General features: G+C 37.9%; 2 protein-coding genes across 3 annotated transcripts; both read right to left on the bottom strand.

Moving 5' to 3' along the window:
• Positions 1-817: 817 nt before the first annotated feature.
• adam12 (ADAM metallopeptidase domain 12) lies at positions 818-93,039 on the bottom strand. 2 transcript variants are annotated; one of them, XM_014470942.2, is made up of 23 exons: positions 92,596-93,039; positions 78,634-78,752; positions 74,350-74,423; positions 51,476-51,554; positions 48,045-48,121; positions 47,130-47,319; positions 45,311-45,376; positions 44,452-44,523; positions 43,929-44,098; positions 43,625-43,709; positions 41,507-41,655; positions 23,862-24,039; positions 21,316-21,405; positions 20,147-20,342; positions 19,947-20,055; positions 19,344-19,542; positions 16,226-16,303; positions 13,689-13,797; positions 13,332-13,518; positions 9,675-9,783; positions 7,874-8,128; positions 2,621-2,796; positions 818-2,343 (listed from the first exon to the last, which is right to left on the bottom strand). In XM_014470942.2, exons 1-23 carry the CDS (start codon positions 92,708-92,710, stop codon positions 2,295-2,297), a joined length of 2,931 nt encoding a protein of 976 aa, XP_014326428.2. In that variant the 5' UTR covers positions 92,711-93,039; the 3' UTR covers positions 818-2,294. The 2 variants fall into 2 exon arrangements, with proteins under 2 accessions (XP_014326428.2, XP_023182655.1); XM_023326887.1 differs by having other exon boundaries at positions 13,332-13,470.
• A 3,054-nt stretch (positions 93,040-96,093) lies between these two features.
• Positions 96,094-106,406, bottom strand: c22h10orf90 (chromosome 22 C10orf90 homolog). The gene is made up of 6 exons (XM_023327889.1): positions 105,463-106,406; positions 102,453-102,613; positions 101,305-101,479; positions 99,966-100,029; positions 99,308-99,407; positions 96,094-96,758 (listed from the first exon to the last, which is right to left on the bottom strand). Exons 1-6 carry the CDS (start codon positions 106,181-106,183, stop codon positions 96,729-96,731), a joined length of 1,251 nt encoding a protein of 416 aa, XP_023183657.1. The 5' UTR covers positions 106,184-106,406; the 3' UTR covers positions 96,094-96,728.
• Positions 106,407-121,896: the final 15,490 nt, after the last annotated feature.

The following is a 121,896-nucleotide window of genomic DNA, read 5'->3' as shown; positions in this document are numbered from 1 at the left end:
GGGAAGGCATCGAATGCGATTGGGGTAAGTTCTTTATAAGTTACCAGACAAATATATGGACATGGGATAAGAGACATTTCATGTGTTAAACCACGGAATCACAATGTCAAAAGCATTTTAGGTTAAGAAGAAAATTGATTAAAGTAAATATTGCATTAATGATTTCAAAATCAAAGTGCCAGAGTATAAAGGTATATATTGCTTCTGGTCCATTGTGATGGTTTTTTAGTTAGTGATTGTTGTGTAGTCATCTCGCACACTCTGCTGACAAGATTTATAGAAATGCTGATTTCGTTTTCCAGCAAGATTTGGTCCTGCCCTCACTGCCAAAAGCACCATTATCTGGTTTAATGACCATGGCATCAAGGAACTCAATTGGCTAACAAACTCATCTGATTGGAATCCCACTGATAACATTCCCATGATCATTCTGTTAATTCACTTCTTCAAATAAATTAAATTAAAAATAACTCAAGATTTCATTTTTTTTTTTGTATATTTCACATTGTGATACATGTCAGCACCTGTGATCTGACTCAAGCATTACAAAGGTTAATGCTTTTGTAAATTTTCTCTGTGGCAGTCCTAAAATGTGACATCATGACGGGGTGGAGAGACCCGAGTTCTCTCTTTTGTTGTTGTAATGACATGTATTACCCAGCAGGTGGCAGTATTAATCAACCAAAATCAAACTTTTGCAACTTCAAAAGTTGCAAAAGTTGAGTTTCTGTCCTCAATTCTGTGGACAGAAACAAATTATTTGTTGCAGCAGAGTTTATGAGTCAAAAATAAAATAAAACAATTGTTTTTCATTATCACAAAAAAAACTTTATTTGACCTCTGAAATCAACAGTCAGGCCTCACAGTTCATTTGCGACGCTCAAGTGTTAAATATCAGGTTCTCACTGAGAAGGATAAATGGGGCTCAGCCGCAGAGCAGTTCTTACATTTCTGTGCTTGTAAAACAAAGAGATAAGAACAAAATGAAAATGGCAACAGACACAATAGTTACACTTTACAGTAAACTCGGTGAACAGTCCTTACAAACACATTTACCACACAATTCACACAGCTTTAATGTTTATGTTCCAACAGTGAGCCGTCATGCCAACTGTTTCACACTTTAACAAGATCAACACATTTTTTTTGTAAAGAAACACAAAGCAGGACGTAACTGACTTTCATTGTGTTGCGGTGAAATTTAGGATGAACTGAAAAAGTGCCCATAAGTGCAACACTGCACTCTAAAAATCCCATGATTAAGTCTGTAAATGCACAGGGAGAAACAGCAAAGCAATGCAAAAATCAATACTCGTAAAAGAACAAAAGAGTGGGGAAAAAAACATCAACAAAGGAACAGGAAAACATGCTGTTTGACTTAGAGTGTGGAACTTGGAGAGCTGACAGCGCTGAGGTCATCTGGCTTGGCTCTCAGGGTGGAGGACGAAGTGAGCGTGAATGTTAAACATACAAACACTGGCGTTAATACTGATGAATTGGTTGCTGGAGGAATTCGCTGGAACACGATCAGTCTGTGGAATCTGTCAGCGCTCGGTTTCTGACGTCTCGTCTGAATCGGTAGAACATGTTGAGCATCCAACACTTCTCAGAGGCAGTGAAAGGGAATTTAGGTGCCTTGATGTGAGCCAATCAGAATCATTTTCCATCTAGCGTCATCTTGGAAATCATATTTTCTCGTCGGTAATTGCTTATATTTTTGTTTTCCAAGTACAATGGCAGATAGAATACAGAGAAAGTGTTTTGATATTGAAAACCCTATGAGTAGAATAACTAAATAAATAACGCTGTTAAACTGACTTGTGCCCCGTTTCCCTTCATCTGTAATCAAGTTTGACTTTGTCTACAGTTCCATCACTCAATTCAAATCAATTGCTAAAAAAAAGACTCTTCAATTTAAGCACATATTTTTTTTAAAAAAAAGTAAAAATAATGTAAAACAAATTTTATAAATGACTCTTGATTTCTCCTTTTGCTCAAATCCTGCTTGTGGAAAATTCTTCTTCATTTGCACACAGGCTTATAATGTCAGAGTTAAATAGTTAAATAGATAAATAGTTCATTGGTACCTGAGAGAGGACAGCACCTTCTAGAGGCGTAGCACCAAGGTGTGACGGTCATCCTCGTTTCTCCCCAGAAACTTTGCAACTCTTCCTGTGGTCCAACATGTCCAACAGAGTCTTGTCTCAAAGATTAGTGCAAAACAAGAAAGTCTTTGTAGTTTCTTCCTTTTTTTATGAGATTTTCTCTTTTGACTCATCTGCAAAGTCGACTACTCAGCAGTCCTGATTCTTTGGTGGTCTGTAGGGCAATGCTGGCACAGGTCTGAAACACAAATAAAGGTCACCGTGTTTAATAAAGCAGAACTAGGTCAACGTGACTGTGTTGTATTGTCATTTTCTGCGATTGGTCAACACAAAGCGTCACATAACTAATAAAATGTCTACACATTTTCTTTAGTTTTTCACATTTGGTGGTTTATCAGAAGATATACCACCACTCACCAATTAACTCTCCAAATATGCACAGGAATAAAATGCCCAAAGTGCAAAGTGAACACTTGAGACACTGACAGACAGACTTTCTTTTGTGTTGGACAGACCTGTTTGGTAAAGGGATGCTGGGCGGCGGTCTAGGAACCTTGGGGATAGGTACTGGGATCGCTCCGGTCCCTGGGATGTGGACCCCCGATGGTGTGATGCTGTACCCAAGTCGAGAGCTCCGCCCTAACGGATCAGCAGGCAGAGGTTTCTGTGGTGGACTGGGCTTCTCAAAATCCTGACAAGGAAAATGAAGATAGATCGACGTACTTGATAACGAAACATTTGCTCGATGTTATTCTTACAAACAGAACAAAATGGGACTCGGAACATACAGGATTTTCTTTTTTTTTTAAAGAAAATCCTGCGTTGTGCGTTGATGCTCTAATAATGTTTCACTAGAGGGCAGTGTGTTCTCAGCATCTTCTCTGAATAGACACAGCAAACATATGATAACCCCACCTCCACATTCTTTTCTCCATCACCTCCATGCAGATGCTGTGTGACGGTGGAAGGTTATCTGGATAAGGTGCCACCGTGTGTTACTAATCTAAGTGAGGAGGCGAGAAAGCGATAAACTTCAGCTACAAGCTCAAGGCTCAGGCTCAAAAATATAAAAATAAATCCCTACATGTACCCAAGACACAGAGTTTGACAAACCTAAAGTGATGTGCACTCACACAAAAAGCAACAAAAAAATAAAGCTCAACCAAAACGGGGCAATTCTGTCAGCTTGAAAACTTGTTAAGAACCCAGAGGACTCCAGCACGGCCATGTTTCTGCCAGTAAAACTTTGCCAAGTGATATACGTCTGGGGGATTACTGTGTTTTCCAGATTTTGTGATAAACGCATATTCTACTTATAACAATAGCTCCAACTATGTGGCTGCGGTAAACAAGAAGCCTTTAATGATTCAGATGGTCCCACATAAGCTTCATGAAGACTTTGTTTACAGAGTTTATTGTGAGGGAACCTTGCTGGTCAACACAGGGCATGACCTTAACCTCACTGAGCCGCTTGGTGATAGAAACGCCAACTGTGAGTCAGACATGATTGGTGGGTGCCTGTGACTGATTCATCGAAGTTCCTTGGAGGCAAAAGACCTTTACTCCTCTCCAGGTTGTTCACAGAAACGGAATCATTTAGCTGTTGTAGGTTTAAGTAAAAGTAGGAATGCAGCTGATCAATTTTTTATTCCTCAATCTGATTCTCTTGATTGGACATGCGTTTAGAGTCCCCTTTTTAATTTTTTGTCACATTTTGTCTTATTACAGGTAAAAAAACTCCATCAATATATTTGATTGGGATGATTAAAATTGTATGTTAGGGTTGGAAATTGTAAGTTGCTCATTAACAATGAGAAGGTTCCCATATTCAGGTACACAGATGCCTAAAAAAAGGAATGTTTCAGTCAGAGTGAGCTCCATTATCAACTCAGCAGGGTTTTTTTTTTTTTCTCCAAGTCTACATCCCAGCAAGTGCGCAAGTGGGGGGATGAAAGGTAAACAGTGGGGGATTCCAGTAATCCAATTATAAAAATATGTGGAAATATTAACTCAACCAAACAGCAAACAGTATCCCCGGCCCCTGAGTAGGTGATGTAGCTGAACAGATACATCTATCTGAGCGCATTAATTCAAGATCTGAGCTCGTAGCAGCATTGTTTGCTTAAAACCTCATATGCTGAGAGAAATCTTGGTAATGTTTCCATATATGTTAATTCAAAATCAAATATTGCATTGTTATCTGAGTAGCTGTGCTTCAATATAGAGAAGATGCAGTTATTTGGTTTGAGATTTTGTAAAGACAAGTACAACATTATTTTTTCTCCTCAGCAAAAATACAGCTTATTTAATTTATATTTCCAGCATCTGATAAGTTGTTAAAGGGGGGGAAAAAGCATGATAGAAAAAACAGGTCTTTTGAATTCCCTCCCAAGCAGTTTTCTTTAAACTTTAAGAGAATTTTTTTTTTCTTTTCCCAGTAAATGCCTTGATATCAGTGGGGCGCAGTCAGTTTGAAGACATTCAGGCAGAACCAGCGGGGGAGCTTGTAATACGCTCTTAAAAATTGATGTTCTGTTTGTCGTTGTTAGCCTGCTGTTAAATACCAGCAGAATCCCTCATGTGCCTGTGACCTACATATGCCGTCTCTTCCCTCTCGATCTGATTAATCGCTACCAAAATGGCTTCAAGATATTAGCAGGTAACAGGGTTTTATTGTTTTGGCAGCTGGGGAGCCGTCAATTTTTATGGCGCACAGTCACCCCACAAATTTCATACGGAGACACCCAGTGCACCCAGTGGCAATTATTGAGATGGTCAATGTGGCTCACTGCCCAGGGCAGCATTCTGTCAGGGGACAGCAGAGAGGATCCCCCCCAAACAAAACCTGTCAGTTGAGGCCAAAATAAGTAATTTATTATCATGCTCATTCATTGGGGAGAAGGCCCAATTTGAGGCTGCTTTTCTAGAAACATGGGCCGCATTTTATCATCTAGTGAATGTAATATTATAACATTGTTTGCTGTGAAAACAACATTTTTATTAACAAAAAAAAGTGAATCCATTTTTTTCTCAAAAAGTTTAAAATCTTGGCTCATCTCCAAGATCCATGATTTTAACACCTGTTTTAATTGTGCTGTAACATAATCAGCTTATTATGTTAAAGCACACACCATAATATTATGTCCTAACATAATAACTTCAGGGAATGGTTTATTAATAATTCAAGGCACTTTGGCATTAAAATAGAAAGGAAATGCAATGTAAGAGACTAAATTTGGCAGAGTTATTTACTTATCTCAGAATCTGTTGATTTACTGAAATCCTGGACGAAAATATCTTATTTAGAGGTCAGAATGGGTAAAATTGTTCAACAGGATATGGAAACTACTTTTTTTTTGTCAGTTTAAGCTGTCTGACATGTGCTGATTTAATAATAATCATAAAACTGTGCACAGTTGGGCTTAGCCAGAAAATAGTCACTGCTATTTCTACGGATGGGAGCTTCGTGGCAATAGCTCGGAAATGCATAACACCTGTGTGTGCTCACTTTTGGCTGCAGCTGCCAGCTTTTTCTGCTGTATTTCACCTGATTCATGGTGAGTGATGGAGAGAGATACAGCGCTGCGTGTGAACAACAGGAAAAGCTGATTCAGAGTTGGAGTCGTTTTCTTTTCCTCCCCATTGCTGTTTGAATGCACTGATCATGTTTTATTAAGAGGTTTTTATTTTCTAATGAGACCATGGAAGTCTGGGTGGGTTAAACCTGGAGGTGGTCAATTATTTGATGTTTTTATTTGGGTTTGCTAGTTAAAAATGTAATAAGATTTAAAAAATATATATTTCATAATTTGTGAGACTGGTTTTTTTTAGTCTTAACAGTATTCAGATCTTTGATGTATTTTTCTCTAAACTGCACTAAAACTACTAAATACATTGGCTGGCTGGTTTAATTAGAGTACATATAACATAAAAATATTTAATATTGAACTACCAGCTCTGTTTCACTCTGTAAAGTTAAGGTGACCCCATGTGAGCACTTGTTGTTGGGTCACAATATAAGACTAATTAGAGTTTAGAGTCTAATTTAAAGGCTAATTTCCTTTTAGTGGACTGAAATAAAACCAACTGAGATATCTACAGGAAAAGTCAATGCTGCGAAGACGCTACCAGAGAAATCAAAAACGGAAATTGGACCCAAATTTCTCGTTTTAAATCCATTTGGACAATCTGTTGTTTTTTTATTATTATTGTTATAAAATATTTTGCAATATAAACCTTCATTAGAAAATAAAATATTACGCTCATGTTATTTTGGAAAGACTATAACGTTAAATGACCATCTCCCTGTGGAAAGATCTCTTCGGGTCTCTATTGGAGAAGTTTGGTGTATGACAGAATTGAAGTTGTTATAACTTACTTGAAAAGAACTACTGCTGCTTCCCTCAGATGCTTACGGTGTTTAAAAGAAAAACGGATCTAACAATTACGATAACTTTTCCTCTAGTCCCACAATTTCTGAAATGCGTAGCATTAAAATAAAACAAGTAAACATTTTAATCATCAATTTAACGTTTTTCTACTATCCATGGTATCACACTTAAACTATACAAACACCCTCCTCCAGATGTTTTGCTTATGTTTTATAATGGAAATTATTTGCAAGTAGGATTATACAATATTTATGTGAAGCAAGAATAATGAGTTAACAGCGGTTATGTGAACGGTTGAAGCCAAACATAAACATAAACAGCATTAATGGAGCTCTAAATCTCATTCGCTGGCTATACAGCTGCAGTGCTGTTCGGTTCCTTCGCCAAAAGTGAATTAGTTTTGTATCTTCTTCCTTCCTTTTTTCTTTTTTTTTTTTATCCCTTTCCTGGAATCCAAAATGGCTCTTTTTGCAGTGTTGGTTCAGGAATGCCTGGTCAAGATTTTGAATCCACCACCTGAGCAGACAGATGGATTTATTATCTCCTCTGCCTCCAATACCACCCGACTCAACAGAAAGCAGAGCTTCACTCAGGAGATGGGGCACAAAGAGGGAGACAGATTGAAATGTTTTGCTGTCAATATGCAGGCGGGCACAAACCAACCGCAGCGAGCTTTGCTGCAGCCTTTTAGAAATGGACACACAGGTGGCAAGTTTTAGGTCATTAAGTGCAATTTGCATATATTTTACATTACATGAATATTTTAAAGAGCAGCAGCTTTTTAGATGAATTAATACTTTCCAACCTACTGGTATTTGTTACATTTTAGGACATGAAAAGCTGAAGTCTGAATTGTATTGAAATGTAGAGCTTCTACTGGCCTTAGATGATGTTAATATTAAGCTTTGTCATATAATTAATCAGTATGATATAAAGAACTTTCTGTTCAAGGGGAATAAACCCACATTATTGCTTGAAAAGATTGTGAATTTTTATCTGTTGTTAATTGTGCTGTGATCTTCTTTAACCACTAACTATTTTAGGAACTACTCAATTTGAAGATTTCCTGGCATTGTGTTTTTTTAAAGGCTTGGGAAGATGTTAATTTAGCTGCTGAATAAAATCTGAGATGTACATTAACACTAAACGCCTACTGAAAAATCTAATCTAAACTGGAAAATTAATAATGTTGACATTTATTCTGTCCTATTTTAAGGCTTAAACATTGTGATGGATGGATGTAGTATCTAGACAACAGAGCAGAACGTTTCCTTTTCACAGACCTGCAAAAGGTTACATTTCAGAGCGTTCCAGGATGCTTAGAAACCCAAAGAGATGATCCGATTAAATCACATCGCTGATATTACTCAAACATACCTGATCCACTCTGTACAAAGACTGCTTGCGCGGCAGGCTGAGGAACGGCGGTACAGGAGTGGGTGAGACCGACGAGTGGGTGGGCAGGACTCGGTGGTAGTGGGTGGGCAGAGGAGGCAGGGTGGGATGGCCCACGCTCAGTGACATGGGCATGGGCTGGCTGATGTGCAGCGGCTGGTAGAGGGGAAGCCTGCGCAGGCTGTGAGAGTGGAAGTTGTGAGGAGGGAGGAGAGGCTCTGCGCTCAGGAAAGACGGCTAGAAGAAGAAAAAAGAAGTGGCGATATTAAGTGTTAGCAAAAGTTAAAAAAAGCAAAACGTTTGACAGAGTGCACACAGATAGTAAGACTAAGCTAAAACATACACTTGAAATTAAGACACCTTACCAACTACCCGATATGATTTTGAACCTTCATGAGGACCGGTGTCCTGGTGGACTCAATAAATGACGTGTAAGAGTTTTCGGGGTGCTAGGTAAGGGTTGAACTGGTGACACAGAAAGCATTCCTGGCTTAATGCGTCGACATTTATCCATGTTTATTTTCTGGACAAAGCCATTAAGAGTTACTGCTATCATTAACTCTGTATTCTTTGTGTTTTAGCTCAATGCTTCTGTGTTTGGCACTGTTTTACTACTGGAGGAAGCCACTGACAGCTGTTGCTCATAGCAACTGTGTATTCATTGTTTTACTTCATATAGAAAGTACTTTTGACTTTTGCATATAAACAATGTTTCTTTCCTGAAAAAATGCATCAGTCAGAGCTTTTGCTGCCACTAACTGCATACTTTATTTTTCCTTTCCATAGAAATTGATCCCAGTTCAGTGTCTTTATGTTTACCTTGTGTTTTTTTTTTTTTTTTTTTTTTTTCCAGGAGGACACTCCTGAAGGAGCTATTTCTGCCATTAACTCGGTGTGTAATGCTGATCTCATAAAACCTGAATATTACTTTCTGGACTTGTAAAAGCCAGAGTCTGGCCAAATGTCCTGACCAGCTGTCATTTTTTTTCAGTCCAGAGCTTACCAATAAGCATGTTAAATGGTCAGAAAGGATTTGGCTGCAGGACAAAAATGCACAAACACACATTGCAGCAGTGGAGATGTATTCAAAGAGCTCTGCTGTGATGCAGACTGACATGTGCGACTGGCTGCAAATGTCACAATAATAAGAACGGACAGGCTGTTTCAGAGATTCACTCTGCTGAGCTATAAAAAAAGATCAACTGGATGAACTTCTATACTTGATTATGACGTTGGATAGAAGTTTCATTCTCAGCGGTTGCCAATGGAGGCGAGCACAAACTCATATCAGATCAACGCACACTCATGCATATAAATGTCCACTCCTTTATTTTGAGGCACAAACACAACAATAGGTAATCTCCCTCTGCGCTTATCATTTTCAGCAAACAAATCAAACCCTATTTTCCTCCACTGCCTGAATCAATCAACTGTGCTCCCCTCGCAGGAAAAAGAAATCACAAACATTAAAGGGGTTCGAGTTTCGACATCCTACATCTCATTTCTGTGACGCCATCTCTCAATTACAGTTTGGCCATGTCCTGTCAACAACAACACTGTAATTAATATTTCCACCTTCCCGAGATATGGTGAGGCTGAATCAATTTTCCAGCTTGCTGTGATCTTATTTGATCAACAAGCCCCGAAGCAATAAGACTCAGAAATTAGTTTTGGATGCAAGTTATCGAAGAGCACTAACGAAAAGTTATCAAAAAGTTAAAAATATCCTCAGCCACACGGTCAGATACAGTAATTAGGTGAATAAACAGAGTAAGTGACTGACCTTGTAAATATTGGCTGTAGAAGGTTTGGGTGGAGGCTTGCGCTGTGGTGTGGGTCTGTACCTGGACTCAGTCCTGATGGGGCTGGTTGGTCTGGTTGCCTCCACGGATCTTGGAGGAGAAAAGAAATTGACAAACATTTTGTCATACATTCGATGTATGTTTGGATGAAATTCCTTTCCCATTTAAAATATTTTCAAATTGCAAATGTTTGCACTATCTTTTAATTTGGACAGACTCTTAGGAAATCTGATTTATTTTTTATTTTGTAAATGCATCAATGAACAGCAGTTTATATAGTGCTGTTTTGGTAAAAATGTCAATCTTGTGAAGTAAACACTTCTTGGTATTTTTGAGTACCTTTCTACTTTTCGGGTCATAGTGACCTGTTACACACACACACACACACACACACACACACGCCACCGCCCACCCCCACGCACACATACACACGGTTTGACTAAAGCAACATAAACAACATAATTATTTGTCTATAATCTCTATCAGGAAACCTTCGCTGTGTGTCTTCTTCAGTGTTTGTCAAATATGGCTGTTTAATGCGAGAAAACTGGACATTGGCATCAGCTAGTAAAAGCCTGATCAGTCCTTCAGTAGTTTTAAATCAGTGAGGAAAAAAGTGTTGGTAATTTTCCATTTTTTTCTGAAAATGTAGGTGTGAATCCATTTTCCTATAGAAACACGATATGGGTAGGGTTAGGTCAATATTGGTGATATTGAGTAATGTCTTAAGCTGCAGCAAGTAGCTCTTTTATTGCTAGTATTTTCTGACTTGTGGAGATTATCTGCCTTACTTGAATGTCATGTTCTCTCATCTAACCCATTTTCAAAGGTGAATAAGACAAAATGGCTTCTGTGTCATCTCATATGTACACCCAATGGGAAATGGATTACTAATTAAAAGTTCTAGGACAATCTGGTCGGGATGAATTGGTAAAAGTTCTAAATGATGTATGTCTGCATCAAAATGTCATCATAATGTTATGTATGGATGATTTTGTGTCTTTGCTCAATTAATATTATCTACTCATACACACATTGCTGCACGCTTAGATAACCATAACCTCATCTCTTTATTTGTCAAGGTTGGGTGAACAAATACAACTCGTGTCTGGTCTCGCCTGGAATAAAGAACTTGGGGTTGATTCAGTAATAAAACATCCAAAAGTAATCTCCTGATTTACAGACTGGACAAATGGATGGCGATGATAAACTTTTACAGATATCATTTGGCAAACAAAGACCACTTTGTGTCATCAAACAATTCTAAGCACGACCAAACAAAAATCATATTCATATTGTGCCACTTTTATTTAACATCTTCATCATCCCCCTACCTCAGACTGTGGAGTCATTCATGTCTTTTAATATCTATGCTGATGACATGCAACTTTTTATTTCTGTTTGACTACTTGACTACAGTCCATTAGTGTTATTGAATTACAGCATGCAATTTTAAAATGTATTTCCTTTCTTGGGATATCACATTTTACTGTCTTTTTTATTAATGTATTTTGAGTAGTTTATGTAATTGTCCTCTAATTTCTGGTGAAGCACTTTGAATTAACTTGCGTGTGAATGGTGCCATACAAATAAACTTATCTTAGACTAAAACAGTAAAGTATGAATATAAAAATGGCTTAGTTACATTTTTTATGCTGGACCTGGTGATTATGTTGAAAATTATGATCCCTCTTCCCCCGCCAATAAAAATGTCCTCAATTAATTGTTGAACTTTTTGCATTTTTTAGTGTGAGATTTTACTGCAACACAAGTAAGGGGGAACAATCCTAATCTTATACAGTCAAATTGCTGGTTGCCTGTTGACGTTAAGTTCAACATTCGCACTGCAGCTGTGTGAATGTTGGGTGTCTTTGCAGCTGCGGTGGGTGGTACTGTGAGCCTGTACTATTTATATTCAGGCCCATATGGATTTAAGTATGGCACATATTCTGAACTTTCTGCTTATTGGTAAGAGAAACTAATAAAAAAAATATGTATGACAAACAGTACAGGATTACTTTCGTGTCAAAATGCATTCTTAAAGGAAGGAAATCTGTAACTGGATTTAAGTATGATGAACTTCCTGCCAACGTTGTTGCCAGATAATGATAAATGTTGATTGCTTTGGTCTCCCTTTTTCTTTGTACGATAAACTCTTTTCTCATCAACTATCCTTTTACATCAGGCAATGCAGTGGCCATAAAAAAGCCAGTGAACCTAGTGAAACAATCAGCCTGCTCCACCTTAAAATCTAAATGCTGCTGTTTGTATACAATATCAAAAAAGCATTATTCTTTTAGAAACTTCAAAATACAAATGTAGGGAACTATCTCATTGCAGCTACTGTTAGATCACATTGCATAAAGTCTGATGCTGGTTTTGTATTAAACTACATTTTGAGAATAAGCAAACAATGTGATAATAACCAAAAACACCCTAATTTCTTATCATACAATGAATTAAAATAATAAAAAAGATCCATATTTGACTAGTGCAAGTCATAAATGCATGAATGTTTTTATGTGAAAGAAACATGTGACATAATAGAAAAGTTAAGAAGCTGACCATCTTTTATCTGCTTCATCTTGCAGACGATCCCCTGATCCCCAGAAAAATATTCCAAATAGCTATGTCATTTAGTAATATTAATATTCAATGTAGTTACTTAACAGTTTAGATAGGGAACAACTGTATTTTAAGTAAGCAATGCAAATTAAGTTAAAGGCTTATAAAAAAATGACCAACTTCAACACGAAAAAAAAATCAAGATAATCCGTTTAATATTAATGCCTTCTTTACTTTTACTTGTTCTTCACTCTTCCAGAAGTTTAATACGTTGGAAAGAAAAGAAAACAGAAACAGATAGTGTCCCCTGTGAATCATTCACTGTTGATTTGCTACATCTGACAGCTTAGACCAACTGTTACCAATTTGTGCTTCAAGTTAGACAGACATTTTAAATTGGACAATTGGAGCACTTGAAAAGTCCTGCTTTCATCTCTTGAGGCGGTTGGAAGAAGAGGATTTTTCTTCTGTGCAGGCAGCTCTTTGAAACACTGATCCAATCTTCCTTTTTCCGTACTGCTAAGATTACAGTAATGGACCTAATGTTGGCGTGAGTCTTTTTTTTTTTGCTCCCCTGTCTTAAGTTGGTTTAAAACGCTGCTGCACATCTTTTAGCTGGTACTCACACAGTTGAAACCACATATTTACATACAATGAATAAAAAGACACATACATATTTTTTTCACGCTGTCTGAAGTTAAACCAGACCAAACTTTTCTTGTTTTACTTTAGTTAGAATTACCAAACTTATTTCTATTTGTTAAATGCCAGAAAACTTGGTAAAAAATTTTCTTAGAAATGATTTTGTAACTCTCCTCGAATTCAAAAGTTTACACACATATGGTCAGTATCAGGGATAACTCTCTTTTAAAATGTATGACTTGGGTCAAACTTTACCATTACATTATCAGTTATTTAATTTCCCTCTGGGATTAATTAAGAAATTTTGGATGTAAATTTGAATTCAAGTTTCAAATTTACATTCAAAATTACAGCTGTATTTTCCTTGAAGATCTCTATAAATAAAAATGGCATAGTGTGGTATATTTTTGTTTTTGTCTGAAAGGCATTACCTGAGTTTTTCCAGAGTGGTCTTTTTGTGGCTGAAGAACAGACGCAGCAGAGTTTTCCTCTTCAGAAAGACGGTCACTGTGGCCACCAGCAGACTAACCAGGGTGACCAGGACCACCATGGTAATGAGCACACTGTCGGCTGATGCCATATACGACAACACGCACATTAATACACACACACGCACATCTACAGCACAGAACAATGACAGGAGATACAGCTGTTACAGCTAGATAATGAGCACAACAACTACAACATACTTTTTGCGCATCTATCTATCTGTCTGTCATATTTTGTTGAAAATGTTCTTGTGATCATGCATACATGAGCAAAGGCAGACATTAAATCGCCCACTCTACCTGCCAGTCTCATTGGCCCGCTGTCAATGCTCCCGCCGAAGCCAGGTTCCTTGCACAACGGAGGAGCCCACTGCGCTTCACAGTGGCAGTTCTTCTTGTTGTTGCACACCTGCAAGAGTGATGGATATTTATTACACTATACATTACACTTAGTCATTTTGATTGCCTTCAGAAATGAACAGAAAATCAACACATCTTGTAATCGCTGCAATCCCAAAAGTTCTAATACCCGCTGAATGTATTTGCATCTGTATTTTTTGTACTTTTATCATATTAAGGTCTGAAACTTGAATGTGTTTTATTGGTACTTTATGTGACAGATCAAAACAAAGTAGGGCAAGATTATGTAATGGAAGGAGATTAATAGGGGACTATATCAAGCAAGAAATCCAATTAGCTCAGATATGTCAGCTAATCTATAGGATGACATCATCATGTGGGTTTTCTCCTGTTGTTTAAAGAGACAGTAATTAGTCTGTACGAAAACTTCTTAATTTAAAAAAAAAATCCCTAAAAAAATGTTGTTGATAACTTTTCTGGCATTTAGTAAATAGCAATAATTTTGGTGATTTTAACTTAACATTCTGAAGACGTTTGGCTTGATTTAACTTTTAGACAATGAGAAAACATGCACTTCTTTGTAGTCAATGTATGTAAATGTATTTGGTTTCAACAGTAGAGGGAAATCCTGGGAGAAAATCTGTTAGACGCTGCAAAAAACCCCCCAAAAAACCCTGGAGCGGATGGCAGCACCTGTAAAACTACAGAACTACAATAGAACGGTTTCCATCTGAGGTCCTAAACTCCAGTCCTTGAAGAGTTGTGTGTGCTTCAACACACCTCAAGTGAATAATTAACAGGACTAAGTAGCACTTGACTGCACACTGAGGAGGGACTTCAGCCATTTGGGGTGTGTTGAAGCAGAATCAAATGTAAATGAGGTGGCATACACTCTTTATCTGCAAAAAATAAAATAAAATAAAACAAAACCTGTTTTTTTTTTCTGAACATCATAGGTATGGCCTACTTTTTTGTTGTACTATCTCAAAATCCAATTAGCTTTTGGTTGCAGGGTAACAAAATGTGAAAACATTCCAGGAATACAAATTGAGTACTTTTTGCAAGACACTGTTAAAAGTGTGTAAGAGCCCATCCAGCTCTTGCCTCGGGTTTCTGGTCAAAGTATTTTATCCAAGTGGGTTCTCCAGAGAGGCATTAAAATGCAGCTGTCAGTACGAGGGAGAACAGAGGAGAAGACAGCAAAGCAGATGTGTAGTGGAGTATTTACATTTAGCACAGATGCACAGCCTGAGTGTCTCCCTTGCCTCCGGCATATAGCGCCATATCCACTAGGTGATAGGGTTAAGAGGCGCTTGGAGGGGATTTCATTGTACGTTTGCTAGAAGAGAAATGCAGCTGACATGAGCGAGCACCGAATCAAATTTAGCATGTTGGAGAGAATTTTTTTTTGCTAAAACTACCACATACTCCAAAGACATTTAATGTAATTTAATTTTTATGTAAATAAAGTGATTTGTAGTATCTAAAGTATTTTATGTACTAAATAAAATTACGATGAGACTCACTTAGGAGCACAGCATTTAAGCACATAATGAGCAGGCTACATATGTCAGATCTATCCAAGATAGAATACTTTGTAATAAAAATTAGATAACATCTGTTTTAGATTTAAACCGTGTTTAAATCTACTTTAATGAAATCAAATTGGCTTCATTAAAGTTTATCAAATCTCTTCCAAGAAAAGGAAAGTAAATAAAAAAAAAAAGTAGATAATCCCTCCTTTCCCGTCATACACCACACCACATTGTCAATTTATTTATTTTTTGCATTTGTTCCCGCCAGAGGAAAGATACATGAGACCATTTTATTGCTTTAAATATTCTTGCAGAGGGAATTCTATTTATCTTTTTGCGGAGAATAAGAGTTTCTTATTGATTGGTTTTTATGTTGTAGAAAGGTTTAATAAACGACACAGGGGAATGAACAAGGCAAAAGTTTTGATTTCTCACTGGCCCCCTTGACTTAATGGAGGGTAAAGATGAGCGGTCAGAATGGCCTGTGGCGAATGCTGCAATTACAGCTCTAAACAACAGAGTACATAAAACATGAAAGCGTCCTTTGTTGAATTATTGAGAAGAGATGCTGAGAGGAATAAAGGTAATCGTTTCGGAGGGGGGGTGAGAGATATAGCGCGACTGATTTACTGTTCCTGTTTCCTTTCTTGTGCAGTTAAAAAAAGGCGGAAAACACTTGAAGTTAAAATTGAAGAATTGTGCTTGAATTCAACCGAGCTAACATCGGCGGAACAATGAAGACTGATTGAGCAGGCTGCATTGCAAATGCACCGCTACTCTTTTATTATTTACAATTACAATGTAGAGAGGGAGCTTACCTGATTGTGTGGCTCTTTGGTAAATGTGAACAGATTAATACACAGTCCCTCCTCGGGCTTGCGAGCACCGCTATATTACATAATTTAACACTAAGCGCTACGCTAAAAGGTACTTTGCACTCACCCCTCGTCCATTGCATTTCCCGGAGCACTCGACGACGCCAAAGACGCTGACATTCTGACACTGCCGGTTCAAGCACACCTATGAAGAGAAAAGCAACATTAGACATTTTCAGAGGAACTAGACTGCAAACCTCAGTGAAGGAGAAATGACTGTATGTTCTGGGTGAGGACAGCTGTGTAATAAAGTAGCAAAACATGGCTAAAACATTTTTTTTTTTTTACAGAGGTAGCACAAACATGTTCCTGTTGACTTGTATTAACTATGAATTAATTCATCAAAATGCAATAGTTTTCTGCAGACGTATCCATGTTTTTATACACTGAAACTATTAACCTCAATGGAATCAGGGGATACATGGAAATGTTTAAATGAAAATAAAGTGAGCATTTGTATTCAGAACTCTTTACTCTGATACCCCAAAATAAAAAAATAAAAGCACAACCAACTGCCTTAAAAGTCACATAATTTATAAATCGTGTCCACTCGGGTGGAGAAATTTAAAACAGACTTAAATTAGAGAACTATTTCCTAAGGTTTGAAGATCAAATAGGTTGTTGCTTAATTGAAAAAGTACGACTTTAGATGAAAACCTACAGCAACATCCAGTAAACTGACAAGCCAGACACTGTAGCTCTGGATGAGCTGCAGGGATTCACAGCTCAGTTTGGAGAATCTGTCAATAGAACAACTATTACATGTTTTGTCTGTAATCCTGAGCTTTATGAAAGAGTGACATGAATAAAGGTATTTTTTAAAAAGAAAGCCAAGGAGGTCCTTTGTGGACTTTCCTACATGCTGTGTGGGAGACCAAACAAACTTAGGTTGTTCTGCTCAGACGAGACCAAACGGTAACTTTCTGACTTGCACAGAAAAGAGCAAAAATATGTGGAGGGAAATGAACACAAGGTGAAGCATGTTACCCGTTGCTTCTCTTCAACAGCTACAGGAAAGCTGGTCAGCAAAGACAGAGCAGAAGATGAAAGGAGCGAAATATCAGATATCCCTCGAAGAAAATTTGTTAGATGCTGCAATTTGTCTTTTGACCTGGGGGGAGGTTCACCTTACAGCAGGACCGTAATCATAAAGATAAAGGCTGAGCTACAATGGGATGTTTTAGATCAAAGCTTATTCTTGAGTCAGAATGTCTCAGTCAAGGTCTTAACCGAAAGGCAATTCAGAATCTGTGGCAATAGTAACAAACTAATGTGCACTGATGTCCTCCATCCAACTTAATAGATGCTGAGGAATTTTGCAGTGAAGAATGGACAAAAAAAAAGTTCAGTCTCTAGATTGCGAGTCTGACATAACATCAAGTCACAAAGGACTTGCTGTTCGGTGCACTCACTTTTCAGATTTTTATATACACTATGATATATTATGTATCCCTTTACTTTCTCATCATTGTGATCTAGTACTTTGACTGGTAAAGTTCCAATAAAATACATTGAAATTAATATCTGTAATGTAAATAATGTTTAATGGGTACAGATGCTTTCCATGAATTAAATAAAAGAGGAATTTGAATTAATGTTACAATTTTTTGGACTGACAGAAGAGTCAATCCATAAAATAATTTTCACTAAAGGTTATTTTAGAGGTAACCTGAAGTGATTAAATTGAGTAGTAAGCCACAAAAGAAACAACAGTTGCAAAATGTTGCAAATTTTTCAAGAACAAAGAAACATCCCAGTGAATAATGACAATAAGACCTGCATTAAGGTGAGCAACGTTCAGCTCCTATTTTCCCCAAATTACCGCAGAACAGCAGGATGTGTACTGTCAGCCTAATGCTCTGACTGATTTGAAAAAAAGCACAAAAACCTTTCTTAAAGAACAAGGACGTCAAACACACACCTCCAGACCATTAAAATTTCTAAATAATGGGTTGTGCAAATTCATGACTTGGGAGTCAGTAACCAGGAGACGAGCTGGTCTGCTTGATGGCCATTTCCTGCATAAAGAGGACAAAAGCAGCTAAACACCAACTACGAGAGCGCTGGTTTGAATGAACTGACCAGGAAACTCTTTCACTTGGTTCTTCAATGATTATAATTGCACTTTTAAAATCACTAAAGAATTTTAGAATTACTGTTCAGTTACTGACGCTTTAGTACCTGAACGTGACAGCGTGTGCAAAGTTTCAGGTGGAATATTCCTGCATCAACTCGACATTTGAATAGCCTTTTCTGATCATTTTCATACTCTGGCTCTTAAATGTTCATTCAAAATTACAAAAACCTTTTTTCTTTTTTCTTTAGAAGATAGACTCCAAGCTGTGGTGGGGAAGAGGGGTTTGAGCTGCATGTCATTTGCACTCTTTTGTAGAGCTAATGAAGAGGTAAATAGTTTTGTCCCAGGGCCCTTGGCTCAAGAGAAGAGGTTGGGAGGCATAGCTAATAAAATAACTGATTCCACTGTAGAGCTGGCTCAGGCAGAAGCACAAAGTGTACAAATAAATCACCGAATCCACTCAGGAGTTAACTTTATTAGATGCTCTTCTCTGTTCTCAAACCTCCTCAGTGCCTGAATTGATACTAGAGAAGTACACAAATTCTTCTTTTATGACAGCGATTCAGCTCTACAAACACTCCACTGGAGATAATGGAGTTCTGAGAACAAAATAAGAGATCCACTGATCGGCCTTTTCCTTGTTTAGACATAAATAAAACACTTTGCGGCAATTAATGAGGCTCCTTATTTGAAAAAATGAGACAGAAGTCAAAAGAGATAAACGATTACAAGTTAATTAATTGAGATTTTACTCTAATCACTAAAAAGGCTGTTTATTCATTGAAGGTCATGCTTACAACGGTTTACTGTTTGATATGGAGTCACAACAGCATATGAAACAATATAATCAGGAAAATGAAACAACGGCGACATACACGTTTTTTTTGTCAGTGAGAGCTGGAAGGCTCATGAGGAGAACATTAGGATATGTCCAAACCCTGGTTAGAGTCTGGTGATGAAAATCTGTATGCCTCACTGCTAAATGCACAGCAGCATAACATCAGAAATGTTTTTCCACGCCACTAAATCATACGGCAGACACACAGCAGTTTAACAGAGGTGTGCAAATCTGACCTCTTTTAATTTTTTTCATATACGTGTTGCTCACCATGTTGTCTCCACACTTTGTCCCCGCTAGAACAAGCCCGGGGTCTGGCATGTCATCCCCCAGGTACACGTGTGTGCCCCGACACAGAATACGTCCTCCTTCCTGTAGCGGGATATTGGTTTCTATGGAGACAGCGTTTGTGCCGATCACTGGCCGGTTTGCTCCACCTTGGCACTGAATTTTACCACACTTTGCATCCCTGCAGGAATTCACAGAAATATGGAGTAAGGAACTGTTTGTCAAGTCATAGACAAACCGAAGTAACTGCGAAGACGGATGAAAGCTCGCTGCGGAGGATGACTGGGCGTCGTTAATGCAGTTACATCAACTAACAAGGAGCTTGATTACAGAATTACCCCGAAGGGAGAACAGTCTTATTACAATTAGATGACAATCCAGCATTAAATTATTCATAAATAATTTCTTAAAGAGTCCTTTAGTACTATCTTTCACAGATTGCAATTTTCCACCATGTTTGAACACCACATGTTCTTCGCTTCAAATGGATAATGGCAAATGATGCAACTTAAAGCGGGTTTCGTTGTGCTTTGCATAGCAATTTCTCTCTACCTTCACTTCCTGAGTGTGGCAACAGAATCCTACCTTGCGTCACATTTGGCAAAGGAGCCTCTGGAGTCCTTCCCACAGTTCCCGTAAGGATCCCCTGCAGAGTTGACTCTCTCGAAGCAAATCCCGGGAGCAGGTTTAGCTCCTGCAAAACAGAAACAAACAGTCACCATATTTTGATGAGGAATTACATGGTTTGAATACAGACACGCTTCTTTTAGCAGCATTTGCTCCACCTGGTCCCCACAGCGTGATGCACTGCTGCTCGTGAGTCTGGCAGATGCCGTTGTAGCAGTAGCCGTCTACGTTGTGGCAAGCGTGTCCGTCGTGCAGGTAAACGTTGGCTGGGCAGTGCGGACTGGATCCGGTGCAGAACTCGGGCAGGTCGCATGAGTTGCTGGACTCGCGGCACATGGTGCCGGCCAGTTTGAGCTGCAGACATGTATAGTTCAGTAAACCACTCCACGTACCCAAACCCTGCTGACCTCGTCTATCTCTTCATGGCTGTTGAGAGCACTGCTTGGATGATATTTGGTAAAGGTGAAAGCATGTCAGTGAGTGTTTTAAGTTTTTAATATCTTGAGACGTCAAATATCTGTTTCACGTTGGACTAAAATATTACAAAGGAAGAGTTTGAAGTTTGTTGAAAAACTAATTTGACAGAGCCTCTACTTTTTTTTATTTGTAAATGATTAAAATGAGTATTGGTATGAAAAAAATAAAACATCTCAATCTATTTTTTTAGTTCACTAGAGTGTTGGATAGAAGAGCTGACTTTGCCTTTTTCATCTGTTTTGTAAAAATCATCCAATAGTGGGCTGAAGCGCTTTTGTGTGGCTGATGTAGGCGTCCATATCTTTGCTTTCACAAATCATCAGTTTGCCATCATAAAGTTTTTATTTCTCATATTTCTGAATAAACCTTTGCTTATGCAAACAATATCTCTCATGACTGACCTGCTTAATTTGAATATGAAAGGTTGAATGCAGTTCAGAGACTGAAAACAAGCATGATGCGTTTTGCTAAGTAATATCACGACTGTGGGATGAATTATAACTTCATCCTTCACATGGCAGTGAAAGATGAAGCTTTTTCATCTCAGAGATAAAATGTAGTTTAAATTGATAAATTCATATATGTAAAAATACTCTAAATAATAATAATATGTAAACATTTCTTTACGAGGAACTGAATATTTAATGAGGCAGTATAGTCATGTATAGCATGACTGAATTTATTTATAATACTGTGAGTGTGTGAAAAACATTTTGAGAGAACATTAAGTCAATTACAGACACCTTCAAAATGCCTCTTTTCAGAATTTCCTTCCATCCAAAGGATTTTCTTTTAGTCAAAATGAAAGTTAAACAAGGTTCAACGTGGAGGGAGACCTAAAACACGTTACCTTGCAGTCTTCACAGCATTGCCCGTGGGCGCACACAGCATCTCCTTTGAGGGTGCATGTGGTGGCGTTGCAGCAAGGGTTCATGCATTCCTGGAGTGCAGAAAAAAGAAAACAAACCAGCTGACAGCATGTGGTCCTGATCACAGGTCTGAGGCTTGCCAGTCCCTGTCAGATGGAGCGCTCCGGGTCATCGGAAAGCACTTCCTGTCCACAGATTCCCACCCTGACCTTCAGATCTTAGAGCTGGAGCTCATGTGTTTTAGATTTGGCAGTTCTCAAATACTTTCAGCTTATCTAGTGATGAAAAAGAAGGTTTAGACATTTTTTTTATTTTTTGACCTCTGTGACGAGTCAGCAGAGATAACAGGGAAAAAAAGAGTTGAGGAGTTCATCGTCTTACTGAATTTCTCTGCAACCTCCGTATGAAGGCATATGAATTGTTGACTCTCTAATTTGTCAATGCTGTTTAATGAGTCTGACTGTTTACTCTTTGTCTCGCTTTTTCGATTTCTTGTTTATCTCCAGGCCTCTGTGGGTTGCCAGATCAAACAAGCCACGTGGGGACATCGGGGAGGTCATTTTGAGGTATGGTCGGAAAGTCTAAGCTACATGCTGGTTTGCTGGTGGTCAAACAGAACGACTCCAGTAAAATACCACCTACTGATTTCTAAACAATGGAGTTTCCTTACTCTGCGTACATAAACAATCATGGATCCTGCTCAGTTTAGCCAAATTGCAAAATCTAATTTCATTTGAGAGGAAATAAACAAACAGCCCTCGACTCCAGCAAAAAGACCACGCAGCTTTGTAGTTTAAAAGAATCAACAGAGTGACACGTCTCTCCAGAGGAACCGATCGCATCTTGTTAACGTCAGGAAATCTACATGTTAGCTTTCAAGTTTTATATTTCAGCTTCATGCTCTTCCAGTGTAACAGACCAATACTGGTCTCTCAAGAGTACGTGATGCGGGGAAGATAAGTATTAAAATTCATTAGCTTCTAACTGCTATTTAAATCTATCAGATTCATATTTAATCAACTCTTTATATCTTCTGAAAGGCTGCAGCTACAACTGCTAAATGTTAATTGGTATCAGATCTGCAGCATGCAAAGAGCAAACTCATCTCTGAGTCTGTTCATCTACTCATTCTAATTTAATTTATATGTAAAGACATACAAATTAAATATAAAGGACAATGATTATTTTCAGAAAACCAGAATAATCAGTAACAAATAAGAATATTTCCACTGAGTATGATTCGGTTATATTAAGGTTTAAACCCGCAGTGTGCACAGGCGGGAAGACAGCGGGCATGGATGTGTGCTGCAGAGTTTGGAAGGCAAAGCCAAAGAAAGCTAGTTTAAGCTAAGACTGCATTTAACTTGTTTGCTTGCTTTGTCACACAGCCGGGCAGCAGTTTGATTAATGAGTCTCCAAACATATGAATTCACCATGGGCACCTGGTCAAAGAAAAACAAGATGTAAACAAAATAAAACACTACCTCAGTGGGGTTTTCCCTTTGTTTCTGGTAGAATATTCTTGGCTTCATTATGATTTAGTGCTTTCAAATTACAAAAACATTCTCCAGAGATGGTGGGAGTTTTGAGTTTGAGGTTGTTAACTTTGGTAGAGGGGATTTTCAGTGCTTCAAGTTGATTCTTTGCAGAACCAGAAGCACTGTTTTTTTCCCCCCAGACTTATGTTTAGGCAAAGCTATGGAAAAGGACAACAGCAGGTAACTGCAAATGACAGATTTGCAATGCCTTACAAATACATTCATAACCATTGAACTTTTCACTTTTTGTCACATGACAACCACAAACCTTTTTGAATTTCAATGGGATTTGTATGTGATAGACCAACAAAGTGGTTCATAATTGTGAAGAGGAAGGAAAAGACTGATGGACCTTAATACAGGACAATCCTAGAAGAAAACCTGTTAGAGGCTGAAAAAAAGGCTTGAGATCAGAAGTAGAAGTAGCAGAAGTCTGCTTTCAAGCAGGACAATAACCCTAGAAATACCGCAAGAGCTCCGATGGAATGATTTAGATCTAAGCATATTCACGTGTTAGAATCCCCCATTCAAAGTGCAGACCTAAATCCAAATGCAAATTTGTGGCAAGACTTCAAATTGTCGTTCACGGACACTCTCCAACCAATCCGACTTAGCTTAAGCTGGTTTGCAGAAAAATATTGTAATAATATTGGTCTCTGGAAAGGTTGGAGGAACATACCCCAAATGACTTGCAGATGAAAATCCACAAATATTGAGCAAGGAGATACAAATGTATAATGTGCACACAATGAAAATTTTATCTGGAATTTGTATTTTTTCCTCTCTTTTCACAATCCACTACTCAAAGATTAGGTTACCCCACAAAATCCGAATACTTCAAATTCAAATTCATTTCTTTCTCCACCACAGAACATGCTTATGTTGTCACACTGAGTTGCACTTAGAGCTTCTCTGCATGACCACGGACGAAGAGTCTGATGCCTTCCACTGAGGAGGGTTAAGATGAAGCCTTTTGTTGTCAACTTTACCTCAGGCTCCCCGCAGTCGCACTCCTCTCCCTCCTCCACGTAGCCATTGCCGCACTTCTGTCCGCCATAAAGCACCTTGACCTCTGGCATGTTGTACAAACACATGCCCACACCTTTCTCCAGACTGGCTGCGAGGTCCTTCTTGCTGCAGGTGCTGAACACCGTCGGGAACGGATACCTAAGAAATGAAAGGAGGAAAAGAGTAAGACAACTAAAGAGATATGGTCTTAATAAAGCTAATCTTGCTTGATGTTAGATTTGACAGTAGACAATAGAAAAATGACCCAAAAAGGTGATAAGGAATAGAGATAACTTTTACAACAATGACAGACATACAGTATTTGCTCATTCAAGAGGCTTTTTCACACAAGTTTAATGTTCTGATGGCATTGTATGAGGCGTGCTTCAATGGATTTTCTGTCCTACACAAAACATAAATGGCTCATTTTTGCCAGCGGCTGCATTTACAAGAGTCGTAATCTGGCTGGACAAGAACAATTTAAGCAGCTCTCTGAACAGGGTCATTGGGGATGAAGGTGATTTCTGAATGAGTCCATGTACATGTGAATACTTTAGAAAATTGCAACCATGAAAGCAACGGAATTTCCAATTTGAGTCTTTCCCATATCACTTTTCTTCAAGGCTGACTGATCTTTTATTTAAAGTGGGAGTAAAATAAAGTCTACACTTATAGAAAAAAAAAAACATTATGACTAGTGGGTAGAACCTTTTGAAATGGTAATGAAAACAAAAAATGGTAAAAAACTATTTTATTTGTTGGGGGAACAAATTAAAGAAATAAAGTGATACAATTTTGATATTCTTCTCGACTCCACTCTTTCATTCGAATCACACATCGCTCAAATAATACAAAAAAAGGTCAGAGAGGAGTTGCCTAGGAACAATACAAGAAGTGAGAAAATGGCCGCCTCCAGTCAGTCAGACCCCAGAGGAGAGTGTGGATAGCAACAGGTATTTGAGGTCCTGACATGGACTTTTCACACTCAAGCTAACTGCAAAGAGACAGATAAAGAGCTTTTCCACTTGAAACCACCGAGACAGTACAAAGTCTCTGATGATGGTGACACATATTAATGCAGAGGACCACAGAAAGCTTAAAGTTTCTCTTAAAATGTGTGTGGGGGTGTGTGTGAATGGGTGAACGACTGAAAGACTGAATGTAGTGTGAATCATTCTGGGATCCTATGGGCTTGATGGAGTGTAAGCTATTTACCGTTTCACCATTAAAGAGTGACTGCAGTGCCTTTCTGCCCGGCTGCAGCAGAGTCATCAAGGTCAGTTTTCTTCTGTATAGATCCTGGCAGCTTGCATCATTGAGTCACTTCATTTTCAACTGTGACCAGTTACATTCCACAAAAGATAGATTATCTTCTTTTTCTCACTGATATTGAATCCGACTGGATGTTTTCATTGCTTTCTGTTTTGGTTATCCTCATAAAAACTTTCACAATAGTTTGCTGGAACTTTGGTCCATTCCTACAAACAGAACTGGTGTAATTTAGTTAAGTATGTCAGCCTCCGTTGGTCGGACACACCATTTCAGCGTCATCATTTTATGGATGTAATTTTGACGCTCACTCCAAAATGTGGTCATTTTGTCCTTAAGCCACTTTGTAGCAAACTTGAGAGTATGCTTGGGATATTGCCTTGTAAATCTTTGGTTGCCAAGTTTTTCCTGCAAAAACACCTTATCCAATTGGCTGCAGAGAGTTGGGCAGATTTCAACACAGACAGCCAGAGAACAATTGACTGTTATTAGAGGGAGTAAGCTAGATGGAGACAAAGGCTTGGAAGATGCAATATTTGAAACATCAAAAACAATTTTCTCTAAACAAAGAGGGATTAAGGAGAAAAAAAAAAGACCTTTAAAGACTGAAATTATTACTAGCAACTTAATTATCCCAAGAGCCACACCTACCAACAAGTGACTGATCAGTAATCCTGAACCTTTTGAAATTATTTCTTCCTTTTTATATAGTTGGACTAATTGGCCTTTAACTTTGAACTTATAAAACATGCAGTATTTACACCAACCTTTGTGAATAATTTAGTATTAGACAGTAAAAGCCAACAACTACATGTCACATTAGACTGGAGACCATAGACCAAGAGCTGATCCTTCTTGTGAGCATTATTCAAGACAACCAAGCAGTGTTGCTGGTCTGACAAATTGCTTCACTCGGACAGGTTCATCTGATGCATCTCAGATCAGATATAGGCTGATGGGGGTCATTGTAGCACTATTTTTTTATTCTCTGCATTTGGGGTTTTTAAATGATCTAGATCATTGGGAGAAAGAGTCTTCAGGTTATGTCATAGGCTTTAATCACTTTGAATTTCAATGAGACCAGGCAGAAGTCTCATCCTAAGAATAATTAGCATATTAATGAGTTGATTCTTAATTCCCTCAAATGAATTGTTTTGCTAACAATCCCCACAGTTTCTTGTTATACTCAGATAATAAGGCAATAGGAGGTGAATTATAATTCTATCTTGGCAACACACTGGCTGTCAAGGAAGATAAAAACTAAAGAGACAAGTGATAACGCCATGTTCACTTTGGATAACGTAATAATGTAAATACAGCATTTCTAACCTTGTTATCTCTGTGTTGGAGCAGCATATTAAAACTGTGCTGAGTGGGAAAATATGTAAGTATATAAATTGTATAAATTTCATTAGCGTTAAGGTGGCAGCAGACTGGGAGTCTATATTGTAATCTTAAAATAACTAAGATTGCTATCAGGAAGGAAAAATCTTAATTGGGACTCCGCTATTTTCATTCAACATGCACATAATGTAGAGAATGTGAGGTGGCAGAAAAAGATGGCAAGCAGAGGGGACTGGCAGGAAGGAGATGTGACATTCGGAGGCTTGCAAAGTTCAAGTTCAGACAGAAAAATCTCACACATGTACTTATGAGGCGATGCACTAAGGCAGTGGTCCCCAACCTTTTTCCTTTTTAGTCGCGCGGACCGGTCAGCTCTTCGCAATTTTGCTGCGGACCAGGGAGGGGGGTGGGGTGGGGGGTGGGGTGGGGGGTGGGGGGGGGGGGGGGGGGGGGGGGGGGGCTAACCCCCTTGCTTTTCGCAGGGGTTACGTTCCAAAGAGAACCCGTGATAGGCGAAATCCGCAAAGTAGGAACCTTTATTTTTTTACAATTATGATACAATAAAATACTCCATAATACATTGAAACCAAAGAACAAAACCTCTTTACAGGCCCAAACATTTGTTTAACAAATAAAAAGTACTGTACAAACAATTTTTTTTTTTTTTTTTACAAATAACTACTGTACTGTAAAATAATAATTTTAATATGAACTGAAAGCGGATCCCCGTGCCCGAATTGCGGAGATCAGCACCGCCCCACCGCGACCTGAGTTATTGGATTAGAAGGGGAGAAAATAAAAAATGATTATGAAAAAAACAAAACAAACTACAGTAGGACAAATAGTGACTCATGTGTATTTCACTGCTCTTCTAACTGAGCCGCTGCATCCTGACTCCGCTCTGTAGCGGGTTTTTTTTCTTCTTCTAAAGCCGCGGTGCAGGTGTGTTTTTTTTGAGAAAAGAACAGAGTTATCGGTAATTGTTGTCGCTCTTTTTTCTTCTGGGCAAAAAGATTCTTATAAACCGACATGCCACCATCGATTATGTTAAATCTGGCAAGCTGTTTTACGTATGTGTACATATTAAACCGCAACGTTGTTGACACACAGGTAGAGAAGAAGCGGAGAGACTGTTTAGCCAATCAGAATGCAGAACACAATGCACGATGCAAATCCATGAAGCAGCGAGACTGTGAAAGGTGAACCGGGAAATAGCGAGGGTTCACTGTACTCCGATGTTGTTTTGTTACTCATTCTGCTGCAAGTTGGCTCAATTTTGGCACGCAAGACATAACCGGTAAAATCCGGGTTAGGATCTTCAAAATAAAAGATCCGGAAGTAGTTCATTATTTCTTGCGCGGCCCGGTACCAATTGGTCCGCGGACCGGTGGTTGGGGACCACTGCACTATGGTCTTCAAGCGCATTCGGGTGTTGAGACTCGAAAGCCTGAGGGTTGGCAGGAGAGATTTGTGAAATTTCTGCACCACACAAAATATGTTTGTTGAGCTTGATGGTGGACAGAGATGGGTGAGGGGGGGAGATGTTTGATGTTTTTTCCCTTTGCCTAAGGGGGATTTGGTTGCAGCAACTGCATGGATATTTCACTGTTGTTAGTGGACTATAATCAGGCTTCTCCTGAGGCTGCTAGAGATAATGGTGGGAGCATTCAATGGGAAAGAAATCCTTTTTCCAAAGGCAAACAGATTTTCAAAGAGCACACACGACACAAAAATATCTTCTTCTGACAGCCACTCTTGGGTTAAAGCAGAGCCCCAACTTCACGCAGATTGTCCATCTCTAAATGTCGACCGCTTTCATCTTCTCGCTGACCAGAAGCCAATCCAACCTGTCCCTGTCCAAACGTGTCCAGTCACATAATCCACCTTTAAACCACCGCAACAGACACTCACACAAAGAGTGTGTTATGGTCCTCAGCTTAGAGACCCATGCATAACATCGGAAACAGACCATGCAGATTAAACCACCGTAGGGAGCAGAGTGAGGCCACTGTCGATAACATGAACTACTGCTGATAAGAAAAAAAAAATCAGGTACATATCAGGAGGGGAAGGTGGATTGTCCATGGAAGGTAAACACGGTGCGTTTCCAGCAAACATGCTTTCACGGTCCAAAAGGGGATGATTGTAGCTTCTGCCGAACAGATCTGCTTTCTTTTGGACATTGTAGAATCAAAAAGAAAACATTTGGAGCATTAACATGGACATGAATTTGATGGGTTTAAAATCAATATGTATAAAACAACACTGCTTCGGGCAAAAGCAGCAGGCAGCATGTGTCTTGAGGTGTAGCCCCCCCCCCCCTTTTTTTTTAAGACTATGCACCTATTTTCAGCATAGTGTAAAGCAAAAGCATGTTTCATCACGGCTTCTTAAGGTTATCCTCTTAAAGCTTGTATTCTTGGGTGCTGTGGTGGTGTAAGAATAGATATAAGTAACTGAGCATGTACATGTAAATGTGACTACCCCAAATTAACATGGCATGCATGTTCATGGTGACTACATGGTAACTACCAACTGCAATTGTGTATCCTTAATCATTCAAAGCAGACTATATCTCAGCCACGATGAAACTCAACATATAACTTGAGTGGACGTCTGCAGCAAGGCAGTGATTTTGTTCTAGCAAAGGTTTGGTGATTGAGCTGCATCTCTAATCTAAGGCCTACGTTCCTCCAGGTAACAGCTGCTCTCACAGTCCTGGTAACAGATGCGGCCTCAGCCTGCCTGTTTCAGGCAAAGAGATGCCGTGACGATCTCTGTATTACCCATATTGCTGGCTGCAATTTGTCTTTTCACCAAGATAAACTGATACACAGCTGAAAAACCTTGTCCGAACCCATGTGAGGAAGCGTCCTCAAGTTTTGTGGTGAGCTTTTCTTCCATTGGCTGAATGTTAGTAATGGTCAGCAGGAAAACACATTTGAATCGAAACAAAGAGTTCAAAGCAAAAAAAAAAAAAAAAAAATTAAAACAAATAATAATAAAAAAGAATTCTCATATGACTTTTCTGTGAATCTTTTCCAGAGACAACTCCAGAGATGCGCAGATTTCAAAGTACAAGAAGCACAATAATCAGTGTGTGTTATCACAGCTGCTGCTACATGGCTGCCGGGCTGTCCAGGAAATTAGCTGAGCAGAGGGTGTAGGATTCCCAGGATGATATTGGGTCTAGAGCTCTGCTCCCTCTCCAGGTATGGTTTGCTGAGGTGGAACTAATTTGACTAAGCTTAACAGTTACACAAAATCTAATTAGTCAGACCCATTCTGCCTGTCGCATCTGTTTGAAAGGCAAATAAGTCACTTTTATTAGGAACAACACCCACAAATAAAGATGTTTATCTCATCAGTGATGTATGGCCTCATAAATTTGTGCTCCACAGAGAGGAAAAGATGTGGTGCCACCTCACTAACGAAAAGCTTAGTGGAGCTACGATTTTAGAGAAGAAAGGAAATGATCTATATACATCATCTAATGAAGAACTTAAAATACCAGCGTCCTTTAAATACAATCTTTTAAACATATCCACAAGGTTTACATGATTTCAGGACACATACAAAAAAGGAAATGATAATAAAGATTTAACCATGTACTAAAAATGGGCCACTTCGGTGTAGGATTGAAAATATTTAACTGCAAAACCTGACATTTAGGCATTAAAAATGATACAATTTCTAAAATGGCTGTTACATATAGTGAGGACTGACGTTAAAAAGGGCATTTATGATATTTGTGTAAAACTATAAGTGGTTATTAATTATACATTTATTTAACTGATTCATTCAGAGATGAAACACATTGACTCGAGTTGAAAAGATCAGATTATAAATTTATGATATGCCGTCTATACAAATATGTCACAAATGTAATTTTATAGAATAAAAGACAAACAATGGTGTCTGATTAAACCCTTTTTTTATTTCCACTAACAATTTATTACAGGCCTTTGATGTGCATTGCGGCATTCCCAGATGCCAGCTGTGCAACTGTGCCGTATTCTTCTATTGCGCCAAATTACCCCCGTCTCTTTAAATCCCAAATTTGATTCGGTGCAATCTGCATAACACAAAACAGGTTTGTTTTTCAAGAGGTTTTCAAGAGGTGTTATTTGCTCTGGCAGTGATTTCCATCACTATACAGTAAAATAAGCTGGTTTTTCATTTAATGCATCTGTAATGTGCCATTTAAATATAGACAAATTGCATCAGTGATAAGGTAGTTCTGAAAAAGATCTTCCCTCGTGTCTAGTTTCAGAATTAGCTGCATGCACAAATGTTTAAAACCTGCTGACAGCTTTGTACATCTGTGCCCTCGTGTATAATTGAAAAGAAAAAAATTTATATTAACGGTGAAAGATTTAATCTTTAATTAAATAATTTAATCAAATTTATTATTTATTCATATTAATTTATTCCTGCTCTCAGTCACATTAATAAACATGGTCAACTTTGAAGAACTAACAGCACATGTTTGTATAAAAACACAAAACTATATTGGCATTCTGTCTTAAAAGTTCCAAGTTTTTATCAAGTTAGCAAGACAAAACAAGATCTAGGAAGGCTGGCTCACACAAAAATATTATGCTGAGTTCTTGCTGATTGACTGATCTGGCAACATTTCACGTCAACTATCTTAGCTGCAACCTTTTTGTTCTTGGAAACCGCTGCAACTTATGTCTTGACAGTTTTCAGGCAGTGAAATTATAATAAAACAAACTGCTAAAGTTCCAAACCAAACCAATTAAGTGAAAATAAACTAAAAGAGGCCTTCTCTTCTTAGTGACTTAGAACCCAATCGTAAAATGTACCATAGAGACAGAGAGACCAGGCATCTTGTCATGGATTTCCCGTCAGTATCATTTAGAAGCTTAATACAAGCGGATTGAGAAGATAGGGAAAAATAGCAGTTTGGATAAAGAGGGGAGCCGCATTGTGAATGAGGCAAGGCACCGAGTACACAAGGGCTATAAAAAGCTCCGCTCTTTGCAGTCCCTCAAACTGACATCAGACTATCTCTATTGTTCTCCAAGACTCACCGCAGACTGACATGCTTTTAGTCCATGCTAAGCAGCTGAGACGTCTGACCTTTTAGCAAATGTCAGCCTGCAACTCTGCCAGAAGCTTGTAGTGATTAAACATCAGGGAAAAAAATCAAAACAGAACACAAGTTAAATTTTCTGCAGACCTCTAATACTTCGCTAACTCTTTTGTTTTTGATAGCAGAAATGAAAACAGTGATGTAGTTTTGAAGCCTGTCTCTTACAGCCAGAAATGTTATTGCACTTTTTGGGAATTTTTATGACAGGCCAACACAACACAGCGCACGTTGTGAGGTGTAAGGAAAATGGTAAAATATTTATTTATTTTTTTGCACAAACAACTGTGTATGGATTTGTTATGTTTGCAGCGTCATTACAGGTGCAAGTCTTCAAGGGTACGTCCTTCCCAGTTTTGCTCATCTACAGACTTAACGTTTTACCTTTTCCTCTTTGAAAATGGATAAATCCCCCAAAAACTGAATGTAGAATTTCTGTGCCACAAAATAGTTTTCCAATCTGAACCATTCTATGGAGCATTGGCTGCAAGGTAAAGGTTTTTATGATGGTCTAAACTCAAATCTCTAACAGGCTTCCTATTGGGATTGCTTTGTATCTACCTGTATTCATATTTGTAATCAACTCTGAACAGCTTCCCTGTCCATGTTAATAAAAGACATCATATCTCATATAAAATCAAAGTAAAAAAAAAAGCTGGAGTTTGTGGCTATAAAAATGTATTGATAAACTATTAAGTTCCAGAGGTAGTTCCCTGCTGTTTTTCACGATTCTACTCGGATACAGAAAAAGACAAGGAAAGGTTCTGTGCTTTCCTGCGAGGCAAGTTTTAAACTCCAGTTCCCACTTCAAAATATGTTTGTATACCATTCCTTGCAAACAATGCAAAAGTTTCCACCTGTTGTTCAATGAAATCTCCCAAGACCAGTCTTTGTGTCTCGCACACCTGTCACCGTTCTCCAGATGAACAAGAAACTATTCCTCCACAGCTGATGGCGTTCTACTGTTTTTCTCCCGGTACCACTGTCACCCCTCTTTGTGTTTCTCCTCCCGCGTTACCACAGGAGGAGAAAAAAAGACAAATGAAACCACGGCTTCCACGCTCCGCCTGTCTACCGAGGCACAAAGCACCTCTCTGCGGAACTCTCTCAGTGCGCTCAGGCCCTGATTGCAGCTGGCAGTGTCACTGATAATCACGTCATTTAGATGCAGTCTGTCCTCCACTCCATTAGCAAGTCTAAGCTCTGCGTCTCCAAAACACACACACGCCGTCGAATGAGCTACAATGCTTCACAACTACGTGTTTAACATTCTGAAGACATCTGGACAAAAGAGGGTGGGTCAAAGGGGGCTGCCAATATCAAATAAATACATTAAAAAGAAATGGAAAAAACGAAAGAAATGCTATTTGTGATGGAGGGAATGAGTTCTAGATTGGATTGAAAATGATTGTTTTTTTGTTTTTTTTTGTGTCGACGGGAAACTGAAAATTAGGGTTGATGACTCTAGAAATTCAATTTCGGAGATAGTCAGCTAAGTCAAGCTTGAACCTGTCAAGTCCCAAAATTTTATTTTTGAGGCAGTTCAGGGGGAAAAAGTACCAGCACAGACTATAAACTCCATCAACCTGCAAAACTAAAACTATCCAGACCATAACACAGTCTGAACCCACACACCTTAATAAATTATATTTTGTCACACAAGACCAGGATAGTTTGGGTAGTTTGTCCCTTAGTAAAGGAAGTCAGTTGTTTTATTTGTATTTCTGCATTTTTAATGGGCAACACTGGATCAGGAGTTAAGGATTTGCCTTGTAACCAGTAGGTTGCTGGTTCAAACTCCTTCTCCCTCCATTTCAGTCACTGTTGTTATGTCGTTGTTCACCTGCCAGTCAAAGGAGCCCCATGGTGTGAATTGCATGGCAGCTTCACCTTTGTCAGTCTTCCCCCCAAGGCAGCTGTGGCTACAATGTAGCTTACCACAATCAGTATGTAAATACATGTATGATTGATTGTGGCATAAAGCACTTTGGAGTCCTTGGACTTAATAAATCGCTACAGAACTGCAAGCTACATACTTGTTATTTTTGTCTGATAGATGATTTGAAAACTTTTATGTCTGACAAAAAAAGCAAACAAACCTGTGTTCATATTCAATCTTGCACATTTCTGTGTGGGGTTTGCATGTTCTCCCTGTGCATCAGTGAATTTCCTCTCACAATCAAAAAACATGCATGCTAGCCTCTCTAAATCGCCTTTGGGTGTGTGCATGTGCATGCTTGTAGTTTGACCTGTTTTGTCTCTGTGTTGACCTGTGATTATATTTCCAAGGTTTACATTGACAACTGGAGACAGGGATCAGTTGCCTCCCCCGTACTCGGCGAGAACAGAACTGGTATAGAAAATAGATGGATGGAAGTCTGCTGCTAAAAAAAATAGGCAGGTAACTCTTATCAAACAGCTACCTTTGTTTCACCAGCTGTTTATGCGCATGCTTACATGATCACTATTATCTCATACAACCAGGATAATTGGATATTGATTACTGGCCTGGTTACCACAATAAACCTGATCAGACCTAGTTTTGTGCAGCATTTCATCACTGTCCTACTTTACTACTTTACTTTCAGAGTTACACATTTGCACTGGAATGTGTATTTTATTTCCAGAGATGACTAAAATGCAATGGCTGAAGTAACTTAAATTTAAAGTGGAGTTTAACAGCATAGTAAGATTATAAGGAATCGTGATTCCCTTCTATATTTTGTTCTTGATATGACTTGTATCAATCCTTTTTTAAGACCATAAATCAGAAATTTCTATGTCTCATGTAAAGGAGTTTGGATGTATTTATTTGTATAGACACAAGCATCTTGACATTGCGGCTATGTCAATATGAATATTTTATAAGCTGCTATCGGCACCACTCTTAGGTGTCGATTTCTTACTGTATGTAAGAAATCTCTCTAGATTACTGTATGTAAGGCACTGTACTTAAATCTGAGAGTGTACATCTTACGTACAGTAAGAAATATAGAGAGATTTCTTACATACAGTAAGAAAGAAGTAATAATAATAATAAAATCCCAAACTGTTGTTTACTGCAAAAAATATGGATAACTGGAGCTGCAAAAAATAGCTTTAGTTTGAATCGACAGACAGAATCAATAATAATAACTGCACCGAAATGCATAACATTGCGCGGGTTTATATGCGCATAAACATAATAATAAAATTCTCATTTTGTTTCCCTCCCTGGTATGCAGCTGAGCAATACCAAAACTCAATAAAATCCTGATATCCTGCAGACTGAAATGAACAAATATTGAACATACAATTAGAATGGTATTAGATAAATGGAGAAATATTGATGTTCTGTGTCAGTGTAGCAAGACAAAATTGCTTGCAAAATGTCAGAGCATCATGGCACATTGATTTATTTAGACTCTTTTATTAAGAAACTGTGGAGTGACTATGAGAATAAAAGTTCACTAATCATCTCTTTCGGGTGTTATCATATCTAAGCTCTTGATAATGATGCAAAACCAGCAGAAAAAAAAATGCCCTGAACCTTATTAACCTTTTATGTTACAAAGAATTCAATACCAGCACAATTCATTGTTTCCAATTAAGATAGGACTGTCATTTTTCTGCTCTTTCTGCGTTGCATTGTTTGCGTTGGCCCTGCACTAAAATGAGTGATGCTGGTGTTCAACATTTTCCTCCAACTCTCTGAAGCTTTTGTTAAAATAAATGTGCCTCTATTTAAAAAAAAAGATAACAAAAAGGACCGTTGCCATGGCTGCAAAAAACAAGATGTTTTTGACAGCCTTTTCCCCCCCTTGGGCCGACAAATATAAATTTGTCAATTTCACTTATGCTTTTAAGGAAACAGCGGTTTCTTCAATATTTTTGTTGATTTTTCCAAAAACAACTTTTAGAGTTGTAAATTATAAATTAACACCTTAAACATTAACATTACATTTTAGGGTTTTATGTAAATTTATATATCAAGAGATATTAGGGTGTTCTTAATTTTTAACAAACTGTTACATTTTGCCACCATCTTATACACAAATGTCATGATGGTACTGTTTGGTTCTGAGCATTTAAGGTAAAATTTTTATATTTTTGCAAGCCAGTATAGAGCAGACCATTTAAATGTTAATTTCCAGTGATAATATCCTAATTTGGTTTCATTCGGGTTTCTGTGTTGATAATTTTTTTGCTGTTTATCAACTTTCTCAGATCTTGCCACATTAGTTAAATCCTGTGTCTTAGTTTGTTCATTCATTAGCTCTGTTCTTTGTGCTTCTGAATTTTATTCTCTATGATTAGTGTTATTCTTTCCCCCTGATTTATAACTCCTCTATTCCCGGTTCAGCTCTCTGTATTTATCATTTCACCTCCCCTCTGCCGCTCTCCTTCACAGCTGTCATCTATCTCCTGATTCCTCTCTGCCCGCATTCTTCCTCTGCTGTTTCTATTTGCCACTGATTAGTCCTTCTGGTTGACCAAATGAGGAGAAGCAGCTTTCAGCATCTATGCACCACAAATTTGGAACAAACTTCCAGAAAACTGTAAAACAGCTGAAACACTGACTTCTTTTAAATCTCGATTAAAAACCCACCTGTTTAGAATTGTATTTGAAATGTAATCAATTACAAATTTATTGATGGAACTTGACTTTATGCTGTGTTTTGATTGTTGATTCTATATTGCATTGTGTTTCTGTGCTTGTAATGATCAATCAATCAATCAATCAAATTTTATTTGTATAGCACATTTCAGCAGCAAGGCATTTCAAAGTGCTTTACATGATGTAATAAAATTGCTTTACATGATGTAATAAAATTGCTTTACATGATGTAAAGCACTTTGAAATGCCTTGCTGCTGAAATGTGCTATACAAATAAAATTTGATTGATTGATTGATTGATTTGTCGGCTCCACTCTCTTTACATATATAATCTCATTGATCCTCATTGTTTTTCACTGGTTATTCCTGTTACTTTGCCCTTATTATTTTCCTTTGTATGTTTACTTTTTAAATTATCATTAAAGAAAACTATTTTATTTTTTATAAGTTCAAATGGAATTCACTTTTTAAAAGAGAAACAAGAACAAAAAAATCAACTGATTGGTTGTGATTCTGGTCCCTGTTTGGTCATCTTGACTCATATGAGATATGACAAAATATGACCTCTGACCAAACAAAAATAACTAAGCGAAAACAACTCCAGTAATTCAAAATACTGAAATATACCACAATCTATCAAAGTGAGTATAACATAAACATTTCATATCAGTCGATACTGATAATTATTGATTGGTTCTTTATTTTAAACATTTAAAATACCGCCACACTGTTGGTGTGACCTTTCCAGTTTTATTCAGTTTTTTCTCCACACTTCTGTTGTTAATTTTTAAGCAGTTATGAGGCGAAACCTTACTCAATAGGTTGTTGCTAGGAAGTCAAAGAGTGCGTGAGTTACTTCATGCCACCCACCTTGCTTAGCTGGCCAGGAGGTTGAGCAAGATAATGTCTGCCCACTTTCCCCAGAACGGTGTGCAGTTCTGTATCGGCGTTCAGTGAATATTCTATGTACTGAATATTTTAACAGATGTATTACTGATATTGATTACAGGTCCATCGCAAGATGCACTGTTATTGTTTTATTGTCCAGCCTTAGTATAACATATCACAAAGGTAGTTGGAAATGTAAGGATCCTGAACCCTGCAGATTGTTTTTGGCAATGAAATCATAAAAAATAAAAAAATAGCAAAATAATAAAATGTAAAACTAGAAAATTTCGGAAGAAATTTAGCCGGGGCCTGCCAAGGCGCGCCCGTGGGGTTCGGGCCCGGCGTCGTCACGCCACAAATCGGCATCGCCGCGACGTAAGCAGTGGCACGCGGAGAACCGCAAGAACGTTAAGCGAGGCGGACGTGCACCATTCAGTACGATTTAAAATTTTTGTCAAGGCTTTTATTTTGGAAGTTTTGTTAAACTTCATTTTAAAGTTCCGAACTAATACCATGTGTAACAGTGCTTTGGATGAAAAAGTCATACAAAGCCAAAAACAGCAATTGCATGATGTAAAAATATTCAAGGCTTTTATTTTGAAATTTTCAGTATGCTCCATTTTAAAGTTCCGAACGAATCCCATGTGTAACAGTGCTTTGGATAAAAAAGTCACATAAAGCCAAAAAGCGCAATTACCTGATGTAAAAATATGCAAGGCTTTTATTTTGAAATTATTATTATGCTCCATTTTAAAGTTCCGAACTAATCCCATGTGTAACAGTGCTTTGGATGAAAAAGTCACATAAAGCCAAAAAGCGCAATTACCTGATGTAAAAATATTCAAGGCTTTTATTTTGAAATTATTATTATGCTCCATTTTAAAGTTCCGAACAAATCCCATGTGTAACAGTGCTTTGGATGAAAAAGTCATATACGGCCAAAAAGAGCAATTACATGACGTAAAAATATTCAAGGCTTTTATTTTGAAATTTTCAGTATGCTTCATTTCAGAGGGCCAAACTATTCCATTGTGTAACAGTGCTTTGGATAAAAAAGTCACATAAAGCCAAAAAGCGCAATTACCTGATGTAAAAATATTCAAGGCTTTTATTTTGAAATTATTATTATGCTCCATTTTAAAGTTCCGAACTAATCCCATGTGTAACATTGCTTTGGATGAAAAAGTCAAATAAAGCTCAAAAGAGCAATTACATGATGTAAAAATATTCAAGGCTTTTATTTTGAAATTTTTGTTAAGCTTCATTTTAAAGTTCAAAACTAATCCCATGTGTAACAGTGCTTTGGATGAAAACGTCATATACGGCCAAAAAAAGCAATTACATTATGTAAAAATATTCAAGGCTTTTATTTTGAAATTATTATTATGCTCCATTTTAAAGTTCCGAACTAATCCCATGTGTAACATTGCTTTGGATGAAAAAGTAATATACGGCCAATAAGAGCAATTACGTCATGTAAAATATTCAAGGCTTTTATTTTGAAATTATTATTATGCTCCATTTTAAAGTTCCAAACTAATCCCATGTGTAACAGTTACTGAGTTAAATCAGTTATATACAGCCCATAGCAGCAGGTAGTTCTAAAGGCCAGTTCTCAGTCCTGATCTGTTTCAACTGAGGATAGATAGAACTACAGCGATGCGTATCTGTAGTCCAAATCAGCAGCCAATAGCCTCTTGAGTTCCGTTGCTATGGTAAATAATGGTCTCAGCAGGTGTGAGCTCTGAGCGCTGAGCTCTCAAACACACTGTGTGTTTGAGCAAACACATTTTACTGACAAAAAAGCATTGGAAACAAATCCTTCTTGTTCGGGAACCGTAATACATATTCGAAAAGCGTTTGCAGCGTATGACAGTTCAATGTGTCTTCTGCGATAGTCCCGAGATTCATATCTGTACCTCACTCAGAACATTTACAGCGATGAGAGAAAGAAATGTTGTGCCCAGATCTGAAATTCTATTCAAATACATGGGAGAGAGCCTCAGACAGCCTCAGAAAATCCTGTCGCATGACTTTGCTCTGAAGCACCGTGACAGAAAACCGTACGGTCTAGATAAATTTCGAAAACATTTTACCGGAGCAGACAGGCGTATCAATGTCAGGACCGATTTTGATACTAATCGTGCGATATTTGTGGGCGTGATGGCGATTTCAAAAATGATTTGGGTTGAAAAAGTTGTCTTCATCTCTCACTCTAAGCAGCCAGAAACGCACTCTAACTTGAGCAAAAATGAGAAAGTTTGGGTCGCTTAGAGGCAAATTGTGGACAAACCGTAACTGGTATCGACGAGCCGTCTTCACTTTCGAAGAGATCACAGACGTATCTACAAAATGAAATTTGAATGGCATTTCTAGGTGAATTTGTGACGACACAGCAAATCCTCAAAAATAGGGTATTTCTAGGATTTTTCCCATTGAGTTATAATGGGGTTTTTTTCGCAGTTTTTTGCGAATTATGTCGCCACGTTAAGCCCAAATCCCACCAAAAATAATAGCTCCAATGGCGTGAATTTTCTGCACGTTTTGATACCTCATTTGTAGGTGTGCACCCAGCGGTACGAGCCGCATTAACGGTTACGGAAGAATAAAGAATATTAAAGAGACGCTTCTCTCCGACAATAGTAATAGGTTCCTGCCATTGCTTTGCATGGCAGGCCCCAATGACTAGCATCCATGTACAAATGTCTGTGTCCAGCCCTGATTAATCCACACCAAATGTTAACAATAAAGTGCATAGGTGGGGTAAAACCAGAGCAGATAAAGTAAGCTGAGCGTCAAAAAGCAGAAACATCCACAGTATTTACATGTATATATATATTTTTTTTCTTTCAACGAGTTACTGTGTTCTCACTTTGGGTAATCTATCCCTCAAGGGAGCAAAAACACCACTAAATCTGCATGGTGTAAAAATCACTTTATCCTTTTCTTCATTGTCTTCTACCCCCTCAATTAAGCCGCTCTAATGAAACATTTCCTTTCATTACGGTGTGTCTAAGCAACCCTATCAGGTGTTTCCTATTGTTTATTTTCATAATAGACGATGGCCCTTATGATTACATCTGTAGTTCAGAATTGTGGGCAAAGTCTAAGGCTTCACTTTGAGTTAAAATAAAATGCAGTTTAGTCGGAACTAATGGAAGGCTTCAAGATGGGCAAGAACGTGTAAAGTCTGGAAATATTTTCCCCTATGTGTTCCCAAATTATACAAATCCACAGCTGTGCATGAAATGTGAGAACGATTTAATCCCCCAGTGACATGATTAATGTGTGGGACACATGTAGGCTGAGGTTTAAATAATACCAGTAACCGTGCCTTTCAGTTTTAGCTTCATGTTCCCTGTGTTGTGGAAATCCTTCTGATTGCCTGCATCTGTGCCTTGCAGGACCCACCAACAAGGCAAGCATTACTGGCATCAGACCAAGGGTGAAATCTGCTTTCTCTGCTGCGGGTTCGTGTTATCTGCTAGCCGTTTACGAGCAGTCACACAGTCCATCGCTTGCAGCAACCCTGTTATCTTAGAGACCCAGACAACGGGCATAGAATGCCACAGAAGCTACTTTATTCTAGTTCCAAACCATGTGTTTTTTGCTCTGTGTGTTCTGAAGAATTCTTTCATACATCAGCACAGAAACAATATGAATTTGTTCAAAGAATGTGACGCAAAATCAGCAGCTACTCAAGTTTTTTTTTTTTTATCTGTTGCAATACAGCATAGGACACCAGTATGAAGTTATGCAAACATTTCTCTTCGCAAGACATTGTTTGGTCTCGTGTGATATTTTAGATATTTTTAAAGCTGTCAAATAGTAGTGAACAGCTATTAAACAAAATTAATTTTCCAAAGACTAGTAGCACAGCAGTTACAGCAAGAGCCAGCAATTTTGTCCTGAAAGCGAGTTTCATTAGGGATCTTGCAAATTTAACCTATTGTTCTGTGTTGTGGTCATCATGTGTAAAGAGCGACCAAACAAAACAAAAGCTTTTTCCTCATATTTTTGAATATCTGGTGTTTATAACTCATACCGTGTCTTATAAATGTATTCAAATACTTTCACAAGCAAATGTTCTGATTTTCTTGCATTTCAACCACAAAAATAAAATTTTATTGGAACACTGTGTGATCATACACACAATGGAATACAAAGGAAAGTAATAGTTTTCATAAAAATTCAAAACAAAATGTATTCAATCCCTTTTCCGTCTGATAGCCCAATACCTACTTTATTATCTGAAGACCGTTTCATGTCTGTAAATTGCCTGTAAGACGAGTCCAAACAGTTTTGTTAATTTGGCTTTTAACGTATCATCAATTTCACTGACACCACCTTCCACTTTTGTCTTTTCGCCTCTTAGGAACACAAGTTATAGTTGAAAAGCATGACTGGACCCTTACCCTGTGGAGGGCGTCATGATGCAGCCTCCACGGTCGACGGTCATCCTACAACCACACCCACGCTCCGGGGTGTCGTGGTTCATGCCGAAGTTGTGTCCCAGCTCATGTGCCAAAGTCACGGCTGCACCCAGCGGGTTCTCCGAGTGATCCTGGGAGAAGAAAGCAACCCAATGTGTCTTAATTTAGCCAAGCTGAAAGACATGAGGAAAAAAACAGTGAAATTGTCATGCAAACAACAGCCATTTTAAGAAATATACAATTCTACTCTCTCCTTTCAGTTTTCTGCTTTTCATGGAAACTATATTTGATCTACCACTCCACTATCACTGCAGAGCCAATCAGTCTGACGTCCAGTAGAGGCAGCTACAAAAACCTCTGCATGACTCTGCAGATAAGAAAGACAGATGGATAACGACCAAACTGGAAAAGAAACTTCATCTGGACAGTTTTACAGACCGAGGTCGGGAATAGACAGGAAATGAACACTGCATAGTGTATATGTTTTGTGCTGCAGTGATTATTTAAACATCCTTCTTCCTAAAAGAGGGATGGATGGAGTCGGTCAGTCAGTCAGTCAGGATACTCTCTTATCCTTCGTTCCCCCAGGCGAGGGTTCTTCACTTAGCCGTACCTACGACTGCCCTCTTCTGGACTGAGGTGTCAAATATGTCTCCAGGTATTTGTTGGATGGAACTGCCACAACTTTAAAAGGCTATTCCACGTTTCTTTTTTTATTGCGATAGGTCTGTATTTGAGCTTCACTTTTTCAAAAATGAGCCAGTCGTAAAATGAAATTTCTTTCATGGTGACGTTCTGAAAATCAGTACAGAATGGTATCTCCTTTGGATAAATGCAGTATTTATTGCATGGTTTTGCAGATTAAAAAGTTAATCTGCAAAACCACAATGGGAGTGGGGTGGGGAGACACCACCAACCCAACACTGTATATCTTACTGTATTGTGGTTCTCTGGGACTTACATGACAAAATCACATGCTTCCTTTGTAAGCACAGTCATCAGTCAAACGCTGAGGCCAAGCTGAGCCACTTCCTGCTCTGATTAAAGAGCAGCGTCATGGGAGCTGCACCCCGCCTCCAAACAGGAAGGATGGGAAAACTCTCTGCAGCCTTTGCCATGTTCGTCAGTGTGGCGTTCCTCTAAGTTGAGACTGGTCTGAGAACTAATAACATTCAGATGAGTGAAATGGCAGAAAGCCATTGATCACTATAAAGCAGGAATCCGGTTCTTTAGTGATGGTGGATGGCCTAACCATATTTCTGACATGATTTCTATCCCCTTGGGGGGAAAAAAAATACATACAAGATCTGGGGCAGAACACATGGTGCAGTATGGCTTGAGAAATAGATCATTTCCTCCCTGCCCTCCTACTGCTTATTTGGCCTTTTAATCCCAACACAGACCATCTGCTGTATGCAAGTAATGGGGGGAAGACAAACATCTGGAAAATCCTCATCCAGCCAGCAGAAATCCCATTCATTGATGGGGTATACACATCTCGTCTTAGTCATAATGGCATTGGGCTGATAACCACTTTATGATTTGGCACCGGTCTCAACACCTAGTAGCAAATATACATTGTGTAGTGACACTCTGGTAGAGGTGATGCACAGTTGCGTATACGAATCCATTTTGATTCCAACGTGTGCTCTGCGAAAGAGGCAAAATAAACAGTTCATCAGTTCTCATAAAAATGTAAATGCAGTTGTGTTCAAAAGCCACCGGCTTTAATTTGCCAAAGTGCTCCGTGAGATCGACATCCAGACGCTTGTCCGCTGCTTTGACACAAAATCCAACTCGTTCCGGGAGGCTGTTGCCTTGCTATCTCACAGCCCGACTGAAGGAGTTGGAAATTAGTGCTTATTCTTTATGTATGTGAGGGTGCAATAATGTCAAAGCTGTAAGCCAGCACACACATCATTCTGTTATTAATCATGACGTCCTTCAGGACCCTTAAGCGTCTCTGTAGCAAACGACAAACACCTCGACTCGTGTAAATCACAGCTGGATTGTGTTAGGCTGCTGAATCTGGACAAAACCTCCTCTAATACAGACCTTGCAGGAAAAAGTTGGGGTCAAGGGATGGTGCTTTATACTCACCATGACAATGCCTCCAGACTGCTCCACTGTGCACATGCTCATAATGGGCGCCATGCCGATAGTGGTGCCCTGGAAGTAAACGCCGCTGCAAAGTAACATAGAGGTAGAGAAGTGTGTTTTAGTCTTTTGCAGAACAGATGGTGTTTACACAGCCCTAATGTGCTTAAAGAGCCAGATTTTCTTGTAATCTCTACTCACTGCATTTGTCTAATTCTCACCTTTTTTGGACAGTTTTTCATTCTTAGAAGGCTTTGATTATTGACTGAGAATTAACATTTTTTTCCACTTTTCATGTTAGGGTTACCTTATGAGCTGAGCATTGTCGTGAGGCTTCTGGGGCAGAAGCTTCACCTTCCTCCAGTCTAGGAACTCGTGTAAGGTGGTGAAGGGATCTTGAGTGATGGGACATTTATCGGAGTCACTCCACACCTCCAGACCCACCAAAGCCACCCTGATGTTGAGCGCCCTGTAAAACTGAGGAGGATGGCGCAAAATAAAGTCATATTTAAGTTTTCAATGTCCTAAACCCAATAATTTGTGTTTGCCTTCAGTTGCGTATTATGTAAATCATAAAACTACACTTTTTTTACACAATCAGAGTATGTCTTTTCCATTTCTATATCAGTGCTTCCCTAAAATAAATCCATCTGCCTACTGCGTGGTCTAGCAATAGATACGCAGCTCTGGCTCAGGTCGTAGGCAGCTGCTTTAACTAGAAATTAATATATCACGCCGTCCCTTCTCATTAATCTCTGCTGCCAACAAAATTTCTATTTTAAAAAAAGTGATTTATTCCTCACCCACAAAGGGGGGAGAACATGTTTTACCTTGTCCACATAATTGGCTATCTCTGCAAGCCGCTGTTTGACTTTCTCCAAGTCTCTCCCCTGTTTCTGGAACTGAAAAAAAAAAAAGACAGCATGTTAGCCATGGGACAAATTTACATTTGCAAGAAGCCGGTGCTTCGTGATAACATAATGGAGGTCATCATTTTATGATTTAAAAACTATGAAATACCACAGCACACACGCAAATGCAGGATTTCACATTAATGGCTGCTTAAAATATTTAAATATTCCAAGTTTGTGTTTTTTTTACTCTGTGTGTTAAGTATGTTATCAAGCTGTGACCATCTGGATCTAGAAAAATCCCCCAGCATTACAGAGACGAATGGCGCGACTGCAGGGAGCAGGTCTACTGGCAGACGTAACACAGCATTAAAGCTTTGGACGCAAACTGGAGAAAAGTCCCACCGTCTGTTTCCACCCTGCCGTGGATCCACCTGCACTTCAAATCTGAGCAGCACGTTAAATCCCTAACATTTTTTGCAATTCCCTTTCTTTCCATTCAAGTCAATGGCATCAGCAGAGAGATAAGAGGAGGAAACCATCACAATGAGCTCGTCCTCGCTTACGGGGTACTCTCCTATATCCTTGTCCTGTTTCCTGTCTGCCCTGCTGAGGAACTGAAAACAGACGTTCCTGCTGGCAATAAAAAAAATATCTGCTGCCATAGGACCACAGTGGGTTGTTGCACACTCACCACATTTAGCAGCTTCCAGAGAGAGACCTGCTCTACATCTACAGCAGCTTACTGTGCTTCTTTATGTTTATAGCATGAGGGCATGCTGGGTTTTCAAAGCATTGTGGCTGAATGGTGTCAGGCAGAGAAGAGTAGGCACATTACCTCTCTGTTGTCTGCGACGATAATCAGCTCCACGTATTTGGTCGTCTTCTGAGCATGCCTTTTATGCTGAGGAAGAACAATGAAAGAGGAATGCTAAAAGTTAGAAAAGCACTGCAATTTGAAAGTTTGGCTTGCAGGCTACACCTTGGATTTCTCAAAGCCTGCAGCATCTGAAAAGCTGTTTCTGTATGAATAATGGAAATACAGTTTTTGGCTTTCTTGTCGTGAGAGGACTGATATCTGTCTTCTGTCTGTAAGGGGAACATGAAGCTAGTTATTGGGGTGAGTCTACATAGGTGAATTTGAATAATTGTTAAAAATGATACAGATTTGAGCTGCATCTTTAATTTCAAAGGCGATAACATGCTTTATATTTCTTTCATTCAATTTTTGTATGAAAAATTGAATGAAATTCAATTCAAATTCAATTTTCGTTCCATTCATGGAACAATAGCTTAATTTTTTTCTTCTTACTTTCCATAAATGTGAACTGGTTTATTTCTAAACTAAAAAAAAGGTTCTTAAATTTTTGTTTGAAAGAAATACATTTATTCCCAAGGAGCTCAGAATACATTCCTGTATTGATGACTCAGTTTTTTTGTGGCTGTAGACACATATTTATGTAAAGACAAGGGCAAAAATTTAGCCGAGTTAGATAAAGCGCAAAATCTGTGGGACGGTTGGCGTTCCTCAGCAGGTCTGACTTGTTCTGCATTTGCTGTAAATCCATTCATTTGCATTTGAGTACCAAACACCTGGAAGCCAGGCAGGAGTCCAAGCAATTAGTCTTAGGTTTAAATTGGACAGAAATGTTGCAAAGGTGTAATTTCTTTTATCTAAAAGAGACACTCCAGAGGAACTGACTTGGATATTAGGCATGTGTTGTGCAATGTTTTGCATTATGTCCTACTTGTAATTCTAGGAACATTCTTCAAGAAGTTCCTAACGTTACAAGGAACTTCTTGAAGTTCTTGAAATCTCAATAGTTGCTTCCATTGAGACCTAAGCAATAAAGATCAGGTCCATTAGTGTGAAATAGGACAAAGCCTTTGGAAAAAGCATTCTCTGTGTAACTATACAAAACTGCTTAATTACATTGCATTACTTAATAAAAAAAATCAGTGATGAACTATTAGGGCAAGCGACAGGTAGGACTGGAAGAAATGGGTGTTGGGCAGCTTTAATCAAGGTTGACAGCAACTGGTTGAGATTAATTGCTTTGCTCTTGAAGAAAGTTCCCTTAAAGTTTTGTCTCTGAGGAAGGTTTCTGCTTCTGGATTGCATTTTTTTTATTGATGCCAAAAAGAGTTTTAAACTGTATAAAGAAAAAAAAAAAAAAAGCTCAAATGCAAATTAAAAAGTCTTGAAGTTGAACTCGTTTCCATACAAAACCCCATATTTTCAGGCAGACCCAGTTCTGTTCTATGAACCCCTAAACTGAGATACTGTATAAATCTGGGTTCATTAAGTTCTGCATGAGGGTTAGTCTCACTTCCTGCCTCAAATGGAGTTTTTAATGTTTGGAAATACAAGCAGATGGATGCTGCACCTGCTCCATGCAAATTATCGGCCAAATGTTCTGCACGGGCCCTTGATTCTGGGCTCCTAACACGAATGAAATGAGTGTCAAATCCAAAGCTATCCCCAAAGGAACCTTTCCAAATCCATGTGATAGCCAAAACGCCCGTCCTTGGTCAAATGCCTAATATCTAATCATAAGCTTAATAGTAGTTTTGTCAGGGATATTTGATGATGAAATACTACAAAAATAGTGATTTAAGACCTTTGGTTTGCAATAAAAACAACACTGTGAACTCACCCTTGTGTGAAAGGACTGGAAAGGGCTTTTGATGTGGCTTTCAGGGGCAACAGAGGACAAATTAAAGCCATGGCCACAGGCTCCAGGGGTCACTTTGAGCTCTTCCACTCGGTAAATGAAGTGGGCCCCAGCGCCGTGGCCAGACACAGGCTCGATAATAAATGTCTTGTTTTCAAGTGCAACAAAGCCTCTGTGGAAAGAACATCCCAAGTAAGAAAACAAAACTTCAAAGCATGAGCACTTTCTCAAATGCTGGAATTGATTGAATGTGGCTGTCTCTAATGGAACAACTGAGGCTGCTCTTTGTCTACAATCTCACTTTTCCTGAGGCTACGGAAAAAAAAAATCTGAATTGTGTTTTTATTGAGCCACATGTTGCTGTGGTTAAAACTTATGACTTTGTAGATAAAAGCTCTACCATGCACGCAAATCAACTGATGCAGTAAAAGGTGGGATGCTGTATATAAACTTTTTTTCTTTTTTTCCCCCAAATGTAATTTCAACTTTCAAGCTGACACACAAAACGTTTCATGTCATGAGCGGCTCCTGTGTTGAGAAAAGCAATCGGTCTGTTTCAAAGCTAAGTAATTCAAGGGGATGATAAAGCTGTGAATTTTACAACTCTGTAAATACGCCCTACAAAAAGACTGCAGAGTGTGATTCATCATTAGCAACAGGCAGATGCAAATTACTGTCAAAACGAGAGCAAATGCACCATAAACGCCTCGGTGACAAAAACATTTGTGTGACAATTTTACTCCGCAGTTCACCGACAACAGCCTTAAGGGAAGCTTAAGAATGATTGACTGCCGCGCCGAGTGACTTAAGTAACTCCAAACTCTGCAGCAGCACATAGGACTGAAAGGGCAGCTTTAAGTTGCATCTTGAATGTAAAACGATTCAAGCGTTGCTCACCGGAGTCCCAAGCAGGCACTGAGGGTTACATCAGAGTTGGGATGCTCCCGCACTTCGCCGTGGTAGTAGCAGTTGTTCTAAAAGAGATCAACAGACATAACATTTTGGAGAGAAAACACTTTACTCAAATCTCACTGGATATCATAAAGGGTGTCGAACTTTTCCACATTTATCAGACAAAACAAAGTTATGCATGATTTGAAATAGTAAGACCAGATTCTCCTACATGAGCTACAACTCATGTACAACTCATGAGTGTCAAATCCATTTCATTCTGTTATCTCGTCTTAGTTAATGCTGTGAGTAAAGGCGCCTGAATAGCTGGATGGTGTTTGTCTATCACAACAGTGATTTTATAAACATGGTGTTTGCGTTTAAAACTTGACAAAAAGTGAAAGAGTTTAACAAGTAATAACATGAGTTGCAGCTCATGTGGGAGAATCTGGGCTTGTAAGTAGGACGAGAACCTACTAGGACGAGGATTGAGACTATTGGGCAGTGGTTTATCTTCTAACAGGACATTGACACTGAGCTACAATGGAACAATCAAGATCCAACTAAGCTAATCCATTGCAAAAACTATTTCAATATAAGTATAATTTTGTTTCGTCTAATAAATGTGGAAAAGTTCGACATGCTTTATGAAAGTTTGACTCCCTTTATGAATCACTTTTGAAAAAAAATTAGAATGGCAGAAAAGGTGTTTGTCATTTCCTTTAGTGATGCGGTTGCCCCTGCTTGACTTCAAAAGAGCTAAAGAGTAAAAGACAAAATGACATGATGCTTATGCTGCCATACTCATGTTCCTCTCAATTAGCCTGTTCTGTAGAGCAGATTATCTTCCTCTCCGTCTCCTCACAATCAGGCACTTTGAAATTAATACAGCCAACACAGTTGAAGGGAGGAGCAGCAAAGCTGACATGCGTGTGAGGCGACAGTAATATGCTAATAGTTTATCCTGCATCTTTCCATCAGTCATCTAGTGGAAGCAAAAGGGCTTCCCACATCAAAGAAACAATGTTTGCTTAACATGGAAAAAGAAATACGACTTAATGTCTCACAGTAAATAACTATCTTGATTTTTTAACTTTGTATGAATCCAGATTTGTTAGTCCTTGAGGTTAAACCTGACAGCTTGTTCGAGAGGGACTAAGACCAAAGTCGACTTCTGCCATTTGAAAATAATCCCAGTGCTAAAAGCATTACACCACTTGATGTGAGTGTTGTTTTATGAACCAATAAATCAGACATGTTTGCACCGGGCACTTATTTACAGAATGGATGCTGGGGTTTTATGCAGGAATGTAACGTCAATATTCTTCCTATGTGAAACGCGTACTAAAAACCAAAGGTGCTAAGCATTTCCAGTGGAAGTAGAACATAAAAGTAAAACAATTAACATTTTTTGTTTACATTATCTCACTTTTCTATTAGGTAACTGTTGGTACCATTACCTCCTATCTCTGTTTACTGTGTAAATAAATGAGTTTGTATAATTAATGTCTAGTGAAAACATGACAGTAGTTCAAAGATTCGTAGAATGGCGTTTGCATAAACAGAAAAGATATTTGTTGTTTCAAGATAGTTGTAGTCCGCTTTAGTTTTGACAACTAATCTGAATTTATTCTTAATGTGGACCAAGTAAGTTATTAAGAGCTTTTTAACTGAACTATCCCTCTAAGCTCCCATATTTATATTTATACACAATATCTATATCTCTTTGCTATAACCCCTTATAGTCCATACATACATAGTCTTGTACATCTGTAAATAAATATTTATATCTCGTAGAGCACTTCTGGATAGATGCAAACTGCATCTCGTTGCTTGTACTTGTGACAGTGCAATGACAATAAAGTTGAATTCTATTCTATCCTATTCTAATTTCTGCCACCAAGTAAGATCTCCATTTCCCCATCTAAGATACCCTCCTTCAGAGGAAACACTTCTGTTTGAAAAGCTAAGTGGAGGTTAGTGATTCAGGTGCTGCTGTAATGACACCCATTAGTATAAAAGTATTACAGCCACAAAGGCTCTGCTCAGCTTGACCCAGATTAGCTCGGCTCTCCAAAAGAAGAAGAAGAAAAAAAACATCAGGCAGATTGTTTTTCAAGAGGTGCAAAAGGAAACTTGACCTCCAACCCCCATCTTGGCTCAACCTTTTTGAAGTCAGCGCAGGAGGCTTTTGGATAATTACAGTTTCTTCTTACATCGGACCAGTTCAGACTGAGGCTGAAAAATGTCCAAGCGGGGAGCAGGATGTGATGGGCAAACGAGTCCGACGCAGTATGAATCCCATCATTAGAGAAGTATTTCTAGCACATGTTTGAAACACGCACCAACACTGTGTTGTTAGGAGAAGCTTTAAGCAATGACGGCTGCAGTGGGACTGCTGCATTGTCTTTGGAAGCTTCTTCCTAGCTTTAAGGGGTGAAATATTTTCGTTAGTTTATGAACATATTATTTCCTTTTACTGATTCCGAAAATTAATATGTGACTGGTGACCTTTGCTGAAAGGTTGTGTTTTATGAAGCCCATTTTATACAACACAGCATGTCAGACGCTTGCACCATCCATCAATTGAATATAAACCGCAAAAGAGAGATAGTATGTCTCTGTGCGGGGAAATGAAACTTTGTGTATGGCATTCACGGCTAAACTACAAAACTGCTGCTTCAAGCTGTGCGCGACCTGTTAAAATGTCCTCACAGCTGTTCACTCAAACACAGTCATTTCAGTCCAACTGAGACACAAAAGGCCAACAGACAAAATGTTGTTATAAAGCAGGACTTGTGAATGCCATAAATCACAGGTTTCTGTAACACCAAAGAACTGTTTCTCCCCCGTCGAATGGTATTAATAAAAACAATATGGAGCCAAGGAAGGTGAAATATAACCAGAGAACAATAGTTTGGCTCTATTATGTGAGCTGATTTCAATCAGCCAAGTACCTCAGTGAGTAAACTTGACAAGTACCATCAATTCAAAATGAAGAACCATATTTTATTTATATTCAACTCAACAAAAAAAAAAAAAAAAAACCCTCAGTCAAGCAGAGCAAAACAAGCGCTTCGAGCTAAAAGAGGATTTCATGACAAATCCTGATGGCGATGCTGGCTGAAAAACAACAAGCATGAAACACAGCTTATCGTCAAATAGGCCACACAATATCTACACCATGTCCAGTTTGCAACATCTGGGAAGATGGGGCCGTCCCGTTGCACATGTTAAGTCCATTTGTATTAAGAATGCAGAATTTTTAGTATGCTTTATCTAAAAGGATTTCCTTCAACCCCCTGTCACCACCAAAAAAAAAAAAAGAAAACAAACAAAAAAACATCTGTCTTTTTGAACATTTTTCGACAATGTCTCTACTGAGCATTGCACCATGTCAACTTGATGTGACCACAAGCCCTGGAGTTTCAGCGTACCGTGACGTTGTGAGTACCAGTGACTGCACTTCCATCCTCCCTGTAATGTGTCTCGGTGTAGTGGCTCGCAAAAAGACCGCTGAGAAGAGAAAGGAAAAGAAAGAGAACAAAAATAAGTTGCTAAGAATATAAAGTTGAAATTACTAGGAATAACATATATATATATATATATATATATATATATATATATATATATATATATATATATATACTGTATATACAGTAGATATATACAGTATGTGTGTGTTATTTCTGTTCCAAAAATCATTTTACTGGTAAAACAGCATTTAGAAAAATGTGAAACATAAGTAAATCCCAATGCAAAGGGCTATAGTATAAAATAGATGACAAATAGATATTTTTTTCTGTTGCAACAAAGTTTTTTAAGGTGCACCTACTTAAACATGGTAACATAGCCTCCATAATGTCTGGAAATCTCTCACAAAATTACATTTTCAGAAAAAAAAAAAAAACCTTGTTAATGTGCACATGCCGAGTGGATTTGTGTTTTCAGTGACACAGAAAAGGAATATAATGAGCCCTTCACACTGGCGAAGCTAATCTATGGAGGAGCTCAGATACAAAACACAGCCACATTGAGAATAACACCTTACAACATTGTGACTATAAAATGACTTAAGTCTTGGATTTAAGGGACTAGCAACCTCTACTGGGTGCAAAGCCCCTCTCGCCCAATGAGCACTGGAGATGAGCACCAGCCCACCTATGTCCCTGCAAGGATAAGCAGGCACAGACAATGGAAGAACCAACCCAAACCTGAAGGAAAAGGACACGACACAGTTTATGCCTCAGCAAGGACACGTGGTCCAAGCACTGAGTAAACAGCCAGACCACTGAAGTGACTGCAGCAGTTATTTGTCACACTAAAGTTTATCAGGTCAGTATGATATTGCTAAACCGAGCTAAACAAGGAATGATGATGTGTAGACACTTTCAACGTTAGACAGGTTTTTAATCCAATTATTTTGGCGAAACAGATGTTTTAACAAATATGAGGGCTGATATATCTGTGACCATCAGATTAATAGCATTCTAGAGAATTAGTCTTTTGTCACAAATTGTGTATTAACACTGCAGTGAACTACAAAGTTTACAATAGAAAGCTTTTCAACACCTTTGTAGGGTTGTGATTTGTTACGTCTCCAAGCTACTGCTCTCAGACAATATTTTTTTCTGACTTCCTCCTTCTAACTGGATAAATAAATGTGCAAATCAATATAAAGTAAAAGAAAGTCAAATTAAAGACCAAACTTAATGCTGCAACTCTTCAGCTTAATCTTAGCAGCCTTGTGCTTTTATTTTTGCCACACTTTTGAATTTTAGTCATGCAAATTGATATAACCATGGTGACCTAAAAACCAGGACACAAAGTTGTGAACATAATAAGATACGACCTTTAAGTGTGCTTAATTTTCAGCATATTCCTTATGTGTTCTTGAGTCCTCTGGCCTTCAGAAAGAGTCAAATCATCGCTTTAGCATTAATCTTGTGCATGTGCTTGTCCGTGGACAAACTGTAAAACCATGTTTATGTATTTTCTCCCTCCTCAGGGCATGAACAGATGGACACAGAGAGCCCCACCCCGAGCATTGGCAACAGGACTGGAGGAACACCCATAGTTTGCAGCTGCATAATCACAGTGACATCAGGCATGATGATTTCCGGATGTGTGCGTTAATGACAAAATACACAGGAGAGGTGAAAAAAATTAAACAACGAAAGATGGACAGCCAAAACTAGACTGAAGGGGTTATTATGCAGTCAGTTGTAGTTTGTTGAGAGTTAAGCAGAACTCACAGACAGAAGAGGAGACGGAGAGGATTTAGGAGCTGGTATGCAAAGGGAATCACAGATATCCCTCAAAGCTGCTTCATCCAAACCAGCTTCAGTGTCCCAGAAAAAAAACAGCATTAGATGAAACTAGATTATTCCAACAAATCGCTTTTTTTTAGACTTCTGGACCGGTTAATATCTTTGCTGTATATTTAAAGCTCTATTTTAAACGTCATGTTTGGAATAGGATGAGTCATTTGCAGTCCAAGCATTAACACATTTAACTTTATTAAATACTTAGTGTGACCTTAATGGGCTTAATCGTCTCGTTAGCAACCCCTAAACCAAATCTGATAACCCTAACAGTCAATAATCACTTTGATGAGCACTGTATAAGTCTCATTAAATATGCATCGACACATCTGAGCTTAAGCATAAGTTTGAAAAGACCAATGTCTAAAAATAATCCAGTTGAAAATAGAGATAAACAGAGCTTTGACAAAAATACTCATAGATATTTAACCTAAAAAAGGGAAAATCAGAAAACCTCTATTAGTAGTAAAGACGGGATTTGTGTCACTTTGGTTAATTCCAAGCAAATGCTCATGTTGGGAAAGCCAGCTTAGGGCAGCACGGTTGGTCGTGACAGACTACAGGCCGGAGAGGCATGGCAGGATTTATACGATGGAATCTCCCTGTAATCAACCCCTTGGCAAGGGTACATAGAGTTTATTGGGGCCACGGATGTCTATGGTGGGTTTGTAAAGAGTTTCCTCTGGCCTCTCTGCTTGTACTTCAGCTCTGCGGCGTGGAACTGTGTTTTATGTCGCTGGGGATCAGATGTTTATGGTTCCCATTTGCTCTAATGTTGCCCCTATCCAGCACTTCTGTAGACATTATTAAATCGGAGTTGCTGGACCAGTGCAAACCTTTTAAATGGGACATGGTTTTCGTTGCAGTTCAGCATGTGTTGGAAAAAGAGGAAATAAGCAAAAATAACAAATCCAGAGTCATCCACACTTTAAATCAGTAATGCTTTCTTTAAGATGTTTTAAGGAACACTCTCTCAGTTTCTGATTGCTGTAAGGGTAATTACCCGCCTGCATATCCGTCTCTGTCAGGATGAACATGCAGCCAATCAATTCTAATTTAGACTGAAGACACATTATGAATAAAGGCCTGAAAATTACCCAATTTCTCAGCAGAAAACTGGCATAATTTTTATTTTCTTTGAACTTTTTTTTTCTTTACAAGACAGGAGATGGAATTTATGAACGGCATTAAAAATCCTCACGACTTGATGGATTTGCAAAGCTTTTTCTTCTTGTTTATTTGTGTCAACATCACTCTATATTTTCTTATTGTGTGAACTATAGAGTAACTTAATCTCAGTTATTCGAGTTGTACAGCAAATTATCGTCATACTCTAGCCATGGCAAATTTTGTGCCAAGCTGTTCAAGTAAATTACTCTTTTACTCAGTAGCAAAGCTCACACTGAACATATTTGAAAATCCAATCTTTGAGTACACTTATTTGTTGGGCAAAACACAAAAATATGGTATTTAATTTTCTTATTTTTAAATAAAATTATGGATGAATATCTGTAATTCTGTTGTCGAAACTTTGTACAACACCACACTGCCAATAGGACAGAACCTTATTCTTCTTCAATAAGATTTCACAAGGTCAGAGCAAACAGAGAGGGATGTTTGACCATTTGTTTTTGCATAATCTCTCCATCCTCCTCTCTCTTTAGCCACCCAGAGGTTTTTAATAGGATTTTAGTCTGAAGACTGCAGTGAGTCATAGAAGAAGAAGGTTGACTTAGTTTCTGGAAAAATTGCTTCATTTCTCAACTGGTCATGTGTTTCGGATTTAGTCGTTAACCTGCTGAATGACCAAATGACGATGCGTTTTTAATTAAAAGTGGAGTTTATGATTGTTTTTGTTTAAAACTCACCACTTGAATCTGGTATTTCAAAGAGATCACAAAGCAGTGTGGGAAGCAGGCCACGTCAACAAACTTTCTTTGATTATATCTGTGATAGCAGTAGTTTTTTTTTTTGTTTTGTTTTTCTGACATACCTGCAGAAAAGCTGCCTGGTCTGTGGTTAGTCTAGGGAAAGGGTCCTCAAGTCTGGGGCCCGAGGGCTGGCGTCCTGCAACGTTTAGATGTGCACCTGGCCCAAAACACCTGAATCAAATGACTGAATCACCTACTAAGTGCAGTCAAATCTTCCTAATGGCATAATTATTTGACTCAGTTGTGAAGAACGCACATGGTTGGAGGTACAAACTGTGTTTTCGCCAACTGAATGAATGCATTCAAATTAAATGCCGCATTTTTCCAGAGAGTGACATAATGCTACTTTAAATTAAATGCACATTTCTTGAAGTTGATTTCCGCATCTTTACCAATGGACCGAGTAAATTTCATTCTCATTTCAACACAGAAAGTCCTATCTTTATTACCGTCTCTTCTCTTCAATAGCTACAACAAATTTTCCGAATTGACACAAGGAAGTGAATGTTAGTCCACATTTCTCATTAAGAAATGGTTAAGCTCTAACTTAAATTTGAAGCTTTCAAGGAACTGTTTTTACATTAAGGAGTGATTTACACATGCAGAGCAGGGTCACCAGATCGGGGTTAATTTTACATTCTCTACATCTATTACGGTTTTGCTTTCATTATGGCAGTTCTTTGAGGTTTTTTTGTCAAAAAACTCATTGGTGTTGTTTTTAAAAGCAAAGTGAAAACCGAGGTAAGTTGTTTCTCTTTTTGCCGCAGACTCACCACAAGATGGAACAGCACTACCTTCAACATTTTCTTAAAGTAATGGATGAAAGACTTTTCATTAGGCAAAGGAGCTGAGGATAAAAAAAATCATCATCATATAGATGCATATATCAAGACGCTCTATAAAATATTCAGAATTTTTGCCTACTGGCAATTAATGACTCTTTTTGGATGATGACATCCATACTGATTAACGGTTATGGTTTAATTTAAAAGCTCAGCTGTTTTTTTTTTTTTCTTTGCTTGTTTCAGTTTTTGCTGCCAACCTTAATGTGCTGCTTTTCCTTAGGAAGCAAGTTTGAACCATGCTGGAAAACTAACTCAAGGTAAATTCATTCATGCTTTGTTTTCATGTTTTCCACTGGCTATCTACTGCATTCCTGCAAAACGAATGACGACACATTTGACTCAACAAATGCAAATAAAAAAGATCTCCGTCAAGGTGAGAGCATGTGATCCCACATGCTTTTGCCAACAGTCGTTCTCTCTTTGGACACAAGTGGTTTGAGAGGTAGTGAGACGTATTTCCTTACATCCAAACTTCTTAAAACCTTTAAAGAATCAGCAGCTCATCTGGATTTCACATGAACTTCTTCATTATTTCTCTGATTAATGCTCCATTTCCTAGGCCTTTATGTTTGGGTGAAGACCTCTCTCTTAGTATGTTTACAAACTCTTTTCAGTTTTAGATGATGGATTAAACCGTTTTCTGTAAGATGGAAGCTTATAAGATTGATTGATTGGGTGCAAATCCACGCCACACTTAAGATTTTAACAAGATATATCACATTCCCCCCATTAGATAAATATGTAATACTTTGTTGTGGTCTATCATGTAAAATCCTGATAAAATACAGTGAGGTTTGTAGTTGCACTGTGATAAATGTTTATAATACTCTCATGATATTAGCACTTTTGCAAAGGCACTGAAACTAAGCACTTCATAAACAAATTATAAAATCTGCAGGTGAGTCATTTCTCATGCATAAAGAATTTGAATCATTCCATACAAAAATACCCCGACATTTATATAATAGTCTCTATTTATCAATAGGACTCATTGCCTCTGAATGTGCACATTGTTCATTAAGCATGGTCTCACGTCTAATTAACAATGCACCATTAGTGGCCCAGGTTAATTGTGATAAATGGCAGGCTCATTAGGAGCTTCCTTTGGGAGGCAGCAAATGCAGTTATTTGCCTTAAAAATAATCCTCCATTTCTTTAATTCCACACCTCACAAATAGCTCCACAGAGCTCATTTAACTTGTCTGGAAATTAATTTACCACATAAACTATTGATTGTGGCTAGTAAACAGATGATGCTTATGTCATCTGTTTATACATTTAAATATGATTAAATATTTGGAGGCAGATAAATCACTCACACCCTCTGTGCAGTGAAATTCATAAAGTAACTTAAATGGTTGTTGCAAAACTGCTTTCCTAGCTATTAATACTAGTAATGCTAAAGTTCACACTATTCAGCATGAGGATAGCAGAAAAAAAACCTCATTAAAGCGTAGCAGAGTGAGTCCTCCTTCCCATCTCTTTTGCATAAAACAAACTGACAGATCTGACCTGCTGCCATATCCAAAATTATGGCAGCAAGAACTGAACAAAACACATGCTTTTATGAGTCCAATTTGAAGAACACATCAAATCTTGTAGACACTGATTCGCTACAACAGCATAATCATTGAAGCTTGCTTGCTCAAACGCATCAGTGTGCCTCTCATCATCTCTCTCTCTCTTTCTCTCCCTAGCATTCAGACTGTACAATGTTCAGTGCACATATAAGGTGCAGAGGCATATTTACATATCTGTGGAGCTGCACCCCATGTAATTCACCATTACATGAATCTCTTTGAGCATGAAACCATTTGAGAGGAATGTGACTCCTCTCTGCTTCCTTTGAAGACTGTTAACTTCAGCGATTTCATTTAAGCTCCTCTTTCCCCCCACAGGCCTAACCCAGAGCCTTCCTATATGGCTGCTACTTATGTTAGCATATGTCATTTTAAAATAAGTCTTCCCTAGTACAAGGGAGTGAGATCAAGAGGAGCGGAGTATCTGAAGAGGTGTGGCTGAAAAAGTCTAATTCTATTTCCGCATACAGCTGCACTCCAAATTGATTTACATACATCTCAGTGTCCTCTCAGCTTATCCTCAACTGTGGTGGGTGCACCAGGGTGTGTAAAGCTGGCCAAACCACAGCAAAGTGAAAAGAGACAAGGATGAAAACCAAAAGAGCAGAGGAACTGAGGCTAAAAAAGAAAACTAAAAATGTAAAGACATAGACATATGGTAGGGCTCTATTATTTGAGTTCAACCTTTTTGTTTCTTTAATTATATGTAAGCAAGAGGAAAATCAGATACTGGGATGTAAAACTTCCAATTAGATTTGCTCATACAAATAGAAAAAATAAAATCCAACACTGCTTTTGTGAGACCGCTGAGGTTTGGAAAATCTGGATGCAGTTCTTGGAATAAATGCAGAGTCATCCCTCCTTCTGTACCCCCACCTTCACACAGAACCACACTACATACTCTAAATACTCAACACCCCCACCCACCATTGGAAAAAGAGGAAACACCCACCATTCTACAAAAGCTGTAACTTTATACTATGTGAAAAATATATACACACACACGCATACCCCCCCTGCACACGTCCACCCACACACACACATATATACAACTCTGGAAAAAATTAAGAGACCACTGAAAATGATCAGTTTCTCTGATTTTACTTTTTTATAGAGAGTAAAATGAACATTGTTCTTTTATTATATGAACTACTGACAACATGTCTTCGAAATTCCAAGCAACAATTTAGTATTTATTTGCAGAAAATGAGAAATAACAAAAAAGATGCAGTGCTTCCAGACCTCAAATAATGAAAAGAAAACAAGTTCATATTAATTTAAAAACAACAATACTAATGTTTTAACTCAGGAAGAGTTCAGAAATCAATATTTGGTGGCTCCAGCCTTGTACGACTTTTAACATTTTGGCTTGTTTGTCTGTGTGCATCACATTGATGTGTAAGTGTGTGTGTTATGTACTTGGTACAACAGGAGTTGCTAAGCAAGTTGCTAAGTTGTTAAGTTGCAGTACAATGCAAGAAAACTCTACTGAGGTGTAACTGACCTGTTTTCATCCTAATAGGAACCTTCATGCCACACTGGGCACAGAGCCATACTGCTTACAATCAAAAACCCTGTCACTGCATCGATCAATGCAAATCTGTGAAATATATGTTAATTTCTGTAAAAAGCATCGACCAAATTAGCTGACCAGCTGACTGACCAAACAAGAGTCCTGGCTCCTACTAGCAAGGCTGAAAAGTCACATTAATGAGAGCAGAAGAAAACTCATTAGAAACCCTCCAGCAGGCAGCAGATGAATATCAAACAAGCAAGCTGCTGAGGGAAGCTTATTTAAATACTAACCAAAGCAAAGTTACTGTAGCCCCATAATGAGTTGGGATCTCTTATTGCTAAGCTGAAAGTCACTCAGAAAGTATGTCATTCAGTTTTAAATCCTTCAGCAGCAACTTCACAAAGGTCCAGATTATGATGCTTGTCCTGAAATAACACTTGGATACCAGGAAAATCAAAAAAGATTAAACCCAGAGAAATGTCTATTAAATTTGCTTCAAGATATATAATAAAATAGAAGGGCACTGCGGATATTAATGTGCTAGTGACTCTGTTTCAGCCTGATTATGTTAAATTCAGATGATCAGCAGCGGAGCTCTAACTTGACCTCATTCTACTGATGCTCATATGCAAATAAAAACTTCCCTTTTGCCTTTTTAGTTTCCAGGAAAAAACAAGCTTGTTCACAAACTTTAGTTTGTCTGTGTGTATAAGCTCAGGCTTGTGATCTTTATATGTGACGCTTTGCTATCACACACAAATCAATTAGTGATCACGTTGATACAGAAATTCACACAGGGAGAAAGGAAGTCCTCTTCTCTTAAAAAAAACAAGAAAAACAGAGATGAGTGATAAGTCATGGCACCATGAATACGAGTGCTCTCTATTCAAAAATAACAATGTCCCAAAGAACAAAACTGTATTTGATAATAAACTGCAGAGACATTTTCTTGTATCAAGCTGCATCACTGAACATACAATGTTTTTCTTAAACGCTTGATTTGTTGCCGCAGAAAATGAAACTCTAGGTGGCTGTCAGTTTTGACCGGTGGACGCTCAATATTGAATGGAGAGGTATGACAATGAAATCAAGGTGGAAGTGTCTTTATTTATGTACTTCAGGCCATGTGCACACCAACACCATTACATTTGTACCCTTGAGTGGTTTACAGGAAGAAATAATGAAACAGGGGATACCAGAAATCAAGAGAGAAACAATAAGTTACACAAACCAAACACCAAAGACAATAGATACTACAAGGGCTGGACAATAAATCAACAGCAATATATATGACAATTTGCAGTGAACATGATCAGTAACAATAGATAATACATCTAATAGAATATTCAACATGGAATATTTACTGAACTCCGATCTAGAACCGCAAAGCATTCTGGGAGATGCAGGCAGAGGAAAACTGCTCAACCTTTCACAGTGAGCAAAGCAAGGTCAGATAACTCACTCTCTTACTCTTTGGTTACCTACCAACAACTGCTGAGTAACTTGCACCACAGCAGTTTCAGGTTTGGTCGCTGTGCCTCTTAGCTGCTTAAAAAGAAAAAGAAAAAACGGCATGGAGAAATAATCAATAATTATCGATATTGACAATTATTGATACTGACTGATGTAAAAGATTTATATTGTGATAAGTTTTTCAGCCATACCCTCCAACCCTAGATGTTCAAAATAAATATTGACATAAACCATTACAACTGAACAAGTAAAATATCAGCCAAAAGAATAAATCAAATTTAGCATAGCTCTTCCAAGCGTTATCCCTCCTAATCTAAGCTTTTAAGCAGCCCATGTAGTACGTGTTTCCATTTTACTGCCCTGCCCAGATGAGGACACGGACCAGGAAGAAGTGAGTGCCTGTTCCACTAAAGACTTAATTTGTTAAACTCATAAGTTAAGCCAACAAAAAATTTAAATATGATTTAAACACAAATTTTTACTACATTCCCTTCATACAGAAAAGATGCCCAGTTCTTCTTAAAATTGTCTCTCCAAATTTCAAATAATGAACTGAAATAAACATTTTGTCTGTAACTCAATTATACATACCACACTATCAGTAATCATATTTCAGGAACAACTCCTTTTTTTGTTACAATTTTTGAGGTACTAAAAGCAGTAGACACTGTGTGACTAATATAAAATGACAGCATCCCCATTAAAGGAGATGCTGGGAGGAAACTGACCTACCGTGGCTATTCATGCTGGACTGCAGCTCCTAACTACTGCACTGTAAAGTCAGAATTAATGCATACATTTTAATCAGTCCTGAAAGAATGAAACACAAACTCCACTGAATATTAAAATCATTTACAAAATGTCTCATCTAAGATCTTCAATGGGTCTTGGAAAACATTTTCTAATACATTTAATTGTCAGGATTAACTACCAGTGAGTCAGTACGACCTTCAGTATGGATACCCTAATAATAAATGAAAATGAAAACAAGTATACCATGACACAGTTAATTTTAGTAAAGCAGTTACAGTAGAACAATAAAATCAAAATTTAATGCATATATTCAAGTTATTATTGGCATCCAGGGGCATATGTAGACGTACTTCAGTGTGGAAACAATGCTACTTTTGTTCCAACACCAGGACTGAATGGAAATATTGCCAAATAGACAAATTTGTCTTTAATGTAAGCTAGGAAAAAGTGTAGTAGCTCCTTCCAGCCAAAGACATTTATCGTGCCTTTTCTGCAAACCAAAACATTTTTACTATTCTTATCTGTAAATGTAAATAATGGTAAACTGCAGCTCAGAATAACTGCTAACATTGGTTGCAATAGTTTCTCATCCAGTAATGAAGTCTTGGTGGTCATTTAGACATCTGTATTTAATTTCATTGTGTCCTCCCCGACTGGTATGCAGTCTGCCCATAAAAAGAAACCATCCACTGTTTTTTCCCCTCTTATTGTGGTAAGAGTCGTTTTATTCATGTTTCCAGGTGTGTCTATATCGGCAATACTTTTTTTTTTTTTTTTTTTTTTACAAGCACAGCCTTTTGCTGCTATAAACTGCTTAAAAGTCTTAAAGCTTGACAGCAAAATGTTGATAAAAGATAAGAGTTCCAGAAAACAAATAAAAATGCCACTAAAACACTGAACGTTTAATGCTTCAAATAAAAGCAGACTCCAGACTGAGGTTGAAGCGCTGCAGTTTGTGCGCTAGTGACATCACTCTTACTGATTTCCTCGATTCTAAGCACAACAGCAACAACCACCACTGCACAGAGGCACAACAGACTTGTTAAAAAGTGAAACGTTTCTAAGCTGCTGGCTGAAATATTTACCATCTTCAAATGATTCCCACTCTGAATCATTTACTTTTTTTATTTTACTGCATTTTATTTTTCCTTAAAACTGTAAAAAGAAAAAAAGAAGTGATGTCATATTTCCCAGCTCTTTTCAAAAGTGAATGTTTTGTCAGAGCAGTAAGAGAGAAATGGCCTCATTTAAATACAGCGCCAGGAACGCAACACACAAATTCTGGTTTACCTTCTCACTGCATATGTCTACAGTATTAGTGCTGACTCAACCTGCTCATCTAATGTAAAGTTAGCCCCTGGAAATTGTGTCCTGTACACACAGTGCGCCACCAAGGCTCTCGTATTTACTGCTCAGAGCTTACACAGCTAAATGCTACACTCCTGGTAATATAAAACATGCGGCCGTTGATGGCTGCATGAATTTTTATCAGTCAAACAACTAGGTTCAGTATTTTGCTGCGGCGCAACGTGATGGTGGGAGTAACTCAATAATCTTGGAGGCAACATCAGCAACATGAGCAGGCAGTGAACCATAAAATCTTAATATTGTAAGCTATTAGTGTAATACTCACTCGATGCATGTTTGATCATTGTTGTCACTGATGCAAACACCATCTTCACTCATGCGTGAAAGTCAACCTAAACAATCCCTTGGTAGAAGGATGGAAAGTGTTCTCTACTTCTATGGAGAAAGAAAACCAAACATTTGCAAGTTCATCTATTTGTTTTAGTATATCTAGAATATCTAGGATGTTATTTATTATTCTGCAATGCCACAGAATGCCACAGGTGCAAACTTAAATGTATTTTATTTGAGATTTAATGTCCAAAAAGAAGCAAATTGCTGTGGATAGTTGTGAAGTGGAAGGCCATTCATGCATACATTTCTTTACAAGACAGTATAAGTGTGGGGAATATGATATATTCTGTCCACTAATTGTGAATGTACATGTTAAAAAATTAGAACACCATTTTTTGTCACTAATTTCAGAAAGTGAAACCCATTCATATATAAATCAGTATAGTATGAAATATTTCAAGCCATTAGTTTTTGGTAATTTTGATCATTCGGGGTCACAGATGAAAAATTGCATTCTTTGAACTTTCCCACTCTTTCATAAAGGCCAGATTTGTGGCAACTTAGTTGTTTTGACAACACATTTCCCCACCTGAACTGTGGATTTCTCAGCTCATCAAGTGTTAGTAACCACTTCCTGACTGTTTCTCTCTTTGACCAGTCAGCTTATTTTGACTGCCATGTTATGGTAGGTCTTCAGTTGGGCCATGCTATTTCCATTTTAGTGAGATGCTCAAAACATGAAATATGGTTTTATAACATAACCCTGTTGTAAACTTCTCCACATCTTTATTTCTGACCTCCTTTGTATATTTCTTGGTCTCTGTAATGCTGTTAGCTCAGTAATGTTCTGTGAGAACACTCACAAGGACTGCAATTAAATTACAGTCAGGGGACTCTGTTTAAATTTTGAAGGCAATCAATTGACCTGGGATTTATTTAAGAATAGAAGGGATAAAAATAAATGCAAATTTAGTTTTATTTGTGAAACATTTAAAAATGTCCCTTTTACTTCACAATTATTGTCTTCCTTGTGCTGGTCTATTGCATGTTTATGGGTACAACTTGAGAAAAATATGAAGAAGTTCCAGAAATATTTGTAGGGAAATGTCAAAGATGGAACTCTTTACGTTAAAATAAGGCAGAAGAATATGTGTGTTGTTCCTGGCCTCCATCTTCAAATACAATAATGTTCAATGAATTGTTGAATATGACACAACTTGTCAAAGCTGACTAAGCACTCATAAGAAACACAGCGATGTTATACCGCCTAGCTGCACATCTTAATTTTACTGTATATTAGCGACAGCAAGTTCCCTTCTCCATTTCTTTTATTTTTTTAAATTAAAATTTAAGTAGTGGCAAATTATCAGCTGCAAACTAATGTGCTGCAAAGACATACAACAATATTTCAGGAAAGATGTGCTATTTAAGCCTAATTAAGATAAGGTAGCTGGGAGACTGACTTTTATTTGCTGCAAGATGGAACCATCCGTTGCATTATTTACTCGGGGTTTTTACTCAACCTTTTTAAAAATAGCAAACAATGACTATTTATTGTCATTGTTTCCCACATACTGTATTACAGGAAAACATTTCAAAACACCACATTTTCTACATTTTGTACAATTTCTCTTTAAAAACTAATTAAGAAAAGTATCAACTTACCAACCATAAGGCTCATAACGCAATATTTTACACGCAAGATGACACAAGTCCCGCCTGAAAATTGTACCAAAAAAACTTTTGTAACTGCATTTTTTGAAATAGTTCTTCTGTGGCAGCACAAAAGTAAAATGTTTATTTATTACCATCCATAATAAGCTACAAAGCGGAACTAATGAGGGACTTGGAATCTTCGAGGGAGGTGGTCTATTATTATTCATTGAAAAAGAGTAAACAAATGCATAAATGTTAATGTCAGAGGGTTTCTATCAGTCCAATTAATCTATGGAGGCTCCCTTGGGCAGGTTCATTGTTCACCCATAGTGTTTGTCTTCAGGGGAAATATGCAATTAGAAGCCAAGCAGAAAAGACATTAAAGATGTCTTTCATTTTTCTTCCTGTCACGTTTATTTTTGTCCCAATCCGTTACTGTTGTTGGCCGTTTTTTGTTGTTGTTTTTTTTAAAGTAGTAATATTTTTGGACTTTTTTAAACAGTACATATAGATATTTTCTAAAACCTGTCCAGAAAGAAAAGTTTTGTATAATAAACATTTGCTCTGAATCAACACACAAATAAACCTACAGTTTTCCAGCTGACCACATGAAGTCCACTTCCATTCTCCTTTAATAAATTGCTTCACATCATTAAGCACTCTCTTTACACTTTCACGGATACTGCGCTGATTCCCCAATAAGATAATAGCACACAATCTGTCATTCTCCAGCCCATTACCCTGCAAACATGGTGGAGACGGAAGCCTTCACTTGGCACTGATGTATCCGTTTAACATTGGGATAAGGGTGAGCAATCTGTCACCACTGTTGATGTAACTTAAGTCATGGCAGTAGAACACAGAGTTGGAGATATGAATTAGTGGATAGGCCACAGGTTGGAAATATAAAGTGCTTTTGACTAAATAAGAACTTTAATTTTGAGTTTAATATGGAAGAGTCTGGAGGAAGTCAGACTCTTCCATATTATACTATATACTATATTTATACAGATTAGTAGTATGCTGGCTCTATTTTAGGTTAATTCCAAAAATTGACATTGAAATTCAGTGAGACTGTAAATTATTTTCTCTCCCATGCCGGTAATTTGAGATGTTGTGAGTCTTTACTGCCCAAGTTACAGTCTTTTTAAGATAAATATTGTATCAATTTAATATGCTGCACAATATATTAAATTACCACTGCAATATAAATTGTTATTGTGTTGATAGGCAATATTTCATATTCATTCATCAACCAGAAGATCATTTATTTAAGTAATTCAATTTAAAAAGAGGAACTCATATTACATTATTCAGTACACAGAATATTTAAAGTATGCATTTCTAATAATTTGATGATTATGCCTCAATAAATTATTGATTATGCCTCAATATTTGTTATTTGTGCTTTATTTAGCACAAATAAAGTTTCTCAGACAATTTTAATTTTCTAAAAAAAAGACCTAGAACATATAGATTTTTTTCTGTGTTTCCATCACCAGTTGGATTCTCAATGGGCAGGTTAAACCCAAACGCCCAACGCACTAGTATATCTCATGCTAGTCTCAAGCACTGATGTTTTTCTATCACTCAACCAATGAACTGTGTTGTTTGATGCCAGCAGCCCCACCCTGACCATACCATGCTATTGTCCTATGGACATGCAACTAAAGGGGGCCCACGGATGCTGTGGTATGGGTCAGTTGTATGGGCCACTTTTACCATGGAAACAAACTAAGCAAAGTACCAAACTGCACCGGCCCGTGCCGCACTGCTCAGTGGAAACGAGGCATATGGTATTTGTACTCAAGAGGCTGCTTTGTATGAATTACTGCTGCGTGTCATCTAAGTGATCGACCTGTGGCTCGAAAGGAAGGCCAGGTTCCTTCAGTCCTCCCAAGAATGTGGTTAATGACATTTGTGCTACTTTTTCAACCACATTTTTCCCTTCCCTTAACTTTCCACAAATATGCGACCCACTAAAGTAAAACCAGGAACAAGTTGCTAAAGCAGAAATACAGAAATAACATAAAACCTACAGATTTCTGAGAAAGTGCAGATATTTCTTTTTCTTTTTCTTGCTAAATATACCAGTTGAAGTCAAGGAGAAACCTCCCCATGAGTCGATCTGCAGCGTTACTGAAAATGTCAGTATAAAATAATGCAGCTGCAGAAATCTCAATGCTTTCTCTAATCTGTCTCCATTGACAGATCACATTGAAACTTAACCCAAACAAACACCAGCGAGACTTTCAAAGAGACTTTCCGGGCACAGGTGGAAAAGTTTTCATTTCTCGACAACTGGTTTACTCTTTGTGTTCTGATACCAATGGCACGTTATGAATCATGCACAAGGGCAGCTCTCATTTAGAATTTCTCATTAAAACTTTTACAACATGGTTTTACTGCTAAAAACTGTGTGAGACTGAGCGTGACAAATGATTATCTAACACTTTTCCACGCTCAATCCTTGGCAGGAGTCTGTATATTAACAGCTGCATCTTTTCATAGATAAATGCTTTTGGAGAAGGGTGGGTAGTAATGCACAGATCACACATGTATTTTATTATTCATAAAAAGGATTATGCACAGCAAGGTAATACATCCACACACCCTGCAGAACATGTTTCCCTGCAGAGGACAAAAAATATTGCCAACTAAGATCTACAGGTATTATGAATCATTTAAAAACTCCCCACACATGTAACATATGTTTTACTCACCTATAATAACACGGTAGTTCATTTTACTGACCCCATGCTGAGCACATCAAATAGCTTGATGCTATAAACCTTTAGCCTTTTAAAGGGAATTTGTGATCAAGGAGGTAAATTAATTACCTTGGTAACTACCAGCCAAAAGCTCCTAAGAGTCAAAGAAACCTGCACTCCTGACAGGGGGGCCAATGTCTGTAAAGTATATATCAGGTTAAAAGCCAGTGGAAAATGTTCCGACCTGGAATGAATTTAATTTTGCAGGGACAATTGAAAGAAGTTTGCTTTGGTCAGATGAGACTAAGATTTGATGTTCTGCAACCAATACTCCCAGTGGGTTTGGTGTAAAACATTAGTTGAATTTGTGGAAAACCAACTCACGCCCTCTCTTCCAGCCCAAGCCCTTTCCTCTGGGCTTGTGTGTAAATGTGAGCGTGGGAGCGTGTGTTCGTGTGTTTTAGAGCTCCGGCTAAATCAGTGCTGATTGGAACTGGAGGCAGCTGGCCAGTTTCTCCACAGAAGACTAACATCAACCACTTCCTGGGAGAGTCTCTCTCCCTCCCTCTCTTCTTTCCTGCCAGCAATTAGGTTTTTGTTTGATTTTTGCTTACTAAACCAAAATCTAAGTTATTCCCGTTACTGTTATTTATTATGGTCTTTGAGCCAGGGCATAACAAACTGGGTGCTCATCTGGGATCTGGGTGAGGATGATGATTGGGAGGGTCTGAATAACCTGGAGCAGACATTATGATCTATGGAGAAATGGTGAAGAAAATAGCACCACATTTCTCAAATCCCTCCCAGAGTTTCTTTGGAAAACCATGACTGTGTTTGCCTACTGGCAAAAGGGTAGTAGTAATAACAAAGGTGCTAACAGGTGTGGAACCATTGATTTTGTCAAAAACAGTTATTCCTTGCCGTACGTAAAATTTTCTGCTGATAAGTTATCAAAGCTTGGTTCGTTCCTGCATCTTTCCCTTTGCAAACATGCAGATACAATAAAAGACTAACGTATTTCAAGATATTTTCCGCATCTTTACCAGGGGTTTCAATCAAGATTGTTGTCTGATTTTTATAGAAAATTCTTGGCCAACAACTTGGTGAAAAACTAATAATCCCTCTCCACCCAAAAAATCAATGTCACATTTAGGGAATTACGGATATAAACAGAAAAAGAGAGTAAATGGAACCAAGATGGGTGAGATCTATCCTAAAAGATACCTTGAAGTAATTTGGCACTGATCCCTCTGATCAGGAAACCTCAGACTCTAATCTCTCTTCTAACAACACCTGAGACTATTTTCTCTCTCCCTTGACGTCCTTCAAGGTTGGGCAATATTCCCCAAGGACACTGCATTTTCCTCAAATCCCTTCAGCTATCTAATTAAAGGTGCCAGAAAGCGGACAGTGAATACTGCGTGCTCTCAGCTTAATAAAAACTACAACTACAATGACATCCTGGAAAGACAGGAGAAATTCACCATAAGATGAATATTTGAAGAGATAAAATGTGTGTTCATGGATTGAAGTCTCAAATATTTTTGCTTGAGACAAAAAGAAAATGGAAAAAAGTGAATATTTCTGCAGTGTTTAGAGCTCCAACACTCTGTAATACAGTGGGAAAACATAACTGGGCATAGTGAGCCCATGTAAAATAAATAACTGCTTTTTTTTTAGATAACTGCTATTGTTACTGGGAGTGAAAGTTGACTTTTGCTAACAATAATGCACAGAATCGCAAAGAAGTGATATGTGCACCCATTCACTGTCCGTATGTTTTCAGCACAGCTTCTTGACACATCAGTAAATACTGAAGATGTACAGAGAAACCGATTTTGTTTGAGACCGGGCCTGATTTTTGATCAGTTAGATGAAAACTAGAAAATGCATCTTTTTCCAATCAGTGAATATAACATACAAAGCACTACTGGGTACCACTACTACCAGGTAGCACTTTCAGCTGCCCTCTCCAATAAATTAATTTAACTTCTTTACTGAAACACGCTCAAAATTAGAGGGTCAATCTGTACATCAATACCAAGCCCATTACCAATGCTGTGCCCAATCAATAGCAATCAGGAGAAAATAATACAATCTGCAAACACTTAGAAGCTTGGAAGATGCTGTGCAACATTTAAACTCCTCCTCCTGTTGTCTTGACTGCTCACCCACATTTTTCTTCAAGAAAGTTTTGCTCAAGTTTTTCCTCAACCTCAAAAAACAGCTGTTATCAAACCGTTGCTGAAGAAGAATCAGGACAAGTCAGGATTACAGGTCCACCTCCAACCTTCCATTCATTAGCAAATATGCTGAAAAGCATATTTAAAAAAAAAAAAAAGACCAGTTACTTTGACGTTTTTCAGTCCAATTTTAGTGCTTACCACAGTATTGAAACTGATCTCGTCACAGTGTCTAATAAAAGGGGTCTGTGGAATTCACATCACCTGCTGGTGGCTGAAATGCCGTTCTTACATCGTCTAGGTAGCTCCAATGCATTCAGTTTTCCAAAATGTAACTGTAACTTGACATACACATGTACACTAAGGCCTTGCCAAATTAAAAAATCAAGAAATATTTGGAATATGTAATGAGGTGCAGTCCAGAATGATCCGACTCTCCCATGGACACCAGATATTTAGTCTAACAATGCATGAACTGATTGTGACAGCCATAAGAAAAGGTATTGACATCTGGAGAAAATCCATACAGAGACTTGGCACAGAAGTCCAAGTACACATGTGTTGGCATCAAACAGAGGTCCAATGTTTCTCCCGCTCCCTCCTCTGGCTTTGACAGGGTCTTAAATTGACAAAAGACCTGCAGTGACAAAAGAGCTGCAGAGCAAAAACACAAGTGCCTGAGTGGAAAGCGGGGGCAAAAAGAAATATACAATACAGGGAAGGAACGACAGCAAGAGAAAAGGGACAGATGGAGTAAGAAATGTGTAGAGGCATAACAAATAAGCTCAATACCATACAGATGTACTGGTAATGAAGGACGAATTGATGCAGCAAGGAGCTAAAATAAGGAAATGTCAAAATGTTGCTTGTTAACTTTGATCCAGCTAAACAAAGTGGCATTTATATGTGTTTATATCTGATAAATCTAGCCTGTACATATCTGCTAGAATCAACAACACTAGTATTGAGCGAAGAAGTGCCTCTTGTCAAGTTTGACAAGGCATCAAAGCTGTTAGAATACGCAACCAAAGAAATCTTTTCATCATGCAGGAAATAGTGTGGCTGAAATTGGGTTACATGCAATTCATTTCATCCCAGCCTCTTAAAAGATCTAATTAAATTCCTCAGAAATCTTGAGATCCTCCTTAGTGTAGCCATAGACTCATCCCTCCCAAACAAACTGATTAATAATACTCCCCCTCTGCGCAATGCACATCCAGTGACCTGTTGATGTTGCCGGCTCTATTATTGAGATGGGGAGCATCTCCTTCTCCTTAAAAAATAAATAAAGCACACTGCAGATGTTGCTATGGGGACTTTTTTGTCAAAAACATAATGATGTTAGTTAAAAGTGGCCATGGGTTTTCAATAGACCTCTTTCCTCTTTTCTTTCCTGCCACAGAAGAATGAAAGGAAATGTTCTCACTGGGAAACACATGGTCATTTGTAGCGAGCTAGGTAAAGTAGGAGCACCACAGTTCTTTGTATTTAGAAAGAAATACTCCTGCATTTTACTGGTTGCAATCTGAATAAGTCTAAATTGAACAACAATGACAATGCTTTATGTTTATCTGGATTTTTTTTTTAAACTAATTTTTCAATGAGCTCAGAAATGGTTGTGATTCAGAGAACAATAACTTCCTTTACTTTCCTTGTACTAATTAAAATAAGAGTATTTTAAATAGTCAAGTATCACAGAGAGAGAGAGAGACGGTGGAAATGTCATTATACTGCATCTTGGTCCATGTGTGTGTGTTTTTTTTTATAATAACGATCAGAGAGAAAAACGCTGGCTTCACAAGGATATCAGCACATGGCTGCTCAAAATATAACAAAGAAATCTCTAACTCACAGGTCCTTCATTCTTTTCATGTCACCAATAATAAGTTTTTTTTTGTTTTTTGTTTTTTTTCTCCAGCAGATTTCAAGTTAGAATTCAGATATGTCCTTACGTTCCTTACCATTTGTATAAACAATATTTACTTTGAAATGTACCAAAATGGTAACAAAAATAATCTTTCTTAAAAAAATAAATAAATAAAAACAAGGTTTGGGGCTCTTATTGTTTTATATAAGGATGCTTCATACCACAAAAAATATGTCTTCAGAAAAGTGCTCAAACTCAGTGGAAACACTCAAAAACGAAACTCATACAGTGGTATATTAGTAAAGGCTAAGACTGTATTGTGCACAGTTAAGTTAGCAATTTCTTTGAAAAATTAAATCCACATATGCATTTATTCAAACTTAACCAAAGAAAAAATATATTAGTCAAGAACCATGTCAGCTATACTAAGCCTAAGAGAAATTATTAAATTAACTTTAATCCACTAGGGAGGATGAGCTGTACATCTTTCCCACTTTTTCTGTCTTCCTTTTCCTCCTAAAACATACACACATAAAGACCTGGGTCGCCCCAAAAAATGCTACAGAACTATTTAATCAAGACTAATGTGAAATGTCCCATACCACCACTATTAATCATTTGAAGTTTGAGGTTTCTGCCACAGATCAATGTATTACTTCAAAGCTGCAGCTGCTGGCACAGTTCTGAATGTCTGTCTTACTTTGTTTGTACTGTACAATATGTCAACCCTTAAGGCATTAAACATGACATGACCATTTCTGTTGGCCTTCTGAAACTAGGAAATGGTAAGTCAATAAATTTAATTATCCAAACAGCAAAGAGGATGACATACAGTGGCAGGGGGGCTAAGTGACTTTCTACATAAATCTAAATCACAATTAAAAACATAAAATAATCCTGATAACATTATTTTCGTGCTGAATTCTTTGGCTTATACATTTACAAGCTCTGTAGGGTACTTTGTTAAAAAAGCTGTGGTCACAGTAGTTATGGCTAAATGTTGTAAAAGAGAAAGTATGTCAGTGAACTGTACTGGCAGCAGACTACATAAAAAAAGTTTAAGAATGGAATATGGCCCAAAAAGCATAAGGAAAAACCCTTTTTAACTGAAATTAACCCATGACGAAGCCCGTGTAAAAAGGTAATGAATCTAAATTTATATAATGTATGGAAAAACACTGATAAACAACCAATGAAAACAAACCTTATGGACCCCAAGTGAATACTTTATACACTGGGTTTGGAACAAGGGGGCTCCAGAGCACAGCATAGTAGCTCAGCAAATTCAAACAAAAAACAGTAAATGTAAAATGAACAAAACTTCTAAGTTTTGTTTACATTACAGACTCATTCACCCAGACACAATCTTAAAGCTCACACATTCACACAAGGACACTAAGGTAGCAAGTTTCTTATCCCAAGACGCATCCTCGTGTGATGGGAGAAGCCACAATCAAACTAACAACACAGCATTAACCGCATCACTAATATAATCCACACACAAGTCAGAAAGATAAAAAAAGAAAAAACAAAACTTGGCACTGACTAAATATCTGTAAACTTTTGAATTTGAGGGAAGCATAAAAAATATGTTTACACATTTTTTTGTTTTGTCGTTTTCTTTTGCTGCATTTTGCAGAAACAAATTTTGGGAAAAGACCCATTGTTGCCAGACTGAAAATATTACTACTAAAACGTATTCTGGACATTTGCTGACACGCACGCTTTTCTTTCCTCTTTACTCGCGACTGAACGGATGCGGCCTCGGCACAACAGACACACAGAGGTCAGAGACCACCTGTTTGGCTGGCTGAACCGATGAAGCGGTATCAAAGGACACATCTGGCCTGACAGCAAACAGGCCGGATAGGGATGGTAGAATGCTCCCAGGCCGGTGACGCCTGGTGACGGATGACTAACAGCTGATGCGGCAGTCACTTCAGGTGACATGCAGAACAAGAAGCGGAAGTGTTACCCTGTACCAATGTGTTATGGTTGTGTTTAGTTTTTTTCTGTGTGATATCAGGCTTATTTTGAGAGAAAAAAATGGGACTGGATATGAGTAAGTGGAAATCAGACAGAGATGGATTGGACATTGAATTAATCTGCTCTCATGTTACCCCATTCTTGAATCTTGCAAAAGTAATTTTTTCTTTGTGAAAATTCAAACTGTGCATCCCAAAATTGTCTGGAGCCAGTGAGTTTCAGTAGTTGCGAATTTAAGTTAATTAATTAAGAGTCAATATGTGCATGCCGGAACATCAGGGGAAAACATTATGTCTGAACTCTGTCTGAAAAAGAAACACTGAGAGACTAAAAACCTGAATTGTTTCAGCTTTCATTTGCTTTCACATCAGTGCTTCTTATTTTATATGACACAGTATGTGCATACGTGTCTAAGCTGCTATGAATAACTATAGCAGGTGATTCCTATTCCTCATTCCAGAGTTCACTGTGTTATTTTCCACAACATAGAAAGGAGAGAAGTAATGAGAAGTTCAGTAAATACGTTTTTATTTCTTCTGAGCTCGCTTCATCTTTTCTTTCTTTTATCAGCTTTTATCTCTCAGCCCTTCAGAGAGAATGGACCATGAAAAGAGTCCAATCACTATGGGATATATTATTTCTCCTTTCTTGAATGTGCTATAGCAGAGCCTAAACCCACATACTGTAGCTTTTCCTCCTTCTCCTAAATAATCTAAACTCACCACTGGTTAAAAAAAAAAAAGTGAGCAGAGCTTTCATCTGGCTTTGTTGAATGCCACGCAGCAGTCATGACCAGTATGGCGGAAACATTGACATGAATCACACAAAATCACAGGGAAACTCACTCATTCTTCTCCAGTGACAGGATCAGCTCTTCACCTTCTGCAAACACCACCAGCTGGAGTGACGCAGGATAAATCTGTAACACAAAACAATACCAACTTTGATGAGGTGGCGCCCTGACCTGGATTTGGGGGGGAAGCTTTAAAAAGAAAAAAATTAGGCTACACACGAGAAAGGAAGTGACAGGGCACAATAGTGGAGGAGGAAAAGGAAGAAAGCTTCCACATCCTTCACTTCCTTAGGTTGTGTGTGTCACAAATTAGATAAACTGAGCCCAGATTCTTTCCTTTTATGAAATTTAAAAAATATCTGTTACAAAAAAAAAAGAAGTCATCCAAGTCACTGCAAATGTACCAAACAATCTACTGCTATAGGTACAAACCTGTTTTTTTCCCCCTACAATCTGGTGGGTAACTTAGTTAATTCAAAGCTGTGTTTTTGCGGCTAGGTCAGAGAGAAGTTAGCTTTAACCAGAAATTGTGTCTAAAACTGGCAGCCAGTATCAGAGCAGCAAATGTAGCTTCCTTTATAGTCTCTCCAAGCATGTCTGTTCCAGACTCAAAAAAATTCCCCATCTTTGTTTACAAAATAACTCACCTAGAATGGATGGTGAGCGTCTGTGAACAGCAATTTTGAAGTCTTGTGAAACATTAACAGGTTTATGTGGGCATAACGATCTACTGGGCCATTCTAAAGCCTGGCGCATGGATATGCTTTGATCTAAACCAGGTAGAGCTTTGGTTGTATGTTCTGGTTTGTTGTTCTGATGAACCGCTGATGTTGCCTCAACTGTAAATCATTTTCACTAGTTGGTATTTGTATGGATAGTTGTCTGTCTCCTATGCATTTTCAGAAGTGTCTATGAAAGGAGTTTATTGTTCTGTGTGTAAAGTAAAGGTGAATAACACATTCATCGTATTACAAATCAATACTTTAGTTTATTACCAAACTAAAAATATCTTCTTTTTTTGTATTTCCAGACTTTGCCCTTATTTAGACCAAGGGCATCTATCATGAAGCAACAGTGGGTCAGTGCTATTTATAAGCTGGCACACATGCTGTACATGGAGTCTGCACACCATTAAAAACTGTGTGCTCCTGAGTGCATATGCCATATGTCCTGCTCTGATCAAGCAGGGAGGCTGGTGTATGCTCACCTTAACCATGTGGTTAAGAGAAACATAAGGAGTTTTTCAATGTCAAGATACGAATTAATTAACAAAGACGGCAAATTTACAGAATATGAAGAATTATTTCAGGCTGTGCACTGATGCTCATCATGGCTCATAGTTGGGTCTTTCACCATCTAGTAAGAGAAAAGTCCAGTCTTCTGCAAAATGTCTACAAAGAATTTGGCATTTGCTGTTACACATAACCTTTTTTTCCCCTCATTGTCTGACATTAGATCAGAATAAAACTAATGTAACTTTGTAATTTTGTTCTGCATTGTCTACTTTGTGGCTAAATGACAGTAAAGTAAATCTTCAATATCTTGCCCATATATGAATAATCTACACACAAACTCTTCAAAAATATTCTAATTTAATGAATGTGGTTGATTTGCCTTTTGAACTGTAAGACATGGTTTAAACATTTGGGTACCTTTTCACAAACTTCTCACGATATGATACTGCAGTGGTTGTTTTGTGAAGATGGATATGTCTACAACAATCTGTCCCTCAGATCATTTGCAGTCTATTATATTTTCCTTTTGCCTTTCTAGTATGGGATTCTTTATCTTTCAGTGGATAGATAAATAATCTATCTTTATCCAGGGGGATAGTGGCCCCCTTTTACCAGCTGAAGCCTGTATCCTCACCATGCCTGTTTGTATGTCTAGGGGTTGATATGCACATTTACTAACAAAACACTTTCATCACTAGAACGTATCTAATGCCAGGGCACTGTGATCGTTGAACTGCCCAATGCAGTTTAAACTTATTCATAACTCTTTGAGTAGATAAACTGCATTTTCAAGCATCTGGAAATTGTATCCAAAGATGATCTACAATTCTTGTCCAGATGTTTTCTTTGAGTTATTTTGACTTTTCCATGATCTTAAAATATATCCACTAGTGTGCCTCCTTTGAACTCTACTGTTATGGATTGTAAAATTCTGGATGTTTTGAGTTCTCTTTCTTTTCTTTTTCCTGTAAACTGATTGAAGTTTATTTCCATGTCCTAATGGAAACAACCCCAAAGCTACAGTGACAAACTGAGGTAATTCTAGTATGAGCTGGTATATTTTAGTCAGTACAACACCACACACACGATACCAAGGTAACTTCCAAAAAGCTCACAAAGACTCACAGGTGATCCCACTCACAAAGAGAAGAATTGTAATAATCTATTTGGTGAGATGATATAGTAATTAATTGTTTGAGATTCAAATAGAGATTCAAACATAATCAGTTTAGATTTCAGTCCAACCGTTTTGCTGGGCACAAAGTTCAAGCTTTGTACTTTCCAAAAGTCATTTGTTTTCTTATTTGTGTGTATATGGCTAGATGAGAAGCTATGTGCATTTTGTCCTCCATCCAGCAAAGAAAGCAAGTAATGATTCTGCCATACTTCACCACTCACTGATAACCTGCTGGCACACAAAAGCAACTTCACATTATAACTCTGTTCTCCAGAACGGTTGACTGCTGTTGCCAATAAGACCATCACCAGTTGTGGTCAGCTTAATTTAGAAGGTGGGGTCAATTTGTAGATAACCTCCCTTAAAACAAATGTATCCTCTTAACAGAAATGCCTTATGTCAGCAGTGGCCAATGGGATAACACGTCTAATGTAGTGGAAAATGTGTGCATAATTAATCCGTGAAGCTCAAAGTTTCAATTCCCTGCTTGCCTACGTGACATATTTGTGATGTTTATATAATTAACATCACTAGCCTTCTGCTACTGTGACAGAGGAGGTTGAAAACAAACAGCTCTCTCAGATGGGGACTTCCCCTCACCAGGAAAAATCTCAACGCTCAGGGAGTTCTCAACACCTACACATTTCCCTTCTGAGCAGAGTTTTCAAAGTGACGAGTGGCAAATTTAAAACTTATTCTTAAAATGGCAAGAAGCTGGACAGGAATTTAACTGCCAGCAAACAAATCTAGAGATTTTAGGCAAGGAATATTTGACTTTCTTGCATTTTTTATTTTTTTACCTACATTGTTATAGAGTTAAAACAGTTAAAATATTGTGGGAAACACAAGGGACATAAGTTCCCAGGTTCTCTTATTGTCTCTTCCTACATTGAGCTATTGTCACATAGCTAGGCTGGCCAGTGGTTATTTGGTGATGATAGTATTACACTGTGTTTAAAAACTTCCAAGTTAAAATTACAGGTAAATAATATTGTACACAACAACAGCAGTTAACTTCTAAATTTTATTTTAAAGTTCAGCTAAAAATAGTTTTGAATGAAAATTGTTTTAAATAAAGATGTGATTCCCTTTACTCTGACACCTAAGAATAAAATCCATAATAAGTAATAAATCACCTAATAAGTAAAGACAGTCTGACTGTGTGTGATTTAATCTCAGTATAACTGCAGCTTCTCTGTAAAGTCCTTGGAGAATTTTTTAAACAACATAAGTAAACAAACATAATTACGAAAACCAAGGAAATCTGTAAGACAGGACTGCAAACCTACCAATAAATGTAAGAACATCTAAACTGACAGGTAAGGGTGAAGAGCAACACAACAAAAAGAGGGTTCAGTAACTCAAGAGGAGCTGCAGCGATCAGGTAGAAGATTGTGTCAACAGAACAATTATTAGTTGTGTACTCAACAAACCCGGTCTTCACTGAAGACTGAAAAAGAAAGTTGAGTAAAAACAGCAAACATGTAAAAAAAGATACTTTAGTACAATGTTGGTATTGTGCTCTACTTCACAAACAAATACATTCCTGTTTGTAATTGTAATGAGACAAAACATGGACTGAATACGGTCGCTAAGTGCCGTATGCCACTAAGTTAGTGAACTTAGAAAACTACTCCAGGACTTAAATTTGGCAAAAACTTCAGAGAGTGTACATTGCCTTCAGGGCAAGCTAGTATTCAGCACACAAACAGAGAACAAAGGGAGTGAGGGTAAAGAATAAAACACAACAGGTGAAATATCAGAAGTGATAAACAAAGCAAAAAATGAAGGGGCTATTTGAAGGAACCAATCAAGCGTGGAGGCAACCCGCAGTAGAGGGAATCATCAGACAAAAAGCCAGGCAACTGTACTTGGCTCAGCTTATTGCCAGGAAACATGTGCTGCTAAACAATATTGTGTTTACCCCAGGGGTGAGATGGCTGAGAGGTCTTCGCTCTTTACCCTTCAGCATCAGAGGTACCGTGGTCTCATGGTGACGTTTGGCTGCATCCTCCTGCTGCTTAGCCTTGTCTGGAGTACTTCCTGTAAAGAGACGATCTAATTAAGTCAAGGTCAAACTTAGAATCACATTGCAAACAATTTGGAAACAAAGCCGTGGCCAGCAATACGGTTCAAAGTATCCCTAAAATGCCCGCAGGACTAATAAAAAAAGGACTTTGTGGCACTCATGCAGTGAGGCCAACAAAGATGAAGAAGGCTCAGGCAGGTTTCATTGCACTATTAAAAATTACAAACACACTGCTGGGGAAGAGTAAAAAGCTCACTCTTGTTCCTGGGAGTAGATGTGTTATGCCCCACAGGACCTCTGCCACAGACACAGCATCAATAATAGATGTTCTCGCACAGTTTATAAGTAACTCAGCCACGGTTACATTTCTGAACCAAAATGTTGTTTAGAAAAAGCAAGCAGTATAAAAATGTCTGTAAAACGCCCTTTTGTATTCTTCCCACTTTTACTTTATGTAGTAAGTCATAAAATACCACAATTCTGCAAAACCTTGTATCTTTTACTTAATATCCTTGCTGCTTATCCTTCGGCTGCTTCTACTCTCAATAAAATAAGCAAAGTTTGAAGCCCTGTGTTGTAATTAGCACATAAAAAAAATAATCACTTGGCAGGGGAATCCTAAGGCACCTACACAGTATTAAAAAAGGATGAAGCACACTAAACTGAGTTGGACCTTTGGGCAGGATGTGGGAAATGTATTGAGAATTCCCAATCCTCCCTCGACTTTTCTCTCCCACTGACTGCTGGCGATGCCCCTAATGCTCCCTTGACTTTACTGAGCATGTCTGCATTATAGCAGGCTTACCGGGCTTCCTCTGAAGCCCAATGAATGATAAAAACCCATGGAGCAGCAGTGGAGATGAAGTACAGAGGAAAAGTTGAGCTCAGAGGGAACCAGGTGATGAGATTCTACTCTCCTCCTATTGCAAAAAGTAACAAAAAAAGAAGGGCGAAGAGAAAATCTGAATATATTTAATATCAGCCCTCTTATTCTAAGCTATAGGAGAAATGCAGATGCAAACCCTACATAGTTTGCAATCCAACTATGTGGGGTTGCAAATATCAATTTATTTCTCCAATTAATCAGTGAAAAATATGTTAGATCAATTAGACTTACCAAATACACCTTCTATTTCACAGTTTCATTACAACAAACGTCAGTAATTACTGCAGAAACTCAAATGTAAACAAAGATTTGCAGAGTAAAGGTTCAACTATATAAAGTGCCACATAATAAAATTAAAAAATAGCATAATATTTTTTTTAGATATACAAATAAAAAAAGCTGACATCAAATATGATGAAATTAAAGAGGAAAAAAATCTTTCAAATACACCTTTTCAATAACACATCTTAAGGAAGCTATAACATTTGAACAACTGATAACATTTATGAACTGTTTGTGTAATTTATGAGTTTTTCTGCTTTAAATAATGGTAATTTAGATATCAAAACCAATTCAATCTGGAGAGACTCAGACGGAGATGAGAAGACAATTAGAAGAGTTTATTGACAAACAGAATTTAAAGTCTTTGGCGCTCGGGCCCCGGCTGGGGATAACGGTTATCGCAGCGATAGGCTTCAGATGAGCATCCCCGATGCTGTTAGGAACGTCATCCCCCAGGGCCCGGCACTGGTGGTGGAGGTTGAAGAAGGGTGCGGGCCTCAGGACCGGGCGAATGGAGGAGAAAGGGTGGTGGTGGGTTGAGCTCGGCTGGAGAGCGAAGGACACCATGGATGAAGGTCCTTATCAGCTAGGACTTGGTCGGTGATTGGACGTGACGTGGCTTGGTCCGGCGTTGATAGGTCGACGATTGTGGGCAGGTCGCTTCAATTAACGGGTCCCGGTGGGGATAAAAGAGTCTTCCAGTTTGAATTTGCGCCTAGGCTTCATGACAATAACATGTAATTAAAACTGGATAATATAAACATTTTTCGTTTCTATCACAAAACCTGCACATTAATGCATCATGAAGGCACAGCATAAACACTTTTTCATTGATGAGAACGTAGCGTACAGGCAATGTGCTTAACTTCATAGGCAGCTTTGTCTTTAGTGTTTGCTCATTATTAGACCCTAGAGTGTCGTCTCTTTACATCCTGATCATGTCTGCCGCTTCTGCTTTTACGGTTCTGTTGAAACCTTACAGAGAACCCAAACGCTGTCATCGGCTTTACACCGATTTAGCCTTGGAAAATAAATAAAAAAACATTTCTGAACTCATCTCACTATAGCTGTACTAACCACCATGTTTACTGTAAAGCTCCAGCTCAGACTGAGCACAGAAATAACTGAAGCAGAACTCAAACGGCCACATGCGGCCAGAAGCTTCTCGTCACACAGAGCGATTTAAGGAAAACAGCTGTTAGTTCTGTTTCAGCAAAATTAAGAGTAGATTAAATATTAGATTTTGATAAATTATATTAGCATTTATTTAACAAAGGCATATTTACAAAAAACAAAAGTTTAGAAGCGTATCTAAATCAAAGAAACATTAAACAACTTTTTTTTACCCACTAAAAATATTTATCTCCCCCCTTTCCCCCTCACAACACACTTGAAAGCCAAAAGCATGTACCCGAATAATCAGGTCTAAATGGGTGAAAGCAGTTTGTTTATTGCGAGTACGAGGCTTCCAGTTCTTTGATGACGAACTTCAGTGCTGTCGCCCATGTCATCGCAACTGCATTTGTTACGACATCAAACAGCCTGACAATGGCTACCCACTACTCTGTGTTTTTTTAAATCTTCTCTTTTTTTTTACAGACTCTTTTCCACAGTGCATAATAAGCTAACAAGGACATAAAAGGGACCTCCTGCATTTTAATGGCAGAACAGAACATGTGCCAACGCTGTTTTCTTGGTTTTAGCGGTCCATGAAAACCACATTAGACAGAAGGAACAGCATGACTACGACTAAAGGCCGTGGTTAGAGCTTTGTAATAAAAGTTACAAAAAAGAAAAGTCAGAGCATCATTATACCATCACTTAAAATACTCTTTGCATTAAGTGTTGGGTACTTTTCAGTTTCATTCTTGCATAATACATACTGTACTCTATTCTCAACTACACAATAGAAAGAGAGATTGATTAACTACATAAATTACACAGTGAATCACATTTAAGAGTTTAAGTGACAATTGCATATTAATACATGGACACATGCTACAGTGAATGGATAGGGTTTGATACATGTCAGTTGCCTCTTTTAATGAGGTGGAGCCTGCTGAGCTGATGTCCTGTTCGACTGACTTATGTTTAGAGCTCAGATACTTAATAAACTTCTTGCAATTAAATAGCAGCGTCATACACAGAAAACACATCAGATATGACCTTTCACACACATTTAACTGCTTTCACAGTTCACCTACATGACTTTCTCTTATGTAAATTGCATCTTGGACTTTTTAAGACCTTGCCATTCTCTGATAATCAAAAGTAAATGTTTTGCATGCCTGTGGGAATATGCCAAGAGTGCCCTTTAAATATTAAAGTTTAAGTCTAAACTATGATAGAATAATTACACAATATTTTGAATGTGGGATGCGGCTTCAGTCAAGGAGACATGATGCAGTGAAAAAGTAAAGATTTCTTTGTTGCCTTTTTGGTTACGGTGTAATTCTTCAAATCATTAAGTAAATTTCTTTCTAAGCTGGGTTAATAAACAGTTTTTAAATGATAACACCATTTCTAAACCAATTTGGCCCCATAATTATAATTGCCTTCTTAACCTAACAACTGCTTGTGCCCCCCTTGGCAGCAACGACTGCCACTAAGTGTTAGTGATAATTGAAAATTAGTCTTTCAAATCGCTGAAGGGGAGTTTTGCCCACTTTTCTTTTCACTATTGTTAAAATTCAACCACACCGAAAGGGTTTACAGTATGAACAAACCGTTTGGGGTTTTTCCACATGACGTCTAGTCAGTCTAAACCACTGGAAAATATTTTTCGTTGATTTGCTGCTGTGTTTTGGATGACTGTCCTCCTTCATAAACCAAGTGTACTTACAATAACTCATACAAGTAGCCTGAGAATGTTCCTCTATCACCACCAGGTTTGACTGTGAGCCTGCTGTGCAAGGTTTCAGTTGGATGTAGCAGTAAATACACCTTTTGAAGGTTTTACTGTTGTTTAGTCAGTTTAAAAAACGATTTCCCGTAACTCTCAGGAGTCATAAGGAGCAGGTTTTTTGGTTTGTTTGTTTGATTGTCTTTCTCTTTTTTTTCTTTTTGAAACACTATCCAAGTGATTTGTTAATCCTACAGGTCTGGCAGTAATCAGGTCTTGGTGTGTCTATTGTAATTGAACTCAGCTTTCCAAAACATGTGGTCAATCAAAGTTCAGGATTTAAAAAGACAGGCAATACCTATTTTACATAGAGCTAGGTTACTTTGGATCACTCCCCCCATTAAACATTTTTCATTTTAAAGCTGCTTCCAGTTTTTACTCAGGTGACCCCTGATTGTTTTTATGAACTAAAACATTTTGGTGAAACAATAAAGCAAAAAGAAGAAACAGGATAAAGACTTTTTTACAGTACTGTATTTTTTAAATCAACAATGACAGCTTGTTTGCATACTATTCTCTCTGTCCTGTTTAAACAATGTGGTAAAAAAACGTAATTCCACCATTTCTTTCACTGTCTGAACAGTCCGGATGCTGTCTCTTCCCGTGAAAGCTCCAGCTGCCAGTAGAGCCAAAAATAATGAAAATAGAGTAATTACAACCAGAAAGAGCCTGGCCAAACCAGTCAGAACCAAAACAAATCACCCTCTTAAGAGTTAATTGAAATAAAGGGTTTTGGTTGGATCATATGAGGCTACATGTTTAACTCACCACCAAGCATGCTTTCACCTAGTTAATAATTTGGTTCCGAATCCAATGTGAGGTACCACCGGCATATTACAAAAACAATGATAGTGGCTTCTTTATGAAAAAAATCCTTATTCAGAATATTGATTTTTTTAAAATAGTGATTATAAAAGTGATTAGTCTTACAACAGTAGAGAGAAAATTCAGAAAGCTGAGGTGGTATGAAAGTTTCAGTCTCTGTCTACAGAGAGCAACCTGTTTACACAACTAAGCTGTAACTACACCTGTTGCATGGAATCAAGTACACATTAATAGTGGCAAATGCAGAAATCACTGGTGAATTAGATATTAAGTTAATCTTCCACTAACTGGGAATGTGTGTGACTTTCTGCCTCTCAAAGAATGTTCTTCCTTGAAAATAGACAAGAGTTAAATGATGTATTAAAAAAACGACAAAAAAAGGCGAAAGCATTTGAGAGCAAAGTTTTATCAAGTCCGCTCCCTTTTCTCTGCACCCTGCAGCGCTTGCTGGTTGAGGTACAGTAAGTGTGCTTTTTATGGCTTCATATCATTTTGGGGGTTTCAAATGCTGTTTGATGTTCAGTTTGTTTGATGATTTTTTTATTATTATTATTTTGTGGGAGGGGGCAGGGAGAGGTGTAGGCATGGGGACAGTCATACTAAACTCTTTAATATGTGTGATGGTAATTATTCTGTGTGTTTATGAAGTTCACTTTGACACACCTGTATCAGCTGCCCAAAAAGAAGAACTGACCTTTCAAACAGCAAATACATCCAACATTCAGGATCGCGCTGCAGACGGCTTTATCTTTGTTATTTGAACCCAAAACTGGGTAAACACCATCTGCTTTCTGGAGAGAATAGTAGTTGCCAAGCCAACCACAATTATATTCGACATGATGGGGGGGGGAATCAGCTGCAGGTCAGACATTTAAAACCCCAGCTCAACTGCCAATCAGATGGTTTCCCTCCCATTTATCAAATAAATACACTGCCGACCAGGGTTTTGCAATAATCACATGTTCTTGTGAGTTCTGTCATGTCAACAGCATATCAAAACAAAAAACTGTACTATTCACAAACTCCTGTGAGCGCTAATACTCACTGATTATTACCTTCCCTGGTCCATACATGACACAAGCAAGTTATGAACAGAAATAAAAACTTACATATACATTTCAAAGACTGTTTCCCACTAATTTTTTAATTTGTATTTCTCTTCATTTAGTTCCTATCACACAGTGTGAAGATAATTTCTCAGAACAAATCAGAAAATAAAGAATTCATTTGAATAGTAACAAAATAATTTTTCAGTTAATTATGATTTTCTTTCTTTGACAGCAAATGAAAATATGACAATAAAAATTAAAACATTACGCCCGACTAATAAAATAAAGTTTAATGAAAAGGATGTTCAATATCTGCTCAAAGGTTGTTGCTTTCGAAATTTACTTTTAATCTGAGAAATGGACGTCATCAGAATGCACATGCTGATTTATTGAATGCAAATAAAAGCATGTGAGGAAAAAAAAAGCTGAAAATTGAATGAAAAGAAGCACTGAAGTGTTGCTGTAGAGAAATGATCTCAAGTTTACACCTGCGGCTCAAGGCTCTACAGTCGCTCTTGGAGGAAATTTGACGATTAAAGGCTCTTTAATGTTTTATAGCGCTCCATCAACACCTTAGTCAAGGATTCCCATCCGTGGACAAATTCGGTGTGCAAAACACACGTCAGCTAAATGCAGGAGCGGCATGTGTCTAAATTGTGCCCTCAAACATAAAAGGCATCTTTAAAAAAAAGAGAATGTCGAATGAGGTCACTTTGAAATGCAGTGCAGCTCAGAGCTGTTCCTCAAAAGCAAAATGAACGTATGTAAATGTTTTGAGAGCTTGCATAACTGGGACGTCAGGCTCGGTCAAAACGATACTAACACACAAACTATTTTAATAGTTGAGTCATTTACATTACAGGTGATTAAAGTAAGGCTTTTTTTAAATTAAATTTGTTCTGTTTTATATTTTTCCCCAATTTTTTGAGCATGTCAAAAGTATTGTGTTTCAATTTCTCAAGTTAAATAATACATCTCTTCTATATAGTGTTTCCAGGCTAATCCAAGATATAAGACAAGTCTTATTTTTAAAAAAAGATGAGGTGTTGCTCTCTGAAGTTCTTTCTACTCTAGCTTTTGAATTAATGTGTGACGCTTGAAGCAACTTCAAAGAAAAAAGGACTTTCAACTGGAAATAAGTCATCAGCTCAACATATGAACAGGCTTCGCTTCTACTCTGTGACAAAAAGTACAAATGTATTTTTCATCTCGACCGAGATAACAAAAGACCTGCTTTAACAATCCATTCTTATTTAGTCCTGGCCTGTCAAATACTGCTATGCTGTTAAAACCCTGTGGCATGTCAGACATAAATAGCACCTCCTGGTTTCAACGCTGTGACAAAACAGCCACCACAATACTATTTGGCAAAGAGCAAAGGCAAGGCACTCCAACACACCTGAAGAACGGAAACATGAAACCTGACTTTAAAGTTAAACCCCAGCTGGGGTTTATTTCAATTTTGTCATAACGAAAAAGTCTTGTCCCGCCCCTTGATTGATTTGATTATTACGACTTGTTGCAATCACTTGTAATAATTAAAGAACATGTCAGACTGCCATTGATTGGGGACACTCATGACAGTTCAAGAGCCTCACTAAATCTTCATAAAAAGCAATGTTGAAAACTGGCGTCATTGTGGGGACATTTCAATAGTAAAGGTAAATGCCAAAACAGTTTTAAAATGCCCCCAAAAAACCTATAGAACTCTATAAAAGATTATGCTAGAAAACCTTTTACACAAGACGGAATATCTTGAAAACACAAAAGCCCGGCTGGGGTTTAATGGCCTGAAATAAACAAGGACATAATATTTGATTAAAAAAGCTATCGTTTTTTACAGAAAAACTATTCGTAACCCTTCATCTGATATGGATGAGTGCTTCTTTATTGCGTAATTTCAGCAAAAAATCCTTCTGCCAGTTCCCACATCACTCAGTTTCCCAATGATGACACACAGGAGTAATTAGCACTGAAGTTGAGAAAGTGCTAATCCTGTATGAGGGTGCTCCCGGTTTCAACCCACACAGAACATGCACCCCCTTTACTGATCCAACAATCACACTGAAAACACTGGTAACATGAGACATTTTGGGAAGAGTTGTCGAGGTTTTGCTTGTGTGTCCCATTCCCATCCTGTGGGAGCAACAGAGGAAAAGCCAATTCCCGTCTCGTCTCGCGCAGATTTGTGTATTATGCTGCAGCGCCGGGGGGGATTTAAGATTGGAGGATTTGGGGATTAACAGGAATTTATCACTCATGCCACCTAAAAGAAATTTGTGAGGAAGATGAGATTTAGTGAAGTTGATTTTAACCGTGCCAGGAGCAAGGTTTAGAGATCAGATTGCCAATCTGTCAGTTCAGCTACCATCAGCTTTCTTATCCACATTTTTACTGAAGTCTTTATACATCAAATGTGTCGATGTATTGCTGCTGCTTTATCTTATTTATTCACTAGACTGTCATCAAGTTTTCAGCTTAACTTAGTTTATTTCATCTAGGGTGATTTGATGAATAGTTGTCTTTTTTTTACTATAATCACTCACTCCTGTATAGTCCAGTTAACAAATCTTTTCATGTTTTGAAATCATTTATGTTTAGGACAGAGTAAAATATCAGCGTATTTACTTTTGTTAACTTTATCTGTAACAAGGTAAAAACATTTCCACAGCTTTATATTTCCAAAAGGTGTCTAATTTAGGGCACTAGTCTGTTAATTCTTGACATAAAGCTTTAGGAAACAAAGACGTGTATGTTTACTCTTCTGCTACGCAGTGTTCAAATTCACTACTAGCTCGCAGGATTCAACATGTCTACCTCGTATTATATTCTCTCAAAACAGCTGCTATCTTGTCCATCAAACACTTCAATACAAAGGGCAATAGCTGGAGTCCTTGGCTTGATCCAATCAACAACAGCTCAAGATAAATACACTGACAGAGGTGTGTGACCTTTCTGTTGTGAAGTTATTGATGTCCAGCAACCCTAGCAGTCCATCCTGCTGTGCCGCAGTGTGAGTCTCAGGCCTGAATCATATTGTTAGCCTCTCTTGTTCTGTCCTCTGACTCATCCAAGCAAAACCTAATATCTCTTCAGAAAGGAGTCCTGTCAGAAGAGAAGACACAAACTCTAGCTGCTGGTTTGAAGATGATATTGTGTGTATGCGTGAAAATGTGGTGTCTTCTTTCTGCAGCATCTACAACCACTCATTCGTTTTAATTTCAAAAGCATATGATTACATTTTTATAATTTTCTCAAATCTACAATCAGTCCACGATGAGCATTTATAAATGCTTTCTACAGACACGTTGCAGGATGAGGGACTGGGTGGCCTTCTCCTTGACATCAATCCACTATTTTTTTCCTCTGACCGTTAAGTCATATTTTTCTCTTTCCTGCAGCCCAGATTGTCTTACAAAGATACAGAAGCTTCACAACAGCACATTCGATCATGGCTGGAGGAAAAGGTGCCTTCACACCCATCTTTATGTCAGGCTGATGTAGACCGAGGGGAAATAAATCCCTCCTCATCGATCAAACATGACTGACTGGTGTTTGTCAAGGCCCTGTAGGTGGAGTCTGCGGTTCTGTTGTCAAACACCCAGGCTCCTCATCTACTGTGTTGTTTACTCTTTTCTTCTTCAGGTCTTTAATTCATGCTCAGGCATTAACTCACTCATTGGAAGCAGTGCATGACTCTTTGTTTTGTGTCCTCTCCTGTTGCCATCTCATTTGTTAAATCTGTAACTCTGCCACCCAGAGACAGAGCAGTGGAAAACTAAATCAGTCTGATGGCTATAATGACCACTGATGCTTAACACATGGAGACGTTTCTAACAGTGCATGTCCTTCCCTCATGGCCAGCAAATCAATGCCAGCGTGTCCTCAAAATGTCAAGCAGCAGCCACCCCAAGGGCTGGAAAGATAAACTGGGGTGAGGTTATTTCCTGAATGGTTTTAGCAGAACTTTCTTTTTTTTTTTTTTGCACAATCATATATCAACATTCCACCACAGACTGAGTGATGGGTTTGACTCGCTTCTCAGGAAAGCACGCTCAAAGCCGGGCGATAGTCCTCCGAGTCCCAAGAGCGTGTACTTGAATTTCTTTTTAGGGACTCTCAGGACGAGATTTATTCTCCCCCTCCTCAGTTTGTTTAGACAACAAAGACATTCTAATCTTTTCAATTAATTTTGTCTGCAGATGCAGGTCGACCACCTGATTTCATCAAATCTGATCGGAGTCATTCAGTGTGCTCCCTAATTATTTATTGAATTTCCAACCCGGAGAGACCAAAAAATCAGATTCTTGGAAAAATGACTGAAGTGGAAGGGAGAAAAAACAGGGAGCCCTGAGCTGCAAACATAACACAAATGAATGATCATTTTGCCCCAACGCCATTTTGTGAGAATTGAGCATTTTAATAACTATTTATCTCAAGTTGTTATTAATGGGTAAGTATTCATAAAAATACTTACCCATTAATACAAGCCAAGCCAACTATCTGTGTAAACACATCAAAAACAGCCTGACTGACCAAAGTCCTGAACAAACATCCTAAGTAAGTGTTAACCTTATTAAAAATAAACCAACATGGCATAGACTAATGGCTATGAAATGATTGTAGTTTGTTCATACACATGAAATAGTAATGTGTGTGCACAAAACTAAATATCTTCTAAATGTTGCTCCTTTATCATCTATTGAAACTTTTTTTAGAGAAATTTGAATTGTCTAAATCTACATAAGAAGGTAATAGCTTTACAAAAACTAGAAAAAAATCATCAACCACTAATTGTTGACTGAAGGATTTGTACTCAAAGAAAAGTTCGTAATGATACAACTAACTTTTCTGCAAGTTTCAAGTCATGAAAGACGGCAGATACTATACTGTGAAAAACACACCAAATATATTTAACGAAGTTGTAAAACACACAACAGAGACTAAGCCTTTTATAAGAAGGACATTGAATTATTTCTTTGAAACATTTTTAACATAACACATTTTTATCGGCCTAAGGGAATGGCACAATCAGATATAACAGATTTAAAATGACTGCAGACAAAAGTCAATAAATTCTGATGCATCTCTTGCTTGAGTAACTGCTAACACAATCGTATTTGAAATGTGGCCAGGTCTTTGATTGCAGCTGAGTGCTAGCAGTTGAGTGTTGGCACTGAAGAAAATGTATATCAGTCAGCAAAACAGTCTGTCTACTTCTGCTTGGGCTCCAGAGCCAACAGTGGTGGAGTGTTGGTGGCAATGAAAGAGAGTTCATCGCTACAAGCTGCAGTGTGTGAGAGTCAATTTTTCTACCACTAGTCCATGTTTGGTTCAACTTGGCACGCATTAAAAAAAAAAGCTGGCTTCATTGAAGTAGCCATTTGTGTCGTTCTTTATGTTCCTATATGTCTGAAAGATATAGATATTTAGAAACAGCTCATGTGTGAAATCATCCTTTACAGATTTATCTGCTATAGTCGTCATTTTCAAAACATGCCACAAATCTGTCAAAATGTAAAATGCAGGATTTTGATATTGGTTATCAGAAAAGCCTGTTTCACGCATAGAATGCGTAACATTAACACTAAATAGGAGCTGATAATGTAAAGAATGTTTTCTCCCTGCTTAATTAGTTCAGACACCATGAAGCCATAGCAGATCACATGCCAAATTCACCCACCTTTACCTTTGCACTGTAATCTGGAATTGCAGCTACAGAAGTTCATACGATCAGCGAAAAATGCAAAATGTTAATAGGTCATATGGCTTTGCTAAAAAAAAAATGATAAGTGTGCTCATTAAGGTACACAAGCCTTGGGAAAAGAGACTAACAACAAATTTTCCCTTATCTTACAATTCTTCTACTACACAAAATCTTTTAACAACAAAATACACTAGATAATTTTCTTTATAGATGGGCTGAGATTTCAAACAAATCAGAAAATAATACACAAAAAAGTAGTTGGCTAACAAAATGAATTCAGGAAAACAATATGAGTGTTGGTAAAACGGAGACAAACAGCTTTATTAAAGGAGGCCTGCACTGAGTATGCAGATCTCCTTTGTCATCACATTTAAATAGATGTTTGAGACACTTGTCAAAAGCAGTTATACAGTCTTGAGAAGGGACATCCTGTTGTTGTGGTTATTTAAGCCTAGATTTCTTTCTTACACTTTTTACAACCATCAACAGTGTGACTGCAAAATGTGCCACTACCTTAGGATGAGCAGCTTAATGTTGTTTAGGCATCAATGTGCCAGCTTTCTATACACACCCTCATGTCAAGTGTTAGTGTTTCAAAAACCCAAACATACCTGTTTTGCTCTTGTAAGGTCAGTCAGGAAGCTGACTGACAATAACTTACAAATTCACCTTTAAGGTATTGTTGCAGGATTATTGACCAGGGTTCCTATTTATGCTTAATTTCAAAACTCCCAACCATCCCACACTCAAATTTCCTGCTACCAGCCCCATAGTCAACATTTAAGGTAGAAGTACCAAGGTTCCCTATTAACTGGGTGGGTGAGTAGATGGATGGATGGATGGATATAACAGAACAAGTCTGAAAATTCAAATATTTCCCATATACCTCTTTTTTTTTTACTTATTTAGATCTAAAATAATTACGTACTTTTTCAGACTACCTGGGAACTCTGAAGAGAACAATTTTCCTAAATTAGCTACATGTAGAAGAAGAAGAAGAAGAAGAAAAAATCTTATTTATTAGATATAAACAAACCAAAATGATCCGGTGGGTCCTACTTGACACTTTTATTTAAACGCCTGACTGCTGACACTTAAAATTGCAGCTTAACATTGCCAGTCTGGCACCATATCCACACAGGTGGGGTGGGGCTGTAATAAACAAGAGTCAACATCCTGCTGACATCAAAGAGGCTGCACTATTTCAGTACTCACGCTGCCCCTTCAAACTGTTTTTGCTCCCTGCATTTTTATATGAGCTAAACCTGTGGATGAAAGCTTTAATGACTCTGCACTGAGCTGATGTGAGCAGAGAACACCTCCTGAGCTCCATCGTATGTGTGTCTGGTGCCAATGTGAAAAGTATCGGTAATAATGTAGTGAACCAGTCCATAGAGGTTAAACTGGATTCAAAAATAATAATTTACTTGTACAAAATTGTTTGATTTACATGAAATACAATATATTTTTATACTCTCATACAGCACACAAAGGATTTGTTGATATTCAAAGCCGCCCGTTTTGCCACAGGAAATTGAAATTCTTGTTTATTTGAGTCTATTTATCAAGCATTTTCTTCTTTTCTGCCTGTGTCTTTGATATTTGCTCTGGTTACCACAGCCACATGAAATATTTGCTATGTGCCACAATGCTCCCGTCTAGCTCCCCCACACAGTTTACACGGTCCTATCAATTCAGCAGATTAAATTTAGAGCATCTGAGAAAAAAATATATATATCCTGTTTTGGTTTATGTTTTGAAAGCCAAAGATGACGCTGCATCCTCCTGGATGTTAAACTCATCTGTTCGTCTGACAGCAGTCTGACTTCCTTTTATTGTTGCGCAAAGATGGACCTACAAAAACAAACTCTGCATCCTTTATGCACTTTCTGTAACAGTGAGGTGGACAGCATAATTATAGCTGCGGGAGTCTGGATGCATTCTGAAAAACTTAAATGAGCACAAATTATGCACATATGCCAAAGAATTGGGACTCTGTCTGATGTAGTTTTGATAAGGACCTTAAGTCATTTCTTGTAAACTCAGTTCAATTGAGTCATTCAATTTAGTTTATTTATGCAGCCCTGATTCACAACAAATGTATCCCCAAGGCAGTTTACAAAACAAACTGATTTAATTTATTTACGGAAATGTACAGTCAACTCAAGCCAACCATGTAGACAGCTTATTCTCATTCAGTACTCACCCTCCTTTATGCTGAAAACCTCGTTTTTGACATTTTCCAGGGCCGTGGACAGGGACCAGACGTGCAGCGCAAAACCCAGAAAGACAAAGTTCCTCCGGCGGCTCCAGCGTCTCATCACGCCCGGTGCTCGGATGAAAAAAATAAAGGGGGGGGAAAAAACAATCTTCCGATCACACAGCTACAGATTTATCAGTCCAGCGTCTCCAGGCTCTGCATGCAATTTGACTTGATTTAGAGACGGGTTGAAGCAGCTCACAGTAGTTTCAGAGGGAGAAATACCAAAACAGACTTTAACGACATGCAGAAACTTTTCCTTAAAGCAAGTAACATGTTTCAAGCTACAAGGTGGGAGAGACATAGAGATAAACCTGCAAGATTTTTTTCGGGGGGGGGAGGGGCACGGAAGTGTCTCTTTTAAAGGATTGAGTTAGAAAGAGGCAGAAAACGAAGATCGGCAGAGAGAGGATGTAGCAGAGGACTCGCCGGAGCAGCAACACCGTGCCATGTGCGCTTTGGAGTCCGCTGGGTCCAAAAGCCTGTTATGTTAATGACGCCCCGGTGTCCCCCGAAAAATAGGTGCCACCCTCTTCCAAGGCAATCCTATTAATGTAATCGTTTTGGGTTCCAAAGCAACAAAACAATTGCATTAGAACGATTTCTGATGCTGTGCCAGTACATTGTTCTGGTTTTAATCAGCAATTATTGTTTATATGTGGTAATTTTTAAACCATTTTCGGGTATAGTGGGTAAACACACAAGACGACTGTATAAGATCACAAAAAAAACATTTTTGAATATATTAAGAAAAACCACATTAACTAATTCAACTAATGCATTTTTTCTCAATTTGTCACATAGGCTTTGTTTTATAAAATTCTTTTTTTTTTTAGCTAAACTCCTCATTATTTTAGAATTACTGTAGACTGTAGGGTATTAATAACAATGTCAATCAGCCTTTATTGTGAGTTCTTATGGGATTTTCTTCCCTTTCACTGTTCATTTCTTGCTTTCCTATTTCTCTGCATCCCTCCTCACCCCCCAACACACACACACACCCGCCCGCGCACACACACACATGCCAGCTTTACCGAGGCCCCATCTGTGTCCTGTGGGTTGCTACCTAGAATGGTTTGCCCTAATCTTTCTTACTTTGTGCACTGCAGGCATAAAGGCCACATATGTCTCTGTGGATCCTATATCTCAGTCAGATTGGATATTGTCTGTGAACATCATTTTCCAAGTCTCTCCAAAGATTCTCAATCACATTTGGGTTTGTACTTTGACTGGACCATTCTAACACGCACATGTGCTTTGATCCAAGCCAGCTTGAATGTAGCTCTGGGTGTTTATCCTCATGGAAGAATAATATAAATCCATCAATTCTGACCAGATTCTCTAAAGAAAAACATACCCACAGAATTATACTGCCATCACCATGTTTTAACATGGAAAGTCTGTCTAAGGTAGGGGTGTCAAACTTCAGTCCTCAAGGGCCACTGTCCTGCAGTTTTTAGTTGTGCCACAGGTACAAAACACTGGAATGAAATGGCTTAATTACCTCCTTCTTGTGTGGATAAGTTCTCCAGAGCCTTTCTAATTACCTAATTACTCTATTCAGGTGTGGTGCAGCAGAGGAACATCTAAAAGTTGCAGGGCCCTTGAGGACTGGAGTTTGACACCTGTGGTCTAAGGTGATGTGTAGTGTTGGTTTTTCATCTGACGCAACATTTAACCAATAGATAAGAATATAAGTTTTGGTCTCAACTGACCTATTTCCTTGTTTTTTCTGTCTATCCCTTACATACAGTAGCTTGTTGCAATTTTTTAAATGTTTTATTGGCTCTAGTGGCCTTTATTTGAGAGTGGACAGGCAGGAAAGCAGGAAATGAGAGAGGGGGAAGACATGCAGAAAGGATTGTCCAGCCAGGACTCAAACCCGTATCTGTCGTGTCAATCACTAAGGCCTCCATACATGGGTTACGCTTTACCCCCGCGCCACCGGAGCACCCCAGCTTGAGGCAAATTTTAAATAAACTTTTCATTCACCACCGCCTTTCTTTGAATGTATTATTTGCTTCTAGAGTCACAAATAAAAAGAAAGCCGAGACTCAATGTTTGGATGAAACCTGTCATAATCTTATCTTATAAGTTTTCTTTTTAAAAGCCACCGCAGCACGATAACCTGAGGGCAGTTGAGTCATTCTAGCTTGTGGAGGGACCAAGGAGCACAATCCACATTATGCAGAGACAGTAATGTGACATCCAGACACATGATTCCTCAGAGAGAGGGAAGCTGACTAACAAGAACCTGTCTTCTCAGATATAACTCTTGTCAGTCAGTGCTCAGCTTCTGAAACCTGCCTACATGGCAGCACAAAAATTGCTAACCCAATGTGGAGCGATCCCAAACAGATTTCTTGGTAACACTGGAAGGAGAAACATGAACACATATTAATGTTCTTTGCTATAGCCAAGAGATGTAAATCAAAAACCTTACAACAAACCAAATAGTCTTTTTATATCACAGATTTATTAACTGTTCACAATTTTGCTTTTAAATGCAGTTTTTGAGGTTCACAAAAGGTTTGTCACCATACCTTAGATGTTTATGGTGTGTTTGTTTTAACTCTCTCTAGGTCCCAGTCTGCACTTTTTAAAATGCTGTCACCCTTACACACTATAAGCCGATCAAACTCCCAGGGTGCACTTTAGGATCCTCCTCTCCTGTAACATAGTCATCTTTGGTTTGGAGCTCTGTGACATAGGGCCTTTTTCTTCACATGTCCTGTGTGTCTCATGAGTTCGATTAGCTTGAAATTCCATCATTCCAGATTGGTGTTTGCAGAGGTGTTGAGACAGACGTGAAGCCAATGATGAATCATGGTCTGCCTCCCTCATTTCAAGGACAAAGCTGTCCCACTGACAAAGTCAGGTGGCTCAGGTCAAAACTAACTTCTAGCCACAGTAGTTTTATTGTGTCTTCTTATGTTTGCACAAATATGAAGAGCATAATGTTGATGAAAACTCAGTTTTAAACATTGGTTGAGTTATTTGTAGATTATTTTACTAGCAATTTATTATTCACATTTGAAAGGTTAAGATAATATGCTTCATTTAAACCTCTAACAGGCTATAATAGTTCATTCTGTGAAAGTTGTTGACACAAAACGATGCCAGAAAAAAATTATATACTTTACCTTGAATAAATAGTTTTACTACATCATAGTATTAATGCAGGGGTGGGCACTCCTGGTCCTCGAGGGCCGGTGTCCTGCAACTCTTAGATGTCTCCCTGGTCCAACACACCTGAATCCAACAGCTGAATCTCCTTCTAAGTGCAGTCAAGTTCTCCAGAGTCCTGTTAACGACCTCATTATTTGACTCAGGTGTGTTGAAGTAGAGATGCATCTAAAAGTTGCAGGACACCGGCCCTCGAGGACCAGGAGTGCCCACCCCTGTATTAATGCAATGATTTAACACTAAAATGCATAACATGACCTAAACGCTTTTATGAAAAACAAACGCAACAATTGCTCCTAATTGTGCTAAAATAAAATAATATATAAATAGATTCATATATCGGTTATTTAGAGTGATTTTAAATTTTGATAGAAAGACTAATGCAAAAATGTTCAATCAACTTGCCTCATTTAGTAATAGTTCTAAGGGTAAACACTTCTTATCCCATTCTGCTCTATACTGGACCTGACTAATACCACGTACACCAAGTATAACAACTTAGTATTTAATTGGTATTCAGTCAGACTATCTGCAGTGGGCTGCTTATCAGACATGCCACCCATATTTTGTCTTCTCTAGGTTTTAACAGTTTTACTTTAGTGATAGAGATAGACAGCATCATACCTTTAATTTACACATCATGACTATTTAAATTCTTCTTTCTAAGACTTTTATGGTTTTGAATCTGAAACATTTACAAACCTGGATAACCAGTCCCCACCTAACAGTAACAAGAGATTTTGGGAACACTGCAAACAAAATCGAGTTCAACTGTTTGCAACAATGTAAAGAGATAACTAACACTGGATATTCAATAGACACCACCCAAGAACGGAATGCATACATATGCAGTCAGTATTTTAAAATGAAGGTTGTGTCTGATGGGCTTGAGTTCATCTTTGCAGAATCTGGTCCAGAACTCTCTGGAAGACAAGAAAGACACACATGTTACTGGTTGACCTCTTCAATCGGCTGATCAAAACCCATTTATCAGCACTCAGGTCTTTCCTCTCCTGCTCTGTTAGCAGCAGCTCAGCATCAGACCGCAGCAGCTACCACCGCTAAATTGGCTTTCACACCCATCAGCTTCACCCCCGAGGTGCCCAAGCCTATGGGTAAAGGGAATAAGTCTGGCCAGCTATCTGACTTCTCTGCAATCATACTCCTACAAATGTACTACCCAGCAGCTGGAATCTCATTTCAGACAGCATTCAACACCACCCACCCTTCACCTTGTGCTATCAGACCCTCGCTGTGAGTCTTTGCTGGGCTTCTCCCTCAGCACGGGATAAAAATGAGGTCTCCAAATCACACAGCGTTTGTTCGGGAGGAACTCATTCTATTTCTCCTGATCTCTGTGGTGGAGCCCAGCTAATGGCTTCATTTGAGAGGTGGAGAGGTCACACTTACATCATAGCTGCAAAAACTTTTTTTTTTTTATCAAGAAATGAACTATTCTTCAGCAGAGCCCACAGCTGCCAGCTGTGCTAGCGAAGCAAAACCCCAGGTTACTGTTGATTTAACACTTTCTCTAATAATGAAAATCTGGCCTCGTGTAAAGCAGATCGGAGAGTTATACATGATACTCAGATGTCAGTCACAGACATAACTATGAAATCCAGGGGAAAAAAGAAACACCTGCATTTAATTTTGTGCTACTTCAATACTCAGAGATTTGAGACATCTCTTTACATTTCTTCCTTCTTCTCTGGTTGACAGCAAACTCATTGTTCAGGTTATAATAGGAAAGAAAGTGATAGCTCACCCACAGGTGAACAGGAGAGGATCTGACTGACACTGCATGTCCTAAATACATCACTCATTTCCCAAGTTCCTCTATCTGACTGAAAAGGCAGAAACATAGGCTTAAAATATTCTCTATATGTATTTTGCTTAGTACCAACTAATACTTCTTATTCTGAAGCTTAACACTACAATTGTTTGTAGTTCTTATACTGAGACAACAAGCAGACTTTGTTGCTCATGTATTTGTTCTGATGTTCGTCTTCCTGCACAACTTACAGATTGCATATAAAAAAATTAAGATTTTGAATTTTTGAGTAATAAAGAAGCAAAAGTATGTTTTAGTTCAGACATACTGTAGACAGATACACAAGAATTTAACAGTTTAACACTGACCTCTGCTGGACAAAATAAAAAATGCATAATCTCAGAAATAAATGTAGTTTATCTATCTATCTATCTATCTATCTATCTATCTATCTATCTATCTATCTATCTATCTATCTATCTATCTATCTATCTATCTATCTATCTATCTATCTATCTATCTATCTATCTATCTAACTTCAAACCTATGAGAAAGTAGTACTTATTAAGAATCATGGAACTATAAAAATTAAATATGTAAGAGCTTAACATTGATATACATTAATGACTGTGGTCTTCCTACTGTAGATGCTGTATCAATGTGGACATAAAATATGCACCACTTAATTTGCAATGAAGACATACAATGAATTTCAAAAGCGAGTACTTGTTATACTGTATATATATATATATATATATATATATATATATATATATATATATATATATATATATATATATATATATATATACACACACACTCGGTCAGAGTGTTGAATACTGAACTGGGAGTCATTATAATTAAATATCTCCAAACCTTAAGTTGCCAATGCAAGTAAAAATAATACAAATGCAATGCAGGGTAACGGATAATATTGGGCTCAATTGTATATTTCACCATATAAAAAATGTGAAACAACAAGAATCAGAGCTGGCAGGAGGCATTGCAGGTTAAGCGGCTGCTCAAGTTCAGCACACCACCAGGGGGCCCCCAAGACAATAATTTGATTTTACTTTGTAGTGAAAGACTAGACCTTTGACACATTTCACATTCCTGTTCCAAATTTTAAAAACAAAAATATGTTAGTCTTGCTAACTGGTTTACTGTGAAGTTTTTGTTTGCAGAAGTTGCAAATTAATTAGAGCACTTTTCTTCCTTTGCTATTCCTGTCCTTTAAGGTTAAAATCAATAGCCATAGTAATACCAGTATCATGTAACCAAATTACAAATTACACCATTAATAGTAGATATGCTACATACATAGTGTAGTCTCAGAATGAAGAAGTATCTGTTTTTGACATGTTGGTATGAGTGCCCCTGAATTAAAATCTGATTAGGGCCCAAATAATCCCTGATAAGAATCTATGATAAACTCAAACTTGTTTAAAATTCAACTCTTGTTTTGAAAACGGACTGAAATTGTTTGTGGTATCATCTTTCTACTCTGGAAGTAGAAAAGTTGTAGAAAGTTATTTCAAAGACAAACTCTTGTAACAGAAAAAGAGGCAATAAAGACCCACGCATGTGATTAGTACGTCAGATGCTTATGTCAAAATAATAAATAATAGATTTCCCAGCTGATCAATCTGACGTGCTTGTAATCCAACATCCTAATCAGAGTATCACATTGATCCCATTTACCTTTTTGAAGACCTCCGCTCGCAGTCTGTTGGTTTGAGATATAGCCCTCTTTTTCTCCTCCTCCTTTTTCTTTGTCACCTCCGGCAACTTGTTGTAAATCCTTCAGACGCAAAAAAAGAAAATTCATACAGGGCAGAGGAAAATACTATCAGAAATCTAAGGGTGACTGAGCCATGCCAACACACTGGCATTCTGGAGACAAGGTTTGATCAAGTAGGACTACAGTCTGGAAAAAAACAACAACCAAAAAACACCTGGATCCACTGATAAACACTCTGCAAACACACACAGCCCTTTATCACGTGCAGAACTACTGCCATTTTTTTTTCAGGAGATCCACCGAGTGAGATAGTGTTGCTTTTGAAAAAAAAGAAAAACAATTACAATGGGAAACCTTCAACAGATCAGGCGTGTTTTACCAGATAAGCACAGAGAGAGAGCGAGAGAAAAAAAGAGATAAGATGTAGAGGTTACCTCATATCTTCTGCCAAGACATTTGAGCATCAAATTTGTTGGGTGTCAACAGCATCTGGATGTGTGTGTGTGTGCGTGTGTATTGTGTATGAAAGGGAAACTTGATGGGTTTGACTGCACTATGAAAGCGAGAAAGAAAACCCACACGACTCTCTTTGAGAGGGGGTTAGTGTAGAGGACTCACCGTCTGGACCTGAGCTGCATCTCTCTGCCTGATATAGAACGCTCTCTAGGCTTGAAAAGGTTATCTAGGACACACACATCCACAGTCCAACAAACACACAGGAATAACAAACAGAAATTAATATGGAAATCAAGCTTGCATATGTAAATACACACTGATGGATGAGCTTTCTATTCTAGACTGTAACGCTGTCCTCCATTAGTCCATTGACACAAAAAACACTCACAGAGACACCCCAACACTGCCCCCCCCCCATACACCTCCACCCCCACATACACACCATAACTTTTTTGTACTGGTAGATCCAGTTCTGGTCCTGTTAATTCTGTCAGACTGAAAGTGAAGTGAAAAGCATCAAGGTATAATTGGACCATAAGCATTCATTTCTCCTTCATGACACATAAAAGACAATAAGGTTATTGTTCCCTGCTTCTGCTTTTCCAGGGTCGGATAAACGGAAAAAGATGGATGGATGGATGGATAGAGGATAAGCTAATTCAAATTAGTTTACAAAGATGATAAAAACAATAAAAGTCTTAAGAACAAGCCAAAGTAAACCATAGGAGTTTTGGCTACCTTTTCAAGAGTAAAAAAAAAAAGAAAGAAATAAAACAAAACAAAATTTTAAGTTATATTTTACTAGTTGTATTGTTTTCTTTTTGTAGGGTTTAATTTTATTTTTTTCTTTATTCATTTCATATTTTTTAATATCTGGCCAACCTGAATTTATTCAAGATACTTTAACTCCTCTGTAGTACTCAATGATGGCCACCAGAGAGCAAAGTCAGTGAAATGGTGCTCCACTAACAAGGCAATCACATGTCCTATTCCCTTTTTAACGAGCAAGCCTGCTAACACAATGAAATTAAAGATGGTTACTAAATAAACAGTGTATCATTCCACCAATTGGTAAAAGAAATGCCATGACATGTTCTCAGGTTTATTATTAATTTGTTACAGTTTCTGTTTTTCTCCAGAAATACACCTGCTGAAGTAGGAGCACTTGACAGAGCAGTCAGGGAATTTGACAAATGTGCCCGTGTCTGCAAAAGTGATGTAACATGATAAAAGATGAATGTAGGAGAGGAAAAGAAAGCATCTGCTCTGAATATGTTATATATCAATTTTCTATCTGTCGTCACCAGGACTGATGCATCACATGCACTTCTTTATTGCAGAAAGTCCTGGGATAACTTGTCATATGATCAAGAGCTGATTGAATGCTTCTGTCAACACTGACAAAAACTGAGACTGTTTACTAGTGGGATGTTACACATTGCGTTATTTCCTAATGGCTTATTTCTGCTTTTTCTGGTCCCAGTGATTCAGCTGTACTTACCACTAAGTGGATCAGGTGTAGTGCAGTGCCTCTTTTGCTTGCCTTGATCTTCTGTTAGGCCCAGGGCTAAATTTGAGTCCTGCAGAGCTTTCCTTCTCCTGGCCTTCTGCTCTAACCTCCTGACCCGACCCTGAGATCGGCTGATGAAGTCTGGTCTGAAAAGCTCTAACGCCTCCTGGAAAGGAAAACACCCCTCAAATTATGAATTGCTCTCTTTGCAGGTGCAATGTCTGGTAACACTTTATTTGAAAGAGTGTGCATAAAACTGACCTGACACTGTCATAAATATGACAGTGTCACAGTGTCATAACACCTATTATGAACATGAAGAAGTCTTTATGAATATTTATGACTCTTGTCACGAAGTGTCATTTGGTAAATGACACTTTTAATGCAACGTTGCTTTAAACGTTGCATTAAAAGTCAATTAACAGTGCCATCTTTGCATTACAGTGTCACTATTTACCAAATAATGCAAAGTTAACACTTTTAATAGACTTTTGGTGCAACTTTTAAAACAACGTATTTCTTTTTTAAATTCTACAGTTGAAAATATGGAGATATTTAAGATTTTTTAAGACCTAGAATTGACATGATTGCAATTTTTGCAACTTTTGTCTTTTGGTAAAATATCAGTTATTTAATTTAACAGATTAAATGAGAGCATGGCACAGTTTTAACCATGGATGCTGGGGGTGTTGTGGTGGTGCAGGGGTTAAGCACAACCCACATAAGGAGACCTTAGTCCTCGAAGCGGGTGTCTCAGGTTCGATTCCTGGTCTGGTGTCCTTCGCTGCATGGCTACCCTCTCTTTCAATACCCCTACTTTCCTGTCTGAACACTTTCAAATAAAAGGCCCCAGAAAAAAAACAAAACAAAAAAAACAAAACAGATGCCATGTGTTTGGTGTGGATATTTTAAAATCACACATTATTCCAAAAAACGGCATAAAATTCATAAATTTCCTTTAGGAAATTCTTCTGTCGATAAGTCAACAACTTTGTTCAACAAATCCTCATAGTTCCAGTTTTCTACTCCATTAGAACACTGAATGTTCTTGCTCACCTTTCTTCAGAAAGGTATTTTATATTTTGCGACTTTAAAAGAGAATTCTTGAGAAAACAAAAGTATAGAAATGTGACTCATACTTTCAGGTTCAGGGTTTTAAGAATGCCTCCCACAGAATCATTCTTCAGTGGTGAGCTGTGATGACAAGTAGAAATTATCTGAGGTTCTGTGGATTTGCCACCTTCTTGTTCTTCCTCTGTCTTTTGACGTTCTCCTTGCTTGCTCATGCTCCATGAAACTACTAGAGAGAAAAGGGAAAATAAAATTAATGTTACATCACTCAATACTAGCATTACAGGAAAAATATAATTTCTACTAAGAAGCATATAAAAGCACAATCAATGTTGTGACAAATAGGCATTTAGAAGCATCTGAATGCAGTTTTTCCACCTCTTTGGTTCATTCTCAGTGGCCATGAGTTTCTAGAGAAGCTTTCATTATCTTGAATAAAACAGTGAAGCACAGACCTCAAACTGAACCCAGCACACTCTCATGCTTGCAGAAACACACACTACCCTCAGAACTCATAAGGAGTTAAAACAATCCAGAGGGAACAAGAGTGTGGCCGATGAATAATGTAAAAGATAGCATTGCATCTATTCTGCTCCCGTAACCTCTTTCTTGTCCCGTTATTTTAGAACATATATCTCTCAGCTGAATATCTTGCAGTAATCATTTAGCTTTTTTGTTGGACTGCATCACTAGCATGTGGTGTCAAGCTTTTGCTACATGCTATATTTACTGCAACAAAGTAAGTCTGCTTAAAAATTGGGAAAAAAAAACCTTACATGTCCCACAGAGAGCAGAGACATTTTAATAATTAAAAAGTATTGTGTGGTGTAGATGTTTTTTCATGAGACAGCAAATATGAAAGGGCAGGTCCTTTCTGCTGCAACCTTCGCCATCAATACTGGAAGGGTTTTGTAAATTAGTGTATAGTCCATTATGTAATCTTGGCTCAGATCAAATGATCACAGTTAATTTGCACCTCTACAACTATATCTTGATGTGCTGATCTTGTTTTATGCCTATTACATCCATAAAGTAAGATGTTTTATTTTTATGTAGTACAAATTGAGAGAGTCAACAACAAAATTAAAAGAAAAAAACAATCTAAAATTTAAAAACAAATCAAAAACAGAAAAAATATTTGACCTGGATAAACATTTACTTGTGTCAGGAAACATAACATTTTAAGAGTATATTTGAAGTAAAACATAATGCCTTAAAACTCATTGATACCCTAATTGGGCCTAGTGAAGGTCCAAAGCATACTGCTAAAACAATACTCCAGCAGTAAAAAGGGAAATGTGTAAATGTATGGTAAAGTCAAAGCCTAAACCTCAATTCACTTGAGAATTTGTGGTCATATTTTAAGAGTTATGTTTACTGGTGAAAACCATCTAGCATGACAGAGTTGGAACAGTTTTGCCTTGAAGAACAGGCGAAAACAGTAACACTTTACTCGAAGGCATGTGCATAAGACCGACATGATACTGTCATAAACATGACATAACATCTGTCATGAACATGAAGGCGTCTTCATGAATGCTTACAACTGCTGTCATGAAGTGTTATTCAGTAAATAATGACACATTTAATGCAAAGTTGGCACCTGTAACGGACGCTTAATGCAAGTATTAATTCAACTTTGCATTAAGTCTCATTATTTACCGAATAACACTTCATGACAACAGTCGTAAACATTCATGAAGACTCCTTCATGTTCATGACAGTTATGTCAGTCTAATGCACACCCTTTCAAATAAAATGTTACAGCAAAAGCTCATAAAAACTTATCAAAAGCGACTTGCAGAGCCGTCTTGAAGCAAAAAATGTCTCTACAAAGTACTGAACTTAGAGGTTGAGTGGTAAAGCACACAGACGTTGTCTGGTATTTTGTGCTACTCGTTGCTTGCTTCACAATAAAACGAAAATGAAATATCCAACGTTGTATACATGTTTTATAAAAGAAATGCTGCAAACCATAAAACAATCCATTTAGATTCCAAGTTGTGAGGAAGCTAAATACAAGAAATGCTTTCTGGATTTTTTTTGTATTTTGGTGTAAATCTACATCAACATCTGTAGCATCTTTATTTAGACATAAAAAGAATAAATAAGCATATGGCTGAAATTTAACGTTCAGACATAACTTTAATTTTTTGTCATTTTAGTTATCACATTCAAATAATTAAACTTCAAAGCCCAAGTTTATTAAAATTTGCCAATGCCTGTTATTGTGGGCCAAATTTTCTAATACACATTGGAAAATAGTTAGCATGTTTGGCCTTACTTTTACTTCTTGGTGCAATTAAAAGCCAGACACAAATCAAAATTTATTTATTTAATTTCATTGTAATTATTATTTTTATATTTGTATTTGTTGTCCCCTAATATGTAACATTGTCCTGTTTTAGCTGTGTTTCTGAATAGTTAGCTGTAAGCATGCTTAGGATCACATTTGGTTCATAATCAATCCCACAAAGTAACATTTCCAAAACTATTTTGTTAAGCTGTATTTTTACCTATTCTTTCAATTTTTATGTAAAACACAGTTTTCCCATCTCAATTTAAGGACATCAGGCATTCAGCTTTAAGCTTACTCAGCTTTTTCCATTTTTCCCGGGGAATGTTCAACAAAACATGTAAGCCTCTAGCGTTTCCTTGTGCTTTCACTATAAATGTCTGTGAGTCCATTCTGAAACAGTGCAATGTCATTTCAATGCAGCAGTCATTTCTTATCTTCACATGTTATATTTCAGTCAAGAAAGTCAAGACGGATAAAGGAATGTGTTTGCATTTTATTTAACTCTGCTTGAGCTCAGCATGTTTCTTTGCCAACCGGGATTTATTTTAAACAATGTAAAATCGCAGTGGAAACCGTGTGTGAGTCTGTTAACAATGCATGAGATAAAAAAAGTAAGAGGTGAGAGGCAGAAAGGAAAAAAAGAAAGAAAGAAAGATTATCTATACTCTGAGACCAGCTTGGCACATAAATATGCTCCTTGACGTTTTAGGATGTTCAAGAAACGTGTGCTTACTGATCGATCAATTTGAATTTTCAGTTGAAGGTGGTGAAATTCATACCTGGGCTATAAGTGAACGTGTGCTGCATGTGCCTGAAATTGCTCAGAGCAGAGAAGGCTGCCATATTTGCATTCCCCTTCTGCTTTGCAGTCTTTGTGTTCGAGGCAGATGGCTCTCTGAATGACAATCCCAAAGAAGTGCTGCGGCTCTGCTTTTCTGAGTCATCATCCTTACTGTTAGCGCCACAAGCAGGTGCCTTTTGATTGGTCCTGAGTCCACGGCGCTTTGATAGAGGGCTCCCCCTGTGATCCATTCTCTGTTCATGACCATTGCACCTGTTGAAGTTACCTTTTCTGTACACCTCCTTTGTTTTGGCTGTTTTCTTATCTATAGTGGATCCAAAGAGAGATTGCACACCGAGCTGACAAGTCAGGGCAGACCTGTGCAGAGGTGCTTGAACTCCTCTTGTTCCTGCTGCAAGTTCTGCGAACGAAATGCAAAGTGACTTGTCCAAAAACACAGCAGAGCTACAGGACCTCAGAGGCATCTCACGACGGATGCACACCCTGTAGGAAAGCTCTGAGGAAAACGGTTTCATTCCTGAGGAATCTGTCACGCCCTGTTTTTGGTCCTTCTTTGAGCAGTTTGTTTTGCATCCAACAAGCTGTACTTTCATCACGCCTGGATCTCCTACTGACAAACTGTTAGCTGGTGAGCGGACTTGTCTTGGATTATTCGACATAAAGACAGCAGGGTCCAGTTGGATGTTTGAGACCCTCATTGGTGGTTAGGATGAAGCTCTTCAGATAGTTCTAGTGCCGCTGAATAATGTCAGAGGCTGGCTAAAAAACTCCTTGTAAACGGATAAGTGAAAGGAGAAAATGCCTTTCTCTTTTCCTGCCACATCAAGTCAAAAACTCCCCCGAAGGATCACCTCACAGTAACAGGTCTCCTCTGTCGCTTGCCCCCACCTCACTCCAGATGACTGGACATTCTTGTGCAGCGAAGCATTGATGTCCTTATTAAGCACTCTGACAAAAAAGAGAAAAACATGTTCTAATGATATCTTTGCAAAATGAAAGATTATGCAACTAAAAACAGTAGACATGCTGAAGACGCCAAGCTAGTAGGTGTTTTTATGTGTTTACTGGGACCTATTACATACTCTTTTGCACAACATATTTCTGTTTCAATTGGTGTTTCCATGACAAAGGAGAGCATGTGTAGGGGAAAATTGTCATTATAAAGTAAAATAAAATTATATATAAAAAAAAATCCAGGTTTTCTGATGAAGTCTAAAGTTTCTGTCATATTTCAATGTCTTACTTCAGTTGTCAGAAAAGCCCACAGCTAAAACTAAACCCAAGCCAATCAACTTTAACGAGGCCTTTCTAACATCTGAAAATGCTTTCCTTGAAGCCAGTATTACCCAACCTTTGCCTCTAACTATTGTTTCTTCCTTTCGGTTCTGACCAGTTTTCTTTATCCTGGTTGAGAGACGTTTACCCAACGTCTGAAGGTGTGACCATCGTGTTTCATCATGAGACTTGTGTGGACAGTAAAGCATGTAATTTTTTTCAGGAAAAATCATTTGCTACCTGAAGTACAGAATAACTTATCTCAGCATGAAACTAAACATCCATGGGGTTTCTGGAGAAACAACATTTAACAACTTTCTGGGAAATTATACCTTAGCCTATTTAGTGAGCACCCCGGGCAATCTAGGACATTATTAAAAGAAACAAATTAGCTTTGAAAGCATCACCTGTGAAAATCAACAAAGAGCTACACCTACAAAGAGTCACGCCTTCCAGTTCTCACCGAACACAAAACATCCTTACATTTAAAAAACTGGTCAGAGCACACGATAATGTAAAAATCAAGTTGATGCACCTGAAAAAGTGCCAAATTTGTTATTAACACTCCTCCTGTGATGAAATATCTACAGCTTTATTTCTGCCAACACTTCAATATTTGATTATTTACTCCAACTCATCATTCCATATTTATTCAGAACTCATAGCTGATTCCCACTCATCGTGATCCAAAAATAAAAATAAAAGCTCCCTCATTCTGGCTTTCTGCTACTCAGCTCATGGCAGCTTATCAGGCCTAGTTGCAGACAAATTTTGGATAATTCATTAAAATAAAGCTCAGTGATCGACCGGTAAACTGTTCATGATATACCCCACCTTTTGTCCAAAAACCATTGAAGATAAGCACAAACCCCCTGGAGACCTGACAAGGACAAGCACGTATAGAAAAGGGTGGGCGGATGGGGAGATGAACATGAAGCAAAAGCTTGAATATTTCAAACTCTTGTATCTGATGGCCAAAGATGCTGCTCATTTTTTGACCGCACTCAATGATATTCCCTTTGTCATTTTTAATCCTGGTGGTGATCAACAATATCTTCAAATGAACTTGTGAGACTACTGCTGTCTTGTATCAGTCAGTAAATTTAGCTTCTAATAAACACTTTAAGCAAACTTGTCAGACTTACAGAGAATAAATAGGGCTTGGAATCTAGTCAATGTAAATTTGAGTTGTGCTTTTGGCCGGCTATAATATTTTCAAGAACATTGTGATGTAAGAACTATGACAGAAGAAGAGTAATTGTGCTTATCCTGCTTGTTCTACTATGAATCAACTACATGGAAATGGAAGCTCAGACAACTCTGTAATGGAAATTTATGGATTCACAGTTTCAGTTAAACTAATTTCCTTCTTGGATGGGATTTTTTCCCCTCAGCCAGCAAGTTAAACTAACAGCGAATATATCACTTTGTTTCCTAAGAAGTAAATATTAAAAAACAGCCAAAAATACAAGCTACTTTTCTTTATTAAATGTCAAATTTAAAGTTTCAGCATAACTTTCAACAACATGAGCGCATGTCACATTTTTGTAAAACCTGCCAAACCACATCCCACCAGAAATGACTTTAAGTCATTCAACTCTTCCAGGAAAAAACCTCCCAGAAGGTTTAGAACATTTGTGAAAACAGGAAAAGGGTGAGATTCACTCCTGTTAGAATATAAAAATGAACATTTCAATTGGTCCCAACCAGACCAAACCAGAGCATGCAATTATCCAAGTTAAGTAAGTTGAATGTTTAAGATTTTTTTTCACTGGAATAATTCCTGATAAATTAAACAACACTGTTATCTCCTCTGCACTAAACTTTACACATTAGTTACAGTTGACTAAGGAATATTTGTATTCCTTAGAATGTATTTGTTTAGCATCATATTATTGTACCACTTTGAAATTTTACACACCTACAGCCATGGAAGTGGTTGAAAAACTGAATTCAATCATTTGGAGGGCTCACCCAATGCTTTTAATAATAAACATTTAGCTGTTCATAGAAACTAGTCTTTTCCAAACTATATGCTTTATTTGATCAAGAAAATACTTTGGTTGTGCTCCTTATTAGCTTAAAAAACAAATAACAGGCCCAAAAATAGGGACAGAAAATCAGAGGGACAGAAAATCATGAGAGATGTTATATGAGGGAAATATATCAGAAACGCTGGTGGTAATTTTTGGCTTAATCAACCCTGACCATTAGCATGTTGATGAGAATGTTAAAGAAAACAACTTTTTCCAGTCAATGAATGCACCGTGCTGCCATGTCATGCAAATGGCAGCACTCTTCAGTGCAGACTCTGGTAATGAGAGAAGATTAAAAGTTAGGTATTTTCAGTATCAACAAGGTATTTAAAATGAAGTCTGAGGATGTACAAAAGTGCAACGATAATTGTTGAGGAAGAAACTATTCAAAACAAAGGGATCATGTTTCATTGCTTCAGTGCTTTAGTCATGTTAGCTGCCCTACCCTTGCTAGTCAGTAATATATGATGCTGATACAGTACTATTACTTTGATTATACTTTGCTTCCTCTATAAACAATGAACGACCACTTAAGAGATTAAGGCCAGAAAAATAAATAACTTTGAAGGTTTTTTTTAAGCCTTGCAATAATGTAGTCCTCAACCAAAATCACTTTGTCAAAGCTTTTCAAAAACAGGGATAGCAACCAAAACATCTGTGAATGACAGGCTTTGTGTTTGGCTAATGCTGCTGTATTGTTATTGACGTGAAAATCACTTAATTGATTAAGTCGTCATGCCCTGACTCCAACAGGCACTTCATGTGAGGAGGTGAACCTGCATAGCTGTAAAGACATTAAATTGAGATAAAGAGAGACAACATGTTCAGATGTGTCTCTTGTTTACAGCATTATTTTCAAACCTAATTCTAAAAAAAAAAACAGAAATAAAACAATGCCTCCTCTCTGAAAAATAGTCAGTGTCATAATGTTATATAATTGTAAACCCATTATCAACCACCTAATGTTGGATTATAGTAGAGGAAAACATGCTACACAAAGTAAGCAGCCCTTGTTATGAAGTGTAGCCGTTACATAATGGTTTCTGTGTTAAAGCAATTTGTTCAGTTCAGGCAGACATGCTGTAATGATCCTGACCATGGGTTGCTGGAATGTGGTCACACAGACTATAATCTGCTGGAAATGACAGCAGGAAAACACAGGAGTTGGCTCATGGGTCTTTAGTGGTGTCATCATCTGAAACACCTGTTTCCTAGTCCGGTTACAAGGAGCTGTTATGAAGACTGCAGACAATTGCAGGAAGATGCAGTAGGTTGAAGAAAACCTAAATATTTACTGTGGCTCATATACCTCAAACCTTTTCTCATTTCACAGTCACAAATTTTAATGCATTTTATTGGAATTTCTGCTTAGATCAACTAAAATTTGGACATAACTGTTAAAGGAAGTGATGGGAAACTAATGCAATGTTTGCATTTTATTCACAAATAGAACTCTAAAAAGTGTGGCATACATTTATATTCAGTCTGCTTTACTCTGATACCATAAGAATCCAACAGAACAAATTGTGTGTGATTTTATCTTAGTATAAAAGTTGTCTGACGTTTTTTTCAAGAAAGCAGTTGAAGTTTAGGAAGACGACAAAACACAGCAGAAAGGTTAGGATGGATTTGTGTTGAAGGGCAAACCATGGTTAGATTCTAAATCAAAATCCCAAACTTTGAACATCTACTGGAGGGTTGTTCAGTGAAGCATGTAAGAATGGAAATAACCTGCCACAATAATAATAATAATAATAATAATAATAATAATAATAATAATAATAATAATAATAATAATAATAAAATCTGTCATTAGATGAAGAAACAACTGAACAGCATCTTTCATTCACAGGGATGCAGTATTGTCTGTCAATTAGTAAGATCAAATTATTGCAGCTGTAGCATGACAAAAGGGATATGGATGATTTTGCAAGACTTTGTAAATGATGCAACTCAAAAGCAAACAATGAACTTAAACTGAAGCGTAAGCTAAATTAAAGTGAATTTAAACTAGATCTATTGATGTATCAGCATCCTTACACCAAAATAAACTTGACTGGACTAAACAGAAAAAGCATGTAAACAGAGGCTTATTGCAAATTCTGTCAATGAGTAAAAAATAATACACAAAAAATAGAAACTTCAACAATAAGTTGAAACAAACAAAAATGTCAACCACAGCCTAGCAGCCAAACCTTCTAACTATTATATGACAGCTAAATAGAAATAGATTATACCAAATAAATAACTCTTAGGGTTGCTAAAGTAAGGCCGCACAAGAAAAGTCATTTTCAAAGATGACCTTTATGCATATTTTTGCTCTGTACTTTAAAAACAGACACCAATCATCAAACTGAAATCATTCCTTTGCAGCCTCTCACCTGAAGCAGCAGCTGTTTCTCTCCACAGAACGAGTTGCATCCGCAGAGGCCACAGTTTGAGCTGTCCCGCTCTCACCTGCGAGCACAACATGTCATCAGGGAGTGAGATGTCCTCACTGATCATTTGTCAAGTTTCAGTGGAAGCTCCTCCCAACCCTCAGAGGTTCAGTGAGGAAAGTAAAATCCATCAAACCAGTCAATATGTTTACACAAATTACCTCAGAGCTTAAGTCACTCACAGAGGACTTCAAAAGGAAGCTACAAGAGTAATGAAAATAAAATCCTTGGGTAGAAGTGTAACAGTGATGCCTCTACTTGACAGACCTCACTAACTTTTGATATGTCCCGGTTCATTATTTTCTCACTCACACCTCTGGTTTAGTTGAGCTGTGGTTAAAAAAAAAAAAAAACAGCCTTCAGGGATTTTTTTCTATAGCTCCCAGTAGCTCCTTATGCCTCTTTCATAAGAGCAGAGTGCTCAGCTAAGTGCAGGCTGGCTGTCCTTCATCCGTCCCCAGGGCCTGAGCTCAGGTAGCAGAACAGGTGACTGGCTCTCAGGTTTCAGGACTTACATAATAAGTCCCCATTGCACCAGATATTAATGGAGCCAGAGGCCTTTAACAGCTCTCTCTGTCTCTCTGACACTGGTATGAAAAAAAAAATCTATATTTAAAGATGGAGAAAGTACACCTGGATACACCTATTTATTTTTTTATTCTTTCGAGTGTTTCTTGAAAAAAAAAAACTGTCTTCCAAAAAGTTTCCTAAAGCTTTTGAACAACAATGCATTTCCTCCGCCTATTGAAGCAGGTAGACTACGATGAGGACGAAAGTACAGGGAACAAACTGTAGAAACACACCTATAAATAAACAAACCTATTCTGTACAAGAGGGAAAGTGCTGAATGTTCAACTTATTGCTTCCCGCTCCCTGAATAAAACCCAGCAAAAGTAGGTTGGATTTCAAATTACAATAAAGAACACAATGTTTACACTTTTTCAGTGATGGATTACTCGACTATTCAAGCAAAAGAGTAATAAAATTGAAGAATATTTCACTCTTGTCACTTCTTGGGACTAACAACACTACAATCAATAAACACACGCAGAACTGTAACGCCTCTCTGAATTTATGAAGAATGAATGTAAAAATGTAGGGTTCACAGCAGGTGTACTTTTTTCTTTTCATTTAGTGGACCTTTATATTAAATGCCAGATTTTTGTATCATTAATTGGCTGAAGTTCAAAAGACAGTGACAAATCTGTACTTGTAGAACTTTAACACATATGTCAAATGAGGATTCTGGTTTTTTGGGGGTTTTTTTGCCAAAAAAACAACAACAAAAAAAACTAAATACAACCTTACCAGAAAACCTAAGCCAAAGTCAACAGAATCTTGCCTTTTGTGGTGGGTTTCTGGAAAAAAAAGGGAAGCAGCTGGCTTTTGATGAATCTGATTTCACAATTGTGTTCCTGATTTTATAATTATACTTGATGGTTCCATAAAATGCAAATTGGGGTAAAGATGCATGAACACAGCCCTGAATTAGAAAGATGATGGAAACAACTGTTGGAATGAAGTATTCAAGACTAAGATCACAATTTAGTTTCCTTATGAGAGAAAGTCTGCAAGACTCTTTCATAGACTTCATTAAAATCAGCTTTTGAATAAAATCGCATGCAAATGAATGGGCTAAAAATAGTTATCTTCACCTTATCCTCTAAGAAAAGTAATTTAGATTCAATCACTAGTGAGTAAAAACAAAAGAACCACAAAAGGGAAGCATTTTCTTCAGCAAACTGAATTTTCTAAAAGTTCTGAGGTGTTCTAGCTTTAAAATAAAGTACTGATTTCAATGAATTACAGAGTTGAGCAGCTCATAAAGTATGAAGTACATAATATTTGGGTCAGACTTCACTTACCCTGATGCAAAACTCCTAGAAAAAGCCACAGGAGAAGACCTATCCAATGTCCAATGCGCTCAACTCTATTCTCCATTGTCAATACAAACATGGCTCACTCAGTTAGATTTTCAGATATCTCAGATTTCAAATGTAGGGATAAAAAAATACTCTCCCCATTCTCATTTAACTTTCTTTTCAACTAATAACAGTAAGAATGCTATTAAAAAGATATGATTTATTTTTAATGATATGTATTTAAACCTTAGTAGGTCAAATAGTCATTTTCAATGTCAAATTTTTTTTGAAGAGAAACTTTGGTGGGTGAATAGTTGAAGGCCAAAGGATTTCCTTGGAAAATTATAACTGCACTGCCTAAGGCGCCTTAAAGTGCCTTCAGGAAAATCTGTCTTGAATCAAGTTGACGCTGCTGGTTATTTTCTGCTTCTTGACTCGTCATCTCATAAGGAGTATAACACCACCCTCTAAAAACATCTGCAGGAATCTTAATCGATCAAACAGCCTCTATTCACAGTATAAACAGTGACAACGTTAACTGCTTCGACTTATTATCCACAATCATAGCAAAGAGTGAGGAAAGGTCTTTTAAATCTGTTTACCCAGCAGGCATGGCAAAAACATAAACAGGTTCTGCTCAAGACAGAAGGCAATGTGTAAAAAAATATTTTTAAAAAATCCTTTGTGCTTTTATCATAATTAAGTTAAGTGCTAGCAGGGGCTGCTAATCAAACACTGATAATCTGTAACTCCAATGCAAGGTAAATTTGCTATTCCAGTAGTTGTGGGTATGAGTTGACATAATAACAAACAAACACAATTAGCTCATTATTGTCCACTTATAGAGAAGGGTTATGAAAATATTTATAATCGAAAGAACAGAACAATACAGTGAGAAGAAAGTAAAAAAAAAATTTAAAGGAATTAAAGGGTGTGATAATTATGGACAAACAAGTCCAACGAATCATAGTGATGTCTTATGTTTATAAAAGCATCGTCTATAATCCCTTTTTAATTGGAGTACTTTAATCTATGCAAACACACAAAACAGATACATTAAAAAAAGTGGAGGATTGTTTTTCCTGAATTTTATTGAATGTCTTGTTCTGTTCTGTGTTTTGATCTTTAAGACAGCGTCCATCTGTTTACTCTTTTAATTAAAAGTATCTCTACTTCCCTATGTAAAATAAGTTATATGCAATGTATTTGCTTTAGAGAGAAATATACTGAACATTTTTTTTGATACTCCAGTTTTAATAATAAAAAAGCAGTGGGGATAGTGGTGTGAATGTCATTCATTGCCTTTCTCCCTACACAAAGAGACCCTGCACAAGAGCACAGTGAAGTTGGCATAATACCACAGTGACCTGACAACTGTGGCAGGGACAGGCTTATTTGAACATTTCTGGCTGAGAAACAAACACGCAGCACAATAGTCAGTTTTTTTGACTATTCCCTAAAAGCCAAAGCGTAAGTGCTACCAGGTCTTTGCTTCAGAAGAAAGCACAATCAGCATGTGTCGCATTCGCTAGTTGTGTATTTTTCCTTCCAGCAGGGTGTGATAGGCGAGATGACTGGATCTAGCTGTCTCTTATTAGTGGCTGTCAGGGAAGGGAATTTAGAGCAGGTTCCCTGCGACAGATGTCAGATGGTAACTGCAGTTTGTGGTAACTAGCGTTAGCTTGTCTTGAATCCTGTGTCTTACCATGTTACTTGTCTTTTTTGCAGCTGGATACCTCGAGTTCCTTTCTGGTTTCTTCTTGGTTCCCCAGATTGCATCCGGTGTCCGCTCTCGCCCCACGATTCCTCTCCGGAAACCTGCCTCTAAAACCTCTCAAAACAACACTCCAAGTATGGTTTTGATCAGGGAGTAACATAATATGACATAAAGTTTTTTAAAAAAAGTTGATTTGACATAATTCCCCCGCACTCACTACATTCCACTTACATACTGCTGTGGTTTATTTATTTTTTTATTTTACCAATTTTATCCTACTTCATTCTTTTCTTTACAATCAAGTCAGTAACTAACGGAAGAGTAATTGCTTTAACTTTGCAGATTAAACACCACAGTCCTCCAGTTCTCTGCTGGGAAGTCAAGTATCTGTTGTTAACACAGATAAGAAGCGTGGCACGGTGAACGCCTGACAGGATTGGCTGTCATGCCGGCTCAAGTCACCAGGTATATGCAAGTATGTGTGTTTGACTCGGCTTGACGGGATCTGCTTGTTACACTCTTCACCTGTGACAGTTATGCCTGCAGCACTGAAGACACACACACACACACACACACACACACACACACACACACACACACACACACACACACACACACACACACACACACACACGCACACACGCACACACACACACACACACACACACACACACACACACACACACACACACACACACACACACACACACACACACACAGAGCAGCTCCCTAATCCATTCTCTGCTTCTTACTAAGATACAGATCTTTAGTAAGATTTTTTAAATGCATTTTGCAGCACATTTTGGAACTAGGTTGGCACTTTAAAAATGGTAATCTGCTACTGAATTAAGACAATTTCAGTTCGTCAGTTCTTCTCTGTTTAATGTTATGTTTTGGTGTAATTAACTTCTGCAGTGACTGTCTTTGACTTACCACAGTCTGACCCCAGACCTCTTAGATCTCCCATGCCATTGCATTTGGCCGTTCCCCATTATAGGATTCTTAGCAAGAGATCTTTGTGTCTGCAGCCCTAAATGTTTAAAACTCCCATCCACATTTGCAAAAGCAATCCTGCAGTTAATAGAAATGTACTCCTCTTCTTGTTTCACTTGTGCTCTTCAAGTTCACATTTGCTCTGCTCATGGGTGAGAACATTTTAGTATCTGTATGGATGTATGTAGGGTAATGAATACAGCTGTTCAATCTTTACTACTTATGTAGAAAACTTGGTCAGTAAATGTTCTTAATTTTTGGATAAAGTCTGTGTAATTTATTTCAACCTTATGTTATTATTCTGTAATAAGGTTGTAAGGTAGTTTTTAAGAATAGATACTGTTGGTTTTCTAAAATGGAGTCCTTTTGGGAACATCAAATATGTCTACAAACTGTATAAAAAAAAATGGAATCTATTTGGAAGCTACACTTCAAATTTTCTGTCTTTAAAGCGAAACCAGAAAGGTTTTGTGGTTTACTCATTTTTATTGCCAGACCATAAAAAGAGTTTTAGAAGCCTGTGTATGTTACTGATGTGTCTGGATTGGATCTATTTAGGCCAAGATGTGAAGAGATAATGTGGCAGAGAACTGTGTGAAATTGTAAATTTTTTACTTGCTTGGCAGTCCTCTGCCGTTGCACAAAGGCTATACTGTAATCACTTTTGAAGCAATATGTTGCTATGTAAAAGTAGCCTGAGGTAGCAGATCACAGGCTGGCTACCAGAGAAGCTAGTCTGACTAATTAATTAACCAGTGTCTGCTTGTTATACTAGTCCTGCTGTGCAAAGAGCAGAACAACAATAAAAACATATTAGCAGTCTCTTCCATTTTGCAAAGTATAAGTGGCGACTGTGATGGAGAAATTGGAAAAAAAGAAAGCAGTTGCAGAACAGTGCAACAAAAAACATTAAAACCTTTGCATACTCTGAAAATACAAAAGAATATACTGTTTTATCTCCCAAAGCTGCAAGAAAAGATGGTTCTATTCCTGCAGCTCTGACTTGAATGTTCTTGAAGCCTGACTGTGACGCATCATCTGGGCAGAAATTTCCTCACAACTATCATGTGACTCCATGGTCAGAAAGTTGAAGTTGGCATGACAACTATGCTGATATATAACATATGCTGACCAGTACAAAGTTCATATGAGGAGCGCTACACACATTTTGCTGATTTGAGGTAAAACATTACATGTTTCAGCCAGAAATAACTTTGACTATTCAATTCAAGGTACTATCCACCTTGAGTTAAAAAAAAATGTTTCTCTGCAACATTCAAATAAGTCACACAGAAGCTAATGGACACTAATAGGCATGGTGAGTGACAGATAAGCAAACTAAAAGAAGAAAGTCGGGATTAGAAACACTGTCACAGTAAGAAACATTTTACATCAGAATTGACAGTGACAAATTTTAATTCTTAAGTTGCCCATATTATACTCTGCAGTAGTTTCAGTTATATGTGGGTAACGACGTTGATGCTGTCTTTAGTTTCTGGTGATAATGACGACTGTCCTGCAAGCAGATTTGCTGACATGACCCCTGACATGAAAAGTTGTAATGTAGTGTGTGTTCTGTGAGCTGCTAGTATTGAGCCGATTGATCGTAAAGCTAAAGCTATAAGGAGTTTGAGTTCCAAAAAGCTTTTCTGCACATACATTAAATCAATTTACCTCAGGTTAACAATTAACATGAGTGATATCATCACTTCATGATGGTCAAATTAAGTTGATACAAGCAGGAGTATGAAAGAATGAAAGGCAAAATGTTAATTCATAAAGGATTAATTAAGGTTAATAAAGAGTATATTTCAAGAGTCAAAGTCAAAATAAATTTCATCCAACATTTTTTAAGTTCCCTGCCAACTATCAAATTAGAAAGCAGCAGAATGTATAAACATAAGCACAAGGGCAAAAGTAATTATACCAGAGGTATAATTGAGGCAGAGAGGCTCAGAATTTGTCAGCTTTAATAAGATCTCTCTCCTGCTGAGAAGAAGTAATCTACTTGAAATTGATGTGACTGATGAACCTTAAAATAAACCACCAAGCCAGTCAATTCCTCAAATCAGACAGCACATTACTCTAGAGATCACCACAGTTAAAGGCTGTCTTTCAATCTGGCCAGTTTATTGCATTATAAATGTAAATTAATTATAGTACAATGAAATTTGTGAGCATCAGAAGCCTGCTGGAACTCAATTTAACTATGGAGAACCAATCCTGTCAAAATTAGGAAGAAATACAGAATTAAATAACTTAATGAACAAATACTCACCCTGTAATTACCTTAGTATGAACTTCAATAAGAAACAAACAAACAAACAAAAAAAGAAACGAATTCAATAAGTGATCAAATACTTGACTAATTAATTATTAGGCGTTTAGGCACTTACCCAAAAATTGTCCATCATGTTGTCTGGTGATGTAGATCTAATGATACAGCTTACTTATGGTTACAGCTTACAGTCTACGATTGCCTTGTCGTAAATGACAGCTTCATAACATCCCTGTTCCTCTTCTGTTAATCACGCAAAAATGGAAAACACTCTGTTTTATTACATCTATGATTGGAATCTACTAATAATGATTCTTCGAACAATAACGTGAAGTAGACCAGAAGAACATGTACAAATTAACGGGCATCTGAAAGTGCAGTCTAGCATGGCAAGCATGCAGTAAAAGGACCATCTGTTTAAATGGCTTCCAGTTGCGTTACAGCTGTGTTTTAAAGGGTTGATTGAGTATAATACAGCAACTGAGTGACACCGTATTTATGACAGGTAAACGTCCTTTTTCTTCAAGATGTTCTTAGAGTCTATGGAGTGACTGTAAAAGCCATTGCAACATCAGATTTTCTCTGATTTATTTTTTTATATATATACAAAAACCACTGATGTGGAATTTTGCTGTGAAATCACACCTAAGCAGAATTTTGTTCTGCTTGGCGGAGGTTTCATTGTTTTCTGTGCAGGAGTGTGGAAAATCCCTCTTGTGTATGCACAGCGCTACTGGCCTTCCTTCAGGAGAGCCCGCCGTTCCGACTGAGCGAGACTTATTACAGCGAACATGTCATGTGGCAAACTGTGACAATAATTCACAGGGAAACGCTTGCCTCTGTCCTGGCGCCGTTCGTCGGGACAGCCATCTGCAGCCCACATGTCAGAGAGCAGCAGCCAACACGCTGCTGCAGGATAATTGGTGTTGGGAAGAGGGTTGGAACAGGAGCTGGGGTTTAAACCTACCTAAATCAATTAGCAGGAGCTAGAACAACAAAGCAGTCTAATTTGAGTGCATGTGCGTACACCCACAATGCTGCTGCCGGCTGACAATTTGCATACCCGCCGTGCATACCGTCACAGAGTGGGAGAACAGTTTAGATAGACTCCCTGACTGTGAAGGTGCATGATTTATTCATGGCCTGAGGGGGCCATCATACGTATACTTTTCATTGCACGATTTGTGTAAACATCACTTGTGCTGGGCTGACAAAAGTCTGTGCATAAAGAGACACAAGACATCACCGCCGTCCAGAGCTGCATGAACACACAGTTTTCAATTTACATCAGGAGGTGCTGTGCAACACATTTTACATTCACACACCTTCAGTTTTGTGCTGCTTTGCAATAAACATTTGATACATGTACCACATTACCCACATTGTGTTAAAATGGTTTTCTGTTCTGTTCAGGGTAATGTTAAAAACAAAAATAAATCAATATGCCAGAGGGTGTTTTTTTTGGACATTACGCATTTATTTCAAGGGGATATTTTCAATTTTCTATCATAAAGTTAGCAAGACTGTTTCACAACATGAGCAGACCAGAGCCACACTAATTGTGTGTGATATTCATACAAGATGCATAACATACACTAACACACAAAGTCTGTCAGAACTTTACACATGTTTAATTTATCCTGAAATTAAAAACAGAGACAACTGAGCAACTTTAGACACAGTTTAGTCCTCAGGCAAAATGTTTCAGCTACATGTTGCAGCTAAAGGACTTTTGCAGTCTACTGTCAGCTCTGAATGCATGAATACATTTATGGGCCTGAGGAGCAACTTTTCAGCTTAACAGCTTTTCCTTCTAGGAATTGGAGGCTGTTGATTTACAGATGAGAAGCTCATCTTCTTAGCTGTGATACAAAAACACATATCTGAAGAATAAATTGGTTTCCCCTCCAAAAAAGATTTCTCTTTCATAATAAAAGCAGAACCTGTCACGTGTGGTTTCTTGGAGGACCCAAAACATTGGCAGATCGGACACAATGACAAATAGCCAAGAGTTTAATGTTAAAACAAAGAAAAACTTTGCAGAGAGAACAGGACATGAAGTCATCAGAGATAAACAAAAATCAAGGGGCCTAAATACTGATGTGTGAAAAGTGACATTGAAACCAGGTGAGTCTAATCAGAAGAATGTTGAGCAGCTGAGGGAGTGTCCTGAGCGGGTGGCAGAAGGAAAAAAATAACTAATTAATGCAATGAACAGATGAAGCTGAACACAAAGGAAACATGATTATATATAAGAATTTAGATTAATTATATTTAATTTAATTTAATTTAGATTAAAGGGAGATACTCTGGTCCACACTCCAGCGTAATAGATGGCGATAATACATCTTAATGTTAGATGTCACCCGCCATTAAAAATCAGAAAGAAGAAGCTGAACACAAAGGGAATATGAGCCAGGGTTTTGCAGAGACAACACAAAAACAATCAGATAAAATGCACAGAGATCAGAACACAGGAAATAAGTATAAGAAATATACTATTGAGAAAATCTATTGACAATAGTAGTTTCTTCAAAAAGTAGTCATCCCCTTTGATGTTTTACACGTTTTGTTTCTTTTACAAATCAATCCTTAGCAATAGGATTTGGCTTTTTGACAATAAAGTAGCAAAAATACTGATTTCCTCAAAATGATGACATTACATGACACCTCTTTCAGGTCAGTATTGGAGCATGGAGTCTGTACGGAGGCAAGGAAGTATGTTTGTTCTCCTTGAGCATTCACGTTTCCCGACTTTTCCTCTTCTTTACATTTTTCCTCTTTTCTTCTTCTTTTGTTTAGTCCTGAATTCAAGGTTATTATGTGTCGCAAACACACATACAGGGAGAGCAGTTAGGTCACATCCAAGCATCGGGTCATGCAGTGTGAGAACATGATTCATGAGCTGTGAATTATTGAACCCTGCAATGTAGTGGTGCAGTTTGAGCTGGATTGCTGAATGCTGCTGGTCTTCTGAGAACTCTGTCCAGTGTATGCCCAGACTTTGGCAACATTTTATCCTGGCAAATTCCTCCGCTCTCTGAATGGGAAAAAAATTACAACACTTGTAAGGCACATAATGATTTCAAATATTCTCTCTCAAAAAATGAGTCCTTCTCCATCCTTTTACTGTAATCTGTTAGGAACCTTTGCTCACCAGCTCATATATATATATATATATATATATATATATATATATATATATATATAAAGACAATATACGGTCCACTGCATTTCTTCCAGACATGCCAGAGTTGTTGTGACTCGCTTCCAAAGCTGTGGGGCAAAACAGTGCCACTCTTAAAAAAAACAAGCTGTCATCACTCTCCATCTCAGGGTTGTTTTTCTCAAAAATCTAACTAAAGATCACTGAGCCTATTCACCAACAACATTATTTAAATATGCTGAATACAGGCATATGGACACAGACGTTGTATAGTCTCTGACCTTTTGTGGTGTTTGTGGTTGTTCAGCTGCTCCATTCACACCTGGTTTCTCTTGCTATTGATTGCACCTGCCCCTTGTTAGTCTTCAGCTTTCTCACTGTACGTCATTCATAGTTTTCTGTCCTTTATATTTTAGTTCCTATTGTAACTGTAAACAATCAGATTTAAAAAAAAAAAAACGGTATAATATATATAGTATAATTCCAACAAATCATAAAAGCAACATTTTAAAAGAATAAACCAGAATGTGTTAATTGAGAGGTAAAGTTATTTTATTGCAGCTTTATGAGCAACTGCGTATGTAACCTTGCAAAAGGAGGAGTTTGCCAAGAGGCACTCCTGATAATATTTGACATTATTTCTGTA

Source organism: Xiphophorus maculatus, chromosome 22 (assembly GCF_002775205.1).
Source record: "Xiphophorus maculatus strain JP 163 A chromosome 22, X_maculatus-5.0-male, whole genome shotgun sequence".
Taxonomy (NCBI): domain Eukaryota; kingdom Metazoa; phylum Chordata; class Actinopteri; order Cyprinodontiformes; family Poeciliidae; genus Xiphophorus; species Xiphophorus maculatus.
Note: the sequence above shows the minus strand (reverse complement) of the source record. Positions and strands in the feature narration are given on the sequence as shown.

Coding starts and splice junctions, on each gene's coding strand:
- adam12 (XM_014470942.2), bottom strand. CDS start 92,710: ATGAGACGCTGGAGCCGCCGGAGGAACTTTGTCTTTCTGGGTTTTGCG. Junction 78,753..92,595: donor GGTTTTCAGCATAAAGGAGG/GTGAGTACTGAA, acceptor GTCTCTTTACAG/GAAGTACTCCAGACAAGGCT. Junction 44,099..44,451: donor TAGCCAATTATGTGGACAAG/GTAAAACATGTT, acceptor CATCCTCCTCAG/TTTTACAGGGCGCTCAACAT.
- c22h10orf90 (XM_023327889.1), bottom strand. CDS start 106,183: ATGAGGGTCTCAAACATCCAACTGGACCCTGCTGTCTTTATGTCGAAT. Junction 102,614..105,462: donor CACGTTCACTTATAGCCCAG/GTATGAATTTCA, acceptor TTTTCTCTCTAG/TAGTTTCATGGAGCATGAGC. Junction 100,030..101,304: donor TACACCTGATCCACTTAGTG/GTAAGTACAGCT, acceptor TGTGTGTCCTAG/ATAACCTTTTCAAGCCTAGA.